General features: G+C 40.2%; 1 protein-coding gene across 1 annotated transcript; it reads right to left on the bottom strand.

Annotated features, from left to right (window-relative positions):
- Window positions 1-30,138: 30,138 nt before the first annotated feature.
- Window positions 30,139-91,786, bottom strand: GADL1 (glutamate decarboxylase like 1). Its single transcript, XM_080340065.1, has 14 exons — window positions 91,610-91,786; window positions 90,638-90,764; window positions 88,826-88,916; window positions 88,041-88,147; window positions 86,421-86,536; window positions 78,027-78,106; window positions 77,858-77,912; window positions 74,352-74,468; window positions 68,704-68,768; window positions 68,357-68,438; window positions 60,925-61,124; window positions 56,574-56,625; window positions 54,361-54,450; window positions 30,139-30,337 (listed from the first exon to the last, which is right to left on the bottom strand). Exons 1-14 carry the CDS (start codon window positions 91,757-91,759, stop codon window positions 30,164-30,166), a joined length of 1,506 nt encoding a protein of 501 aa, XP_080196191.1. The 5' UTR covers window positions 91,760-91,786; the 3' UTR covers window positions 30,139-30,163.
- Window positions 91,787-144,179: the final 52,393 nt, after the last annotated feature.

Below are 144,179 nucleotides of genomic sequence, written 5' to 3'. Positions count from 1 at the left end.
TTTTGCCCTTCCAGGTGCATCAGTAGTCTATAGCCCGGGATACACTTGGTTCACAACTTCTTCATTCATCTTGCCTTCTGTGGCAACAGTTGCTAAAAGCAAGCCCATTATTTTCATCTATTGCTCATCATTTACCTCCAGAGTAATCTCTCTTTTTGAATCTGATTACTGCATCCATTTCTTCCAACAAATTTCTCCCAAAAAGCTTTCAAGGAATTGGACATAGCTAGAAATTTATCAATACCTACTTGTTTACCCAATTTGTATTTCAAAGGTTCACAAAAATATGCCCTTTCACTTTGGCCACTGACTCCCTTTCCCTACTATGTCATTGTTACTCCTTGTCCATCCATCAAGAATTCCACTTGTTTCTGTTCATTCCAGGTTCCCATCAGTCTTTTTCAAAACTTGCTACTGTCTGTCTCTCTCTCTGCCTACTTCCTCTGTACCTTCCCCAACATGCATTTTTCCCATATATATACTCACCTCTCTCTAAAGGCTTCCAAAGCCTTCCAACCTCTTCAGTTCCATACTTTCTTATCCTTTCAGCAATCTCCTTTTTCCCTCTTCCTGAATACTCTCCAAGCTTCATCTAACAACATTTCCAAATTTCTACTTTCTGTTGCCCTCTCTACTTTTGTTGCCCTCAGTTTCTAGAACTTCTCGAGGGGAGCTCGCACCATTTCAGGTGTCAGGCTACCCCGAGAAGCATACAGCTTGTCCTCCCCGCCCTCCTTCCCCCTCCGCCGCTTCTAGCAGCGTTTTTTCTCTATCCTTTTCTTTCTCTCCTTGCTGCAGTTTAGACACAGGCAAGGCCACACGCATCGGGGAGCTTAAGTTTCTCTTACAGCTTAGCACAGAGCACAGGCTTCTGATTTATGGTACAACACAGGCCTGGGATATTTCGCTTTCTTGCTTTTCCATTTCATTCCAGTCAGAATACACTTCATATGCAATTCCAATTAGCTCAGCGATACTTATGTTCCTCAGTCCCATTTACCTTTGCAGATGTCAGAAAAACAACATATTAAACATAAGTCTATGATTTCTATTCTCCTAGATCAGTTCAATTCAGTTCATATTCTAGCCACTTACAAACCACTTTCCAATACAATCTCCCAAGCTCACATCCATCATCACATTTAGTTTGTTCTTTTTCCATATCTCCAACTAGCACAGAAATTCTATACAGATCAGAGTTTAACAACTTAAATCCTTTCCTGGTCCCAAAATTGTTAGATAACAATAAAAGCAAATTATCTTCAAGTACTGTATCTCATCCTAATTTCCAAGTTCTGCAGAACAACATTTCATTGCGACTAATTGATATAACCCCACAAGTGAATACAATATTGTTTCAAACTTTCTTTTATCAGCTTTCCCCACTAAGTTACTCTCATGTGTAAGGATGCGGCCTAAGAAGAGCAAGATGGTCTTTTAGTATTTTAATGGAACCGGTTCCCATTTTGTTATTATGTCCCTGATTTTGGAGGGTGAAAAACATCTCTGCATATACTTTCTTACATCGTGCGCACTCTAATTTTAACTCCTATGTCACGTGACTTAAGGCAAGGTGTTTTAAGCTCATATTCTACTTTATACAGATCACATGCTAAAGCGTACCACCATAGACAGCAGTTACTCTAAGTAGCACACGCTCACACAGCTCACACAGACACAGCTGGTTGGTCTTATGATTGACGAGTTACTTGACGATTTCGAACGGAATGCATGGAATGCCCGGGCACTTAGAAAAGATAACACGCACTTAGAGACCAATTATTCCTTTTTGACCATTACCTTTTTCAGCAGCTGAAAGAAAGATTTCTGCATTACCCTTCACTCTTGCTAAATTAGTCATTAGCAAAAGTCCATCCTGGCTCTCGGAATCGAGACGCAGAAATCGCGGAGTTGCTCGATCTACCCCCAAGATCGCTAGCGGCTGTACCCCAAACAGACAGCAACCCCCCGGCTCAGGCACCTTATCCCACTGCGGAACTGTGGCCACACGTGAGACGTCTCTCCACGCCTTACTGCCTTGCCGCCAGACGCAATTAAATGCATTTAAATTAAATTTATTACAACATACCTTAGCTGCTATCGTGGCCAGAGGTCTTTTGTCTGCTCCTGCAATGAACAACGGGGACTGGAGATCTTTCAAAAAAAAAAAAAATCTTCAGGGCGCACCTAAGACATCCCTTCCCAATTGTTCAAAAAGGCAAGCAGAACACCCTCCTGGCTGGCTTCCCAAAATGGGGCACGGAATGACCTTACAACCCTTGAAGTTACAAGGAAGGTATGCATTTATTTACGATGCTGGACACACGGGGAATCATTTCACCTAATGCCTGTGTAAAATTACAGTAGCTGTGAGTTTGGTTAAATGCAGTAAAGTGTTACATATTCATGAAAGTTTTAAGAATGCCTATACATATTCATAACCTGTCCCCGAGAAGGCGGTTCGTATTACCATGAGTTCTGGGAGACCATTTCCATAGTCTCCACCTCTGGCTCCTCCTGGTTGCAGCTGCGCAGTGATCGTGCACGCGGGTCCTCTTTCTCTGTACACGGTCACCTTTGGTCCAGTGTGATGAGTTGGTTAGGCCCCAGACTGCTAAGTTGCTTAAAACTGGCATATCTCCTGTCCTGTGCCCAAGTTTCTGTAATCTAGTTCACCCAAGGATGCACCCAAGGATTATTATTTTTGCAAGGCGTCAGTGAAGTCCTGGTTTTTGTACAATAAGTTACACGGAGCTAAGCAAGGCTAGGCAATAGTGATATGGGTTAAAGGGTTAGCTCTCTAAGTGTCTTTAGTGATGTGGGGTAGGGTTAGTTCTTTAAGTGTTAGTTCTTAAATGTTAAGAAATCAGTTGTCGATTCCCTGTATCAGTGGCGGAGTCTAGTTGGAGGCCTGTATCTAGTAGAGTGCCTCAGGAATCATTACTGGCGCCAGTATTATTCCATATATTCATCAATGACTTGGATGAGGGAATAGAGTGTAGAGATGAAGCAGATGAAATAGATCATATTTTTCTTCTTTGACGGCCATCTTTTTAGCATCCTCTGCCCAAAGAGAAGACCTCAAGTAGTAGTATTCACAATAAAATCAAAGAGGGCTTTTATCAGAGAACGCTTGAAAAAACAGCCACGCATGTTAAAGATCATTTGGCTTCCCTTACATCATTAGGACTAGACTAAAAAGACAGTGAAACCTCTTATTCTATGCCACAGAATTTAAAGAAGATGGCATGTCTCTTCTCTCCCTTTCAATTCTTGGTTTCTTTTTGCTTAGGAAACGCTTCCTTGTATTGTACATCACACTGCCTTTTGATAAAGGACTAAAAAAATAATCCCACTATACCTTGTGCAAATTGCAAGTCAGACGTGTACTGCACCTCCTGCACCTCTGTCTTTGGTACAGTGTTTTTCAGCTGATCCTTTAAGCCTTTCAGCTTTACGTAATCATGAGCTTTATCTTGTGCACAAGGAAACTGAGCACATCTTGCACTGCATGACGGCATAACGTAGCAGAGCTTGAGACAAAGAGCAAGAAAAATGGCATTAATGGTCCCTGAACTATGAGCTAATATTTAGCACATTAAGAATAACCGAGACAGTGCAGCTCACTGGTTTAACCCTTTGTACAAACCTCACCTAATACCACGAGGGGCTGTGGGAGAGCAGAAAAGGAGCCTTTTGTTTCTCTTGATCAGCTAGATGTCTTGCCCCAAAGAGAGGGGCTGACTATCACCTGCCAAAACAAGGACAATTTTCACCAGCCGTTTAAGTGCTGCGGGAGCAGCAGCGCCAGTGTGTGTTACAAGAAGTACAATTTACAAGCGTATGTCAGAAAGTCAAGTGCACTCCGGAGCTACCTGAGCAGGAGGGAGTCATGACCTGACAATTTTACTATGACAATTCTGTTTTTAGGGGAATAAAAAAAAAAAAAATAAATAAAGCAGACCCTTCCACAGATGTGCTTTCTATTGAGGAATCCCATGAGAAGGTCTAATTGAGTCCCTAAAACACTGGAGAATGGACTGTCCGCTCCCCTGCCCACGGCTACTCTATCCCAGCTGACTGCTCAACCTTCGCCTACGTAGTTTATCACGTCCACAGATTAATCGTGGACTCCTAGAACTCAGTCCACCCGCTCCTGACTCTACATCTCCGGGCAGAGCAGCTCTGAGCCAAATGCGCACATGCTTAGACAGACACTCCACACAACGTTACAGACAACGCGACGGCAACAGCGCCAAAAATGCTCCACGACAAAAACGGCTCCAAACCAGAGACGGCAACAATCCAAATAACCTGCAGGGAGGCAGTGGTGAGGCGACGAGCCTCTACTGCAACCCCAGAGAAAAAAGGAGCCCAACGTCACAGCCCCTTATGAGATGGTAGCTCTGGCGCAAACACACAGAGACGGCACAAGCACAAGAAGCTGCTACAAGACTTAAACACTTCAAGATGCTGGGAAGAAGTGCCAGTCCCTGAGACCGCATGGGTAGAGAGCAGAGCTGCCGTTGCAGCCCAGAGCTACACCGTAAAACACAACTGACCAGAAATATTCAAGATGCAAGAACCATGCACCCTTTTGGCTGCGGAGACAAGAAAACCAGCAGCCGATTGGCGCTACGCCAATCAGGACCAGCATTCCAGACCTCGCGATGGCACCTGAGATGCTTGTCGTGTCCCTGGAGCACAATGACACCCCAGGATCGTCTGACAGGCACAAGGCGGGCTTCCCAAACTACACGACAACAGACACAGGCTGGAGCTGCCCTGCCCAGCACACGCTGGCATCGCACTGGAAAGTTGCCAGACTCTGACCCCTTATCTGCCCAAAGGGGACTGCTCCTGAAATGCCCTTTTCCATCTGAAAACTTGACTCCCCGCCGCCCCCAATTCCCAGCCCTCGTGCCTCCACTTCACTTTTAGAGGGCCAAGGGGCTGAATCCATCTTCAACAGACAAAAACACGACATTGGCTAACAGGGATCTTCCTGCAGTTGTCACTTTCTCCATCATCACCTACAATAAGGAAAGCAAGGACATGCCTACAATTAAGCACTTGAATAATATTTATCGGTAGTAGCCTACATGCCATTGCTCACCTTGACTGAGTTCTGGGAGGTACATTTGGATGAGCTACCGGGAGCCACTGCATGCTGCAAAGGTTCTGGAGACAAGACACTCTTCCAGGAGAAGAGATTATATTAACAACTATTAATACGGCAATACAAACCAAAAAACAACACTCCACCTTCATCGTAGTCAGGAATTATTGGAAAATGCTAAGCATCTGGAACTGAATCAACAAATGAAACAGAATGGCAAACAACCTTTCTACTACAGCTGCTACTGAACCTTTGCTGCACCTGAAGCTCTTACCTCAAATGAACACCTCCGCTTCTCCTAAGACGTCTGCCCACGTAGCTTAAACAGCTCAAAAGCTGCCGACTGCTGAAGGAGTGACAGAGAACCAGCACCCAAGCGGTCCTAGAGCAGAATGAGCTCCCTACCCGGGGACTGAGGCTCAAATACCCTGAGCCCTGCCCACCCCCTTCCCACAATCCCCTGGGAAAGGGGAGGGATCAATCACCCCAGGCCCCCCCACCAGCCTTATCAAACTACCTGGAATCTCACTGGAAATGACAGCACCTGCACTTTATTACTGCTATTGCACCTGCAATGAGACTCACTATGGATGTCAACAGATTTTCTAGGGAGTAGATAGAAAATGAGATACAAAAATTATATTACTAATCAAATTGTGTATTGAAATTTCCTACCAAAGGGGTCAGAGCTCAGTGTCAAATGTCAGAGGTCAGCAGTGAAGGGTCTAAAGTCGAGTCATATGTCAAGGATCAAAAGTCAAGGGTCATAGCTCAAAAGTCAGATAGAGATGGTCAGTGGGTCAGACTCAAAATGCAGGGGTCAAATGTCTAGTGTCAGAGGTCCAAAGTCAAAGGTGGAAGGTCAAGGGATCAAAGGTCACCAAAGAAGAAAGGTCATCAATGGTGAGAGATCACCAGAGGTCAAAAGGTTACCTGAGGTCAAAAGGTTATTCTAGGTCAAAAGGTTATTCTAGGTCAAAAGGTTACCTGAGGTCAAAAGGTTAATCGAGGTCAAAAGGTTACCTGAGGTCAAAAGGTTACCTGAGGTCAAAAGGTTACCTGAGGTCAAAAGGTTATTCTAGGTCAAAAGGTTACCTGAGGTCAAAAGGTTATTCTAGGTCACAAGGTTATTCTAGGTCACAAGGTTACCTGAGGTCAAAAGGTTATTCTAGGTCAAAAGGTTATTCTAGGTCAAAAGGTTATTCTAGGTCAAAAGGTTACCTTAGGTGAAAAGGTTATTCTAGGTCAAAAGGTTATTCTAGGTCAAAAGGTTATTCTAGGTCAAAAGGTTACCTGAGGTCAAAAGGTTATTCTAGGTCAAAAGGTTACCTGAGGTCAAAAGGTTATTCTAGGTCAAAAGGTTACCTGAGGTCAAAAGGTTACCTGAGGTCAAAAGGTTATTCTAGGTTAAAAGATTATTCTAAGTCAAAAGGTTACCTGAGGTCAAAAGGTTATTCTAGGTTAAAAGATTATTCTAAGTCAAAAGGTTACCTGAGGTCAAAAGGTTACCTGAGGTCAAAAGGTTACCTGAGGTCAAAAGGTTATTCTAGGTTAAAAGATTATTCTAAGTCAAAAGGTTACCTGAGGTCAAAAGGTTACCTGAGGTCAAAAGGTTACCTGAGGTCAAAAGGTTACCTGAGGTCAAAAGGTTATTCTAGGTCAAAAGGTTATTCTAGGTCAAAAGGTTACCTGAGGTCAAAAGGTTATTCTAGGTCAAAAGGTTACCTGAGGTCAAAAGGTTACCTGAGGTCAAAAGGTTATTCTAGGTTAAAAGATTATTCTAAGTCAAAAGGTTACCTGAGGTCAAAAGGTTACCTGAGGTCAAAAGGTTACCTGAGGTCAAAAGGTTATTCTAGGTTAAAAGATTATTCTAAGTCAAAAGGTTACCTGAGGTCAAAAGGTTACCTGAGGTCAAAAGGTTACCTGAGGTCAAAAGGTTACCTGAGGTCAAAAGGTTATTCTAGGTCAAAAGGTTATTCTAGGTCAAAAGGTTACCTGAGGTCAAAAGGTTATTCTAGGTCAAATGTTACCTGAGGTCAAAAGGTTATTCTAGGTCAAAAGGTTATTCTAGGTCAAAAGGTTATTCTAGGTCAAAAGGTTATTCTGGGTCAAAAAGGTTACCTTAGGTAAAAGGTTACCTGAGGTCAAAAGGTTATTCTGGGTCAAAAGGTTACCTGAGGTCAAAAGGTTATTCTAGGTCAAAAGGTTACCTGAGGTCAAAAGGTTACCTGAGGTCAAAAGGTTATTCTAGGTCAAAAGGTTACCTGAGGTCAAAAGGTTATTCGAGGTCAAAAGGTTACCCGAGGTCAAAAGGTCACTAGAGTGACTTCTTGCACGTCCTCTCTGTCCTGGTAGTGATCGTCCACATATTGTACCATCTGTCCTTCATCAGAGTGGGCTTCTCCCTTTTCTAAGGGCATTGTTTTATCCTTACCGGCTTTTCTCCTTCTTTGATTGTTTACCTCGACGGGTACAGCATTTTTGCCCTTCCAGGTGCATCAGTAGTCTATAGCCCGGGATACACTTGGTTCACAACTTCTTCATTCATCTTGCCTTCTGTGGCAACAGTTGCTAAAAGCAAGCCCATTATTTTCATCTATTGCTCATCATTTACCTCCAGAGTAATCTCTCTTTTTGAATCTGATTACTGCATCCATTTCTTCCAACAAATTTCTCCCAAAAAGCTTTCAAGGAATTGGACATAGCTAGAAATTTATCAATACCTACTTGTTTACCCAATTTGTATTTCAAAGGTTCACAAAAATATGCCCTTTCACTTTGGCCACTGACTCCCTTTCCCTACTATGTCATTGTTACTCCTTGTCCATCCATCAAGAATTCCACTTGTTTCTGTTCATTCCAGGTTCCCATCAGTCTTTTTCAAAACTTGCTACTGTCTGTCTCTCTCTCTGCCTACTTCCTCTGTACCTTCCCCAACATGCATTTTTCCCATATATATACTCACCTCTCTCTAAAGGCTTCCAAAGCCTTCCAACCTCTTCAGTTCCATACTTTCTTATCCTTTCAGCAATCTTCTTTTTCCCTCTTCCTGAATACTCTCCAAGCTTCATCTAATAACATTTCCAAATTTCTACTTTCTGTTGCCCTCTCTACTTTTGTTGCCCTCAGTTTCTAGAACTTCTCGAGGGGAGCTCGCACCATTTCAGGTGTCAGGCTACCCCGAGAAGCATACAGCTTGTCCTCCCCGTCCTCCTTCCCCCTCCGCCGCTTCTAGCAGCGTTTTTTCTCTATCCTTTTCTTTCTCTCCTTGCTGCAGTTTAGACACAGCAAGGCCACACGCATCGGGGAGGTTAAGTTTCTCTTACAGCTTAGCACAGAGCACAGGCTTCTGATTTATGGTACAACACAGGCCTGGGATATTTCGCTTTCTTGCTTTTCCATTTCATTCCAGTCATAATACACTTCATATGCAATTCCAATTAGCTCAGCGATACTTATGTTCCTCAGTCCCATTTACCTTTGCAGATGTCAGAAAAACAACATATTAAACATAAGTCTATTATTTCTATTCTCCTAGATCAGTTCCATTCAGTTCATATTCTAGCCACTTACAAACCACTTTTAAATACAATCTCCCAAGCTCACATCCATCATCACATTTAGTTTGTTCTTTTTCCATAGCTCCAACTAGCACAGAAATTCTATACAGATCAGAGTTTAACAACTTAAATCCTTTCCTGGTCCCAAAATTGTTAGATAACAATAAAAGCAAATTATCTTCAAGTACTGTATCTCATCCTAATTTCCAAGTTCTGCAGAACAACATTTCATTGCGACTAATTGATATAACCCCACAAGTGAATACAATATTGTTTCAAACTTTCTTTTATCAGCTTTCCCCACTAAGTTACTCTCATGTGTAAGGATGCGGCCTAAGAAGAGCAAGATGGTCTTTTAGTATTTTAATGGAACCGGTTCCCATTTTGTTATTATGTCCCTGATTTTGGAGGGTGAAAAACATCTCTGCATATACTTTCTTACATCGTGCGCACTCTAATTTTAACTCCTATGTCACGTGACTTAAGGCAAGGTGTTTTAAGCTCATATTCTACTTTATACAGATCACATGCTAAAGCGTACCACCATAGACAGCAGTTACTCTAAGTAGCACACGCTCACACAGCTCACACAGACACAGCTGGTTGGTCTTATGATTGACGAGTTACTTGACCATTTAGAACGGAATGCATGGAATGCCCGGGCACTTAGAAAAGATAACACGCACTTAGAGACCAATTATTCCTTTTTGACCATTACCTTTTTCAGCAGCTGAAAGAAAGATTTCTGCATTACCCTTCACTCTTGCTAAATTAGTCATTAGCAAAAGTCCATCCTGGCTCTCGGAATCGAGACGCAGAAATCGCGGAGTTGCTCGATCTACCCCCAAGATCGCTAGTGGCTGTACCCCAAACAGACAGCAACCCCCCGGCTCAGGTACCTTATCCCACTGCGGAACTGTGGCCACACGTGAGACGTCTCTCCACGCCTTACTGCCTTGCCGCCAGACGCAATTAAATGCATTTAAATTAAATTTATTACAACATACCTTAGCTGCTATCGTGGCCAGAGGTCTTTTGTCTGCTCCTGCAATGAACAACGGGGACTGGAGATCTTTCCAAAAAAAAAAAAAAATCTTCAGGGCGCACCTAAGACATCCCTTCCCAATTGTTCAAAAAGGCAAGCAGAACACCCTCCTGGCTGGCTTCCCAAAATGGGGCACGGAATGACCTTACAACCCTTGAAGTTACAAGGAAGGTATGCATTTATTTACGATGCTGGACACACGGGGAATCATTTCACCTAATGCCTGTGTAAAATTACAGTAGCTGTGAGTTTGGTTAAATGCAGTAAAGTGTTACATATTCATGAAAGTTTTAAGAATGCCTATACATATTCATAACCTGTCCCCGAGAAGGCGGTTCGTATTACCATGAGTTCTGGGAGACCATTTCCATAGTCTCCACCTCTGGCTCCTCCTGGTTGCAGCTGCGCAGTGATCGTGCACGCGGGTCCTCTTTCTCTGTACACGGTCACCTTTGGTCCAGTGTGATGAGTTGGTTAGGCCCCAGACTGCTAAGTTGCTTAAAACTGGCATATCTCCTGTCCTGTGCCCAAGTTTCTGTAATCTAGTTCACCCAAGGATGCACCCAAGGATTATTATTTTTGCAAGGCGTCAGTGAAGTCCTGGTTTTTGTACAATAAGTTACACGGAGCTAAGCAAGGCTAGGCAATAGTGATATGGGTTAAAGGGTTAGCTCTCTAAGTGTCTTTAGTGATGTGGGGTAGGGTTAGTTCTTTAAGTGTTAGTTCTTAAATGTTAAGAAATCAGTTGTCGATTCCCTGTATCAGTGGCGGAGTCTAGTTGGAGGCCTGTATCTAGTAGAGTGCCTCAGGAATCATTACTGGGGCCAGTATTATTCCATATATTCATCAATGACTTGGATGAGGGAATAGAGTGTAGAGATGAAGCAGATGAAATAGATCATATTTTTCTTCTTTGACGGCCATCTTTTTAGCATCCTCTGCCCAAAGAGAAGACCTCAAGTAGTAGTATTCACAATAAAATCAAAGAGGGCTTTTATCAGAGAACGCTTGAAAAAACAGCCACGCATGTTAAAGATCATTTGGCTTCCCTTAGATAATTAGGACTAGACTAAAAAGACAGTGAAACCTCTTATTCTATGCCACAGAATTTAAAGAAGATGGCATGTCTCTTCTCTCCCTTTCAATTCTTGGTTTCTTTTTGCTTAGGAAATGCTTCCTTGTATTGTACATCACACTGCCTTTTGATGAAGGACTAAAAAAATAATCCCACTATACCTTGTGCAAATTGCAAGTCAGACGTGTACTGCACCTCCTGCACCTCTGTCTTTGGTACAGTGTTTTTCAGCTGATCCTTTAAGCCTTTCAGCTTTACGTAATCATGAGCTTTATCTTGTGCACAAGGAAACTGAGCACATCTTGCACTGGATGACGGCATAACGTAGCAGAGCTTGAGACAAAGAGCAAGAAAAATGGCATTAATGGTCCCTGAACTATGAGCTAATATTTAGCACATTAAGAATAACCGAGACAGTGTAGCTCACTGTTTTAACCCTTTGTACAAACCTCACCTAATACCACGAGGGGCTGTGGGAGAGCAGAAAAGGAGCCTTTTGTTTCTCTTGATCAGCTAGATGTCTTGCCCCAAAGAGAGGGGCTGACTATCACCTGCCAAAACAAGGACAATTTTCACCAGCCGTTTAAGTGCTGCGGGAGCAGCAGCGCCAGTGTGTGTTACAAGAAGTACAATTTACAAGCGTATGTCAGAAAGTCAAGTGCACTCCGGAGCTACCTGAGCAGGAGGGAGTCACGACCTGACAATTTTACTATGACAATTCTGTTTTTAGGGGAATAAAAAAAAAAAAAATAAATAAAGCAGACCCTTCCACAGATGTGCTTTCTATTGAGGAATCCCATGAGAAGGTCTAATTGAGTCCCTAAAACACTGGAGAATGGACTGTCCGCTCCCCTGCCCACGGCTACTCTATCCCAGCTGACTGCACAACCTTCGCCTACGTAGTTTATCATGTCCACAGATTAATCGTGGACTCCTAGAACTCAGTCCACCCGCTCCTGACTCTACGCCTCCGGGCAGAGCAGCTCTGAGCCAAATGCGCACATGCTTAGACAGACACTCCACACAACGTTACAGACAACGCGACGGCAACAGCGCCAAAAATGCTCCACGACAAAAACGGCTCCAAACCAGAGACGGCAACAATCCAAATAACCTGCAGGGAGGCAGTGGTGAGGCGACGAGCCTCTACTGCAACCCCAGAGAAAAAAGGAGCCCAACGTCACAGCCCCTTATGAGATGGTAGCTCTGGCGCAAACACACAGAGACGGCACAAGCACAAGAAGCTGCTACAAGACTTAAACACTTCAAGATGCTGGGAAGAAGTGCCAGTCCCTGAGACCGCATGGGTAGAGAGCAGAGCTGCCGTTGCAGCCCAGAGCTACACCGTAAAACACAACTGACCAGAAATATTCAAGATGCAAGAACCATGCACCCTTTTGGCTGCTGAGACAAGAAAACCAGCAGCCGATTGGCGCTACGCCAATCAGGACCAGCATTCCAGACCCCGCGATGGCACCTGAGATGCTTGTCGTGTCCCTGGAGCACAATGATACCCCAGGATCGTCTGACAGGCACAAGGCGGGCTTCCCAAACTACACGACAACAGACACAGGCTGGAGCTGCCCTGCCCAGCACACGCTGGCATCGCACTGGAAAGTTGCCAGACCCTGACCCCTTATCTGCCCAAAGGGGACTGCTCCTGAAATGCCCTTTTCCATCTGAAAACTTGACCCCCCGCCGCCCCCGCCCCCAATTCCCAGCCCTCGTGCCTCCACTTCACTTTTAGAGGGCCAAGGGGCTGAATCCATCTTCAACACACAAAAACACGACATTGGCTAACAGGGATCTTCCTGCAGTTGTCACTTTCTCCATCATCACCTACAATAAGGAAAGCAAGGACATGCCTACAATTAAGCACTTGAATAATATTTATCGGTAGTAGTCTACATGCCATTGCTCACCTTGACTGAGTTCTGGGAGGTACATTTGGATGATCTACCGGGAGCCACTGCATGCTGCAAAGGTTCTGGAGACAAGACACTCTTCCAGGAGAAGAGATTATATTAACAACTATTAATACGGCAATACAAACCAAAAAACAACACTCCACCTTCATCGTAGTCAGGAATTATTGGAAAATGCTAAGCATCTGGAACTGAATCAACAAATGAAACAGAATGGCAAACAACCTTTCTACTACAGCTGCTACTGAACCTTTGCTGCACCTGAAGCTCTTACCTCAAATGAACACCTCCGCTTCTCCTAAGACGTCTGCCCACGTAGCTTAAACAGCTCAAAAGCTGCCCACTGCTGAAGGAGCGACAGAGAACCAGCACCGAGGCGGTCCTAGAGCAGAATGAGCTCCCTACCCGGGGACTGAGGCTCAAATACCCTGAGCCCTGCCCACCCCCTTCCCACAATCCCCTGGGAAAGGGGAGGGATCAATCACCCCAGGTCCCCCCACCAGCCTTATCAAACTACCTGGAATCTCACTGGAAATGACAGCACCTGCACTTTATTACTGCTATTGCACCTGCAATGAGACTCACTATGGATGTCAACAGATTTTCTAGGGAGTAGATAGAAAATGAGATACAAAAATTATATTACTAATCAAATTGTGTATTGAAATTTCCTATCAAAGGGGTCAGAGCTCAGTGTCAAATGTCAGAGGTCAGCAGTGAAGGGTCTAAAGTCGAGTCATATGTCAAGGATCAAAAGTCAAGGGTCATAGCTCAAAAGTCAGATAGAGATGGTCAGTGGGTCAGACTCAAAATGCAGGGGTCAAATGTCTAGTGTCAGAGGTCCAAAGTCAAAGGTGGAAGGTCAAGGGATCAAAGGTCACCAAAGAAGAAAGGTCACCAATGGGGAGAGATCACCAGAGGTCAAAAGGTTACCTGAGGTCAAAAGGTTACCTGAGGTCAAAAGGTTACCTGAGGTCAAAAGGTTATTCTAGGTCAAAAGGTTACCTGAGGTCAAAAGGTCATTCTAGGTCAAAAGGTTACCTTAGGTCAAAAGGTTACCTGAGGTCAAAAGGTTATTCTAGGTCAAAAGATTATTCTAGGTCAAAAGGTTACCTGAGGTCAAAAGGTTATTCTAGGTCAAAAGGTTACCTGAGGTCAAAAGGCTATTCTAGGTCAAAAGGTTACCTGAGGTCAAAAGGTTACCTGAGGTCAAAAGGTTATTCTAGGTCAAAAGTTACCTGAGGTCAAAAGGTTATTCTAGATCAAAAGTTACCTGAGGTCAAAAGGTTATTCTAGATCAAAAGGATACCTGAGGTCAAAAGGTTACCTGAGGTCAAAAGGTTATTCTAGGTCAAAAGGTTATTCTAGGTCAAAAGGTTACCTGAGGTCAAAAGGTTATTCTAGGTCAAAAGGTTATTCTAGGTCAAAAGGTTACCTGAGGTCAAAAGGTTATTCTAGGTCAAAAGGTTACCTGAGGTCAAAAGCTTACCTGAGGTCAAAAGGTCACTAGAGTGACTTCATGCACGTCCTCTCTGTCCTGGTAGTAATCGTCCACATATTGTTGCATCTGTCCTTCATCAGATGGGGCTTCTCAAGATTCAAGATCTTTGGCGAGCTGATTTCCAAATATTGTCGGGCTGTTTTTAAATCCTTGTGGCAACACCGTCCATGTGAGCTGGGTTTTACATAAATATTGTGTGGCTGGCTTCATGGAGAGAGAGGCAAAAAGGCATCTTTTAAAACTAAAACAGTAAACCAAGTCCAATTAGAGTTAATACAGTCAGAAAACTGTTTGCTACCACTGGTAGAGGTCCTTTCTTCTTCTGTTTATAACCTGATTTGTATTAATTTCTCTATTACTGGCCGAATTCCTTCCCTGTCCTCCCTTTCCTAAGGGCATGGTTTTATCCTTACCGGCTTTTCTCCTTCTTTGCTTTTTTACCTCAACGGGTACAGCATTTTTCCCATATATATACTCACCTCTCTCTAAAGGCTTCCAAAGCCTTCCAACCTCTTCAGTTCCATACTTTCTTATCCTTTCAACAATCTTCTTTTTCCCTCTTCCTGAATACTCTCCAAGCTTCATCTAACAACATTTCCAAATTTCTACTTTCTGTTGCCCTCTCTACTTTTGTTGCCCTCAGTTTCTAGAACTTCTCGAGGGGAGCTCGCACCATTTCAGGTGTCAGGCTACCCCGAGAAGCATACAGCTTGTCCTCCCCGCCCTCCTTCCCCCTCCGCCACTTCTAGCAGCATTTTTTCTGTCGCGGTTGAGACGGACAAGCGACATGGACCAACTTCTTTCAAGAGGAAAGTAATAGATGCCATTTATTGCTACAAGTGCATTTTTATACATTTCTGCCAGTTCATGTGTCTTTTCCCTATTGGTTACAAGTTACAGCGCTAACATCTCATTGGTTAATTTTTCTGTCATCCATGTTATTCTTCTATCCCCTTCTCTCTCACGGGTATCTCTCTCCTCTCTCTGGATACTCCTCTACTCCCATCCTTCACAAGGGTAAATCTTAGTATCTCAAGGCTGATCTCTACTCTCATATTTTCTGTCATGGATTCCACAGACCTGCTGCAGTTTCCCACAATTCCCCCTTTTTTTATTTGTGCTAAAAATGCTGCCCTCATTGTCCGCTGCAGGGCCCTTTGCAGCAGAGAAATCATGCATGGCAACATTAGTAACACAACCACAAGAATCATCAAAATGATCAGTCCTGTTTTCACTACTGATAACAACCATTCTAAAAACTCTCAACCACTAAGCAATTTATTTAACAAATCCCATCAAAATCTTCACACCCATGTCCTTGAGCTAATAACAAAAAACTGTCGTAGCCCTACTCTGCTATGTGGCATGTCTTACAGAATCTATATCTAACAGAAGTCCACTTAAAGCCTTTTAAGTTCTGTTAGTTTGCTTAACTAGCCAGCATCCTAATTTTCTAAAATATTTAAAGCTTTTAGCTGTGTCAACACCAGATACAAGAGATCCTAAAACCCTTAACCTTGATCCCCAAAAATCTACATTATCATCACATTTTGACTCATATACACGCAAAAGCTGTTTTTCTCATCTTGCTCTTCTGTGATCTATTATCATAGATACATTGGGCGTTAAGAGAGTTAATAGTCCCAAAATACACAGTCCTCCAACAGCATTAGAAGGAATTCCTGGTCAGGCTCTATCTCCACAGATCAAGAATACACCATACAGGAGGTTTTGGGGTCGCTCTCCCACATTATCAATGACAACCCTTGGATTCTTCTGCGAGGCATTACACCATCGAGTTTCATTTCTATAGTCACCAATGGTAGCATTAACATTTTGCAGTCTTATCCAATCATGCTTTAGCATATTGTCCTGGCACTTTTCACAAACCAGCTGGATACAAGCGTCTATGGGCACAGATCCCAGCAATTCCAGTTCCTGTGGTTCAATGTCTATTTCCGGGAGACAGTTAATCCAAAGTGCTATGTTAGTATTATTACAGTTTGTTGCAATGCCTCTGCATCGACCATTATTTTGAAACAATTGTGTGATGCTGCTGTAGTCATCAAGGAGGATGCCAACCAAGCAAGCGTGGAACGGGTTTTCCGGAGATACCATAGCTAGGCATATGGAATCCTGGTCAGTCATGTTGGCTAAAGTATTCCACATGTTAGTCTTTGTCTGTGCGGGCATCCAAAACACAGCAGCTGCAACAATCGTTGTCAGGACAATAACACAGGTTTCACGTTTCGCGCCAGCAACCATTGCAGCCCTTGATCTGTAAAGACACAAGCAGAACCTCTCCCCCAGGTTATCAATTGATGTGGCCTTTTCCATTGACTAGTGATTTGACCATAACTAATGTAGGTTCTTTCTGATTTAGCATGATTTTGGGTCATACTTGCAAAGTATTTAATCACATACAGTGCTTTTGACAATTGGTTTTGTGGTGTTTTCCCTACTTCTCCCCCCTTTTTGTTTTAAAAAAGAACAAAACCAAAACAAAAAAACACAGTTCAAAAGCAGATATGTGCCTTGAACCTTGACTACGTACTCAGAATCACAAATCAAATTTAGAGGTTCCTCCTTAAAAAGCTCTAAGTAATTTAAAGCTGTGCCAAGTTCTGCTAATTGGGTTGAACCTTCAAAAATTTTTTTCAGAATGATGCCAATTGTTATCTTCACACCAAACCACTACAGCTTTATGAGACTTCCCAGAACCATCAATAAAAACTTTGCAAGTATGTAGGATCAGACCAAATACAAGTATGGCCTATGGCCTGATGTTAAACACTTGCAGGTTCTGCAGCAATTTACGTTTTACATTTATGCATGCCAAAAGCTGTGGTGTTAAGAAAACCAGCTAGTGCAATTTATAGAGACATAGATTACAAATAAAAAAATCAAAATTAAATTTCACAAATGGTACATATATGACAAAAGGATCATGGCCTATTGAAACTTAAATTAATTCCCTGCATTTTCTTGAGTAGAGTGACAATTGGTATATAACAGTCAGTATATCAGTTTGCTAGCAATCTCATCATACTGTCCCACAATAGCCACAGGTTGTTTCTATGTTGTAGCCATAAATAGACAAATCTGCAAGTCCAATCGAACGCAGTCAGCCTGTAACGTTGTCATAAATTTATTCCTCAAAGTTTCCAACTCCATTTTGGCTGTCATATTTATTGGATATTGTTTTCCCTTACCAGATCGAAGTCCTGTTTCAGATCAATCAGTGTAGTATTTGCTTTATCAAAACATTGGCTGTTAATACTAGTGGAAATACAGCATCTGAAATTTCCTTGGAGATTTCTCACTTGCAGCAAGCAGATCTGTACCATCCAAGCAGCTTCTTGTAGGCCCTGCAAATAAACAGAATTCTCAGAAAACGTTATTTGAGCTTACAATTTACTCAACAAATCTTAACCTAAGAGAGGTATAGGAGTTTCTAACAACTATAAGAATTCATGTATTTAAACTTTGTTCCAAATTTGGCATTCCATTGGTCTCAAAAAATGGCCTTTCTTTCGTTCTCTCTCATGACCTCAAAAACTAGCATGGTGAATTTACTAAGAAGTCACTTACAACTGATTACCACTGAATAAGTCTATTAACAAATTTTTGGTTTAATTTTCCAGTTTCATTAGAACTATGCATCCACTGGTGATGCCTTTAAATTTCACCCTCGGACTCCTTCATGCAGTATTTCAGCTCTCTACCAGTAACATCGCTTGGGGGAGGGGTGCGAGGGGGGAATAAAACTTCCCTCTCGCCCCCATCTGAGATGGCAAGACGTCCAGCCCAGCATGAAAACACATCAGGTTGAACTCCACATCAAACCAATCTGGCTCCACTCCACACTCAAATCAGTACCAGTCTGACCCAGAGAAGCACTGAACACTGTGACCCCCCAAAGCTGACCGGTGTGAAAAGACTGACTTCAGCAAGGAGGTAAAATTATGAGCTCTTTTCCCTAGATGTGCCAAAACCTAGGAAACAAGACAGAAGCAAAAATAAACAACACCAACAAACCCTGATTCAAAGCTGAAAAACAACACAGTGCCACAACAAAAATGGATGACAATACTTCAGGGAAAAAAAAGGACAGAGCGGGGGGAGTAAAGCCCCCCTTTCTCCGCTTAGCAGCAGGAAAACAGGTTTCTCCATTTTTTTTTGTTCTCTTCTTCCTGCAGTTCAGATATACTCAAGGTCACGCAGCTGGTACGAGGTGGGAGGCTCTGGTAAACTCCTCAGTTACAATGAGCTGCACATAGGCCTGGAATATTTTGCTGTTTTGTTTTCCCATTTCATTCCAGCTACACTTTATATGCAATTTCAAGTAGCTCAGCAATAGTTACATTCCTTAGCTCCATTTACCTGTTACAATTTAGAGATGTCAAAAAACAGTATAAACCAGTATAATAAACATAAATCCATTATTCTGTTTTCCTAAATCTAAATCAGTTAATATTCTAGCAACTTTTAAATACAACCTCTTCCAAATTCACAGCTATCATAGCATTTTAACAATTTAAATGCTTTTCTAACAATATAAGCCATTACTCTAATGTGTAAGGATGCATCCTAAGGGGAGGCAAGGTGGAATTTTTGCAGTGGAACCGGTTCCCATTTTGTAATTATCTCCCCAAACAAGATTCTTTTGGTACCAAATATGAATATGCAAACTAAAATACTGAGCTCAGATATGAAAACCATATACCAAGTTCAAATATGCAGATGGATCACAGTTACACCAATTTAAGACAATATCTCAATTTTTTATATTGCACCTTTGGGCCGCTCACTGCTCAGCCAGGTGGAGGTACCTCTGGGTCTCCCTGACAAAAAAAGTCAGTTGCGTGCTGAAACCCATCCGCACCCGCCGACCCGGACTGAGCAAGGCCTTTTTGTGTTTTGTTTTGTTTTTGTTTTAGTGTCTCATCTGGTGCGCTACAGCTGCCATTCCAAAACCAGGATTCTTTACATGATGTGCATACGGAAAAAACAAATCCAGCACACTGAGATGAGACACGGCCTGTCACAGAGTTGCGCAAGTCTGAATGCTGGAATAAAGCTAGCATGCTAGAGAAAAAAAAAAAAATAACAGCTACTACACACAAAATTAACATCACATTCACGCAGTAAAGAACTAAATTACTCATGATCTTCTGTATTATCACAAAAATGAGCCAATGAATTCTCATGATTTAACAGACTGTGAACTTATCATACCATATAACAAAGACCTACCAAAATTGCAACATGCTTAAACCGATACCCACAAAGAAAACAGGTTAATGAGGAAAGCATCTTGCAGACTTCAGCAAGTTTACTGTGACCTGTGTGTTATCAGTTAACTCTCTCTCAGCTTGTTGACGTTCAAATTCTTCCAGCTGTAAAACTGTCTGTAATGATCTAATGATCTCTTGTAGAGATTTATGTTGTCCTGCTCTTCTCACCTTAAAAACAACATTAATTGCAACAAAATTCTATTCTCCAGACACTTTTACCAATCATTTAACGTAAACAGCACCGAACACTGATTTCAATATTTAACAAGATCTTCCTTCCTTATAATTCTGAGTGCTTTCCTAAGTTTTAAAACACCTCCCAATAGTGATTTTTAGGAACACAACTGAAAACAATTATTCCTGACCCCATCTTGCAAGTAAAAATCTTGAGAAGGGGGAGGGAGGGGTATAAAACACAGGCTGCTTGCAGCACGACTGGGAAAAATGGGGAGAGAGTTTTACGGCGCACTTAAAAACAACTAGTAAAACAATTTACTCACATTCCTAAGAAGCTGCTTGATTTTCAGAGAGGCAATACACAGAAACACATAATATGTACTGTAAAACTCGCAGATAGCAAACATTAGCATTCTCTACTGCTAATTTCAACACCAATGCTTCCTTAGCTTCTAAGTTTTCAACTTGCTCATTGATGGCCTCTTGGAGATGGTCAATAAATTGCATGTAATTCTCACTGGGACCCTGATTAATAGTTGCAAATGATTTGGCTGCATTGTTGGTTTAAGGCACCTTTATCATAGCTTGATATGCGAGGTCTGTTGACTGCCTCAGGATTTCAGAAAGTTATCATGCCTGTATAGTGTCTCTTCCAGAAACGCACAGGGTCCCGTGGTTTAACTGTAATCGAAACTGGGGGTAAATCCCAGCTTTTTGGTAAGTTCGGTTTATGCTCTGAAACTCTACCCCCACCCTCAGGAGCAGCGTGGGAGGGAGGCGGGGGCAGGTTGGGGGGACCCAAATCTGTAGAAATTACGTTATTTGGCTCAGTCTGGCTCACCACGGTGGGGGGTCCTCCCCACCTAAATCTCCAGGCAAGGGGGGATAGGAAAAAAATGTCCATTTTTTCCTTCCGCGACTGATAGCGGCGGGGCAGAGGGTTGAACTGTGATTAATGGCGGTGATGCAGACGGCGGAACCGCGGTTGCTGATGGTAGAGGAGAGGTTTGAGCCATAATTGATGACAGCGGAGCGGTCGGCCGAACGCACTGCTCCGACTGGTGCTCCGACTGGTTCTCTGAGGGCCCCTCCCGAGACCATAACGCTGTTTTTTCATGTGAGTCTTTCATAGCTTTTAACTGATCTCGGGGCCACACATATGTATACGACTCTTTCACAATTTTTTCCTGATCTCGGGGCCACACATACGTACGCTCCTCCTTTATTCCTTTTAACTTTTCAATTAAGTGCCGCGGATCTTTATCCGTATCAGACAATACGGACTTGGGCGGTTTTAACGGCTCTTTAGCAACAGGGAGGGTCGGGGTAGTACTTAATCTTGCTTTTTCCTCCGAATCTGGCCCAGAAGAGCCAAGAAGACCATCCCCCTCGGCCGCCTCTGCCTGTTGCTGTTTTAACTCTTTCAGAGTATCTAATAATAAGCACCACGTTGTTAACAGTTCAGTTGCTTCCTTGGACCCTTGGGTAGCACTATCAAACAATTTATCTCCCAAGTCCATCCATTGTGACACACTAAATGCTGTCACAGGATTAACCTCTAAACCTTGTGCTTTGCCCCATAGTAACATTTTTCTTAAAGTCAGTTCCAGAAGGCTAACACCCTGCTTCTTCAGAAGCAGCTTCCATGTAGATAATATAGTACCCTCTTCTTTAGATAAGTTACCCTCCCTGTTCCCGGTAGCTCACCTCCTCCTTAGCGAGGTGTCTCTTCAATCGATCCGGATCTTCGGCAGCTCTCCTTGGCTGCTCTTATCAGCTGTACCGGGCTCCGTCTCCACAGCTCTTCGGCTGTTCACAGCTTTCCGCTGTCACCTTGTTAGGCGAGATCCTCTTCAGGCAGGATCACGTCGGGGTCACCACATGTCGCGGTTGAGATGGACAAGCGACATGGACCAAATTCTTTGAAGATGAAAGTAATAGATGTCATTTATTGCTACAAGTGCATTTTTAGACAATTCTGCCAGTTCATGTGTCTTTTCACTATTGGTTACAAGTTACAGCACTAACATCTCATTGGTTAAACTTGCTATCATCCATGTTATTCTTCTAGCCCCTTCTCTCTCACAGGTACATCTCTCCTCTCTCACGGGTACATCTCCATATCTCCGGATACTCCTTTACTCCCATCCTTCTCAAGGGTAAATCTTAATATCTTCAAGGCTGATCTCTAGACCCATATTTTCTGACAAGGATTCCACAGACCCGCTGCAGTTTCCCACAAAGAACCATGCACCCTTTTGGCTGCTGAGACAAGAAAACCAGCAGCCGATTGGCGCTACGCCAATCAGGACCAGCATTCCAGACCCCGCGATGGCACCGGAGATGCTTGTCGTGTCCCTGGAGCACAATGAGTCAAAAGGTTATTAGAGGTCAGTTTGAGATGGTGGTTTCAGAGGCAGGGTTATTGTTGAGGCTCGCCCAAACAGCCTTTCTGGTGACACATGTTCCGGATTGTGGCCACAGTGGGTTCCTGTTAGGAGGCCTGTTTTGGGAAAGGTCCCAGGAAGGTGGTTGCCGTTGGCCTGGGAGAAATTAGAGTAAATGGCCCATAAGAGGGACAGGGTTGTGGTAGGAGCGTTTTATCCTCTGTAATGTGATGTAAGAAATGCTGTGAGAAAGATGAGTTAGATTTTCTGTGTTGTGTAATAGTTGTAATACCTGAAATACGTAATGCTCGAGGGGAGTGAAAAAAAAAAAAAAAAGAAAAAAAGAAAAAATCCAAGTGCTCACCTCGAGCATCCAAAGCCCTAGTGCTGCACCTGAAAAAAACAATAATTTATTTTGTATGAGAAACTAACTCTTCCTACATGCCATCCAAAACAAACCTTTGGTTCCACTCTATGGTTTCCCCATGAGCCTGCATGCCCTGTGGGCCCTGCCCATGCCATCAAGCTGTGCCCGGTCGCCAGGGCCAGTGCTGCTGTGACTACCCTGTGGCTTTGCGCCTGCCACACCCACTCCCGGCCTTGTGACCACGCTCCCAAAGGCCCGAGGCTCCACCCCAGCTATGTGAGCATGCCCCCAGTGCCCTGAGATCATGTGACCACTCCACCAGCTCCTTGAGCCTCCGCCCCCAGCCTGTGACCACGCCCCAGCATGCCGAGGCTCCGCCCCTGCCCAGTGACCACGCCCCTGCCATGCCGAGGCTCAGCCCCTCCGTGTGACCACGCCCCACTGCCCCAAGGCTCTGCTCCTGGGCTCCCAGGATCCCAGGATTCGGTCTCTGAGCTGCTCTGGATCTCCAATCATTGCATTGCACTGCATTATATTGCACTGCACTGCATTACATTGCACTGCACTGCACTGCACTGCACTGCACTTTCTTGTAATGCTTTGAATGGCATAGCGAAATGCTCCCGTGTTTCAAGGCATTAATAGCATCTCCCGTTAAGCAGCAGGTTGTATAGCCTGAGTACGTTTCTAAAGCATGTGTAAGCCTTATTAAATGGGGGCGGGCGGGAATGTATAGGAATGTTAACATTAATTTGCTTGTCATGAAATAATTTCTGGAATGGTTGCTTTAAGAACCCAATCTTAACAAAGCCATAGGAAACTGGAGAAAGAATTTAAATTAACTTGCTTCATCCATTTATAAATTGTTTAGGTTAATCACAGTAAACCAAACAGGAATCAGTCATACTTAAACACAGCCTTTGCCCAAGTATAAACTGTTTACTATATCCATGACATGACACACAACCAGACAAAATTAATTCCTGATCTGGGGAACAGTCTAATTTGGTTTTATTAGCTCTAGGAAGAAAACATTTTGGCAGAAGAAGGTTCGCTTTTCAATGTAAAACATTCTCAGAAAAACTCTCCCAAGGGCAAGTGATGCAGTAGAGCCTCAATACCTTCACCTCATCAGCATCTTGGCCTAAAACTGGATTGTAAGTCAGGGCACGTCCTTCCCCAGGGCTGCGTAAGGAGCCGGGGGGGAGCCTGAGCCTGGGCAGCAAAGGGCCAGAGACCTGAAACTTGGAGAGATGTAGTGTACTCCATGGGCCTTCGTGGGGTCACGTTAAGACCATCCCTTCACCCCACTGTAACGCTGCTGAGGTCAGTAGGTTTGACTTCAGTGCTTTGACCTGTTACATCATAGGCAAGACATTCAGTATGAACAATGTGCTTTTCACACTAACATGTGGAGAGTGCTCATAGACTAGCTTAAAGAGTGGTTGTTCTTTTATTTACATGTCTTCACATGGCTGCTAAAGATACGGAGTATCAGTTTTTAAAATCCTAGTCAGAAATACAATGGACTTTTACAAAGAAATTTTTGTCTTTCAGTTTCCCAATGAGAATTTTGACAGTCCTTTGTGAATCTTGGTTGCCACGTGGGTTGGCTCGGCTGGAGCTCGGTATTTTTGCACCACTTGCCCTCGTGCAAAATCAATCATATTATCTTCTAGAAGAGATGGAAATTTATTTCATGGACAAATGCATGAAATAATAAGCTTTGGATATAGGCTCAGACAGGTCCAATGACAATATTCATCTTTTTTGATCTCCTTTTCTGTATGTGTGGCCAATGCATTAGCAATTGGCATGTATGAATGCTGTAGAGCAAATGACTCCTCTCACTATCATAGCAACACATTTCTCGCTTGAACAACACATCTTGGCAATCATGAAATTATTAACTTGAGGATATTAAATGCTCTGACGAATAACTTGTGCATGCTTTTGACTCTATTTTGCTATACTTTATGGTAAGAATTATGTTTTTAAATACCTGCTTCAATTGTCTTCCAGGAGTAATTAAAATTAAATTATAGGTACTGTGAGCTGCATGTAGTGTTTTCATTAAAAAAATAATTATGGGAAAGGGCTCTTAATCAGGCAGTGGGTAGAAGCTCTTTTTTAATGTCTTATGCAAATATCTCCTACATGATTGTCTCATGCTGAATACTCTGGTACCAGGACCAGAACCAGTTCCAAAGAAACCCAACAAACTAAATACTGAGGGTATTTTTTAATGGAGAAAAGCATAAATAAGCAGAAAACAAATCCCTTCAGGAAGAACTGCACAACTGAAAAGAAACCCTCCTCCTTCTTCAATCCAATATCACACTATGTCCCATTTTTCACTCACTCCTGTCTCCTCGTAGTGACTCCTTCAAAAAAGAAATGTTTAAAATGTGATCAATTGTACTTCAATTCTACATGAACTACTAATGCTTAAAATGGTTATCTCTGTTGGACTTTATCAAGACCACCCTTTCAGTATCACTTTTATTTTTGAGACTGCTTTAAAACAAACTAGACCCTGACGTATATAAGCATCCTTATCCTATGACAAAGTGTCCTGCATTCTGAAAGGCCTCGTCTCCTGGGGCCAGTATTATTCAATATATTCATCAATGATTTGAATGAGGGAATAGAGTGTGCTATCAGCAAGTTTGCTGATGACACTAAGCTGGGAGGAGTGGCTGACAGGCCAGAAGGCTGTGCTGCACCCAGCAAGAACTGGACAGGCTGGAGAGTTGGGCAGGGAAAAATTTAATGAAATATAACAAGGGCAAGTGTAGTCTTGCATCTGGGCAGGAACAACCCCAGGTCCCAGTATAAGTTGGGGAATGACCTATTAGAGAGCAGCATAGGGGAAAGGGACCTGGGGGTCCTGGTGGACAGCAGAATGACCATGAGCCAGCACTGTGCCCTTGTGGCCAGGAAAGCCAATGGCATCCTGGGGTGTATTACAAGTTGGGTGGTTAGTATGTCGAGAGAGGTTCTCCTTCCCCTCTACTCTGCCCTGGTGAGACCACACCTGGAATATTGTGTCCAGTTCTGGGCCCCTCAGTTCAAGAAGGACAAGGAACTGCTGGAGAGAGTCCAGTGCAGGGCAACAAAGATGCTGAAGGGAGTGGAGCATCTCCCTTATGAGGAAAGGCTGAGGGAGCTGGGTCTCTTGAGCTTGGAGGAGACTGAGGGGTGACTTTATTAATGTTTACAAATATATAAGCGGTGAATGTCACGAGGATGGAGCCAGGCTCTTCTCAGTGACAACCAACAGTAGGACAAGGGGTAATGGGTTCAAACTGGAACACAAGAGGTTCCACTTAAATATGAGAAGAAATTCCTTCTCAGTGAGGGTGCCAGAGCACTGGAACAGGCTGCCCAGGGGGGTTGTGGAGTCTCCTACTGTGGAGACATTCAAAACCCACCTGGACACATTTCTGTGTAACTTCAAGTGTTCCTGCTCCGGCAGGGGGATTGGACTAGATGATCTTTTGAGGTCCCTTCCAATCCCTAACATTCTGTGATACAGGGATTCTGTCTAGGATAAGTAGATGGGCCATGCTAAGTTGGGGTAGATCGCTGCCGTGTCAGGGTATAAGCAAGTTCTTTCATGTGTCCATGATCAGTGCTGCTTTGCTGCTCCACTTCTGCAGCACAACCATGTGACCTGTTCACGTACATCAGATTTTGCAGAGGTTAATCGTTTGCATGACCATTGTTTCCTTCTGTGGGCTTGCCTTGAAACCTTTGACATTCTCTTTATTGTGCCTCTTGCTGTGCGAATTTCCTTGTTTTGTTTTGCCTCTCAAAGTCATTTTTGGTTGATTATTGTGTAGTTACAGAATTAGAGTAATAACATCTAATTGTACATCTGAAGCAAAAACATGTAATTGTGGGAGAGTAGATTCAATTTAAAGAAAGAAAACCCCTCCACCAGGGTTTCTCATGGTTTGCACAGTGCATTTGCCAGGCAGTGCTGCTTTGACGGCATCTAACCTGCAATTAGCACGTGCAATTAAGGCATAATGAATGTGTGCAATTGCATTATTTCAAGATGTAACAGTAGCAATATTTAGCAGATACTGCACTAGACACAGTGCTTATAAGCTCAACCAATTTATCAGCATTTACCAATTATGCCACAGGAAGGAGGGCAGGTATGTGAGTGGGCCTTACCTACAGCTGATTTCCAGGGTGCACACACTTCACTCTCCCCTTGAAAGGCCATAGAAGCAGCCAACAGGGAAGAGAGGCTGGGCAGATTTGGCATGGTTGAAAATGGGCGACTCAAGTGAAACTTTTAGCTTACCTTTGCCTTGTCATAAAGTTCATATGTGACATAACAGGAGAAAGCAGAACTTGGCATTCAATATTTCTTAACTATTCTCTACGTCCCTCACCATTATATATCAGTTTGGTATATCGAATCATGCTACCCAAGGATTTAAAGATGAAAATTATTTGAGCATGAACTCATGCTGTGAGATGTGTTGTATGAGGAAACCCTCAGGCACATAAAAGGTTTTTTACAGTCTTCTACCTGGCGTTCTGGGAATGCACCTCTACCATTTTCACCAGATTTTTCAGAAAGGACATTTCTTGTTCTCACAACTTGCACTAAGAGCAAAAACTGCCTCAGCCTCCCTTCTGTCTAAATATTTCCTTCCTTTCCTAATGAAAAAAGATGATTAGAAGTAAACACAAGAAATTACAAGCAGCCAATGGATCCGCTTCTACACTGATTTCTACCAGTACCCCACTACTTCCAGAACTTGGTTTCCCACCCTCAGAGATGGTTCTTGTCAGTGACTAGGAGAGGTAGCTCATGGTCAGATCCCATCTCACTAGAATAGCTAATAATTAAATGGCCCATTCTGCAAAGACAATTTAGCTTTGGCATTTGTAAGCAAGAGTAAGATAAATTTAACACAATTTCATCTAAGATGTTTATTAAAGATTATATGGGCACAGCACACAGATAAACCACATCCTGAAGCAAGGTTAAACTGGGTTTCACAGTTTAACACTGTGCTGGCAGTGTGTTTTTTCTCTGTCTGGAGTGCTAATAGGTACCTTCTTCATATATATCTCTGCAATTTTAGATTGACAAATGACAAACACAGACTGTATTGATAAGGGTGTCATTTCCTCCACTTTTTATTAAAATCACGAGCTACAAAATAAACATTTTGTACATACTGTTCCTAGATAGGCAACCATGAGAAAATGACATTACTCCTGAAATGAGACCATCATATTGCACACCTGGGATGCGGTAAGGGGTCAGAAATAATAGAAAATGTATGGAGATTAGATAAGGTATTCACATCACACTGGAAGGTTAACCTATACCTTTGAGGAAATCAGTGCACATGTAGATCGGAGACCTATTTTCTGCAAACGTTAAAGAAATTCCACTTTGCTCTCATTTAAAAATACTACAGCCACTAGTGCTACAGAAAGGAACTGTGTTGCTTCAGTTTGACATGCGCCATAAGTGTCACAGTATCTGGCAACAGAGAAATGCACTAACAACATGAACAGAAACAAGACAGTAACACTTCTTCAACAGTAGTGGTGTCACAAAACACCACAGACCAAATTCTTAGCTGATGGAAGGTGACAAAGCTCCCCTTGAATCAAAAATCAAGTACTCACCAAGAATCTGGACCATTATCAAAACATCCTGACACTCTATTCTGTTGTTCCCTTCAAGGTCAAAAAAGAGAAGCAGAAAGGGTGACAGTCCTGTCTAACTGCAGAAGCAACAGCAAAGTCATCCCGTCCATCTAGCACCCCTTGTGTAACCTGCAATCCACCTGGGGTGGCTGGGAGGCTGAAGAAGTCTTAAGGGCCCTGAATTTATGATAATGAGAGCTGGCAAAGCCAGAAGCACAAGGCAATCCATGATGAAGTTATCTGTGAGTATTACAGGGCAGAATTCAGGGCCCATATTGTGATATTTATTTTTATATTAATATCAACATGGGTTTTGGCTTAAATTCTAGTGGCTTACGACAGCAGCACAAGAATATTCACTTCCAGGACACTATTAAAGGCACCTGTCAAGTGGTGCAGGGTGACTTTTGCTCCTATCTACTGTTCTGATAATGTGACCTCTTTGAGTACCATGACTTCCTTCAACTTTCCATACCATCCTCTTAGAGATGAGAAGTAGGAATGTCACACAAATGCTGGGTCCTAGTACAATGTAGGAAATGAAAACAAGAAAGCGTTGTTTTAAAGACAGCTTTCTGCAGGACAGAAAACATGACAGGGAAAGGTTCATATTGGTCAGTGCCACCTCAAATGCAGAATAAGAAACATCAAAACATTCAAGTAGGCATTGATTACAAGGTCAAATACATGGTTATTTCCATTAGTTTGCTCCAAGAATTTCAGCCCAAGAAATAAATGCCTATCTTTATAAAATGTATCATTTTGTAGAATAAAAGCAGATCAAAAGTAAACCATAATTCTTAACAAAAACATCAAGTTTAGAATTTAATTTTGCAGTTTCAGGTTGTCTAAAAATATTCAGACTGTTGATATCCAAAACTCACAGGCAAGCTTTCACTGATCACCACCATCTTAATCTCAGTAACAAAATATAAATTATACACTGATAACATAAGATTGAGTCATCTCAAATCTGTACGAAAATTCAGACAGATAATAACAAATACATAATTTTGCTATACTCTTAATATATGGTCACCATACATAAAAACCACATATTTTTCACATAAATATTTTTTTTTTCTCTGATATCATTTGGAAGTGCATCTAAAAGTTGCTAAATAAATCTTATTGCTTTAAAAACTGAGGAAGGTGAACAGCAGTTCAGAAATAACAGGCAACTCCTGTTAACAAAGAGGTAAGAAGTCCTAAGCGCTATTCCAGTATCCTCAGCTCTGTGGTAATATTTTGGGTGGGTTAACACTGGCAAACACTGACTGGGCCCAACCCTTGTATTTCACAGAATCACAATAAGATTAGAAGGGAACTTAGTAGGTCATCTGGTTCCACCTGCTCAAAGCAGGGTCAATTTTAGTTGCTTGGGGCTTTGTGCAGGCAGGTCCTGCAAACCTCCCAGAATGGTGACTCCACAACCCCACGTTGACTGTGCTCATGGCAGAAAACCTGAGCAACACACCTAGTTAGGGGCCTTGAGGAACTAGTCCATGATGTTCAGTCAGTGTAATTACCAACCAGGCCTCTACCCTTAAACACATACCAAACTAAAATATTGACAGAGTAGACAGACTATTTAGTAGCATTTTAAAGCTCACTGGAGCTAAATTCACTCCTAATGGTAACTTCAGAGGAATATTGCTTGCATATGTAGGTGGTCAGTTTGAGCTACACTGTGCACAGGCACCCCATAAATAGCTGCCCTCCAAGGGACCTAGACACCATTTTGAGAAGTGCTGCCTTCTTGAGGAAACACATCCCAAAATGGCAGCAGTGGTGCTGCAAGCACTGGCCTGCCCCTGGCCACCTTCAGCCCCCATCAGCATATACTTTCCTGCAAAGGGGCCTTCTGCCTGCAAAGCTCTCAATACCACTCTGTAAAATGACAGTTTCCAAACTATACGCCAAGCTTTTTACTACCTTTCAAAAAATAGCACCAGAATGCTGCTGCCATTCTTTCTCCATAAATATCACATGTGAGCAGCGCCTGGTGCTGTGGAGCTACACCTACAAATCCTTAGCAAGCAGTTCGATTTCATCTAGCAAGAAGTCCATGTCCTCTCGACTAACATGAGGGCTGATCACCACCTGGCGGAAGAAGTTGACTTTGCCTTGGTGAGGCTGGTATCCAAGCATCATGCTGCCCTTCTTCATCATCCTCTCTTTAATTATAGGAGCAACCTGAAAATAGGAAAAAAAAAAAAAAAAAGGGTTGATGTCACACTCAGAAATACAGCAGATTTGGGCAGGAACTGTATTTTGTGACTTACGACCATTTTTTTGAAGTGTCTCAGTTTTGTACCCCTTGCCTGCCTTCCCTCTGCCTGCCCCAAGAAACATTAAAGCAGGGTTTCTCTCCTTGTGTTAACTAGGCTAAGCCTGACTACTCATCCTCAATGGCCCTTCTCCCACCACACCTGCAAGCTGCTCTCCCTAGAGGACACTCTCCATCAAACCCCTGTGAAGCTGCCAAAGAAGCCTGTGGGATGCAATAACAAGGGAGAAGGCCTGATCCTGGAGCTTAAGATTTCATCTCTTAGATTTGAGGCATAAGTAGCATTTGGCAACACCACTCTTGTGCCGAATGGGATGAAATCTCATAGGTGTCTTACTGCAGAAAAAGAACACAAGTATGACTGGCAGAGTCAGGCCCTTATAGCCAAACGCTTGATCTCATCTCAGCATGGCTATTAACCTTGTACAATTAATCATGTGCCTAACTTTAAGTGTGTGAGTAGTCCTGTGTCCTCATGCTTGAAATCGGTCATAAGCTTAAATGCATTGCTGGATTAAGTACTCTCTTCCTTGGAAGACAGAATTCAACATAAATAATTATTTTGACAGAAGTATTTTTTTAAATGTGCTGCATTTTAATACATTACTAATAACACTAATGTATTTCAGAACAGTGCTTTCCTTCCTTTTGTGATGGTTTGACTTTGAACTCAGAAAACAGGTGAATGGTCTAACCTTGGGTTTTGCATTAATTTATTTCAACTCTAAAATTTAGTGCCAGAAACTACCACCTGATCTGCAAAGAAAAATGATGATGTCAACCTTGCCTTAATAGCTTTATTTTTATGTGGCACATTTTAGTAGGCAAGTCCCATACAGCTTGCTTAGACAGAAACAGCTAAGGTTTTCAACACTAACAGCTTAGCTTTCCCATATTTGTTTAGTGGTACATGTCTAAATTATGATTGTTTCAGAATACAAACTGAATTCAGAGGAGGAGTGTTTACGGGTCTAACTTAATTTGCCTCTCTGATTTTGCTTTATCTTTGTGACAAAGCCACATGTTTTATTTAGTGTTTGTTTCTTAAGCTACAAGAGTGATGGAGTCAGAATTCCAATCAAAGTCCAGAGTGTAACATCAGTATGAATTACACACAGGAAAGCAATGAATGGCCTTTCAGAATGCAAGGTGTAATCAGAATTATTTTTTTGCATATTGCTGCAAGCAAAATATTAGAAATAAATTGTGAAACTAGGGAAAAAAGAAAATAACAATGAGGACAGGAACACTCAGAATTACAGCAGAAATGTTAAGAGGCATACTGTGATACCTTCAATCACATTCAATAGCACCTTTTGCCATAAAATCTAATGTGGAGCTCCAGGTGTGCCTCCTGCACTTGACAAGAACCACCAGGCAACTTCTCATGGGATAAAGACACTACAAGTGCAGTCAGTATAACGAAACTCTCAAGGATCCTATCCACAGAATGTAGTAAGGAACAGCATATATGCACCAATGCTTGAGTACATGTTTCACAAAAGAACCATTAAATGATACATGCATGCTAAGGTTTGAACTTGAGGATCACAGGGTATGGCTGCTTACTGAAGGGAAAGGCAGCTACCACTTTGCAGCAGAAAAATTAGACCTATAAGGAACTAATTGCCTAGTGAAGAGTTCAATGAGTTTAATTCCCACTCAAGTCAAAGAGACCTGAGGATACTCAAATATCAGAAGGAGCTGTACAGCCCCATTCAGGATAGGGTCCCTGGAAAGCAATTTAGTGAGAGTTAGATTGCTTCACCAGTCCAATTATTTTACTATGGAACTTACTTCAAATTGTAAATCTAATTCTTTATGTTACCCGTCAGTGGAACAGCCTCAGAATTTTAAGTGTAATGTGTCCTAAAACTCAAGTTCTCTCATTTACTCTCTTCACCATTTCCTTCCCCCTGCTGGCCTCCCCTGACAATCCACCCTGGAGATTAACATTTCAAACACTCACTTCAGCAGCGTATTAGCTATCAGACATGCCCTTCGTCCACCTAGGATGGTGGAGAGGAGGTGCAGTCTGTGGAAGGCCATCCATTGAACTGTGCAACCAGAGGTCCAGGGAACTGCTTTGCCTGAGGACTGATGGGGGCATCACAGTGTCCTCGTACAGACCTACACAGACGCTCTAACATCTTGTGCTTCCTTTACTTTTAATAGTAGAGGTTTTTAAATTACAGCAACAATGATGTAGTGGTTTAGCTCCTTCTCCATTTACCTGGGTGATAGAGCAATCTCTTTTCCCACCTTCAACCACACTACAAACAAGAGAAAGCTTTAGCCCCAAAGTTTAAACTTTTTCTGTCAAGAGTCCAGACAACAGCCGACCATCATAGATATTCACATGGAAGATGCCAGCACATACGCACACGCAGAGCAGTGTGAAAATTAAGCAGGACCAGCGTGGACACTACAGATGAAGTATCGAGTGCACAAGGAAGATCAGGAAAGCAATCTCCTCCATATCTCAAGTAACCTCAAAGAGACTGATTCTGCACAATTGTACCACAGGGCAATACCTTAAACCGCTGTGCTCTCCCTAGTTGGCTTGCCAATGGAATTGAATGCAAGCTTCTCCAGCACTTCATGAATTTCCACCAAGCTCAGGCCATGACTGCACAACATGCTTCAGCAACCACCATTAAAGAATGACTCATCAATACAGTTAAGCACATTCTCAGTAGGAGAAGCACGTACCTAGCTTCTCCAAAAGCTAGTTCCCAAGTTTGGACACTTAAAATCCTTTCAGAAGACTTGATGAAACACCAATTTGAGATAATTTCTTCTTCTTCCAGCTAGCAAGGCCTCCAAAGCCATTCTCACAGAATTACAGAATTGTTGGGGTTGGAAGGGACCTCTGGAGATCATCTAGTCCAACCCACCTGCTAAACCAGGTACACCTAGAGCAGATGTGTCCAGGCGGGTTTTGAATGTCTCCAGAGAAGGAGACTCCACAATGTCTTTGGGCAGCCTGTTCCAGTGCTCTGTCACCCTCAAAGTAAAGAAGTTTCTCCTCATGGTTAGATGGAACCTCCTATGCTTCAGTCTGTGCCTGTTGCCCACCATCCTTTCGTTGGTGCCCTGGTTTTGTTAAAAACAAGACCAGTTCTCTTTTAGTGATCTTTCCTTTCAGCTAAGTTCAGCTAAGTGCCTTCTAAGTAACTGGATATTTTTCTCAGACACCGTGCTTGGTACTGATAAGAGGACCAAGGGAATGATGAAGAAGCTCATGTTTAGATTTATTACTATGGTAACCAAAGTTAACTGATAACGGGACATATTTGGAAGGAGGGGCAGACGGAACTGGTGACTAAAACTGACCAGCTGAGTATTCCATCCCATAATCGTCATAACCCCTACATAAGAGGGTGATCACGAGGGTCTGTCTCTCTTTGACCATGGTTGGCACTTAGAGAGGACCCTGTCTGTCTGCCTGCGATCTATAGGCCTCAGGCTCTGCATCCCTGAAATCCAGTTTCCAGTTTGCTGTGAAGTCCTGCCCATGATTTCTGGGTCCCTGCACCTGCTGGAGCCGCCAGCTCCGCACACCCAGTTCCGCCTCTGCTGGAGTGACGCCAACTCCATATTGGGCATTCAAGATTGGTTTTGTATATTTTCTCTATTCATTAGTAGCATTAGTAAAGACTTTTAAAACTTTTCCAACTTGAAGTCTAAGTCTCTTTTCCTTCCTTCTTATCTTCCTTATCATCCTTCCGTTCTAAAGGAGAGGGTGGAAGGAGGGTGAGGGCGTAACAGAGAGCATCTGCCACAGTTTACTGTCAGCTTGCTTTAAACCTTGACAGTTGGGCACCACTGAAAAGTCTGGTCCCATCCTCTTGACACCCACCCTTGAGATATTTATAAACATTGATGAGATCCCCTTTCAGGCTTCTCTTCTCCAGGCTGAACAGACACAGCGACACAGCTCTCTCAGTCTCTCCTCATAAGAAATGTGCTTTAAGCCCCTAATCATCTTCATAGCCTGCCACTGGACTCCCTCTAGTAGTTCCTTGTCCTTCTTAAACTGAGAAGCCTAGAACTGGACACAGTACTCCAGATGTGGCCTCATCAGGGCATAGTGGAGTGGGAGGAGAATCTCCCTCAAGCTGCTGGTCACGCTCTTCTTAATGCACCCCAGGATACTATTTGCTTTCTTGGCCACAAAAACACATTGTTGACTCATGGTCAACCTGTTGTTGATCAGAACTCCCAAGTTCTTCTCTGCAATGCTGCTTTCCAGCAGGTCCGCCCCTAACCTGTAATGGTGCCTGGGGTTATTCCTCCACAAGTGCAGGATCCTACACTTGCCCTTGTTAAACTCCACTAGGTTCTTCTCTGCCCAGTCCTCCAGCCTGTCCAGGTCTTCTGGAATAGTTCTCACAGTGGTCAAACTGTGTAAGCCTCATTCTTAAGCTAAGAAGAATTTCCTAGCATACGGGTTTCTTGTGTAAAGTGAAATCTCCAGAGCAGCTCTGTTAAACAAGTGCCATTAGTCATGGCACAGTATTACACTTTCAAATTCATTCACTGTAAGCTGCCTCCTGTTGAACAGAATGTACATTTGTAATTAGAATTGGTTTGTAAAAGTTTAACTACAAAAAAAACCAACACAACATAATAAGATAACCAGGTGCCTTCACTGCCTGCCTCGAAGAAGGCACAAAGAGTTACAAATATTTAATTTGAGGTTATTACCCAAGGGCAATCTCTTTATCCAGCTTCTGGGATAAGGCCTCAGCATTGATTGTCTGTGTTCTTCTCAGGAAGAAAGAAAGAAGACTCTCAATTTAAGCCTAATTTAAACTATGCCATTGCTCCACACACCGTCAGATATCCTCCACCTTTCCATATGTGAAGGTGACTCCACAGTGCCATCTTTTGCCATAGCCATCGCCTTGTGGGACCTCCCCCCACACTGGAGCAGCAAGAGGGTTGGTTCCACCAGGTTTTAAACCTTCTAGAGGAAGGACGTGCACACGAGAGTGGCTCTGAGGACTAGTCCCAAGACAGACTTCTGCTGCCTTACTTAGAGATGAACACAGAGGACATCATGTTTTCAAAGTGGTGCTCACTCTTTTCCATTACTGCCTTGTGTTACCCACTGGTAATCAACTTGTACATTCAGAAACTGAATTTCAGTCTATAGCAACTATTCTAAGAACTAGAATATTTCAATTCCTGCATTGTGGAAACAACACTAACCCCAGCTTGAAATTATGGGATATTTAATGAATGTTTCGTGATCACACAGACAGAAGTACATCCTATGTGTTCATCAAATAACTGATTTAAAAATCATAGTTCCAACAGGTTATATGAGTTTAGCAGTGCTACTAAATCCTTTAATTTCTACCTTAATCTTTAAAGGATTCTGCTAAATACATTAATCGACAGAGAAAAAAAGTTTAAAAGCTTGTCAGGAAAACCAGTCAGACTATGGTGTTCATTTTCCACTGTCAACTGTGACCTTGGGAAGCAGAAGCGAGCATACAACTTAGGTTGCTTTTGATCACCATCTAGTGCATGAATTAAGGAACTGCACAAATTTAAGGAGTGTCTTCCCAATTCGAAATTAAGCAGCAGCAGGATTAGCAGTTCTTTTCATCACATCAAAACCTTACATAGGCTTAGTGAACTTGGAAAAGCGGGAATTTCCAGATGCCCCTAGCTGCCTGATGAAAGCCAGCTGTTTCACTGTTACACTGTTTTCTATTAGCCTGTGGCTACGATGATCTGGAAAGCAAAACCTGCATAATGAAGTAGTATCTTTTTCAGGCCAAATTACTTAGTGAGAAAAAAGCAACATGATTTCAGGCAGGGAATCCTTTCTTCAAGTCTCTGTGGCTTTTCCACATGTCTAAATGTCACTTTCATTTCATTATATTGTTGCTTGATTTTTTGTCAAGATTGTCAGAAATACTATTTGCAAAATTATTCACCTACAAAAATGAATGGTGTGTTTTTCTATAACTAAACCCCATATTGTGATTGTACTTCAGTGTTCAATCATGCAATGGGAACTTCAAGGCCAGTAAATCAGTAATACAACTGGACCATCAGTACCATTGGGGATGAAAGACCCCAGCAGCTTTAGGTTTTGACCAGTGCGGATGACTCAGGATAACTTGGACAATGCTTTCCAACAGTAGTGCCCAAGCAAGGCCAGATCTTGGCAAGTAGCCTCACATTTCAGAAAGCATGCTCTCCCTCAACACACAGAAACTCCATACCTTAAAAAGACTGAAACAAAACAGAATGCACATCTTTAGCAGGAGAACTTTCAGGAGACACTTGGAAGAAGCTTTTGTCTGTAGACAGTGGAACAGCCTTCTTTTCACATGGAAAAATTCTACTTCCCCCCATTTTCTTGTGAGGTCAGGTCAAGGAGCAGGCAGATACTTTCCAACCATGACTTAGCAGTAGCCTATACTCACTGATGTACAATATCTACCCATGTTTGAATCCACATAAAGCAACTAGCCAGAAGAGATGTCTTTAGATACCCCTTCACATCTGAACGTCAGACCATCAGCTGAATTTCTGCTCAGTGGAGAAACAAAAAAAACAAACAACAACAACAAACAAAAAAAACCCCACCAAATCAAACCAACCAACCACCACCAACAACAACAAAACCAAAAAAAAGCAAAAAAACCCAAACACAACAACAACAGAAAAAACACCACACAACCTATCACTCAGCTGCTGTGAAAACTGTATACTAACTCCTCAAACATTACTGGATTAACTGGATTCACACCCTTTATAAGACACTCAAATTCCTAGGAAGACAAAAACTGTAAAATCTTTACAAATAGTCTAATATTTTATTAGACACTGACCTCTTGGTGATAATTATACAAAATAACTTCATAATCTAAGCCTTGTAAGCAATACATAATTGTATACAAAGGAATTAAAAAAAAAAAAATTGAATGCTGCCTGAAAAGTAGGAGATAACTTGTGTTTGCTGTAGTTTAGTCTTTACCAGCTCATGCCTTCAAGACAGAGCTGGCAGTATTACTGAGGAAATTATCTTGATTTAAGAACTGGAAAAAATTTCCTCCCCTCCTTAAACATGTTTTTCTTTTTTCATGACTGCATCGAATAGACAGGATCAGTGTGTGCAGCAATTAGCAGCTCCAACATATTGCTGTTCTTCTGGTGCCACCCCCTGGTCCCCTGGCCTTACTACCGGCTATGGCTTCAGAGCCTCTCTTGGAAAAGCTGTGCTCCAGCTGTAATCCCCAAATGCACCTGTAGCTCTTCACCCAGCTGGACCCGAGCTCTGAGCCCTGACACAGCTATTGGCACTGCAGGTTTCCCATCCATGGTACCCAGAGCTGGGCATGCAGTACAGGTCCTACAGCCAGGTGTGAACCACCATCTCTAACTGTTTCCAGCAAGCACAGATGCTACATCCCGGGTCTCTGTAGAAAACTGCATGATATCAATAGAACTGAGGCATCACTGAAGTAGCCAAGACACACAGATACCAACACTGACTGTACTTTCTTTCCCTTTCCCAGTCACCACATCCTATTCTCACATCCACTGACCCAGTATGTCTGGGCTGTCTCCAGCTCATACAACAATCAGTTTTGCACAGCAACGCACCCTGTTACAACTCACTAGCAGGCATGATGTGGACCCACTACAGTACATCTTGATTTCCAACCATATCGAGGCACAGAGAAAATAAGCATTGGTCTATAAATCAGCACTGCCCTGTGTGAACTGATCACAACCTGACTATACTTGCTGCAGCCAAAGGAAAGGGATGGCCACAATCACAAATGGTGTTTAAAAAGACCTAATTAGAAAAAAAACTTCAGGTGGAAAATATAGATGAAAGCTTAAAGCTCTTTAAGAAGAGATGAGATGGCCAGAAATTGCAATCCTTCAATCAAGAAAGACAGCTTTATCTAAAAGCCCATCCTGGTTTATTGGCAAAGCAAAGATAGCAAAGCAGTATTTAACAAGTTGAAAGGGGGCAACGGATCAGATAGGAATCAATACAAATGTGACACTGAGAAATTTATCAGAAGGAAAAGAAACCCTTGATAGACAGAACTAAGGAAGGAAGAAACACTTTAGTCTGAACATTAGGGACAACTGAAGCCCAACCTATGGTTAGTCATTAAAAATGCAGGCAAGGCAGAAGTGTTCAATAAGTTTTCAGTTTCTGCATGGAGAGATTTCTGCCACAAATCTGATGAACTTTCCAAGCCATCAGCAGCTATTGGGATGTTAAAGATCTACTGAGGACAAAGTTTTAGATCCACAAGCCTGGATGGCTTGTACCAAAGATTAAAAAAGGCTCTCTGAATATTTGGATAATTTTTTGAATCTTTGAAATTACAGAAAACAAGCATCAGTATTGCAAGTGGTAAGGAGATGAACCTAGTAAATAAGGATGCTTAAGCCAATATGAACATAAAGGTTAAAAAAAAAAGAAATGCTTGTTCTGATTTAATTTATAATTAACTAAAGCATAAGAATATATAGCTATATTAAAATTGATAATAACAGATTTAAGATTTAGTCTTTTGTGTTCAGTTACATTTATATCTTTGCCAAACACCATTTTTTTGGTCAGTCTGCCTTCATTATTTTGCTGATATTACAAATTTTCTTGATGATTTATTTGCACTTACAGCATTAATAAGAAAGCCTTACACAAGCCATTTAGATGACAAATAGCAGGAACAATTCACACAGAAACAGCACAAAAAATTAGGACCACACAGTAGGAATAAAGTAAAACTAAGCAAGATTTGAATAACTAGCATATCTCCACAGGTAGTAAGTAGGGCATCAATCAAATGTTACTGCTAGTGAGGCTTCACAAATATCAGGATTAGCCTTGATACTAATCCCCATTGCTCGTTTTCAGGAAGTCAATAAATGATAGCTCAGACCATTTGCAAGTGAGAGACTCACAAAGAGAGAAAACAGAGGAAGGCAGACCTGAAGTGCTCAAACCCACCCACTCCAGCAATGGCTTTGTAATACAGCCAAAAGGTAAATTATACACGTATGAAAAAAGACAACACACACAGCTCAGAATGGATGACTATCCTAAAAACAGCGACTCTGAAAAGACTATAGCAGTCAACAACAAAATAAAATTCATACGAGCTTCCAGGTCATATACCAGAAACCAAGAATCCTTTCTGGCAAGAAACTAAGTTCTCTGTAATTCTTTTCACTCTACATCAGAGCCAAAATCACCTTTAAAAAGTTCTGTCAAGAGACAGACTGAAAAGTTTTGTAATTAGGTCATTTATGTGGATAAAAGCAGTCAGGGCTGCTCTTAAACGTAGCTCTCCAGATCCTGGGACCAACAGTTAATCCAGGATGTCAGTCTGTTTTCCATGGGCCAATGGGAAGGAAAAAAAAAAAGAGGCAAAAAACTCCACAGACACACAAGATATGTTGACAATTTCTTTTGTTCTTGAAATAATTGTTTATACCCCCAAAAGAAATTTTCATTTTACCATTCATCATCACAATATATGTATTTTACACAGCCTCATCAGCTCAAGCTACCAAAGAAATACAGTTAGAGAAAAGAAGTTAATAAGATCCATGATTTTAGAAACAAACACACAGGCATTAAGGAGGCAACATTATCTCCACATGAAGTAGTGGAAACTCAGGTGCAGGAAACAATACATAGTTCAGATCCAAACATACAACAACGAAAAACTGGAGGGATGCTGATGACAGAAATGATTCAACGGCTAATGAAGACTTGAAGATGTGAATCTATTTAGTTTATAAATAAAGGAATGATTGTTGACTTGATGATATCTTACAAGTATGTGAAAAGGGGAAAATAGAGTAGAGAAGGCTATTTTAGTGTGGAAAGGTATTTTTTCACCACTTTTTTTCCTCTCTTCTCAATCAACATCCTTTCATACAGGATGGAAGCCATTGAAAGAAGGTGCCAAGTAAAATGGTAGTTTTACTGTTTCTTGATATTTTCCAGTCAAGAATAGATGCATTTCTAGAAGATGTGCTTATACAAAGTCATCAGGCTACCCAGATAAAAGTCCCCAAAATACAGAAGTGGCCAGGTAATTCCTTCTGTTATTTAGTTCTTTTTGACCATATGCTTCAGTTTTATGATGAGTTGCAAATCAGCTGCCAACACGTGAAGTATTCATTTATTTTTAAAATAAAGCTTGTTGAACAGTGGCTAATACATTCCTGTCCGGCAGCCACAATTCAGTTTACATGTACTTTCAAGTAAAAAAGGTAAAGCCAGCTGATGCCTTCCCACATACCTCTGGAGGGCCTGCAGCTGGTTCATCTGCTGTGCAGATGAAAAGGGGAAAGGAAAGGGAAAAGGGGAAAGGGGAGAGGAATTGCATCCCCTGTCCAGATGCATCTCCCCCAGCACACATGGTCAAGCACAAACACTGCACTGGTCAAGGGCTGCTTCTGCAGTAAGCAGCAGAGAAGGGCAGAGAAAGACGGGAATGGCAAGGAAAGTACATCATCTTCATCGCTCTTCTTTGTCAAAAAGCTTGCTTTCCTCTGTTGTACTTGCACTCCTATTCTGGTGCCAAAAAAATGCATCTTTTGGACCACCAGGAAAAAAGTAAGGATACTTCTATGCATTACTGCTCTTCCACAAAATCTACATAAGCTGTCCAACATAAGCAGAAATATAAAGCCATAGATTTTTCATTCGTACCTTAAACCAGCCACTAAACAATTTGTTCATCAAATATCTGTAACCCAAGTATGTTTGTCATTCTTTTCTATAAATGTTGCATATGCCCTAATGTCCATATTCTTTGCAACTTCGCATGACATGGGAGTTCCCCATCCATACCTGATATAACAAATACCCTGAAACAGTTCCCCAGATAGGTTTAACCAGTGTTGAAATTGTCACCCATGTTTCAAACTACAGTAGAAGTTTACCTTTCCTCTGAGGTAAAACAAAAGCTTATACTGTTAAGCAGCTTCTGCTTTCTGGCTAAAGCAGAAAGATATTTTCTTTTCCATCAAATACATTGTAACTCATGCTGTAGTGGTCCATTATTTAAGGGTGAAACTCAGATTTTATTTTCTTTCTCTCCACTTCCCTATAAAATGACAAAAAAAAAATCACTGTGCTATTTATCTTGTAATCACTATTATTGCACTACAGTCAATTCATTGCAGTTATTTATTAAACATGCCAAAACCAAGAGGATGATAGAAACCACTTCATTCATTCAGAAATCACAGCAGGTAACAGCTTGCAGGGCAGAATGGTTGTAATGCCACCAGAAAGATTTGTAGCTAGAGGAAACTTTATTGTGTAGTGTAGAAAGGGTTCGTTTAAAAGGCCACTACCAACAGATGCCACTAGCACTCATTATTCATTCATGAGATTGCCATTTAGCCCATCTGCAATTTCTGATACTGAAGTCCCTTCATACAATATTTAAAGAATTCAGAGAAGCTCCTGTTACCACACCCTTGCAGATGGAGAGGTTGCACTTAAAAGGTGCCAGCCAAGAAGTGGTGGCTTCCATTTCACATTGCAGTTTTACTGTGAGCAAAAGCAAGAAAAATAATGCGCTAACAATCAAACAACTGCTGAAAATAGTTTTGTTTGGCCACATTCTTTGTTTTCACTCTCAATGAGATTCAACTTATGCAAAGGACTAATGGGAGGACCAGGCATTACTTTTATCCTACACATGTCCTTCAGCATTGAAATATCAAGTACTAGCAAGGTTAAGGAACATATATAACTATCACGTATCAAGACAGCGGCTCAGCTGGGCAGTCGCCTCATCAAACCCTAGAGTACCCTAAAATGTTCACTGCAAGCACTCACCTAAAAATCATCTGTTATTCCCTCATTTGCATTCCTCAGTCATCTGCTGTATCCAGTTCAAACTCCCATTGTATATAATAAAAAACAAAACTTCCTGATCCTCTGAACTGCATACCAAAATCCTCACAGGGTCGGGGAGCCACAGCTTGGGCAGCTGCAGGATGGGCACAAGGTGAAACAACAGCTCCTTGGGGAGCAGCCTTGCCCACCGTTGGATGAGGCTGAACCGGGGTGCACAGCTGTGTCACTACACGGAACACTGAGGGCTCCGCACCAGCCAGCACGCTCCGCACCAACCCAGTTTGCTACAATGAGCCCAAGGGCCTCAATTCAGCCAGGCTTCCTACAGTTTCATCCCATGTTGGTTTTTTTTTTTTTCTGTCAGTAGGATGTTGCAAAATTCAACCTTCCTTCCACCTCTCTCACAGACGAATAGAATTTATCCCTTGAGTAAGCCACGGAGTGCCAGGTCCACAAAACCCTTCTGTGATAGCCTTTTTCCTGAGACAAGACTATACATCCTCCCCATTCACGTACAATACCAGCTGTGCAGCCCCAGGTTGCAAGTTATTGAGTTCTCATCAACAAGGGCCCCGCTATAATCCTTCAGAGAGCCTCCAGGGCTTTTCATATGAAAGGAGTAAATTCAGTGCTCGTGTGCAGACCAGTTTCACAGACCCAGAGAACACGCTCAGTGCCCCTGCGGGACCATTCTGCAGACACTCAGCACAGAGATGAGATAGCCGTGAGTCGAGTGTGCTGGAGACACTCTGAAATGTTAATACTTCTGAATGACTGTTTTTCTTATTTCACAGAAAATTAGGAGCTGGATGGGGAAGAAAAAGGAGTTCGTTGCTCTCCTGAATGCCAGATAAAATAATTTAAGTCAGTGCGTTAAAATATGATTACCATTTGTTACAGAAAGAAAAGATCATGGGGGGATGAGACAGCTTTTACTCAGGTAAAAACTGAGCACAAAATGAAGCTTCCAGTGCCCTCAAGACTCCAGTACTTAGACATTCCTGGGATGCTTCAATTATTGAGTTCCCCTGTGATGTATATTGGGTTTCATTTTGATCCACAGGCTATTAAACATGATCTATGACACTTCCAGAAAAGCTGTAGTTTGGAGTTCAGCCTGTAACTCAAACTTTTTTTCTTCCATCGTTGGTTATTAATGTGCACATGGCACTGAGAGACCATAATGAAGGGGTGCACAGTTATGCAGGAGCACAGTGCAGCTTTGTAAGAGCATAGTCAATAGGGTCAACTAAAACTAAATTAATTGTTGAGTGTCTTGAAACTCTGCTTTTTTTATTAAAAGCAGTTCTCTTCACAGGCAGGCACAAAAGGCCATTTGAAATATTAGTCAATATGTTCTAACTCCAAAATGAAGCAAAGGAAAGGAAGAGTAATTAGTCCTATTTAAGCAGAGGAACATATATGTTGTTCGGGCAAACAAGTACTGTGTATTCAGGAATCAGGGTGCACTAACTGAAACCAACAAAATACAACAAGAGTATAGCAATTTGCCATATCTCAGAAAGGAAAAAATATGACTGTAAACAGGCTAAGAATGCAGAGTCTATTTTTGTCAAAGAATAAACCATAGACTTAGAGGTCACAATTTATTAGAAAGTTTATCTTTGTGAGGAATAAGGTTGTGTTTGCTTTTGTAGGGCCGTCAGTTTGTTGTTGTTGGGGTTTCTTTTTGTTTTGCTTTGGTTTTGTTGTTGCTTTTGTTTGTTTGTTTGTCTTCCTCCAAGAAGTAGCCAAATACTATTAAGACAGCAAAAATGTTGATCATTTTTTAAGAGAAACTGGAATGTGTAAACATTAGAGGCTGGAGAAATGAGCTGACAAAAACCTCACGAAGTTCAAAGGTAAATGTCAAATCCTGCACCTGGAGAGGAACAACCTCCTGCACCAATAAATGCTGGAAGCCACCCAGCTGGAAAGCAGCTTGGCAGAAAAGGACATAGGAGTCCTGGTGGACACCAAGTTGAACTGGAGCCAGCAATGTGTCCTTGCCACAGAGAAGGCTAGTGTAGCTTGGGCTGCCTTAGGCAAAGCACTGCCACCAGGCTGAGGAAGGTGGCAGGACCAAAGCCAATGGGCACCAGCTGAAATGCAGGAGCTTCCCTCTGAACATCAGGAAATGCATTTTCACTGTGAGGGAGGTTGTGGAGCCTCTGTCCTTGGAGTTATTCAAATGCCACCTGGACATGAAACTGGGCAACCAGTTCTAGGTGTCTCTGCTTGAGGAGAGGGCTTGGACAAGATAACCTCCAGAAGTCCCTTCCAGCCTCAACTGTTCTGTAATTCTGTTAACAAGTTTTTCTAAGAATCTATTTACTTTAGTAATACTATGCCTTATTCCATTCTCTGTCTTTTCAAGAATAATTTTCTTTTACACGATCCCAATATGTAAATACATAATCATATACATTTATGGTGTTTACGGTGTATGCATAAACATTTACATCCAAAAAGTGCATGTGAACAATTCTGGAAAGTTTCACAGTTCTGCATTACAAAATACATAATTTTTCATTTCTACAGCAATAATGAACAAAAATGCAATACCGTTTTGTGTGGCAACGTGACTCCAAGTGTAAAGTGCTTGTTTTTATTACACTATTTAGAAATTACGAGAGGTACAAATAAGGATGACATGTTTAAGTACTCCTAATGCAAAGAAGAGATGACAGAAACCCTTACATCTATGTCTTTTTTTCTCCTTATTTTCTTTATCTGTAAAATATCGATAATTGATCATTAATTGACCTGCCTTTCAAATATACAACAAGAGTTAACTAGTGGGACAGATTCAGTGTAAATTCCCTTTGACTTTATATACTATAAAAATAGTTTAATGCTTGCCTTTAAAAAATGTAATAGGGTTTATTTATTTTTCAGATTATCTGGTTTTGCCTATTAGCATAAGGACAGGCTAATAATAAGAGAAAATGCTGTTACTCTTTGCTTCTGTGTTCACAGCAATGATAATTATTTTTCTTTTCCACCTTGGTCATTCATAGTAGGATATACCATTTCAATGCTTCAGTTTTACCATAGTATAACCCTTTAATCAAGATGACCATTGTCTCCAAATAAGGAACACTCAGATGTCTTACCTTTTCAAGTCTACACAAACGCAGAGAGAATGAATTTCTGAGGTATGTCACCAACTGCCTATTTAATTTATATGGACTGTGCCACTTCCACTTAATCTCCCCAAAAATTCACTTTTCTGGAAATGAAACGGGGTTTAGTTTTCCCCTTTTGGTCCTTCCAGAACCTATGAGACTCCCTAGCAATGAATGCAAAATGTTCACTGTTCTGGGTAACACCCTGTATCTATTTGAAAGCCATACAAATTAAATAGTACTGTCTTTGTTCACACAGAAATAGCAAGAAGTGCTTATACAGCACTTAAGCACCCTTCAGTCAGTTGAATCTGTGGCAATAAAGCAGAGAATGCAGTCCTGCTGTATCCCCACAGCCTTTGTTTCTGTGAGCTTTCACTTAGAAAATAAGGCTTTTTAGATGCTTCCCATGTGTAAACAGAAAGATTTTATATGTGTGAAGCTTTTAACAACGCAAAGGTTCAAAACCTTCGTGTTTGTGTTCTATTTCTGAACTGAAATTGGGTCTCTCTAGTTTGGAGAAGAGGAGACTGAGGGGTGACTTTATTAATGTTTACAAATATATAAAGGGTGAGTGTCACGAGGATGGAGCCAGGCTCTTCTCAGTGACAACCAACAGTAGGACAAGGGGTAATGGGTTCAAACTGGAACACAGGAGGTTCCACTTACATTTGAGAAGAAACTTCTCCTCAGTGAGGGTATCAGAACACTGGAACAGGCTGCCCAGGGAGGTTGTGGAGTCTCCTGCTCTGGAGACATTCAAAACCCACCTGGACACATTCCTGTGTAACCTCATCCAGGTGTTCCTGCTCCAGCAGGGGGATTGGACTAGATGATCTTCTGAGGTCCCTTCCAATCCCTAACATTCTGTGATTCTGTGAAAGCTAGAATGACCTTCAGGCAGTATGCAAAATTTTTAAGACATTGGACAAGTGGAACCTGTGCTTCCCCTATGAGAAGGGAATACCTCTACAGAAAAAAAAAATACCTCACTATTGTAGGTGATTCACTTGGGTCCTGAGTGAACAGTCATGTTTACTAACTAGTCCTAGTGAGATAGTTTTTAACCTGAATTAAGTACTGTACTTACATGTGGCCATACAGGTCCTAGTATCTGAGCTACCTAATGTACCTTCCCAGAGCATCACATTCTATGATGAAATATCTCTTGCACTGATCTCCCTAGAAGGTTTGAGTCCCTTACTTTGAACCAGTCTCATGATTTTATTTCCTCACAATATTTTTCTCCACTTTGTCTATTCCCCCAGATTAATTTCATGCCATTATGTGTATTACCACATGGAAAATGATTAGACCCTCTATTATCCTTAAAAGGACTTCAAGCAAGAAACAACTAGTGTGAAACCTACTTTGCCTCTGGAGACCTGAGCAATCTTGCTCTGCAGGTGGCTCAGGAAATACAAAATCCTTGTTCAGCCTGAATGCAGCATATGGAGCTGTAGCAGACTCCCTCCCCACAGCTTTGATTGTTTCTGTAGGCTGAGCACTGGGGATCAATAGACCTCAGTCCCCAGTGCATCTTGAACGTGCACAGCTCAAAGTTAAGTCTCTGAGAAAAGCTGCCCTGCACTCTCATTTCATAAAGCACACAGCAGCAAAGCCATTTGGGTTTCTTCTCTTTATTCCAAGAACTGAGAGGCAGATTTATCAGCTATTTAACAGTGCTCTTACAAGAGAGATGTTTTGCTGCCAGATGTTCTATTATTGCTGCATGGGCTGTAAATCTTGCTAGTTCTAGATATCACCTGATATTAAAAATCTAGGAAGGGACTGCGAGGTAGAATAGAAATAGTCAGCTATCCTAAGAGCAGAACTCAGATGGTGAAAATTAAGTGGAAAGTGGTGATTCTTGCCTATTTACCTCATCTGAAAGAGTATCACTGTCCTAAAAAAAAAGTAAAGATTTCTGCATGAAGAGGACTACTTTTAACTGGAGCCCAACTGCTACTACCCTCCTGAAACACCAGTCTGGAAGAAAGGCCAAGCAAAGAGCTAGAAAATAACTCTCTACAACTGACATATCAATAATTACTAGAATATCGCTTGGGACTATTACAGAAAGCATGAGCTGCAAACAGTCCACATCTTTGCCTTGTCTTATTGTATCCACTGTAGGTTACAATACAGTCATACAAATATACCCCCTTTCTATTCCCGTGTACACGTGATATGCCAGTCATCCCATGACAGGGCAAGCGTGAGATCAAGTCAGTCTCACACACCATTATATACAGCTGAAAATTAAGCAGGTGTACACCCCCACCAATGTAGAATATAAACTGAAGTGTTGCTAGCACTTGGGTCTAATGCTAAGGCGATATGGACACTGTCAATGTAAGATGCATTGATCCCTACTTCTCCTCTGAGTTTGGTCCCTTAGTCTAGCACTACTACTTCAGTACTCATGCAAGAATAAATATAACAGAGAACAAAGACATAAATTCTGCATATTGGCACATAATTGGAATTTATGTGCCAATATGCAGTCAGAAACCAAAGTATCCTATTATGAATTAACTTTCTCTGAAAAGGCATGTTATTTTTGTGTTCTTACAACTCAAATTCTACAGAGAAGACACTTAACATCATGCCAAATATCTTCTTTAATTACCAGCTACACTTTTGTACTGATGAGTTACATAAAACTGAAGAAGAACATCTATTAAAAGGGAAAGTGTGCAAATCCTTCATTAACAACGTACTGTAACACTGCTATAATTTTCCTCTGCTATTATATTCACACCGTACTGTTCCTTCTCATTTATCAGAGCTCAGATCTCTCTGCTTAACAATAACAATCATTTTCATGCAGCTAAACTACAAAGACTTTATTCATCTGCTGGTTTATATCATGTACTATTAGCTGAAAAATAAGATATGTTGTTACTTTAACAAGTGAGTGCTTATTTTACTATTAAATTTCTGAGCACGATCTGCTGCTGAGGAATGGTCACACTACAACATAAACCCTCATTATTATTTTATTACTCATTTTGTGGTTTCAGGGCCTGTTGTGCCTCTCTCCCCTAAGGTCCTTGCCCACAGCCCTGCCTCACTGGGTCTCCTACTCTCACTTCCCCAAGAATGCTACAGTTTTGCCATTCTTGAGCACAATTCTGAGAATTCAGCTGGGCCCACTGAACTGGGAGGAGATTTTGCAGCGCTTTCATCTAGGAGCCCATAAAATAGGGGCCTAAAACAGTACATAGCATGCTCAGAATCTACTGTTGGGTTCTTCTTACTTCTGTTTATGAACTAAAGCAGCCGACCTGGGGCCCATATAATGAAGATGAACAAGTCTTTCAAAAGGGTGGTTCTGACTTCATGTTGGCTAAGTCATGATCTGGGAGTTCCCCTTCTTCTCTGTGTTAAAGATGGAGGGAAACTGTGCCAACTACTCAAGTAGCTTCCTTGATTAACTGCCTCAAGTTATATAGGATGAATCTGAAGCTTTTGTTGACCCTGAAGATTTCTGTGACAAACAACATTTCTATAGACAACCCCTTTGGAGATCCCCATCTGATTCCCTGAAACGACAGTTCATCCCCCCGCAGGGTCTGTCTTTATGACCTGCCAAAGCAATCTCTTCTACTTGCAGACTTTTGTTTCTTAAAGTCCCCAACAGATTTGTAGGCTGCTTTAAGAGAAAGCAAAAAGGTTAAGGGAGGGCACCATCTCAACAATCTCTTTTTGTTCTTTTCCAAATGAATCTCTACAAGATTACATTATTTCAATGCAACAAGAAAGCACAGAGGACCAGAAACAACTAGATTAACATACAGTATTCACAAATTACTGATGAACAGCTCTAGATGCCAGTCACAATGATTTAGCCAATCTAATTCCCATATACTTCTGTGTAAATCTTACCATTGATTTTCCTGTCATTTGATGTGGCAGTCCACAGAAACTCAATGCCAGAGTCAGTAGGCTACTTGTTACCATAAAAATTTGTCATGTAAGCAAAGTTCATGGAAGGATGTCTCTACCATTACTCTTCAAACACACATAAAAATATTGTTCAACTGTTTTCTTGTTCAAGTGTAAGAAAATCTCAAAGTATGTTACACAAGGATGCCAGGCATTCAAGTAACAACATTTTGCTCAAAAATCCCAAATGGAAATACACTTGCAGTGACATGTTGGGGACCTTTCTTGTTCATAGATCTGTTGTGGTTATAATCCATGTAATTTTTCTCTCGTTATTCCAAAAAACTGAGGGCAAATTGGAGGTCTTGTCTTCTCTTCCCATTCAAATCTCGTACCATACTCAATAGGTATTTTGAATACATAAAGAATACTGAATCGTGTCCTTGATTAGAGTTTGATTTATACTACAAAGACCACAAAATTCAGAGGTTGCCAAGGCAACACCACTTCAACCTCCTTACATTTCTACTTTGATATGAAACCTCTCATTACATAAATGTCTCACAACACCAGTCAGCATGACAGGCTATTTTACAAATATGCCTTCAGATAGCAGACAGCTATATTCTTCTCTTAAGTGGAGGGGAAAGGCAGGAATAAGGTTACATTTTACTAAGGGCAGGAGGTGCAAAAATAAAATTCCAAGCTCTATAGGCTTTAGTATTAAATTATATTCTGAGCCTTCTAATACAGCAAATAAATTTTGTATTTGGCCAAAAATCCAGACAAGGGCAAGAAGCAAACAAAACAACACCAACAAAAAGAATGACCCAACCCTACCACACAAGTAGAGTCTGAGACTAAGATGCTAGAATTTTAAGTAATTGAAGCTAACAGCCACGTACAAAATCTTTACTGAACTATTGGAAATCTGATACTCCAGTGTATGTTGGTTAGAGCTATAGATCAGGAAAAACTTTATAAAGTATAAAAAGCTACAAGCTTTTTTAACCCAAATGTTGAGGTCTGAAGTGGTACTTAGCAATATACCACTAACTTTCTTTACTGCACAGCGTTCAATACGCAGTAGTCTACCTACAGTTATGCTCCAGAGCCTTTGGCAAAGACAAGAGGAAGGCTCTATTAAAGATGGTTACTTCTTAGTCCTGTAGACCACACTGAATTTGAGCAGACTACTGAATTTAAGCAGACTACAAGCTGACCCAGAATGCACGTGGCACAGCTAGCTGGCTGAGCAACAGGACAGCAATAGTTCCAGATGAATCCCTCCAAACCTTTCTTGTGTCCTCTGTGCTGCCAGGAGGCTTTCCCAGAGACAGTACTACTAACAAGCAGCTAATTCTGCATCATCTGGAGACACTTCAGCAGAAGCTGAGAAAACCACCTTTTCTAAAGAGAAGACTGTTACAAGTAAGAATATGCACAGATATTTTTGGTTATGGGAAAAAACAAACCAAACCAAAAACATGAAAATTGAAATGGTCTGGGCTTTAATTTTTTACTTTCTTCCCTCACTTCTATTTCTGGCTTGTCATTTCCAGTTAAACTTTTTTCACTGTGTCTCTGTGACACACTGACCATCCTCAGCAGTAAACAAAGTAAATCTTAAGGATGTCATAAGAGGAAGAGGAGCAAAAATACCACAAGGGGGCACAGACAGCACTAGCACAGCAGTTGTGAGGCTTGTTCCTTCTCCTTATCAGTTATGTCAGTTCCATGTCAGAGACAACTGCCCCCAGTTTGCAATGACAAAATAAAGCCACTTAAAAATATTTCTAGTTGAATGTAACAGCAAGTCCCCAATTACCACAGAGTGCTCATTTGTATGGTTTCTACAAGAAATCCCTCTTCATTTACTTGTGAAGAATGTCAGTGAAAAGCACCTTACATCACAGGTTCCTTTATGGGTTATGTCATCTGCTACACACTCAGAGTACTACAAAATATTCAGGGCATGGACTATCATGTACCACCCAACTACATCCAAAGCTTTGCTGTCCTTTATATAGAACCAGTTTCACTACACAGCCAAATCCTGCTGTAATCCCAAAAGATTAAAGTGTTGTAAAGACTATGGATGTGCACAGAAGTCTCAGTTTCACTGGGTGACAGAGTAATGTGCCATTTATGCAGTTCTTTACTTCCTACCCCCTTGTTATTTCTCATTCTTTAATGTGTTCAGGTGATGGCTCAAATGACCAGCTAGGGGCTGTCACAAATCCTTCAGGCCACTCTTTCCTACCATGTTTCTTTTGGGCATATTGGAGACACTGAAGATGGCAAATTTTACAATGAAGTCCAAGGCCTCAGAATTTAAAACAAGCAGCCAACCACAAAAAAAAGAAAAAAGAAAAGAAAAAAGGTTTCTGAGTGACACAGTTTATGTAGGACAGCTAGAAGACTGACATCTGAATCAGGTATCACACTGCAACCCAGTCAGCTCTGACACATTTCCACATGAAGTGGGCCATGGAAGCTGGAGAAGAGCCAGTACAACAGAAAACCTTCAGGGTTATTTTGCACAGGACTATGCAAATTGTTCACAAAGCAGAGGACTTGAGATCAGAGTTCTTATCAGCTTCTACCAGCACTAAAAATTACATAACTAACCTTAGAAGACATTATGTTATTCTGAACAATATTGCTGAACAAGCAGCTGAATAAAATCAATTACTTGCTCAAGGAATTATTAAGACATACATTTCCTTAATTGTTGTCCGATATGCAGGTCAACAAAATTGAAGATTGATTTCTGGATAAACAAAATAATTGTGATGTTAAAATGTTGTGTGAATTGTGAACTAAAGCTTTTAAATTCTCATTTTAGTGAAATGATGGGAATATTCATGAAGTACTGGCAGTCAAGAGACTGTACACAACCCCATCTGCCTGTTGATGGCATAATGCTACAATCTCTCCAGTTTTCATCTTATTGTCACTTACAACTTGCTGATCAGGATGCATTCCTTCTTGCCCAGCTATATATTTGTACTGATTAATGCAATACTAATATAATAACTATGCTGTTTGCATCAGTAATGTTAGAATAAATTGACATTGGCTGGAAAAGTCAAGTCAGCCTTATTTCATGTGACCCAGTGCTGTCATCTCATCTGTTCACTGACATATATTGTGCCCCAAACTAGACCCCAGAATCCAAATAGCAAAGTAACCCCAGACCTGGGCCTGCAGAGAATCAGAGAGGAAATAACACACTGTAGTTGTGTAACAGCCTCGTTTCTGTAAGTGCTCAAGAACTTCCCAGCAATGCCAAAAGCAACACAACTAGCACCTGCCATTTGTTTCCTCTCTCTATCCCTCAGGAGATAAATCTGTGCCATATAAAGTGGAGTTTTCTTCTGTTTTCTGGTGGGTTTTTTAGGGGTTTTACAGGGAGGAGGGAAAAAAATACATTTCGGGATTTTGATTTTCTTAGTGCTTCATCAGAGGAAGCATAAGAATCAAGAAAATGTCACCTTGCCCACGAAAAGAGTGTTTGAGATCTGCAACAGTGCTCAGTTCTTGGCAGAAACTGCACACAAGCTCCTTTCCCTCCAAGTCCTCTCCCACAAAACCCTGGCTAGGAAATCTGCATTTCCAGGGTCAGTCTATCTGCATCAGTACATCAAATAATGCCAGGTATCTGTTCCCCACCCTGACTGGAAGCACCACAGAGCAGCAGAGCAAAGAACCACTAAGTTAGACTCAAAAAGCCACTCACAAAACATACATGCTCAAAGCCATTCATTGTGCTTCATCCCTTCCCTCCTCAGTCCTCTCCCTCTAGATACATAAAGCAAAATGTGGCAGCTGCAACATTATTTCTTCTATGCCTTCCCATTTTTCCTTTCCAAATCCTCAGTCCTCCAGACCAGCTGTTATACAGCTCTGTGTGTGTGTGCTTATCTATGCATATACATATATTTAGGCCTTCCACTCTAACAAGAGGAAGGGAAGCCCCATATGAAAGGATCATAACCCATCCACGCTTTGTGAAAGCATGGTAAATACAAAGCCATTGTAACCACACTACAGCTATACATGGCTTTGCACTGCAAAAGTTAAATATCCCTTCCAACACAATGAAGACAGAGTTAAGGAAGACCTCACCCCTAAAGATGCCAGCATCCAGCATAAATTGAAAGCAATTCCTGTTAAAGGAAAGCTGCTGGAAGGAGAGCAGGTGTTACAGGAAGTATGCATGTATATATAGTATGTATAGCGTGTATATACAGAATGTATTCCATGTGCAGGCATGTATATGGTATACACATCTATGTTGTAGTTTAAATTTCTAGTAAAAAATTCTAGGAAAAAATAAATGCAGAACACCAAAGCAGCTACAGAGAGGAGGAAAACAATGAATTCAATTCAAGTCCTCACAGAAATGCTTATTCAGTAAAACATAATACCACAGTGTCTAGTTGCCTCTTAATTAAGTCTTAAATACTAATCCCCCATTAGTAACCTCAAAATGTTACTGTTGGTTTTTTTCATTATAATGATTTTCTACCAGAATGGCAGAGAATTACCAAAACGCTCACCAATGAAGTTTTTCCTATTGTATTCCCATTGTCATTTACGGGTTGTTTAACATCAGAAATATATTTTTAAGCACTTTCTCACTTGAATTATCATAGATTATCATAGACTATGCAAAACAAGTTCCAAGGACAGCATTTAAGTGTCTGGAACACATAATGAACAGTCTATGTCTAGATGAGAAATGCAGGCAGTGTTCCTCCTCTCTCAGTTCTGCCAGCTGCTAACAGCTTTGATAGTAAGCTGAATACTTGTAAATGCCTGCACCTCTTACATTCATTTTTTTTCTTAATTAGCCCTGTCTAAACAGAGAACAAACTTAGTCCCTACCAACATCTATTTAAGGACTAAATTCGCATTCTACTGATAGGTTAATGGTGAGCAAAGCTACGGGCTATTTCACATTCTTATCTGGCACACAGATAAATCAGTAAGCTTCAGATAACACTGTTTATGTGACACTCACCTGGTGTAGCTTCTGCCAAAATTCAGGTCCATCCTCCATTTGTCTTAAGCTTGGTGGAATGTACCAGAAGCAAACATTTGCATACTCCGGCTAAATGAGAGAACAAGTGATTGCTTATGAGACGTAGCAAATGGGACAGGAATACATGTTATAGCCCATCAAAAAGTTCTGCTTAGTTTTTTGGGGGAAAAAATAGTAGTTTTGGGGTTTATACCCTTTTCATTAAAACTTCCCTCTCCAACTCACCTTTTGTCTCCCTTTTGGCAACTAGAAATAGTTTTCATATCATCCACTTCTCTTCCTGCTCCCAGAAAAAGTAAACCTGTTTGGGTTCCTTTTTCATTTATTCTTCCTATATATATTTAGTTCTGCTTTGCTCACTAAAAACTTTGGTAAGGTAAAAAGTGTAAGAGAGGCAAAGAGAGGTAACTTACACATTTCAAAATTGAAACAACTTTAAAGAGAAGAATACATATTCTTTTTAATATTTTTAAATGGAAATTTCCTATGATGCATTTTACACAAAACACACAAACTCAATTTTTGGCATCATGTAACACTGACAAACCTAGTCATTTTTCTACTGAACAATGCCAGTCTCCTTTTATATCATTACAGCACACTATACAGTGCTGGAGTTAATGCTGACTTTCTCAATTTCCATATTTTATAAGAATCTCAGGACCCCTAGCAAGGTATATGCCATATCCATTTCAAGCAAAGACTGAAACGCCATATCCCTGCTTCCCTCCAGATAAATTTTGCCTTAAATCTCAGCAGAGAGTTAGCTGCAAGACTCCCAACAAGAATGGCTGTTCACTGTATGTTACAGAATAAGGCATTTTCTGCTTGTGAGGTTTCTGTTCCATATATGATTGAGAAAATGTTCCCAGCAGACCTGTGCAGCATGTCTCTACATTTCCTGCTAATTTGTAATGATTTTTTCTTTCTTTACCTGTACAGGTAGCAATAGCAGGAGGAATAAATGTGCCATCTAATCCCATCCAACACTACCCATAAAACCAGTCAGTCTTGACCTACATTATTTGCAACACAATATTTAAGTGGGGTCTAGATTACAACATGGATTATAAACTCACACACCTCTCTCCCCTCCCACGTGCCATCCTCATTAATACTGGTTGAAAGAAAAGAAAAGAAGTTAAAAGGGAGTTTGGTAGCTGGGTCACACCATCTCTTTACCCCACTGTGAATGCAGCTGCTATTACAATCCCAGGCAGCCTCCAGAGCGAGGAGAGCCCACCAGCTGAGACACGTTCTTTCATGAAAGGGCACTGGGAACTGCTCATATCATTTTCCGCCTCGCTTCAAAGAATGCATTAAATACAATTTAATCATCAAGAAGAATATCGTTGTCAGCAGGAACAGAGCTGCAAACCTGCCACCTGCTGCCACTGAATGAAATAAAGCTCAGCTCTTAAGAGTCCCATTTCTTTCCCCAAAGAGCACACATTGAGTACATACATAAACACAGACCCTGAAAAGGCAGCGGCTTCCTCAGGAGTGCAAGCACTAGTTCGCTGTGACAGGGTTTATCTTAAAACTATTTAAAATCAGATGGCAGGAGTAGACAGATGGCGTATATTATCATATTGCCATTGCCTATACTGCTTTCTTGATTATCTCAGCTTCCGTTCACACATCAAATACACATCACCCCCCTCTGAAAATACCATCCATCCTAGAAAAAACTTAACTACCCCCAGTCATGTTTCACTCTGTTTCTGGTTATCTTGTCACAACTCCTATCCAAGCTAGTAAGCAAATATACCACAGAAGATTTCCAGATGACTCAAGTGCAAGTAGTATTTCCAGGCCATAGAGCGGTTCTTGTTACAGGACTTTCCTCACTGCATGTATCAGAGGATCGTCTTCCTGAGCTTCTTGTCCAAAGTCCAACTTTCCTTTCAGAAAGGGCTCGCTTAACCGGACTGAGCTGCTTCTTAGCAGTCTGTCTTTGAATTCTCACTGTTTGTCCCCCTGCACTCCTGAAAACCTTTTCTTAACTTGCTCAACTTCCTCTGTATAGCCCATACTACAGCATTCCTTCCAATCCCACTTTTAATCCAGGTGTTCTGTTCCTGCAGGAGCTTCAAATACAAATTGGCAATTGGCTAAAAAGAACAAAATAAAACAATAGACACCACCCCACCCCTCAATAACAACAACAGTTAAATTCCATTTTAACTTACCTCCAAAAGAAGCTGGAATCCCTCTCTTTTCTTAATTTCCTCCACTAGATATCTGTAATTAAAAATGCAGGGTTTTAAAGCATAGAACAAAACAATTCATAGAGACAAAGCCAAAAGAGGTCTTGAACATGTATACATTTTTTTTTTTTTCCTTCTTTATTTTTTTCTTCTAAAGAAACAACAGAGTTAAACCTCATTTCTACCTGCTGTGAAAATGCAGTAGCTATCAGTTCCTGGAAACAAATGAAGGATATAGTCAGCCAAGGAGCACTGAGGAAAGGCCAAATTCTGTCCTCGGGCACAGATTTTCAATGGAGCCACATGGTGCAAATTGATTCTATTTGCATCAGGTTGTGAACTTTCCCAATGCAAATTTCCATTGACGTTGCTCTCTACAAATTAATTCCTCCATTTACTTTTCTCAAGTGCTGATACTGTGCTGCTGTCTCATTTCATGGTCACCCTGACATTTCTGGCACTACTACTGTCACCGGGACCTCTCAGTTTAGCCCAGAATTTAAGTTTACACATCCTTCAAGCACAGCAATTTTCCCAGTACTGTCCTTGTTCCACACTAAGCAAACAGTGCACATTTCCATTCAGTGAGCCACTACTACTAATGCACACTAACCCCTGGGCATCCTATGCTACCAATGCACTGAAATGAGTATTTCTTTTGTCTTCCACCTGCCACTATGAAAAACACAGAAGGCTTCAATGGGAAGATGGGTTTGAATCAAAACTTTGGACCCAAACAGCTTCAATTTATAGACATTTTTTAAAATATGACCCCAACCTTGCCATCGCACACATCATATATGAATTCTGAAGCAAAGACAACACTCTGAAATAGCTGGCACTTCTCTCTTTATACCCCACCCTCAAAGGAAAACTCCAAAGAAATCATCTCAAATTCACACAGCTTTTCCATTTCAACAGAATTTTAGCATTCTACACAAAGATTTTGCTAACAGTAATAAAACTGAGACAGTTAAACTATTGATTGTGTACAAATCTGTTCCTCAGCAGTATAAATTGGCACTTTACTGCCTGCAGCTGCATTACTGGTCATCACACAAATAATTATTTTATCCTCTATTTGAGGAAGAAATATATTGTCAAAATAACCCCTCCTGGTCCTATCCACATGCCTGAAACCTGTCCCTACAGGGACACCTCTAGCACAGTCATATCTACAATGCCTACTATCCGGCAGATGTGCTGCAGAAACAGGTTGGCTAGGGAGGCAGCAAACAATACCCTAGATGATATATGTTTATCAAAACACAGCACAGAGAGTTGTCACGCTGTTGATCAATAACAAGTATTGTGCGTGTGACTCATTGCTTCTTAGCACACAACCCTGCAAAACGATTGCTGTGTTGGAGTGGCAGTTCCCACGACACGCAGCTCCATCAGTTGTGCCACACTGTGCAGATGTTTCCTCTCATTACAAAAAGACGAGGTTCTGAGTCTTTTCTGGCATGACCATTTAGATCCTACCATGTGCATTTGTTTGTTACCCGGCTGTTAATGCCCACATTACTGCTTAGCTTGAAAGAGAGGCATGCTGAAAGGTAAGTAGGAGGCTAGTTATCACGTGAGCATCTTTGGGAGAACCTCTTTCTGTAGGGGAATTGTCTTAAGTAAAATAAGCTCAGTGCTTTTGTCCTGTTGATTAGAAGATACTTGTCTGTGCCATAAAACCAACATTCAGCAAAACTAGCAGGCTATTCATAAGACAGTGGCACTCAAATAATGAAAAAAAACCAAACCCCTACATATAATTGCTTTCGTTTTTGAGGACTTGAATTGGTAGACCTATTTTACAATGATTAATACCCAGCCCTGTTACCAAAAATGCCTTTTTTTTTTATACCACCATCTGACATAGGATATCTGACGTCAGTCACAACGCTGCTAATCATGTTCTTAACCACATTGCCAATAGCCTAACAAGCCAGCCATTATAAAATTCATCACCCATGGTCTATCTTGCCAGGACCATTTGATGGCAGTAGAGCAATTTACTTTGTGCATCTTTCCACAGTTGACAGGGGAGTTTTATTATTGTATCACGACTGTAGAACATCAAAAAGGCTTGAGTATCAGTGAGGGCTGGAGTATACAGAGAAGTGGCATTTGCTATGATTAAGCCTTGCAGAAAATGAGGGGTGGAGATCTGCAGTGAAAGTAGACATGTCTGCTAAGAGTGGGTGTCAGAAGAGGAATCAGACAGAAAAACTGCAAAGATGCTGAAGCATAAAATGCAGGGGTGGCTATCGCTGTGTTCTAAAAGCAGTTTACTTCTATTTTCTTTCTAGTGTACTTCATAAAGCAACATCTCTACATCCAAAATATTTGGGGAAAAAATTCTGAAGTGATCAGCAGGATGCTCTACTGTAGATATTTTAAAAATAAGCATTTCCAAATAGATAGCATCACAATGTTCTTGGGATATCTATCACACTGAAAAAATTATTCATCTCCAGAACAAGAATAAATTAATGAAATGGCCAATATGCAAAGGTCGATGCAACCGAAATACATGCCTGCAACTACCCAAAAACTTTTTCAGGTCTGCCTGGCAATGGGGAAAAAGAGGGGGAAAAAAAGGCAATCTTGCTCTCAAGTTTTATAGTCAGTGGACGAGTTCCAGATTTAATCCATGTCTGTCTTTGGAAATGCTGAAATACTATCTTTGCAACATCAAAGTGAAACCTACTGCAACAAATCTGGGGAAAGGCTGCACATCTGTTGAGTAGTTAGGAAACCTGGCATTGTGCCCAGTAAACCTGATGTCTCAGCTGCAAAGTGCCCATGTCCATGCAAACTCAATATAGCAATGCAGCAACTGTAAAGAACACACTTCATCAGATAATGATGAAGAATTAAATTTCTTCTTAAGGGGAAGTAAAAAAAACACAGAGAGAGACAACCCAGTCACTCGTTAGAAGTGCTACCAGCTGAATACTAACATTCAAAGAAAATACTGATCCCAGAAAGGTCATTAATCACTATACTCTCAGTCAAATGACCTTGGCCAGTGACCTTGATAAGGCTGAATTCTCTTACTGATAGTGGAATGAATTACTTACTCTGTATAGACACAGAACAGTACAATGCTTCGGAAAAAAAAACCAAGGTGCAATTTAACCAGAAGATATTAAGGAACATTTAACCAGCCAAACATTGAATGGCTTTAAATAAACTGGCTACAGCTCATTTGGAATTTTCTGGTTTTGATTCTTTTTTTTTTTATTTTTTTTATTTTTTTCTCTTCTAATCCATTCTGGGTTTAGGTCATGGGTATTGTAACCTTTTCTTTAAGTGACTTCATTAAAGTGAGTCTAGTCCTTTAATTTTCACTGGAGTAAACATTCAAATATTTTCAACTAAGTAGTTAATATAAAAAATAAAACGGCAATATGATATGGATGGCTGTTTTTCAAAATTAATGATTTGACTTATGGCAGTGTGTGGCTAGCCCAGGAATTGGTGAAGTTTTAATTGTGGTTTATCTTGTATAAGTTCTGAACAAATATGATACTTCAAGTGAATTGTTTTTAATGGGACATCTTATTTCAATACTATTTCTTCTATCAGAAGATGAAACAAAGTGCATATGGAAGTTTCTTCCCAGAAACAGAGACATCACCATTACTTTTGAAATGCTTTCTAGCAAGAATTTTGCACAAGACCAAAAACTTATTAAAATTGAACAGGGTGGAGAAAGGGAAGACTGCAAGAAAAGGGCACTTCAGTCCCTAACAAAACATACTGTGAGCATCAAGAAGTTCAGCAAACTCGTGGAGAAAAATCACTAAGTATCTCAGAACAATACGCATGCATATACCTCTACTACATCCTAACATTAACAGTGTGTCCTCATACAAATTCCCCCACATCACCAGCTTTCTAATGGTGAACAGAAGTTAACAGAAAAACAACTGATTCATGTCTTGCTAGACACAGCTCAGAGCCTGGCACACTGGGCTGCTTTTACATTAACACCAGAACACACAGTTATGAGTTAGAAGAGGGTTTATCGGTAAACCTGTTCTATGTCTGGTTCAGATAATCTAAGTCTAAAACAACGTAGATTGATAGTCTGATTTGGACTTGTATGTTTATCAACACCTATGCTTATTGCTAAAAGTAATAACTACTATTAAATATTGTAGCAACTGTAATAACTCGATTATTGCTATTGGTTCCTCCTATTATACATAAACAAAAGGAGAGGGGAAAAAACTAACAATGTAATCTGTTCCAGGATACAGAGCATCAGTAATACCAACACATCAATCAATTAGACAGACTAGACACATTCAAAATTGCAAATCAGTACCTAGCCAAAGCCAGTGCCCTGTTGACTCTCTCCTCGAGGCCTGTGGTTCCCAAAGCTTTCCACATCAGCCAGAATTTGAAGGCATCCGGACGCCTGCTGCACTGAATGGACTTGTCACCAGTGTCATAGCTGACATCATAGAACTTGTCCTGCTGGAACAGGTATGCCGCCTTGGCAGAGTAACACTTCTTCAGGAGGTCCTGTTGGAAACACAACAGAGACTTAGACTGTTAATCAGCATTTTCAAACCTTTTTATCTTCACAAGCCAAAGCCTTATTTTTTTTTTCTGTGTCTGACACAGATATGTGGGAAACTATTAAAAGCTTACAGTGCAGTTTTAAGAACTCTGGATGAACCTAAGCCAAATGAAGTTAGCACTGACAAGGAAACTTCTTTTTAATTATAATCTTTATAATGTCACCAAAGAGTTGCAATTTGAAGGGGAATTCTGACTCGGATTTCAAGAAACCATGGGAGAGGGTACCGCAGAAACAGTCACCCAAAGACATAAATGAGTGGGAAAGAGGGAGGAGAAGGAGAGGCCCATGTCCACTGCTACAGTCTATAGATTGGAAGAATAGCCCCTGAGGAGCTTCCTATGTGTTCAAATAGCTCAATCTATTCCCTCTTTGTCAAATGAAGAACTTTATATACAGTACAGTTAGATGTAGGTAGGGAAGATTTTAGCCCCAATAAATACATGTTTAGCCCTTATCAGAAAATAAAGTCACTGAGGATTTCTCATAGGCTATCTGACTGTTTGAATGGAAACACCAGAAGGAGATTAGTACAGTCACAATTTTTGTTTCTTTTCACAGTTCAGACAATTTTAACATTTGAAAATAAACCTCAGAAGAGGTACTTTAGCATACCCTAATTATGCTTTTTAATGACATTGTTTTTATTCAGCAATCTCCAGCTTCTGAGAGGCTACCTGGGCAGAAAAGAGCAGCAGAAAACAGACAAAGATAAATGAGTAATGCGGCAAGTTCCAGAAAAGAACAAAGCTGGGAAACAGAAAGCACAGAGGCTCTTATAAGTTTAAAGATGGCAGGGGAAGAGAAGAGGCATAGGACTGGCCATTGGTTGAAGAATGACATAATGAAGTATAGTCTGTAATATCATGAAGCAGAGAGCAGGCCTAGCAGAAAGCAGGTTACAAGAGCAGAGATGAAGGTGGCCCTACAAGTAGCCCAGAACACAGGAAAGGTTGTAAAATCGTCACTGGTATTAAAAGTCTATACAAAAAATAAACCACAATCTATAAGACAATACTAGAACAGAAATTCTAGTAAAATCATGAGGGTAAAAATGAGGGTAAAACATGGCTACAGCATCTGATTTAAATCTGCAAACATGTATTTAAGTGATAGTTGACTGAGAAATCTGCTGTGCAGAACAGATCAAGGAATAGAAATGGACAGCATAACAGAAGTTGCTGAACAGTATCTCAAAGAGCACAACTCATTTTACAATTCAACATCACTCTTCCATTTGAATCAACTGAAAAAGACTTTCACATTTCATCCTTTTCTCTGCATCTGCTGTAAGTCTGATTTTAAAATGGCAGACAGTGTCTGACATATTTTTTAACCAAACTGTCGTATTCCCATAACAGCGACACAATTCTTGAGCTATGTTACAATACACTACTAACAACTTTGAATTGGTAATAGAGAAAAAAAGGTCAAGACAAAAAAAATCCAAAGGAGAAATAATCCACTGTCATACACAGAATAAGTCTCTCTTTCTTTCCTAACCTTTTCAACTTGTTCCATCAAGACTAAAAACAAAACAAACAAACAAAAAATCCTGCTCATCTATTCGTAGAGCACAAAAGGAGAACACCACCAAAGGTTTCTCCACAACTTCCGTAGGGGTTTGACAATCCCATTATAATATTGCTGGTTTGCAAAAAGGACAGCAAATTCAATCAGAACTCCTTAGCCACAGGACCAGCACATTCAGCCTTGTGAAAAGACAGTTTAAGTGACAGCTTGGGGAAAAAAAAGGGGGGAGGGGGGAGCCAGCTGCTGTTCTCCCTTTGCAGCCATTGGAGTGATAATATGCTGCTGCAGCACACAGTAGCCATAGCTGGAAAGCTAACGCTGGGTGCAGTTTTTGCAGTATATAAGATTCTCACAACTACTTTCCAACTTTATCAGATAAAGAAAGGCAGGAAGATTACATTAGAAATGAAAGAAGACATTAGAAGCCAAAGAAAAGACAAGCACTGAATTATCCATCCTTTACAGCTTTTCTACGGCTCTGTTCTCTGGCTACCCGATGCACAACAGGAACAGGAGTCTGTCAAGTCATTGTGGCTTATTCATGCCTTGATTTGCAGTGGAAATGCAAGTTTACTAGATGTGATATTAAAAAAAAAAAGAAAGAAAAAAAAAAAGAAAAAAGCAACACTATCCATTAACTGCTTTGTCTCTTGCTTTAAAATTTTGCACAGTGTTTCTGCAGTGAATGCATAGTACAGTTGATCAATGTGCAACTATCTTCTGCCTTATCAGAATGTTATACAGCTGCACAATGGAGGACATCACAGGATATTAGTTCCCTTCATGCCTGCTGTCTGAGACATAATATCCTTTGTTTGTCACAATAAACCTAAACTCATTTGGTAATATTACAGAAAAACTGAGGAGTTCACTTAAGATCCCAGTACAGCTGCAGAGTTTTGTGGTTTAAAAACAAATGCTCTGGAGTGAAAATGCAAAAAGGACAAATAGTTCAATATATCTGACTGAACTCAAATTCCTCGAAACATATTTCACTTAACAAAATAAAAAACACCAAAACCCAAAAAACAAACAAACAAACAAACAAAACAAAACACACCAAAAAACTCACAATGACAAAAACAACAACAACAAACAAAGCAAACAAACACACCAACCACAACACCTCTCCTGCTGCACCTGAAGCTGACAAGACATGGTGGCTTGGTGATCCTTTTCCATCTGCTTATCTTACTAATAATGCAACACGCTCAAGAAATCCTGCTGAAGATATTGCCCACTGTCAATCTCCAGGGGCAAGTACAGTGACATTCTCTGGCTCACCACTACAGCAGACAGGAGAGGAAACAGAAATCATGCTTCTGTGAGAAAGAAAGAAAGAAATATGCCAGAGCAATGCAAGAAGCAAGGTGGAGAAGAAAGAGAGAGGGGAAGAGAAAAGTAACATCACAGAACAGAGTTTGGGCAGGGAGGACAACAGAAGAGGAAAAAAGTCCAAGAGAAATTTTATGCTCCTCAATTGCTGCTGTCTCAAAAGTAATAGACTCAGACATGCTGAAGACATAAAAAGTCATCTCAGTTATCCTAGATAAATGATGGAAAAGTATAAGAAAAAGGAAATAAGTACACTTCCTAACTTAATATTCTAGATCCCAAGAAGACCCCAACGATTTTCCACACAGTAATTGAGCGGCTTCATCTGTTCAGAAGAATTGCAAAAATTTCATTAGAACTGCCCCATGACTTCAACATCTTTATCTTTCTACCCTTCACACAGAGACCAATGGTAGTGCTCTACCTTATACTGAGGCTGTTAAAGTTTAGAAAATGGAAATACTATTTTCATGGAGGCCCCAGTCTGCTGTGAAGTATCAAATAGCCTTTGGTTTTAATGAAGTATATGAGTAGTTGCTGTGTGTTCTAATTAATGGCAAATAAATGAATAATTATTGATACTGAAATCAATATATAAGAGCTCCAGTTTCATAATTCAATATATTTTCCTCATTGAACATACCTACAGCAAGCCTTCTGATCTCTTCCCATTTCCACTGCTAGTTAAAAGTAAATTTCAGTTTCATTAACAAAACATCTTTTTCCCCAAGACAAACATCTTCCTCATTTGCCTCATCTGAAGCAATATGGACAACCTTTCGAATGACATACTTGAAAATTCCCAAAAGCAATGCAGTGCAAAAGGCCACCCCTGTAATTCACTTCAAAAGGTGAGAAGGAGCTCTCAGTTGCACTAGACACAAGCAGAAAGCAACAGGAATAGAGTATTTCCTGCAGCTGCCCTGGAAAGGAATCAGGGAAGTAGCTATCTTTGGGATAAATACTTTGTCATATCTGCTAATGATGAGGAAGAAATGACACTGCACATGGCTATCATGATCACCTCAGTCAATTCTATTCTGTGTTAAACTGGGTTTTCATTAGCTACATTCTTTGAGAATTTATTTTTAACTAATAAATGAAAATTCTGCTCATTACCTAAAATTCATTGCTAATTACCTAATCTAGTGCTACTCTCTAATGAGTCACAGAACTTTGGCATTGGTGATAAACATTAGTTCTCTATTTATGTTGTGATAATATTCACATTTATATGCATTAGAGCAGAGATAAATTGGAGTAGCTCTGTGGTCTTAAGGGAGTATGTACAACCTAAGACTGATTGATAGAATTTTAAGAACATATAAGAACAAAGTTGACTTGCTAATGTTTTGGGAATATCAGTCCATCTAGCTTTGTACAGTCATTGCAATTCGCATCACAGCCATACCAGTATTTTCTGAGTAAGTCTACTTTATTACAGACGTGATAAAAGTTACTCAGCATACGGCAGTGAAAAAGGGAAAGGTGTGCATTGAGTGCTTCAAGCACTCAAGATCTGCTGTCATTGATCTGAGCTTTTACAGAGGATTAACCAATCTCTTTTTCCCTTTGGTGAAAATGCTTCTCCCTTCTAATCAAGTCAAACATGTATTTCTCTTCTCTTTCTCTACCTACTTTGGAAATAATTTCAATTTTATTTCACTAAGGATGGAAGATACTCTTATCAGCATTTCACTGCAGTTCATACCTTTTTAAAAAAAACTGTACAGGAAAATATTTAAATACAATGTTTTATTCTAATAATCTAGCTGCAATGTCTTAAGCCTATTAATGTTGTTAAACTACATAGCTTTATTGATCTATGTGGCAAAAAAAAAGAAACAAAACCAGCCACTATTATTTTTGCTAACAGGAAATTAGGGTGTTGCCACTACACAGAAATGTGCTGATTCCTTCTAAAGATTATCTTTACATACATAAAGTAAAATACAAAGCTTGGTCTTGTAAAACAATCTATACCAAAAAAAAATTAAAAAAGAGAGAGAGAAAGAAAAACTGAAGGGGATTATCTGTCCACTTTCAATTGCTTAAACCTAATCCTGAGGTAGTCCACAGTTTCCAACTGGACCTCAAAGGAAATGGGAAGACAGGCTAACAAAACTTGCTTAATCAGACCTTCAAAGGGAGGTAGGGCTTGATTCATAAATTAGACCTAAGATCTATGTTTAACAATTTGCTGCTCTGATTTATTGCAGAATTCACCCACTTCAGAAACTACCTGAGGTTCCTTGAACATTCATTAGCAGAGCCATGTGTGCCAAACTCTTCCAACTCCCACTAATGGGAATATTCCCACTGAAGGAATTATATTAATGTATAAATGTGTGTGTGCTTCATCCACAGCCATAGGTACTTATGTTAGGAGCAGTGGAACAAGTTCCACAGTGAGAGATCAATACACATACTCTTCCATTCAGTTACTGGTATGAAAACAGCATTTTTAATGGGGAAACTGGATTGAGCTGCTCATTCTGGTATGGAAAGGATCAAAGTGAAGAAAGGCCTTTCTGTCAAAGCATCTTAAATATGCATTTGATCTTTTTTTCTTAAGAATTTATATTCCAACACTTTCAAAAAGCTAATAAAGTATTCAAATTTGTATGTGCGTCTGTTTGCATATAAAGACTGTACTGGCACATACACAAAACATCTAAGTGCCAATTTTCCAGGAATTAAACACAGACTTAAACACCCTCTCCTCCTCATGCAGAAAAAAACCTACTTTGCAGAACGTGTTTCATTGTACAACAGGAGCTGATTGTATGATCAGTAATAATTGTGTTTTCACCCCTCAGTGGCCTGGGATTCAGCTCTACATGTATTTCCAGCACAGCATTGCCTAGCTGTGATTAGAAGTGGAATAGGATTGCTCTATCAGACCTTACACGGCATGGAGGAGGATACAGAAAGGTTGCCAGAGCCCTGAAGTTGGAACAGTGTTTGTAAAGTGATTCTAAATGCCAGGGCAGCTAGAATATTTCATTCTTTTCTATTTCTTTCCTCTTTCTTACTGAGAAATTTCCACTATGCAGCCCAAGTAGTCTAATCATTACCTGGGGCTATATCTATGTACTGGGCCTAATTAGTTAAAAATATAGCACCGAATTCTTCCCAAGCCTGCAATTAAAACACCACATTAATATTAGTCAATAAATTCATCTGCTTGTTTTTCATCCTGGAATAAATATGAAGTGATGGACAGTTAGTCCTGAAGTCTAATCCTCTTTAATCCCACAGACTCTAGTCTAAGAAAACGAGGATGCATACTTCTCCTTGCTGTTATGCCATGTCTCACCCCTGGCTTGGGGCAATCAGCTCCAAGAGAGCACTGATTAGCATCTACGCTCTTTGGTCCTCATCAGTTCTTACTACCAGGAGTTAGCAACCAATTACGTGGACAGCTAACCACTACCAACAGAGTAGAAACTATCAGCTGTTTTGACAGAGATTTATAAACCATGGCCACAAAATTGTGATGCAAACCTCAGGGGCATTTACAACCTATGATGTATGAGCTAAAGCTCACCCCTGATGGTGGAAAATGGGCATAAGTTTTAGCAGGGCTGAGTTTGATTTGGGGCTTGAAACAATTAATGTCTTACTGGTTTCTTTGTTAAGACAGCAGAATTCCACAAAGATATAAGCAGGAATTTTAAGCACCTTGATGACTCATCTCATTTTTGTGGCACTTAAGATCAGAGCTCTGTTGTTTGCTTGCTAGATCTTTTAATTAGTCATGGTTTTTGGAAAACCCAAATCACCCTGGTGAAGAGGAAGAACAGGCAGAATGAGGAACGACAGCACGGCACCTGCATGTGCTCTGACCCACATCCCTCTCCTTTCCTATTCTGGTGCACCCATACAGGGGGACACAAGGAGTAGCTCTGGCTACGTTAAACAGAGACGCAGTGCTGCTGCAGTCCCAATGGATGACAGCTATTCTGAGGACTTTGATGAGCTTGGTGTTTAAGTGCTGCAGACCCAGGTGCCAAAATACTCAATTCTGAATGCAAATCATGTACAGAAGTATACTAGCAAGGGCACCAGCTGCAAAGTTTAACCACTGGTGAGTATGGTGACTTGGATCAGATTGGCCCTGCTCTCTTATTCACCCTTTATTAATTTTGTGGTGAAATTCAAAATATCATTCAACCTTTGTATTGCAGTGTAGTAAGACTGACTCACTGTTTTTTTTCAAATTATTTCCACTTCCACATTACAGCAATGACAGTCTACTGCATTAAAAAAAAAAAATATATATATAAAGGGCAGGAGGACTTACAGAGTTGTCTTTCACCAGAAGAGCACAGCACTGGATTCCTGCCAACAGCATTTTATGAGGATTCCAGGCAACAGAATCAGCCCTGCGAAATTTATAAAAGAAAGTGAGGTGAAAATTGCACCTACAATCATGGGTACTAGAGATTCAAAAGTGGCCAAACACAATCCAAGCAGACAAATCAAGTTTCCCTTTCCTCCTCTCCTCCCCCTCGCCCCCCACATCTGTAGGTTCAGAAATAATTAACAATAATACGTGTTTTGGAAAATGCAGCTCTCATGGAGGCCAACAGGCCACACAATTTCCATCTCAGTCCCTGGTAAATGTTCCCACAAACTAAAATGACTTACCTGTGGATGCCATGAAGAAGTCTGCAATGCTTCCTTGATATCAAAGCCGAGCCACCCCAAGAAGCCTGTTGGAACATTTATAGACCCAAGAAAATATTATTTGTTTAAAGCTCTTTTGGTAATTCTTCAACTAATGATTTCTGAAAATGTTTTATCTCATCTGAAATTTAGTTTACTACACAGTCAGTGGTCTAAGTTTTGCCTTTAGTATCAACTACTGAAATAAAGATGGTGGCCTGGGACTATGTATAAAATAGAAAAGCTGATGGTTCGTGCCACTATGTGAACCACAACTTCCATTGTCCCTTCTGTGTCAGCAAGGGCATGAACTGACGTGTGCTTGCATAACCAGACCCATTCCTGATACTGAATTAGAAGTGTTTCCTTTCATCCAGCCTAAACCTAAGCAGTGAGAGCAGGAAGCCCCACTTAGCATATCTTCCTCCTGCTAGTTGTTTCCTTTCTGAGGCATACACAAGTGAAACAGTAGACACGTCATATGGTGCATCTGAGATATTTTTATTAAATATGAAAAAATATTTTCAAGGTTCATGCAAGCAGAATCCACTGAAATACTCTGTGAAATAAGCAAAGCTCCTCAGAGACACACAGGAGGCATCAGTCCACCAAACACACCTGGACTCAAAAAAAGAAGAGATAAATTTGGGGCTAATAAAGAAGACGACACTGATGTGAAGATTCCTGATCTAAACATGGAAAACACATGCTTGTTTGGCTTTTGCTTTTTTTGTTTTCCCCTGAAACAAACAGATACAATAGCTGATCTGTGAATTTAGCATCAGTATTTGCTTCATAGGGCATACATTAGGAATAAGATCTGCTGTCTCCAAGAGACAGGAACGGTAAAGACTCACAAGGGAAATGAAAGGTTAGTAGTTTGTCTTAACATATCATTGTCATTAATGCAGTACATTAATACACCACATCATATTTTATGTTGTCATGCTCACAACAGCCTTGCTGAGGAAAGGGCTGCTGCTCAGTTTACAGGTGGGATCTAACGTAAGAAGTGATTTGTCTTAAACTTCACAGTAATTCTGTGGCAGAGCCATGACTTGAAACTGGATTTCTCCAGCTAGCCCAAATTAGCCATGTTATAGGAAGACAATCAAACTGATCTTCCTATTCATAGACATATTTTCCTCTTCTCATTCTGACTCAATAAAGTCAAAACAGTCACTCAGTTATTCTCTGATTTTCATAATTCATAAGTAACCCATTGAAATATTAATATAATAAATCCCTAAAAAAAATTTGCATCCAAAGGTGTCTGCATTTGAAAAAAAGTCAACACTTTCGCACTCTCTCTGATAAACAAGACTAGAAAGGCCCTCAAGAGGTAATCTCAACAGTGTGCCACCCTGAAAGGCAAGATCAGCCATACTCATTTCTGTCAAACACTTGTCTTTTCTAGAGATTATTAGTCGATGAACACACCCAGCTTGCGCTTAGCATCAAAGTGAAAAATAAGGTACAGAAGTCATCAGCAATTGCTGCCTGTGCAGCACAACTGGCACTACTTTCTGCCTTTGTTTTAAAAACCAGTGCTGGAGATCTGAAAGAAAGGAAGGAGAGTACTGGAGGTCCAGGCATCTCCACCACCTTTCAGTCTCTCCTTGAGTCACAATACTAGAAGACAAACTTGCGCTACATGTTTCTTCACCCAGTTCAAAGACCGACCACTTCTGGATGCAGGGCTGGCACAAAAGGAAAAAAAAAAAGGAAAAAGAGAAAGCACCTAAGAAGATACAGAATCACTGGCTTATCACTGGTTTTCTCTGTTTTTAAAGACTTCTAATGGTTGAGGCTGCACAACTTAACCACTTCAGTTGTGTTAAACAATAATAAGGATCTAAAATGTCAGTCCTAGATGGTGTTACCTGTTGTCATATCTGCTGTGGTCAGGGCAACAGATTATTCCTTTTCTTTTCGCAGCAGCTTTTAAAGCAACTATAGAGGACGATGTATGGTCTGTTTGTCTTTTCTAGTTTAAATAATATCAGCGCTTTCAGTCTTTCCTTATGGGTCATAATTTTTGGGTATAGCTCTGTTCATCCTCACTGCTCTACTTTTTTCTAATCTTTCTCCTGTAGGTCCTTAACCTTCTTGAAATGAAACTTTTTATTTGGACACAATCGAGATAAACCAGATGGAGCACCAAGCAGAAAGCAACAATTATTTTATGCATCTTCTTTACTCAAGTCTGAAAGACATTTAAGCCTATTTGAAAATGCTTAAAATCACTGATTTGTGAAGTACTGCAAACCCCAGATCTTTTTCTGAAGATCTACTCTGTAGCCAACAATCCCCAGCCTGTGTTTATGCTGTTGATTATTACAGCTTAAACCTAGAGCATCATCTTTATTAAACTGTGGCCTACTTTTTCAACTTTTTTCTCTGCACTGTCAAGAGCTCTTTGATTTCTAATCCTGTCCTCCCACTGCCTCCTGCAGTTTTATGTCATCTTCACATTTAGTCAGCGTATTCTCTTTCATCCAAGTTATTAATTGAAATACCCAGCTAATTTCTAACCTAGAATGGACCTTTGTGGAAACCTACTCAAAATTTTCTCCCCTTTCAGCAGTGAGCTACTGCTAACTTCTCTCTGGGTATGATTTTCCAGCCAGGTTTTTACTTAGTGCCACAGCTGCAGCTTGGCAACATTCCTCTGACTTTCAGATGAGATATTGTCAAGACACAATAAAGTTAACTGCCTGTCCTCCATTCATGAGAGTAGAGAAGGAAGGCAGATTGGTTATACTAGATTGACACATTTTGTTTATGACAAATCCAGCTTAGAGCAATGCAGGGTAGCTCAAAACACAAAGATTGTTATCAAAACTCTGTCCTAAGCAATGTAGTTGGTAACTAGCTATGAGAAAATGCCTGCGTTTTATATGCAACAAACCACTTACAGCTGAACAATGAGAATCACAGTGTTCACAGTGTGATTAAACTAACTACCTAGGCACAGGCTAATAGGCCAAACCTGATTTTCTGTACTGATAGGAAAAATACATAGGAAAACAAAAAGTCAAAGTAAGGACCAGCAAGAAAGAAACACCCATATGTAGTATTTGAAGGTACATGAACACATGACATATGTAAGTGCTGGAACTTGTGTGCACAGTGATGATGCAAAACAAGTCATTAAAAAAAGCATCACAGATGTATGATAAAATGTAATAAGAAACTAAAATGTGTGTATGAATACTGTAATGTGCACAAAATAAACCTGGTTATAGTCTCCACACTTCTGCTGTTGAATGCCCTGACTGCTGAGGCAGGTTGGGTTTAGTAGTATTCTCTTCTTAAACATTATTTTTCCTTAACTCCCTTTTCCTCTTTAGATCTGTCTCCATGTGAGAGCTCATCTACTATTTCTGACTTTATTTACATTTATCTTCCTGAAGCCCACTGATTTTATGTTGAAGTTCTCCCTTTTGCCCTTCCTAAGAATCATGAGCTGTATTATTTTATATTTAATGAAAAGAGTCTCCCTAAGGCAAACATCAGTTCTGGGGATCAGAAAATATTCTGAAATGAGATACATCAGTGTAAATTTGAAAATAACACCACTGATTTTCCACTGATATTCTTATAAACAGCTCTTGAGACCATTTGTAGTAGATTATCCTGATTCCCATCAATGATACACAAAAAGTCCTAAATTAGACAGGACTTTGCCTGGTTTTTAATCTTTGTTTTAATTGTTCTCTATCTTTTATTCCTCCAAAGTTACAGCAGGCCCAAACAGCAGTACTCACTTGCTATAACTCAGAATGCATAACATGTAAATCACTCAACAAGAAACCAGGCATTTCAGAGGAATGTAGATCCTCAAATCTTTCAAAAATGTTATACTCTTGCCTCTAAGGCTAGAAAGGAGGTAGGCTTGCTTAAAAACAAATTAAAAAATCCAACTCTTCACCATGTTTCTTGTAGACTATTTCTGAATGGCAGATGCCTGGTCTTACTGTACATTTTAATGTATTATCCTAATAAACCTATTTCTAACAGTGCTATGAGTGAAAAAAGGTCACATTGTGAATTACAGCCTGCTCATTTTACCATAGCACATTTGTATATGATGTATGCTTGATGTCACCTATGTGGAAAGCTTTCAGTCTTTTTCCCATACTCTATTCTGATATAAATACAACTAGAAAATAAAAAACAAAAAATAAAGAAACAACCTTCCACAAAACTCTTCATAGAGGGTGAAAGATGGAAAAAACACCAGTAGAACCCCTGATAACCACTGAGAGTTTTATCACATGAATCACATCTTAACAGAACAATTGGTCTTCCAGACCATAAACCCAATTTATTACTAGACATTTGTCCTTCCACTGGGAATCAATTAATATCTGACAACTACAGTCACTGTTCAAACAGAAAATTAGCTTTAAGATATTCACTGACATTTTTCCCTTAGCTTAACATGAGGAAAAATTAGAAGAATGTTAAGTCATTACAATGTGCTATCAACTGCCTATGAAGTATATACTTAGAATATGGCCCAGGCTGATCCCAACTTATTTTAGTTATTCAGCTACAGGCATTGTGTTAGGAGACTCCACATTGTCCTCTTACAGCCATTGGAGATGGCTCCAGCCACGTCTATTCAATACACCTAAGATCCAACACAGATTCTGCTGAAAATCATCTGGATCGTTCTCACCAGCACACAGCCATGAGGATGCTTTGCAGACACTTTGAATACTAGGGCTAAATTCTGCATCTTTGCCTCCAAATTAATAAGAAAACACTTTTGACTCACATATACAGAAACTTTATTAATGTCTACGAGACATTTATTTGAAACACACATTGCTCTCTATGTGATTTTTCTTTAGCCACTCAACATTAAACAAAAACTTCAAAAATTTAGAGCAGGTCTAAAAAATCTCCATTGCTCCAGGTTCTCTCATTGCTCCATGGCTTTTAATCTAGCCTTTCAGGATTGTGGCATTACAATTATAAAGAGAATGCATTTTTTAGAAAATATGAAGAGACTTATTTTTAGAGAAATACATTTACAGCTAACTCTTTCAGGTGATAAAAAGGTTCAATGATCACTCCAAAAAGGTTCCTGAATGGATTTTAATAGCCAAATCTAAAACTATTAAGAAATTAGAAAAGAAAAATTTCTGAACAACTGAGGAAAATGTAAGATCTACAGGGAATTCAAATGTGTAAATATGAAACAGAATAATTTATGACTAGCTGAGTCAGAAATATACCTTTATTTTAACCTGTATGAACCATACACCACAATTCTAATGTGCCCATTCTCCAACAGAATGTAGAAAGAATCTGGGGTTGTATTTACATATAATCACCCTTGAAGCATTTTTAAAAGGTAGCAAGTAGAAGAAATTGATTTTTAAATAATTTTGAAATATAACCTGACAATAGCTTTGACTGCTCGTCACAACCAAATTATTTTTCTCTGTTACATATGCTGAAAAACAGCAAATCAGAATGTATTTCTGTTCTCTATGTGAAAAAAAAAAAAAGCTATTAGACCCCAACTTACTTCTACAAAGGAACATCAACAGTCAAAGAAAAATAGCAATTATAAAAAAAAATGCTAAACAAAACTACACAGTATTCAAACTCACATCAACATGAAACCAGAGTCCATGCTTTTCGCAGATATCAGCAATTTTATCCAGAGGATCAAATGCTCCCAGCACTGTAGTGCCTGCTGTAGCACAGACAAGAAATGGTGCTGACCCCTGCAACAGGATTGAAAACAAGAAATTGTCACTTGCACTGCTCATTTCCTCCAGTATCTCTGCAGAACTAAAGTATAAAAAGGTCTAGGAATGCAGGACAGAGATGTGACAGTCTACATTTCAGTTTCCCAGCAGAAGTTACTGCATTTGAAAGTGCTGACTCTCTTTTTTTCATTTCTTTCCATTTACAGTTAACACCATCCCAGGGCAAACTTCAGACTGTTTTGACAGATACTAGTCTTGTCAAGATCAAAACATACCAGATATTTGACATCTCTCTTTATACACTGATTTTAATTTCTCAGGCTTCCACATTTTATTACCATATTCGCTGCCATTCTGCTGAATAAAATAAAGCTGCTGGCTCAGCCATCAGGCTACACATGCAAGGAAGGGCTCATGTCTCTAGGGGTTCCACCTGCCTTGTCTCTACAATGCCCCTATTCTCTGCCTGCTGAAGAGGAACCTTCAGTTAGGGAATATGTTTTGCCTCAGGCAGCGCTGGCACTGCAGGTACAGCACTGGGACAGCCATCGCTAGGTGACCCCAAAGCCTGGTCTACAGCAAAGCACTGTTCTCTTGCTCCTACTCGAGTCTAGAAAAAAGGGAGGGCTATAGATGGTAACTGAATGTCAGGAGAGACACCACTGGAAATCTCAGGTGGTTTTAAGGTGGGATAAGGAAAAATATTTTCAGGTTGCAGTCTCAGTCAACCATTCCAAGCCATCCACTTCAGTTTCAGTGGCTTTGCTCATTGCTTTGCCATGCAACTGATGCCAGGGTTGCAATTACAACAGCAGACTAGGTCCTGTATACCTGCTGGCACCTACCCTTGCAGATGTACGTGCCTGTGCCTACTTAGGAGCAGAAAATGAAACAGTGAAAAGAATTGGTGGATCTTGAAACAACTTCATGACATTGAGGGTATCAGCCCTAGCAACAGTGAAAAGAATTGGTGGAGCTTGAAACAACCTCATGACATTGAGGCTATCAGCCCTAGCAATGACTATGAAGCCTCACTTGCTGGTAAATACATGCTGAAGAACCTTCTCCACATATTTCAGTATCTAGCTCACTGCATGACAATGCAGTTACTGAATAATCTGGAATCCCTGGAGTCTATTTGCAATGAATCAAATCTCTCACATGACATAAGTCTCTCTGCTGATGTAACTCAATGTAGCTTCACTGAAATCAGACATGAGCTGAAAAATCAAACTACACAAGTCTTTTATGTACCTTCAGCTGAAATCTGATCTCTCTTTTTTTAAAAATAAAAGGTGTTGTCACTTTTAAACATCTGCTACAGAGGCAGAAAGGCTTGATTCACATTTACACTCTGACAGTTTTATACTTCTTTAACAGTAAGAGGACTATTAAAATGGTACAGAATTATGATTTATTTGTATTTTAAAATTTCTTTACAAATTGCTAACGCAGTGAAAAGTAACCTTTGAATGAATTTAAATTAATCCCATATATTGACAAAGAATTACCAGGCTATAATTCACTCTTTGGTCATTCATTCCTACTACAACCTTTCACAAAAGTTGATTAAACTTACAAACCAGACGGAAGCTCAAATACAAAACACTTGCAAGTGAGGCAAAGATATATCTGTTGCACCTAGTTTCTATTAACATTCTCACCAATTTTCTCCCACAACTACAAAGTCAAAGGTCCCCCAGCAGCCAGGAGGCAACAAGACTGAATATGAGGACAAGTCTAGAATCTCTACAAATTCCAAATATCGTTACCATTACATTTTTGCCACAAAGAAAGGAATTAAATTTTTATTCTCCTTGACAATGTAGTTAAAAAAATCCTCCTGATGAAATTATTTATAAAGAGGCTTAAGATTCTTCCTATTCACAGTCAGTGATCATTTTGTGCTCCTACCACTAGTAAATATATCCTCTGTTGTTTAGAGTCATTGTAATTCACTGAAGTGTCCTTCTGTAAAAGTTGTAAAGTAGCACTTTTTCAAGGACAGACAGACTTACTGAAGCTCTGATGAAACGAAAACCTTCCAATGCACATGTAACTTAAATTAAAATGAAATAGTGTTCTCCTGTAAGCAGAGCATTTTAAATTGCAGAGCACCATGCTGAGGCTGACCTCTTTTAAAATCATAAATGCCAGAGGATTTATTTCAAATAAGAATTAAATTATTATTACATCAACAAACAAGAACTCTATTTTTGCAAGAGCAAAAAGCTCATTCTCCTGTCAACCTGCTTCCTCTTGCTCCATTTTATTTCAGTCCTTCCCTCGCCCCAGCTTGCTCCAATGAGCGAAGTACAGGTTTTGTCTTCAACAGACAATGCAAAATACAGAGAGAGAGAGGCAAACAAGAGAGTTTGCTAGGTCATTATGGCCGCCATGTATCACTAGTTTTTCTGTCTAGCATGAAACTCATAGAAGAGACAGTCATTAGGCAGAAGATGTATCTAAATCAGATCTTAGTAAAAGCTGTTTGTGGCCATGACAGTGCATGACAGGACAGCACTGCCTTGGTTTTTCTGTCAGCCACAAAAGTAGGTTTCCCAAGGCAGGATTCCACGGTAGGCATCACTCACACTATGGACATTGCACTAGCTGGTTGAGATTCACAGATTGTGGAGTAAAGGCAAAGCTCTGAAGAATAAACTAGAAGTGAGACATAAGGTGAGCTAACCAAGCCAAAAGAAGATGCTCTGTGCCTTAGAATTCACATTCAGTCCTCCAAACTCTCTATAATTAATTATGTTGTCTATAATAAATGCTGTCTTACAGATTGTGTGAAAGTATGTTGAAGCTGTCCAAATACACACTTCAGTACATTTCCAAGTGCTGGCCTTTGACTTTCTACTTGGTAAAGTCCCCGGGGGAAAAGGGATGGAATCTCTGCGCTCCCGCTATAACACTAGAAAGGAACAAATTTAACATTTGTAGCTTGTGTGATAGTTTTAGAGGCTCAGTCACGTGTTACAGTTCTTGCTCGCTGGAAAGGACACAGCAATAGCTGCTGCAATTTAATGAAAAACCTACAGTTTTCATTTACCATTTGAAAAAAACAAACACTGCATCCATTTGAAAAAGGGATCAAGGGCAAAAGAAATCCTAGTAGAAATGTGCTAAATACTTCAGAGCAGTGCTGTACTCAGGACTTTCATTAGCAGTAAACACCCTGTGGAATTTCTCTCCCTTGTAAGACTGTAGCACTTAGAAGTCTTGGCTTGTTACACAACTTTCTGGCAGATTGCACCTGTAAGAAAGACACTTGCACATTAACTGCCCTATTTTTAAAATTTCACTCACTCTTAGCTTTCCTACCTTTCACTCAGACACAAGCACACAGTCTGTACACACTCCTCCTTTCTCCTTCATGCTCTCTCTCCCCCTCTCACCTCTTTCCTGGCCCGTTGGACTTGTTTCTCCAGTTCCTCAGGTATCATCTTACCTCTAAGGGACACAGATTTAAAACTTTTTCAGTTACATTCAAGTAGGTTGGTTATGTACAGCACTACTGCATTTTAAAAAGACTCAGAGACGACACCATGGCTTTTACTTGCTTACCTTTCATCTGTTTTGATGAAGTAAACATTCTCTGTACCAATACCCAGGAAGGCAGCAGCCTTCTTCATGGAGTAATGGCACTGTAAATGAAAGGGGCATGAAAAAAGATTAATTTTAAAAAAAAATAATAATCCTTAGCATAACCAACAGTGACGCTGAAATTAATTTAATAGCAGCTAACAGTCATCACAACTGTATGTCCTAACATAAAAAGCAAACTGACAAAGATACACAACACCAAGGCCATCTTGTATTTGATAATTAATGACACACACTGAAAGCTAGGGAAAATAAGACAAAAAAAGATGTGCACTGTGTTTAAAATATGTGCTGAAAAAATAAAAAGCTCTATTCTCTATGATTTTTTTTAAAGCTGGTTTCCTGGTTTTGTTAAAAACAAGACCAGATTCTCTTTTAGTGGATTTTCCATTCAGCTAAGTTCTTTTAAGTACCTGCACTTTCCTGAATTTGGCTGCTTGCTTTTGCAGACAGTAGCTGACAACATAGCAATGGAATGCAAAATACTGATAAAATGTACATCTCGTAAGTGAAGAGAGGCATATTTGCAAGGAAAGGTGAACTGAACAGGTAACTAAAACTGACCAACTAAGTATTCCATACCATCCACATCATAACACCATATAAAAGTGAGAGATCATGAGAGTCTCACTCTCTTTGACTATGGCTGGCATCTGGAGAGGACCCTGCCTGCCATCCCTGCAATCTGAAGTCCAGTGACAGACCCTGCATCCCTGAATCCAGTTCCAGTTTGCTGCATAATCCAACCCAGGACTTCTGGGCACCTGCCCTGCTTACAAATATATGAAGGGTGAGTGTCACTAGGATGGAGCCAGGCTCTTGTTGGTGACAACCAATGATAGGACAAGGGGTAATGGGTACAAATTGGAACACAAGAGGCTCCACTTCAATGTGAGAAGAAACTTCTTCTCAGTGAGGGTGCCAGAGCACTGGAACAGGCTGCCCAGGGAGGTTGTGGAGTCTCCTACTCTGGAGACATTCAAAACACGCCTGGACATGTTCCTGTGTAACCTCATCCAGGTGTTCCTGCTCCGGCAGGGGGATTGGACTAGATGATCTTTTGAGGTCCCTTCCAATCCCCGACATTCTGTGATTCTGTGATTTCTGTTGCCTTTCCTTAGTGGGGAGGGGAGGATGCTAAGGAGGAAGAGAAAAGGGAGAGGAGTAACACATTTTATTGTTGCCCTGCATTAAACAGTAACAGCTGGGTCTGCATTACAATGAAAAACATGAAAAACAGAAATTTTGAAATGTCATCAAGGAGGAACTATGGTTTCAAAATGTTTTAATAGAACTGAGTCAGAAATATTGATGAGTGTAAGAGTTAGGAAACACATGTGAAAAAATGTCCAAAGACCATTGAACTCAGTCTAGAAGCAACCTATAAGGTCTGAAAGTCCAAAAGCATCACTCCTTGGAAACTGGACCCTTAATTAAGATGTATCTTGTGAGATATCTAAAGCTTCTTCCACTTTGTGAATTTTTCTATATGCTTTCTCTACACATTAGCTGTTATCCACTGCCAGAGACAAGATCCTATGCCAAACTGACCCTTGGCTTGATTCAGCCATTCTGTTCATAGGATCAAGGAACTCAAGTCCCAAGACTTACCCAAGCCTTTACATGTGGCACAATTGGGACTTCCAAGGTTTTCAAAGCCCTGTCCCTACAAAAGGACCCAAAAATCTTGGTGTTTAGATACGAAGGTTGTTCACACGAATGTGGCTCTTAGAAGTCATTAGGAAAACAAGCAGACTTTAGACAGGACTCAGCTCATCTTCAAAAGTTAGTACAGACTTTGCAAAAGGTTCCAGTTTGGACTAGTCTGCATCTTTCAGAAAATGAAGTTACTATTTCAACAAAAAAAATAATTAGCTAGGTCTCAGAGATGCATGTTTGAATGGTTACAGATAGATGCAGCCCACTTCTTACTTCACAGCAAATGAGAAGCACTAGTGTATGAAATGCATGAAGCGAGTGTAAAAGAGGCTCCTTCACCTCCTCTAAGGATGTTAGAAATTGATGTCTCTTCAATCAGAATGTGGTAAAATGGCTCCAGTGAGAACGATACTCAAGCCTACAGCCCACTCCGTACTTTTTACAAGCTTTTTTCCTGTTAAACAAATATTCAGGGTATATTTTACCACATTTCCAACATTTACCTCTACTGTGGACACTGTTATTCCAGTATAACAACATTTTGTCTTATTCCAGAATAAAAGTATAGTAATCTCTGCTTAATGTGCCTCCAAGATTAGCCTGCAAATTCAAGATACAGTAGCCTTCTTAATCTGAAGATATTTTAAAATGTCAAAACCAGTCTGAATAACCTGCAGCATGCCAAATGCCTACCCACTCACAGAAATGGAGTCAGTTTTGAGAGTATGCAGCATCTCATACAACTACATAGTTCTCAGAATCAAAATCATCCAAGCCTTGGATTATCACTTCTCTTTTCAAGAAAAAAAAACCAAAATTGCCTATTTTTCACATTATTACTGAAGAGTTAAAATAACGCATACTCCAGCAACCGTGAAGATGTCTACAATTGCTACTTTTCATACAGGAGGTGAAGCCAGGTGGTTAATTAATTCCATTTTCTTCCAGAGAGTTCACACAAACGCAGTTACTGCGGAACATAATTATGAAAAATGTACAACATTTTAATGTGTGGGTATGAATATATTAAGGGTATTAAAGTCTGTCACACTTATTTTGATGAGATGGATCATCTCAAAGGGTTCTTTTTCTTTTTAACAAAAAGGTTTCCCCCACCATCACCCATTTTTTAAATAAAGGTATAAAAGGACGGTACCTGATACTATCAGGTAGTTTTAAGAAAACTTAATTTTGTAACATGACACATCCACGAAGCCTTTAGGGCTCATTCACTTAGACTGTTACAAGAATAATAACATACATAGGTGGATAATTAGTCTTACATTACATCAAATTACATCAATAATGGTAATAATGATTGTAAAGTGGCTGTGAGTTGTTCCATAGAAGTTTGGAGATGTTTTCAACTGATTAGTGAATCACTTAAAATACAAGTTGCCTCCATCACTGACTTCTATCCATTAGGTCCAAATGAAAGGTATGAATCACCAGGAATAATCAGATTGCTCCAAATTGAGAAAGCAGTAGACCTGTAAATTCAGTATACTGGTAGACAGGCAATCACTAAAACATGTATTTTATTATTAAAAAAATGCTATAGGAGATTGGGACAAAGACAAAAGGAGGCTTGAGCACCTGGGAGATTATACCAAAGAGCAGAGGGAAAGAGAAGAACAAAGGGAATATCAAAACAAAACATGCTGCAAGATACATTATTCCTCGCCTCCACAGGTACTTCTAAGCTTCTTGAAAAATTTTATCAGGTCTTCAGCAGGATAGAAAAGGGACAAGACATCACAGTATCACAGTATGTTTGGGATTGGAAGGGACCTCAAAAGATCATCTAGTCCAATCCCCCTGCCGGAGCAGGAACGCCTAGGTGAGGTCGCACAGGAACATGTCCAGGCGGGTTTTGAATGCCTCCAGCGAAGGAGACTCCACGACCTCCCTGGGCAGCCTGTTCCAGTGCTCTGGCACCCTCACTGAGAAGCAGCTTCTTCTCAAATTTAAGTGGAACCTCTTGTGTTCCAGCTTGATTCCATTACCCCTTGTCCTATCATTGTTTGCCACCGAGAAGAGCCTGGCTCCATCCTCATGGCACTCACCCTTTATATATTTATAAACATTAATAAGGTCACCCCTCAGTCTCCTCTTCTCCAGACTACAGAGACCCAGCTCCCTCAGCCTTTCTTCATAAGGGAGGTGCTCCACTCCCTTAATCATCTTTGTTGCCCTACGCTGGACCCTCTCCAGCAGTTCCCTGTCCTTCTTGAACTGAGGGGCCCAGAACTGGACACAATATTCCAGATGGGGCCTCACCAGGGTGGAGTAGAGGGGAAGGAGGATCTCTCCTGATCTACTAACCACCCCCCTTCTAATACACCCCAGGATGCCATTGGCCTTCCTGGCCACAAGGGCACAGTGCTGGCTCATGGTCATCCTGTTGTCCACCAGGACCCCCAGGTCCCTTTCCCCTACACTGCTCTCTAATATGTAATTTCCCAACCTATACTGGAACCTGGGGTTGTTCCTACCCAGATGCAGGACTCTACACTTTCCCTTGTTAAATTTCATCAGGTTATTCCACACCCAACTCTCCAGCCTGTCCAGGTCTCGCTGGATGGCAGCACAGCCTTCTGGCGTGTCAGCCACTCCTCCCAGCTTAGTGTCATCAGCAAACTTGCTGATAGTACACTCTATTCCCTCGTCTAAATCGTTAATGAATATATTGAATAATACTGGCCCCAGTACTGACCCCTGAGGCACTCCACTAGATATTGGCCTCCAACTAGACTCCGCACCATTGACTACCACTCTCTGGCTTCTCTCCTTAAGCCAGTTTGCAACCCACCTCACTACTCTATTGTCTAGACCACATCTCCTCAACTTAGCTGTGGGGATGCTGTGGGAGACTGTGTCAAAGGCTTTACTGAAGTCAAGGTAGACCACATCCACCGCTCTGCCATCATCCATCCACCTTGTTACATTCTCATAAAAGGCTATGAGGTTGGTCAAGCATGACTTACCCTTGGTAAAGCCATGCTGACTGCCCCTAATAACCCTCTTATCCTTGATATGCCTTGAGATGGCACCAAGGATAAGCTGTTCCATTACGTTCCCAGGGACAGAAGTGAGGCTGACCGGCCTATAATTACCCGGGTCCTCCTTCTTGCCCTTTTTGAAGACTGGAGTGACATTTGCTTTCCTCCAACCCTCAGGCACCTCTCCTGTTTCCCAAGACTTGGCAAAGATGATGGAGAGTGGTCTAGCAATGACTTCAGCCAGATCCCTCAGCACCCACGGATGCATCCCATCTGGACCCATGGATTTATGGATGTCCAGACTATTTAATTGCTCCATAACCCAGTTCTCATCAACTAAAGCAAACTCCTCCATTGACCTGGCTTCATCCGGGGTCTCAGGGGTGCAGGGGAATATGATTTCTTTGATTTTTTTTAAAAAAAGAGAAAAAAGTATTTCAGTTATACTGATTGAAAACGTACAAGAATTTCTTTTCCTGCTATCATTACTGGAAGTCATTATGCTAAATTACACTGCATCATTTGAAGAAAAAAATACACCAGAGAACATTTAGCAGCTCCAGTCACCGTGTCAACTAATTCACTTGTTCAAAGTGCCTTTTCAAAAAAGAGAAACAAATATCCAGATAAAATGTATTAGTTGTATCTAGGTTATATGTGTAATTTTATACAATAATTTTAAATACTTTGAGTTCAGATTATTCTTGCCATGTCTTTTGCAGTTTTGTTTGTTTGGACATATTATTAAATCTGTAGCCATTTGTAGTACGAAATGAATGCCTTTGAGCACAAGATCAAATTGGAACAGTGCATTTAAGATGTGCTACTGTATTATTTTAACTATAGCTAGACATAGTTTTCATTTCCTAATAACATTTGCAAAGACAAGGTACTTTCCACCTGTGCTCATTAAAACAAAAGATAAATTTGTATCTTCTTCATTTTGAAAAGTTTCCTAGAAACATGATTGCATAAAGCTATTACATTATTATGAGATTGTTTTATCGCTCATTTTTGTCTGTTGTAATTTCAACAAGGGACAAGACGGTGAGTTAATGTTGTGTTCTCTCACTTTATTACTTTCATGATCAAGTTGCACTGGGGAGGAATTTAGTTTCATTGCATCTAAAAAACTGCTCATATCAGCATGCACATTTCAACTTCAGACATCCTCTTCTACCCCCAGTTACCTCAGATTTAGCAGATTTCTACCCTTCAGATCAATGCAATATATTCTTGGGTCAGAATAAAGTTCAGATGGGACTCAAATAGCAAAAAGTGATGAAAAGGTGGGCTGACATCTATAACTACAACTGTATTCAGCTCCTACAGAGTCACAAATCATGTATGAAGAAAGTGGGATATAAGAATTTGTCTGCTACTGCTGCTGTCTCAAGAGGAATCACTCTGCAATGGTTCAGCAAGAGAACTGTGGAGTAGTAGTATAAACAGTGTTTATTGTGTATCACCATAATTTTAGGCAGGCAAGCATTTTACTTGCAGGAACAAGGAGGTTTTTTTTATTTCTGAAGGCCAAACAGGGCACATGAGCACCTTGGATGAGCCTTGCATTAAACATGGATCTTCATGTTACCCGAGAACATACAAAAAGTACATAGCCCCAGTTCTCATAAAATTAAACCACTGACAAGACTGTGCATGCCCCTTCTCTACAGCATGGCAACACTTTCATTCAGCCAAGTGCCAAACTAAAACTTTGGGACTTGGCAACTCAAGGTAAAAATAATTTCATTTGAACGCAGTGTTGAAGCCAAACCCTAAAATGACACAAGTGCCTCAAGCAGCCATGTGCATTGATTCTCTATCAATACTCTCAGTTCATTACAGCCTCATGGCTTCTTCATGCCAACACTGTTTGCCTGATTCACTTTGAAGATAAACACAGGCTGTTAACTTTCTCCAGGATCTTTTTTTTTAATCATTTGTTTCTCCAGGGAGGGAAGGGAGGGAAGAGCACACAATGCTAAATAAAAGGCAACTCAAAATAAAACAAATAATAAAAAATTAAGAGTGTGTGACACAAGCACTTACATCTTTGTCTTCAGTGTGGGCCATTTAGTAAATAAATTCTCAATACAACATCAATACAACATATCTGAACCAAATTTGCAAAAAGTAACATAAATTGGACTTAGCACAGGTGGATCTAAAATAAGGATATATAAATATGCACATCACCTCCCCCATAACCATGAATAAACACTAGAGATCTTAGACAATAGCCATAATAACTACTAAAAGCGGCAGTTCTACAGCAAATGATTACTGAGTACTAAAGACAACGTGGTTTTGTGAATCAAGCAAAGTGTCAGAGATCAAGAGTATTCTCTTACAAATAATTTACCAACTTTCCTGGTCAGTTCTATGTTTTATGGGTTGGGTCTTTCTGGTGAAGCAAATACATCGAAATAAATTTACTCTGGGGGTCAAATACATTTCTTCTGTCATGAAATTAAATGTTTGTTTGTTTTAGAGTACAAGAGGATATATTTTAGTTTAATCTTGCACCAAAATAAAATGTTACTTGATGATAAAAATTCTATGTGTGTCACTTCAAAAGCATTCACAGAACATATTTCAACCTAATTTTTTCATTCTTAGCTATTTTTAAGATGTAATGTGATGGATTAAGTATGAGCTGGCATGTCATTTCATATACACACTTTTCAGAAAGAAGAAAAACTAAAAATGTTTTGCCTGGGAAAAATAAATCCCTTTATTTAGGACATTTCAATTCAGTTCCAAAATACAGGTGCTGTCTTGGACAACTTATGCAATGCCTGTATCCCTCAGGCCTCTTCAAAATAGCCCTCTTGTCTATTTACACTGCAAACTGTTTGGAGTGTAAACTTAAGAGCTAAAATTATTCCAGTAACTATATAAACCATAGTACAACAAGATTCTTACTTCCACTGCAGCCTTTATATGGTGGAATCAGAATTAATAACAACTCTGTTCTAACCAAATGATAAACCCTTAAAATTAGAGGGACAGATGAGAGAAAAAAAATGCCTCAAAAAAACTGCTTCAGAATAAATGTACAAATACAACTCAATTTCCCTCAGACAGTCTGGACAGATATTATTCAAAAACTTTAACACTAACCACATATTTTCAATTATTTAAAGAATAATTATTTAAAGGTCCAGCAGGTTTTTCCAAAATGTTTCAGGGTGGTTTTGGTTCTGTACTACAGCCACTCTGTATTTAGATACAGGGCAGAGTGGGAGCTGCAGAGAGCCATCTCACAGGTCCACAAGTGCTCAGCTTACTACAAATTAAACCTGCAAGAAAAAACACTTTGGTATCGAAAACCTTCCTATGGTTCCTGCTAGACTTCATGCTCTGGGGAATCAAATGCTGCAGACCTCCACAACATCCCACATGCATCCTGCTTCAGGTTTGCCCCCTATTCTTGTACCAGCAATTTCCAAGAGGAGGAACATCTGTGTGTCTGTGTGTGCGTGTGTTCTGAAAGCAAGGAAGCTTTTTCAGGGTAGTTTACCATCAGACTTCTTCACTTTGCTCCAATATTTCACATCATACACTGATGACAAATTTATTGCACCAGTGCCCCATCATATATGCAAATTATATAATTTTGCAGCCTTTGAAAAATACAGTTCAATTTTAGAAGTTCTATAATGAAAAGCTTTTTTTGTTTTGTTTTTACCTCTTCCGAAGTGAACAGGACTAGTCTTGGCAAACCTGAAAGCCCTTTTTCCTTTATCTCAGGACAAAATTTATATCTTGCTAAGTTCATAGCATACATATTAGAAACGGAGCCACCTGTAGAAAGAGACATACAAATATATTAGCCACAGTCCTAGCCCCTGTTCTTTGTCTGAGTGCTCAACCTTTTAGAGGAAAAAAAGAAATCATACAGTTAGCCTATAGATGCATCCATCAGAACTTATTTCCTCTGCAAAAGCCTACAGACATAAAATAAACTTTGGGCTCTGCAGCAAGTCCAGAAACAGAGTGTGCTTGAATGCTCTTTGAGGATATTTCCTGACAAATAAGAACTGTGCCCAAACAGTCCTCGCTGACTGAGGACACCCTGCAACTGCTTCTTTCCATTCATGCTGAAAGCATTGCCAGCTCAGCGGCCCGTGCTGAGCTCTGCTGTGGTTGCACTATACAAAGAGAGCCCAGGAGATCCCTTGAGCAACCAGACCTCCAAGTATGATGGGGACAAAAAAGGGATTAGGGGAAAAAAAAAAAGAGAGAGAGAGAGAAAGAAGAAAAAACAAACAAACAACTATGAGTGGGAACTCGAAGATCTACAGATCTACAAAGTAAGATCTGGATGGGTTTTATTCACTTGCAAAAATAAAAGCAAAATAATAAGACAAACCTTTACATAAAACTAGCACCAAAAAGTACAATTTATTTACCTTTTGACAGGATCTCACTAGGTTTTAATTAAGCAACTCTGCCATAAAAGCAAGGATTCTACTGAAAATATATATTAAATGTGATGCAAAAAAAAAATCCACACCAGTAATACACTTTTTCGAAAGAAAAAATTAGGATATTTTTGTTTCTTTTTCTACTACTCACATGTAGGCTAGAATTACTGACTTTGTTTTGGTTTTAGAGGTGGAGTTAAGTCCATATACTCATTTAATTTCTCTTCTCACCCACAAATTAGATAGAAAAGCTTCACATCTAGCCTAATAATTTATTATCCAAATAATCTGTGGAATAATGTCATTATGCTTCATTATTTCAACACAGTGGGCTGGAACACTTCCTTACAGAACATTTGAAAACAGTAGCTTATCAAGAAGCTTAAGGTCAAACAAACAAATATTTCTTATCATAACACTTAAAAAAAAAAATCAACTATCAAAACTCAAAGGAATTAAGTTCATGACATTCCCACTAAGATGAACTCTGGCTCCCACTGTTGAGAGGTAGGTCACACAGATCAGCACCCTCAGGCACCACTGGTTGGTGTCTAGCACATAAATCAGCTCCCTGTCTGTCAACCAATTTGACTCAGTCCAATAAGGTTGTTGGTATCGTTAATAAGACCAGGAAGGGCAGTTACAAACAATTAATTTCTACATAACTAAATTTAATGTAGAACTGTCTTCATTCATTCACTGATCAGATTTATAGAATTATTGCTAGAATGCAAAAGATAAGTCTGGATTAAATAGTCCTGTGTGTGAATCACTGGATATTAGCATGCATTTTCAAATATTCTACCTGAACTCAACGTCCATGGAATTACTGGGATTGGTTGGTCTATAATGACTCAGCTTGAAATCTGAACTGTTCCTACCTGGATTAAATATACCATCACCTTCTTCCCAGCCTATGAACTCAATCATTTTCTTGATGACCGCTTCTTCCACCAACAGAAACACAGGGGATACTTCATATGTGTATCTGAGCAAAAATAAAAGCACCATGATTGGTATTAAGACTACAGAACTCATGCCACAGAACATTGCTAAAACTAGATAAAAGTTTCTTGCACCTTTCTCTAATCTATCAGAAGCTGACTGCCATCAGCAGAACTCTAAACTAAAATCACTATGGATCTGACCCAGTGCAGTAATTGCTTAGTTCCTGACAGCATCCCATTGACACTTCCACTCTCAAAGCAATACATCAGAGCTTACTTTTAATGTAGGTCACACGCTTAAATTTCAGCCATAATGATCTATTGCAAGCAACAATTACTTTCTGGTTAGGCTTTGCATTTGCAAGTAAACAGTAGACAGGTAACTCTGTGGAGAATGCTTCAAGGGAAACAAACAACTGAGTAAGTCTGATGAATTCATTTTTAAGCACTAAGGAAGATAGAAGTCTAGGTTTAAACATGGTGAAAGACAAAGATCTCTCCTTTTAAGCCCCATCTCACGAAGTAGAACAAAAGGCCTCATCAGATTAGCCAACCTTCTGGTGAGCTATTCAGACTGTTTTCTCTCCCAAATTCCTGCACAATTCCTACCACCTCTGTAGCACTGAAAACAGAAATCAGAAGGGGTGGGGAAGCAAAAAAAGCTGTTATTGCAAAAATAATGTTAATTCATCACCAAGAGGACAAAGAATTACACTTACACACTTGGATTCAGCGCTTCTGTAATGAAACGAGCCACTAATGAGTAATAATCTATTCCAGCATACAGTTGATTGAAAAATCTTGGATGACCTGAAAATACAGATAAAAAGCAAGCAATGACAGGATATACATGAGAAAAGAATATATCACAGACCCTGTCAGTTGAACACCGATCACAGAAAACCACAATTCACTCCATAATTCTCTCAGTATTTTCTGGACTTACTGTCCTTTTCTTAGGTTAGACAACCCTTTGAAAATAAATTTAATAAACACTTCCATATTCCAAGAGAAGGTTTGAAAGATGTAAGTAGTGCACAGAATGAATTTGGCTTGTCCACAGATTTTACAGATCAAAAAAAAGAAAAGGGATTGACAATTGGCTATAGCGAGTGGCTTTTAACAGTGGTCTTGAGAGGCCACAATGGACTCTCAGCTAAATTTTGCTAAGCAGTAGAATACAGGAAACATGCTAATCCCAGGTATCTATGCCTGTGCTGAGACCAAAGTCTCAATATTGAGAGAGGCAGTATAACAGCTTAGAAAAACTTGCTGCAGACTTAAAAGAACAAGTTAAAAGAAAACGTTTACCTGCCCTGAAACACTGAGATACAACTAATTATGAGAAAATTCTATGCTATTGCTGACTATAAAAACAGTCAGTTCAGCAGTGAGATCACCACCTAAATTTTAATCTGCAGCATAGCACTTCCACACGCAAAACCAGATAAACTGTATGGTTCCATTTAAATTATATCTAGGGCTTCTATAAATGTTTATACTTCCATCAAAGTCTATTTGCACAGCATACTTTTTATACATAACATCCTTTCTAAGGTAAGACAGTGTAACAAATTAAAATCTAAAGGCCATTTGCCAAAGGAAAGATAACCAGAACATTTCCAGTAACTCAGTAATTATATCTGGATATTATTAGTGCACTCCCTCATAGATCAGTATTGCTACTTTTCTATGGTTTTCAAAGGCACAGTTAACTCTCAACATTATTTTAGTTATACTTTGTAGCAATAGTGATTGCAGCAGGGAACATGTCCTGGAAATGCACAACTAACTATATCAAATGTCCTTCTCACTTTCCAAAACACAGCCTAAGCTATGTCACATCTGAAATCCTGACCTACTGATCCACAGCACTATTTTCTGAGCAGATATTGTTCATTCCTTTTCACTAAGATTGAATTGTAGTATATGTGCTGCAGAGAAGGTTAGATGTAGAGAACTAATCCTGCAGAGGTGTGGTGCACTGTCTCTGAAACACTGCAGGCTCTCTTCTCATTGTATCTGGAACAGGAATTACTGCCTATCAGCAAATTAACACCCTATAAGACTATCGCTCAAAAAGAGCAATAGTAAATGGAGGATAATCATCACTAAGCCTGTATTCTTGTTCACAAAAGGACAGCGATGGCAATTGCTCCTTGCCACTCAGGCAGCAGATAGTCACACATGAAGCTCCTTCTCCTGCCTGCTTTGCTTGACTGTTTAATCATACCTGCCTAAGTGACTTCCACAAGACTTCAAAATGATGGAACCTACCATTGATGTCAATGCCATTACAAGCATTAGTTTTCAATTAGTTTGCCATGATTACCCATTTTAGTCAAACCTGTGGTGACCAGCATTCAGCCAAACAATGGAAACATGGCCAAATGTTTGCACACTTGTATAGGCAGGCAGAATGCAAACATTCACACCCCCGGGGTTCCTGAAAGGTGACAGGACTTTGTAAATATTATCCTGTCTTGTTGAGTTAATATACAAAATAACGTTACTAGAAACCATATTCCTACTGGTTTTGACGCTGTATTGTATGACATCCTGGCAGAGCTGCAAGAGTTTCTGATGAGATTCTCCGGTGTCCCTCATTTCCAGGTCAAGAATCTGCTTCAGCGTTTCAGGGGCTCGCCATTCACAAACCTAGCGATGGGGAGGCGGGGAGACACCAGCAGTGAACTGTTTAGCCAAGAGGAAGAGGTTATAAAGGTACAAGCTAAGCACCACATTCAGCACTGGTTTCACTGAACTGCGCATTGCAGGGCAGCACGCCACCAGAAAATATCTCTGGTAAACTGGTTTCATAGGATCTTGGATTTATTGTGTCTCAGGCATTGCTTGACCATAAAAATTCGAGTGGGGAATGCTGGAAGGCAGAAAAGCAAGAGGCCTGCAGGACAAATTCTCTCCTTAGCTAAAGACTTGTAATGACAGCTTTTTCAGATTATGTTCTGCCAAGGGGTAGGAGCAACCAGTTCATGCCCAGAGGAAAGCATGACTTATTTCCAGTTCCTCTTCCCATATAGCCTCTTGAGAAGGGGTTCTGTGAAAGCTGTAGCAATTTCATCATGTTGTCCTTTCACAGTAGTTCCACATCCATTGTTCTTCCACCATTACCAGTGCCCCCAAGGAGCAACCAAATAAATCCCCCCACCCCAAACAAGAAAATCCCTACTCTCTTTTGTCATCTCAAAGAAAGTGAACACTGTACTCTGAAATTTAAAAAAAAAAAAAAAAAAAATCATTATTTTCTGGCAAATATGTATGCCAATTATGTTATTGAAAGGTTTTATGGTATGCTCTCTCTTAATTTGTAAGGCTGTCTTTTTATTCTAGAGCCAGACACAGACTAGAAGCAATTTTGAGGCTACTTAAAGTACAATAAATTACAGCTCAAAAAAAAACCAAAACAAAACAAAACAAAAAAAACATTGACTGACTGTTTGTTACCTCTACTACAAATTCTCAACAACACTCTATGGCTTCACCTTTTGTGTTATATCATCAGCTTTCTGGATGACTTCTTCCATTATCATCTTAAAGGCCTCTTCCACAAACTTCTCTCCTGCTTTTGAGTCCGTTATCGGACCATTTAGGATGACCCCATCCACCAAAACACCGTTCTTCTTCTGGGCCATCTCCTGTTTGCAAATACCAACTGTAAGATAAATAACTCACCATTAGAGCAAAGCCTGGACAACTAAATAATAAACTAAAAAAATATTATTTCATTGCTGAAGATTTAGTCAACCTAAGGAAAAATTCACATGAACTTTTCATATGACCAAAAATCCTAGATTTTGGTGGGAAAATCTTTAGAGACAAAAACTGACAACATGTTACTTCAAACCTAGATTGTTATTATTTATGAAATAATAGCCTACTGTATGCTATATACTGCTTTCCATAGCATACAAAAGCATGCAAGGCACCTTCCAAACACAGAGGAAAATATATTTCTGGCCCAGAACATGATACAGCTGGTAAAAAGAAATAAAGTGCAAGATAACAGGCACTTTTCTTAGCTGAAAATGTTTCCCTCCACATGTTTCCCTCCCTTCCCATCCTTCCTGCTCCCCTTTTTTCATGAAATAATTTCCAGCTTCATTTCCTATATCCTTATGCTGCTGTTTCCCATGAGCCAGTCCTATTGCTCTGTCCTGTGTCCTTTGCAAAGTGTGACCCACACTCTATGAAGATAAAACCTTGAGATTGCTGTCAATATCACATACCTGTACTTCTTTCTGCCCTTAGCCTAATAAGTAGCCTCAGTTACTAATTACAATAATTTGTTGTGCAGATTATCTTGTTCGTTCACTTCTCCTACAATGATCTCTTTCCTTTCCCTTACCTTTATCTACCAGATATTCTCTCCTGAAGTGTTCCATAAGCACATGGCTGCTTCCGAAAGCACATCCAAGACACTTAAAAGACACTGGCCAACAGCAGCAACCACGTATCTGTTTCATGTATTGATTTCGTATGGTGAGATCAGGACTCCAGTTTTAATCAACGTGAAGATAAAGATGAAAGTGAGACATTTGGAGATATCAAGGGAAGAGACATTTGAAACAGTATAGCGCTGAAAGGAGAAGCAGTAACTACCGTATCCAAATTATCTGAGTTACAGACAGCATCTGTCCACTGATCTTGCTTTGGAATAGCTGAGGCCTATGAAGCCAGGCACCATTGCCTTGACATGTTTTCTTCAACCACCGAGAGGATGGTGAAAGGGTAAAGATGTATGAAGGAGAAAATTCTATTTCTGAAACAGCTTTACTTTTTGCTTCAGTTACAAAGCACAGAAGAAAGATAGATTTTTCACCAGTCTAACTAAACAACTGAATTTCCAGAAGACTGCCAGACACTGCAGTCTGACACATTCATCACACTTATCGTAATTACAGTTCCTCATACACAGGAGGATATAGAAGAAAAACAATGTTGCCTAGAAAGGTGTATGACTTCGAAGTCCATTGATTGAAAAAAACCCTGTCAATCCCATGAGCTTTTATTTACTGATGATTCAGAGAAACTTTTCAGTTTACTTTAACTTATCAGGAGAGATATGACAAGCAAGATCCAATTCTAACATTAGATGGAACCTTAGGCTTCCCACAATGCTGATGACAAAAATAAGACTCCCGACCCTCTGCATTTCTGAAACTACTCCTATTTTTAATCCAAAAGGGGCAATATACTAAATTTTTCTGAACAGAGTAGCCTTCAGCACATTGTTATAGGAGAGGCATAAATGCTCTTGTAGGACAGATACAGAACAAGCAGGTAGACAGTATTATATATTCAACAGGCAAAGGGGGAAAATCGTAGACATAAAAAATGTCAGTTCTCATCATTCTTGCCAGCATGCCACAGCAGAGACACTGTGCAGAAGCTGCAGCTTTGAAAAAGTCATAGATTTCTCTCTGAAAACACATCCTAGTAGGCCAACTTTACAAGACTTAAACCACCAGATATTAAGGAATTGAACAGCATCAGATCTTTGGGCAGACAGAACAGGGGCCATATTTGGATTGAGAGTTGGTTATTTGATGCATAAATAGCTATCTTAATTACCTTAATTATCTTAAGTACTAACCAGAGTTTAACATAGACACAAAAAAAGAATCTCAGCCTCAACATCACCTGGAGATGCTACTATCTCAATGCATATCAAAGGTGCTTTGTTTGTATGGGAAAGAGGACAGGATCTAAAATACTATATAGAAGACAAATATCTATCACAGAGCACAGACATCAATATTTCCTTTGGTTACAAGAAGAAAAGACAGTGAAGCAAGGGAACTCTAACTCTTTGTTCTTTTTTGCTCTTCTCCACCTCTCAGGTCTCTGCTAGAACCAGAGCTGTGCAAAAGCTTTCTGTTGGTAACTCCAACAGTGCTATTTCTGACACTTTTGCACAAAGATGTGATATGAGGACTTCCACGGCTTCACAACGATCTCTTCCAGAAATTCCGTGAAAATCAAAAGCAGAACTTTACATTACTTTTTTTACCAGGTCGTTAGGGGTCTAACAACAGTTCCCTATTTGAAGCACCTCTACACACAATTTTACAGTCGCCACAGGACACTTTGTGGAGCATCCTCTGTAAAATGGACAATATTCTACCCCTAGTCCAAACACATCTGTGTTAGGCCTCAGGCACAGTCTACGAAAGGCAAAGCAGAGAGCTCAGATGGAAGGGAGGGGAAAGAGCCTTCATTTCAACAGTATTTTACCTGTGTAATGCTCCAGCAAAGAGTTCAGAATTTAGCCTACATTATATTTCATGAAGTAATACAACCTACAATTATTTACCACTCTCTCAATATTTTTTTTGTTATCACTTACCATTTCAATCTGAACTTGCTGAGCTAAGTTCTGCCCTGGAACATACCATAAGAATATTATTGGAAATTAATAGGAAAAACTATTTCACAATCAGCAGCTAAATCAAGCCCCAAAATATACACATGTTCGGAGGTAAAGGTCTTCAGGTTTTGCCAACCACTGTTGTATATATGCACTATGCCTATCCCTCAAGATTTTACTGCAAATCCTATACCCTGGTGAGACCACATCTGGAATATTGTGTCCAGTTCTGGGCCCATCAGTTCAAGAAGGACAGGGAACTGCTGGAGAGGGTCCAGCGCAGGGCAACAAAGATGATTAAGGGAGTGGAGCACCTCCCTTATGAGGAAAGGCTGAGGGAGCTGGGCCTCTTTAGCTTGGAGGAGACTGAGGGGTGACCTCATTAATGTTTACAGGTATATAAAGGGTGAGTGCCACGAGGATGGAGCCAGGCTCTTCTCGGTGACAACCAATGACAGGACAAGGGATAATAGGCTCAAGCTAGAACACAAAAGGTTCCACTTAAATTTGAGAAGAAACTTCCTCTCAGTGAGGGTGCCAGAGCACTGGAACAGGCTGCCCAGGGAGGTTGTAGAGTCTCCTACTCTGGCGGCATTCAAGACCTGCCTAGACGCCTTCCTGTGTAACCTCATCTAGGTCTTTCTGCTCCAGCAGGGGGATTGGACTAGATGAGCTTTTGAGGTCCCTTCCAATCCCTAACATTCTGTGATACATAATCATCTAGTTGAATTGTCTGACTTCTGGAGTTCTTGTGAGAATTCCAAACTCCTCTTTACTGAAAGAAAACAAACAAAACAACCAACCAACGACACACACAAAAAACCAAAACACCAACAAACAAACAAACCACCACCAAAATACACCACTTGTTTCCTCTTGGTTGCAGTAAAAGCCTTGAACAGGACAAGTAAGTAGGTGGTAAAAGTTTGAATTTCCATAACATTTTTTTCTTTTTATCACATTTTTCAAAGGATCCTATGACCAATTTGTTATGTTTTAAGTGGGTGAACGTCCAGAAAGATTCAAGGTTCAATTTTTACATCACAGTACTCAAGATAAATAGCATGCCTTTAACACCTTCTCAGAGCTCAGCATCCAAGCTAAAAACCACACACAGCCTTTATGAGCTGTTAGCTCATGCTGTCTATTTAAAAAAAAAAAAACCACACACACATACCCCAAATGCTCAAAACATTATTTTCAAATAATTTTGCACCTTCTGCATATCTGGCTCAAACACACCTGATGGAGCCCACTTCATAGAAACAGCTTCTTGTCACATATACCTTGTTTCCAAACATAATAGGCAAACAATCTAGAGACATGGCTGCAATAAATACATTCTTTTCTGTTTAAGAATACAGAAACAGATTCCTAAGCAGGCTCAGAAAACAGACTTCCAGAAAATATATCAAATGCAATTTCAGCCAAATGGCTCCAAGCTTGAAACAGAACTAAATCTTTACCAAATGGAAGTGCTTTAAATCAGGAATGAAGGACTATTGACTGTTCCAGATATCCTTCTGCAAAAGAGAAGACTCGATTCTGCCGCAATTGAAGGCAATCGGGCATTTTAGCCACTGGCTTCAGCAGTGGCAGAAGCAAGCCCATAATTCTCACATTTCATCCTGAATGAAATATTCTATTATAGAAGCCTAAGGATTTCCAACCAGCATTTCATTTTTATGATCAATATTTTTCCCAGCAGAAAACGCAAATGAATCAGAGCTGAAATAACATACAGAAAAAAATAAACTTTTTTTTTCAGATTTTTCTGTATCTTTATGTAAGCACTACCAAGTATTCTAAAAGCTGCAACTGTGTTTCCATAAACATGTAGAAACTTTCACTGCTAAATTCTTGCACTACAAAAAGAAACTGGAGTCTTGTATTTGGCATGTTCTGACAACATTTGGGAGGGTAGAATAAAAAGCCTAGAAAGATTTACTTCTCACAAGCAAAAGGCAGAAGCAGAGGGGGGTAGTTGTGAACGAGTAGCTTGTGATGGAATGTCAGAGACAAATCCTGTTCATCTTACACTGTATGAGCACCACTGAATATTCAAGTGAATGAAAAAGGCTGGCTTTGACCAAAGGCTGTTTTCTTCTTTGTAACAAATACAATAATAATTGCCAGCATTAATCTGAAACAAGTTTTAAATTTCTCACTCTGTATGATCTAATAATGGTTCTTCTTTCAGAAGACCTCAGTATTTTCTTTCACTGTGTCTAGCAAAAGAAAACAAGTGAACTTCAGTGTCAAGACTCCATATCACCATGTTTAATGGATTACTGTGGCACTGCATCATGTATCAAAGCATTAAAACACAAACCTGTCCTGTACTATGCAGCTATTTGAGTCCCTTGGCATACATACAATCTTTAAAGACATTTTTCTTTCCTTAATCGCTGCTTTCTGTATGTTTGTGACTGAAGTAAAGCCACTTCAGTTTTAAGGCAAAATACCTTGGTGTTTAGTAAACTGAATTCTTGGGCCTGTTGACAAGTAAAGGAGGTGCAGGTTTCTTAGAATCCAGTATATATGTTGACTTGGTGTTCTGGCAAAGCCATCCATATGAAAAAAAAGAGTAGCCACAGGTATGGTAGGGCTCGTGTAATTACCCCTATACTACGTGTTCCTGTTTTGCAAGTTTACGGGCCAGGCCTGTGGAGAGCGAATAAGTTGGGTGCTTCCCTTCAGAGGGTTTGCAACAGCCCCCAGTGGACAGGAATCCACCAACAATGTAAACATGAGCTTCATAGAGCAAGACCCAAGGAAAACGAAAGTGCTTGTGTCTGGGCTCAAAGGCCCCTCAATAGACCCTTTGAGCTCACTGCTAATGCTGAAGGGCGACAGTACAACAAATGAGTCCTATTCTTCTCCTACAACTGAATTTCCCATTCTGAAAGGAAAGGCTGGAAGGAGAGATTGAAATCTGGAGGGGAACTCCAGCAATGAATATCTGTCAGGGTATGCAAAGTTCACACTAGGAGAGAGATTCTGCTTTCAGAGATGTTTCCAGAGTCCTGAGGGGGTAGCCTTATCAATAGAACACTCACGACACGTTGTGTTGGCACTGCATGCCAAGTGCTTCCTATACATGACAGTACTAAGTAGGATATACTTATTAAAAAAAAATTAAAAAGCACACAAAAGTTAAGAAACAAGGATCAGGAATTTTCATGCTAAATCTCAGGAATTTATGTTAATATTTAATAATGACTTCTCAATGCCCTAACCAAATAACTGCAGGAATGAATCATGCTGTAACATTCTCATTTAAGAAGAAATACTCCAGAAAATTGGAATCCACCTTGATGCGAAACTGAGAAACGGCAGATGCCAACTATGACATGGAAATCCCAGCTCCCTGACCCCAATAAGATTCTCTCAGCTCACATGTCCTAATTTTTAACATCTGCCAATACCATAGGAAGCATCTGAGAAACAAAATTACTTTAGTTTTAATTAGAAGTTGTACATTGATAATGAACATTTAATGAACTTTCCTTTTTCTGTGGAAAAGTGAATATATTTGCAGCTTCCAAGTCAATCACGGGCAGTGTGTATAGTATAGCAAAGTTTACAACTTCAAGAGGCTGAGTTCAGACAGTGTATTTGTCACTACAAATACACACGTGACCAACATAGAATATAAAGAATCCCTGAGATTTCTCAGCTTCCCACTGGAAAAAATTGAAGTGAAAATACAATTGCATTTTTCCAAATGGAAGTCCTACAATTTGATTTAAAAGGTCCACGACAGCCTGTAATTTCATGCAAGAGCTATATTTTTAGTCATAATATAAAAACAATTTTTAACTCATCTTTCAAAAAATCAACTAAGAAAGCAGTAATTTACTAACACTGAGTTTTCTGGGATTTGATGCAAGTTAAAGTGTAAAAATAGATGAAAAGTCTAAATTTCATTTTAGAAAGTTTTACCTCTACATTCAAGTTACAGTCAAAACAACTTTTTTCCTCTCACTTTTTCTTAACATCACAAACACCTACATATTTTCTGTTTCCTACAAAGGATTTCCAGTTACTGCTCACTAATTTGTCTAAATGCTACTCTGAGATATGCCCTTATTTACTAAGACAGGGAAGTTAGTGCGTAGTAAATCAGCATGTAACTTTCCAGCCCACTAGATCCTCTGAACTAGTTCCTACGTAGACACTCATAATTCGTTAGCATATTTTGTATAGCGAAGTAGTTCTTTCAAAATGGAGCAATCCAGCAATCCACCTTGCACAGTCTAGTAAAACATTACTGGTCAGATCAGCAGAGACCAGTCACACAGGTGAAGGATCCAGCAGGGCTCTGGACCCATCACTTCAGATCATACCTGTCTTGTTTTTCGTATGTGTTTTTGGGAAATCACTCCTGAACTGCAAGAGGCCAAGCTCCTGGATGACAATACATGTTGGTAAGTCCCAGCAGATGACATTGATGGATCTTTTTGAGGGCAGTAGCCTGGATGATGCCTGGTAGAAGCACAAATCTGACCATGCTATGCATGCTTGGCCTCACCAATGACACAGTGTGATTCCTGCCCCAGCATGGCAGCCAAAAAAGGCCCAAAGAGACTCCCCACACCATGAACAGTCTGACTACACCCATGATTCCAGTCTTCCATTATTCCTCTAAGGAAGACAGAAGGTGGATAATTTAATTGGGTTTGGGGTTTTTCTTTGACCACACCAAAACTTTAACCCATCATTTGAGATCAGCATTGAAACCAAATACCAGGTACATACAGCATTTGTTGCTTGCTCTTTCCCCTGCAGGCAGGCGTAGCAGCTCTTTAACATGATATATTGGCCCAAAAGGGAGCTCAATAATCCCTGGACAATGGAGCAGGTCTACTTGAGAAAAATGAGTTTAAGCAGCTCAATTAGATGCAAGCTGTCCTGTGTAACTAGTGGAGGGATGCCAAGCTGCTTATGAAACAACCTTTCTTGTTGAAACCCTGACATTTGCCAAAGGATAAGATCATATTCATGCGGCTTTTCAGCATACATAAGGTAAGACATGACAAAGGGCAGAGACACCCAAGCTTTAGAGCCAAAAGCTCCTCCAAATTGTCTAGATTTGACCAGCTGCTTTGTAGAGTTATTGCTACTTCACTGACAAAAGACCTTGGTCACCAAGAACCACTTTTGTCATCATATTTATGGCACTGAAAAACCTATGGTCCAGTGACTTTTTCTTTAAAGACACCTCTATTTGATGTTGCTTGTTAAGTTTTTCATTAAAACAAACAAAAAAAAAATCAAGATCACATATACTCAAGAAACAGTGATAAAGATGAGCATACATACATTTGAACCAGGTCAAAGTCACCTTTTATTATCCCTAGACTAGCCCTGACAATAATCATCAACACAACCTCCGCTGACATGTCACAAAGCAACAATCATTTGCCTTTTAGATTTATTATTCCTTCATTGCACATGTATAAACCCCATTAATGTTAAAAGAAGATATCTTGTCTGCACAGATGGGAGAATAAAAAAGGGGGGAAATGGCCCCAATTTAGCCATGTCCTGCCAAGTATCCTTGAGCTAAAAATGTTTTGCAAAAACCACCTCCAGCAACCTCTACAGTTGGTGGCACAAGACAGAGGAAAAAGATCAAAAAAGATTTAACTCCTGGTTGTTTTGCAAAGCCTCAAGAGGTAGTTTCTGTAAAGACTTGGGATGAGCCTTAGGACTGACTATCCCAAATCTGACTGTGAAGGGGAAGTCAGAGTAATACAAAGACATCTACTTCAATGCGTCCACTTTTTCTGTCTTGAGCATGTAACAAATGCTTATAGAAATACAAATGGTCTTTTAAGAAGCAGGCTGCTTAAAATAATCAAAGGCATGAAAATTAAGGCACATGAAATCTAAACTGTTTAATAGGCAATAATAGCTGAATCAGTATGCAATAAGATCTTTCAGTGCATTAAAAAGCAGCAACTCTTGGTTGCATAAGTGGCAGCTCAAAAGATGGCTTAATCAAGAAAGAAAAATTATTTATTGAACTTCTCAAATGTCAAATTAAGCTTCTTCACTAAATGTTCAGTAACTGCCAAGAAAAATCTTATTTATGTTAAAGCACAACAAACGCACTCACACAGAATGGCTTTATTTGATGCAAAGTTCGTTTCTTGCAAAACGATGTCTCCCTTCCTCTGATGAAGTGATACTAGCAAAGATTCTAGTATCTTTATCAGATCAGATTTTAAGCCAGGGGAGAGATCCTATCCCTCCACTCTGACCAAAATACTAACCCGAGTGTCACATTACTGGAGCCTTAAAGTCACCCTAACTTCCAGTATGTTTCACCATGCTTCACATTACACCTGTTTGAGATGGCAACACAGCAACATCTTATATGAAATAACTGTTTGCTGACTCATTTCTTCAGTGTGCTGGCAGATGCAAACCACATAACATCCCAAACAGACCATATACACACCGAGCAGCCAGCAATTCAGAAGTTAAAAAGCAACATATGGCATAAATGCTGGCTTCTTTCTTCCTCTTGTGGTTTCCAGCTCCAGCTCTGTTTGTTGTACTTGATGAGCTAGTTAACTTGAGATTCTCCTTAACAAACTCAGCCTTTATGCCCCACAAGGGAATGTCTCATCTATTTGTTTGTTCTTTTGTTTTGTTTTTCTGGAGATACAGAATTCTCCAGGCTTCCTAAGTGCCACAACCTCAGAGAGCTACTGTAATGGCAAAGGACCAAAGGATATACTCAGTCAAGGTTCATTTTTGCAGCTAGGAGTAGGGATCTACTACTCAACTCCTTCTCATTAATGGGATTTTGCTATATTTTTTTTTGTTAATGGAAGCATGGCCTAAAAAATCTGCTTGCTCATGCCTACATAGTCATTGAGGCTGCCCTTGCAGACAGTGGTGGCAATGTCTGAGAAAAATTAGGCTCAATCAGCATGAAGTAAGATGAACCTCTCAAGTGGTCACTTTCTGATACATTCAGGGTGATAAGAAATACATATATATTTAAAAAACAAAACAAAACAAAACCTCACACCCCAGTGTTGTGCCCCAAGAATAATCCCACTGTGTTCACCATAGCAGCCACTGCAAGGGTAACCCTATGCACATCCAAGTCTCCACTCCAGCTGTGTCCACTCTGGCACCTGTTCCAGCTGTGCAAAGCAAACACAATGCTACTGCTGCAACAAGCATTCAACCTTTGTCTCCTAGATGTTTTCCCATATAACTTTAAAAGCTAAGAGTACACAAAATCAGTACTGAAAGGAGAACTGCATAGATCAACCCAGAAGGTCTGGTTTTAACTGTGGATTCACACTTGCTAGGAAGAAAAAAAAAAAAAAGCTTTCAGCAGGCAGCAAAGACCTCACTGCTTCAAGAACCAGAGTTCCATTTCTCCAATAGTTCAAGAGAACAGGAGCAAAATCTTTCCCCAGATCCCAAATCACCCAAATTCATGAATAAGGCAACAATGAACACTTGCGGAAAAGGCTACAATGCAGCCTTCATCATCCCACTCGTGTCAAGTTCATTCACCAGATAGAACCTGGCAGAAAACACAGCAAATCACCAAAGGTAAAGGGAAGAGATGACAGGGAGAATAAAGAATTCCTCAGTAGAGATAAAGTATGCAGAAGTTACAGATGCTACTCATGAGCAAGGCAGAGAGAATAGAAAACCTGCAGCAGCAAGGATGGAGATCACATTATCACTAAATACATTCTTTCTCACCAGCACAAGCCAATGGTTTTGGAAGGAAATTAGACTTTTGGTAGCATAATTCAGGCAATATTTGAACAAGAACACTACTACCCAGTCAAAAAACACCAGGATCTCGATCTTAGTGACCACTAAAAGCTTATCTTTGGTGTTGTCATGGCAGAGGATATTAAGGTAAGCTGCATCTGAGGCAAATCTCTTTTGGAGCTGCTGCCACTCATACAGTACTGCTCCTGCTACTCACACAGTACAGCTGTTGTTACTTGCACAGTACAGCCTTAAACTACTATGCACACTAGAACACATTTAACGCACGCTAGAATTGTCACATAACTTTATAATGCCCATTCAATTTACATTAAATTAAGCAAAATGGAGACATCATTCTTAAAATATTAAGTTTCTGGAGCTTTATTTCAAATACATTATTTTGTTTGGAGATTTCCACCAATTAAGTGCTAATGACTTGGGTCACACATGAACGCAAGGCACTAAACCTCTGGGAGACAAGCTAGGAGACTTTCTTAACCTGACAGTAAAACCTTTTTTAGTGTCTTATCCATGCTTAGGGTAAAACTAAAAGAAGCATACTAGGTCCCAAGACTTTTTGACTGTTCTCATAAGAAATTCCCAACTTGGGGTAAGTGGAGAAATTCTTATCAAGAATATGGATCTCTGGGAGAGAGGACAGCCATCTGCAAATGCTTTTACCATTTTCTGACTTAGCAACCAGTTTCCACTCAAAAGATCAAGGAATTCCTCATTTCTTAACCTTACAAATAATAGCATAGCTAAAGCCTAAGCATACCACAATTTAGTCTCCACATTTTCTAAGCTTCTCCAGAAGTCTCATTGCATTAGCCATAAGTCTTTCATGTTCCCAACTTTCATAAACATACGGTCAACCTTTATTTTTTATCACATAATGGTTTACCTTCATTAACAGGCCTTTCTGTTAATGAAGGTAAACAAGTTAACAGCATTAATTCCTTCCTTCCTGAGACCTTTTCCTCCAAGGTAAATCACCATATTGCCATGCCTGTTTTATTCTGGTGCCTGAGGAGGAAAAGAAGAGAAGAAAAAAGAAAAAGAAAAAGAAAACGAAAACGAAAAAGAAAAAAAAGGCACCACTCTTTAAAGACCATTTATTTCAACAAAATACTGTGCTGCAATGCTTTTATAATAATTGTTGCAAACTCTATACCTTATTAAACTGTTCTGGTTATGCTCTGCTGTACTTTAACAAAAGGAGGTTATAGATAGATATTCAACAGGCAGCCTTTCTATTCATCTTCACACGCTACTGGGGAAGTTTCTGAACCGGCGGGAACCCGTCGCGACAGCAGTCCTACCCCTCCCGCACCTCGTCTGCGAACCGACCCTGGCTTCCTCCTCTGCCCCGGGATCTCTCTCCTCCCCGGGCCCGCCGGTAGCCAGGGCTGGGAAGCTCCGGGAGCCCCCGCCAGCCGGCAGAGGAAGGGATTAAAAGCCCCGAGCTGGGCAGAGAGCAAGGCGCTTCCCTTCTCCCTCACCCGAGCCCCTCCGCCCAGCCGAGAAGGCGCCGCCCCGACGGCCGCAGCCCCGTTGAAACGGCGGGAGAGGAGGGAGAGAAGGCAGAGAAGGCAGAGAAGGCGGTTCTGGCCCTGGCAGCGTTTACCCTCCATCTCGCCTTTGCAGTGGCAGCCGGGTGCGGACCGGAGAGGAAGGAGAAGAGGAGAGGCACCTCCCCGGCGTGGCCCTGACCGCTCCCGCGCCGAGCCGTCCTGTGCCCAAGCCAAGCCCGCAGCCTCCGCGCCGCACGCCCGCAGCCACTCGGTCGCTACCTCCGGGGCGCCTATTAATACCCTCGGCGCCTCTGGCCCGACACCTCCTGCGGCGGGGGGGGCGGGTGACGGGGCACGGCCGGGCGCACCGGAGCGCGGGGAGCCGTCTGCAGGGTTTCCCTGCCCGACAGACCACAAGTGTGAGGGGACCGGCGGTGAGGACGCTGCGAGAAATAAGTCGGGCACTTTAATGCCCGGGAGCTGCCCTTATTCCCGAAGTTCGTTGATTGTGACAGGGCTTGTTCTGTGCCTCAAAAGCTTAATCCGGTGCCTTAAAACCCTTCCCGAGGGGCGAGCAGCAGCGGCAGGCTCAGGCAGGCAGCCCTGCAGCTGCAGGCTCGTCACTGCTCCGGCTGCCACTACCACCCTGAAGGGATATTCTAAAGCCTCTGAGTGAGTTGTGGCTGACCTCCTTATTCCAGTTTATTCCAGGACACCAGCCCCATTCAACACCACACAAGCCTTCTTATTTCTCATCTCCTTACTTCCTTGTGATTGCTACCTTCGGGGAAAAAGAAAAAAAAAACAAAACTGGAAACAGGCTTTCCTTTTGACAGAAGATTTTAGTGCTGTTGTCACAGGAAGGCCTGGAAGTCTCAAAAAATTACCTACCAAAGTCCTCAAAAGCACATGTCTTCCATTAAAATTCAGGCCTGATGGAAGCTGGTGAAATATTTAGGTGTGAAACAAGCATTTAGTTACACATAGTACCCTAAATTTCCTTGTTTGTGAGAAAACAAATGTAGCCCTTTTCTAGCTTCAGCTGCAGCCTCTACAATGTCTTTAATAACTTCTACAACTTGATGAAGGTAATTTTGTAGTCCAAGAGATATACTATGCCGCAAGAAATTATAGACATTTGAACCTCAGTGTGGTAGATAAAAATGGTAGGTATCACTAAATTAAAAGTTTGTAGGTGCCTGGGAATAAGCAGTCATGGCCTGATTGCATTTATCATGGGTAAATAAAGAACAGCCCAAATCAAAACGACGTATTTCTGCGGCTTCAAAAGAGCTGATTTCCACAAGCTGACAAAAACACTAAGGGAAGCTGTCAATGCAAAAAAAGCAATAACACCAAAAAGAGGAGTTCTCTTGAACGTATTAAATGGCCAAACCACTATGATTTTGCAGTCACAGAAGGCAGAACTTCCCCATAAAAGCTCAAAGATGGCCATTAGAAATAAAGTATAAGACAAAGAGAAGTTATAAAAATAACAGTTAATATAAATTACAAATTTCAATACCAAAATCGATAAAGGAAGTTAACAGGTAGGAAAAAAACTGTAGTTGTAAGAGCCAGACAAATGACACATCTTAAGTGTGTTAGGAATAAAAGAAAACCCAGTGGTGATTCTGGCCCATCGGTAAATGTAGTTCATAAGCAGATTTGTACTGATGTGGAAAATGTAAATATGTTCAAGAAGGACTTCTGTGTTACAAAAGAAACAAGTAGATGAATCTCAAGGGGACTACAAAGAACTGCGCCAGCCTGCTAGTAATTAAGAAAGACAGGTACCACAGCCATTCTCCTACAAGCGAACGTAGATAACTTTTACACCCAGCTCCAGAATAGATACTTGGGTGTTTCCACTTGTTTTAGTAAACTTTGGAATACTTGTGAAATTCCAAAGGAATTATAAGGTTACACCAGCAGTCAAAAAAGGGCAATTGCAATGACAGGAAAATATGGACCAACATCAGAACCACAAACAATAATGGGAATAAATATTTAATTTAAAAATATTTCAAATAAAGGAGTGGAAATAATTCCAGTCTTTTTTCTTGTTGTTTTTTGTTTGTTTGTTTGTTGGGTTTTTTTCTTTTATGAAGAGGAGAGAAATGGTGAAGGTAGTAAGGACAAAGCAACCATGTGAAGTAGCCTGAGTTGAGTGGCAAACTGGGCCTTGTCAAACCAAATACATTTACTATAACTAAATCCCTGTAACAAGCATCAAGGATTGTAGGTGCTGTGTACTGAGAGGCAGACTGCACTTACTGAAAAAGATTAAGGGGTTGTAGTCACCAACTCATCATAAATGGTCGCTCTGACACTGGTAACAGGAAGGATTAATCTGCATCAGGGGAGTAGGAAGTAGATAGAGAGTTTTATCTCTGGGTATATCACTGGTGAGACCAATTTTGTACACTGTGTTCCTGCTCACGTTTGGGGGGAGAAAAAAAAAGGAGTTGCAAAATTGGAGAGGGACAGATTAAGAGCTGAAAATGATTTGAGAATTGAAGAAAAATGCTGCTAAGTGAGACTTTAAAAGCTCAATCTGTTTATCATCTCAAAAAGATTGACTTGATTACAGCACATAAATACCTCTATGGAGAAAAAAATACTGAATTCTGAAGGGCTTTTTAACCTAGTGGAGAATAATGTACCAAGAAGCTGTGGTAGAAACTGGGGTCAGACAAATGCAAATGAAGCACACAGTTTTTCTTCTTAAGGTGACAATACATCACGGAATAAGCTAACAAGGCCACCAAGAAATTCTTAATGGTTTTATGTCCCCCAACCAGGACAAGATGTCTTTCTGGGAGACAGGTTTTAGCCAAATGCTGGTTACTGCTCTCAATGCTTTTAAATGCATGAAATTTAATGTCATAGGATACGAAGTAGATCAGATCATGTGACTAAATGATTCTTTGTGGTCTTACTTCATTATTTCTTGTTATACTAAGTAAATATGAGAAAGGATGGGTACTGGTGAGCATCTGCTCAAGCTGATATTCTTTGTCAACTGACTGCAGTCAGTCTCTATGAAAAACATTACTAGCCTGAGTGTGTAGGATTTTAAATGATCGCAGTACATGAGGCATTCTTGGCAAGCAGAGTGTGAAATATCAAAAGACAATCAACATTAGTCACCTATTTTCATTTGTCAGTGCACTAAGCTGGCAAGATTTCAATTCATCTGGGTCACAAAGGAGCTCAGAAGAGCTTAGTAAGAAGCTGAAGGGCAGAAGAATGAATCCATTAAAAACATTGGCCATCAGACTTAGGTAATGTGATAATTAAACTGCAGGCTTTGAAACACTGGCAGACAACTAATTCTATGTGCAATATTACACTAGTAAATATACATCAGTTTTAAATATTTATGGATTTCTTACCCAGCTTGTGTATAACTTAATCAAGTTACCTCACCTGAAGCTACAATCCCCCATAATGAGCTGTGGTATGCAATGAAGACTAAAAGGTTTGACCCCTGACAAGTAATACCTACCTCTCCGAAAGCAGCCAGGACCACACACCTGAATTGCATTGCACATAAACTATTTAGAACTATATTTAAACATTAATGAACTATCATTCTTCTTAAATTGTTGTATTTCCCAGGATGTGAACTTGCATCTTCTCTCTTCTGCTCACAAAGTTGATATGGCAATGTTTACCTCAGTACCCTTTCTGTTTTCATCACCTGAAGACACAACCTTTTCATCAAGTAAGGAACCTCCTCTAAACTATGTAGAAAACCGATGATCATAACCAAATAGTTAGAACAGTAGAATAACAATACCTTCCTTACTGAAGGAAGAAAGAATAAAGTGGGAGAGGGATAATCCATTTTGGAGTTAGCATGTAAACTTTTCTTTCAATTCCACTACCCAAAAATTCAAAACAAGGGTGCTTTCCAAACAAGAAAGAAATGTTATCAAAAAAAAGTCTCAAAGATTTCAAAATGCCTGATTTTGGTCTGCAAATCTTAACACTCTCTGCATGGTTCTGACTCCTAGAAATTATTTTGAAAAATGCCAAACCCTTTAGATGGTCTTAAAGATGGAGGCTTTCAAGATTAGCAGATGTTTTTTGCAAGTTTAACCTGGAAGGTTCATAGACTACAGTCTTAGCTCCCTGTCTGTCTTCTCCCCAGGAGAAGCTGTGAGGTCCATTTTTAGAATTACAAAGAATTCTCTGCTCCAAATTGAGTAAGTACAGGCTGCAGAATCCCTGTGCTCATGTAAATCAGATCCTGGGGCATTAATAATGGAAGTGGCATGGTTAGATCTATTGGTATCAACGTCACCTATGGAATGCAAATATTAGTAGTTTGATGCAGATAACTAAGACAGGGAAGGAAAAGCATTAAGAGGTTGAAGGGCATTCAATACCTTTTTGATGCCTAGAGGAATAATGTTGCTGTGCTACTGGAGGCCAACTGAAAGTGAAGACTGATCATTCTATATAGTAAAGCGAAGAGGTAGTTAAGCTCTCAAGTTGCTGCATCTGATGCCTTCAAAGGAACAATACTACATTAGCTGGCTGGCAAAACACAATTTTCAGAACATCAAGGCTCAAAGCAACAAAACATCAGTAGGTGAGGCTTGGACCCTAAAGGCATCAGCAAAGACAACAAAGCCAGCAGAAGAAATACTGAGTTCAAGCAGCAAAATATGGCTACAGGACACTTTCTGGAGATTATATTCTACATATAGAGGTAGTCAATCATCATTTCCCTGAGACACACATAGGCATCTTCAGATGCACATAGTGCAAATAGTCTAGATGGGGGAAAGTGCAGGGAGCAGTTCATAAGCAGCAAAAGCCTCTTCATCCTTAGGAGGCAGGGCAAGGACTGGTCAAATACCAGAACCCACTGCTGTCCCTACTGGTGCTGCCAGGGCCAGGATGAGCAGGAGACAACATCAGCCTGAAAGAGTCAGAAGCACTGAAAGGACATCCCATCACTTGGCTGGACATCCAGCTCAGGCCTGTGACAACCTCACGTCATCTCATTTATCCCCACTTGCTGCTAAAATGGAAGCTCACTCAAATTGCTGGCAAGTTTTTTTTTTAATTTCATAGACCCAGCTTAGATAGCCATGTTGTGTATTTAAGTCTATTAAGTCACACCTGTATTTTCTTGAAAAAAAATGTAGAGGAATCCTTGAACATGCAGCCTTTCAAGGCTGACTTTTGTTCATTCAAGTCAATAATGATAATTACAGTTCTAACTGTTACTATCCCCATGTTAAATAAAAGAAGCTTTGCAACATACTTTATTAAAGGGCAGAATACCGAAGGTGTCTGATCTCAAAATTGTAACACTACTTCTTAATAACTTATATGTCTTGTACTTTCTCATTTAATCAATATTGGCAAACCAGGTCATGTCATTTTCCTTACCTAGTGCTGATTTTGGTGGGAGGCAAAAGAATTTAAAACCTTATAGGAGGAACCTTGCAGGATTTGGAAATCAGTTTACTGTTTCACTGATTATGTTTTAATCAAATATTTTCCTGGGGTAGATATGTGCTCTAGGAAAGATCCTCATGATAAAATAATGCTTAACAAATCTCATTACTCAGGTTTATGAAGTCACTTGCTCCTTCTGTAATTCAGAGAGATTAAATCACTCCTGCAAATTAAAAATAGGATGATCAACCGATTAGAGCAGGGCTTCTGTTTGCTATTTGAATCAGGCAGACAAAAGAGGGAGCAGAAGCAATAAGGAAATCGTGTTCAAGAACTGTAACAAATAAATGAGGATATTTCAAATCTCAAACTCCAATTTTATCTCAAGATCTACTTGATTACAAAGAAAAAGACTATACAAGCTTCATTCTCATGGTTTATAACATTACCAAAATATTTTGATACAAAATTCACATTTGCTTGTTTCATTGTGTTCTAAACTGAGAAGTCTAGGGGAAAATTGGTGATAAAAGCAAGGTGTTTACATCCTTATTATGTATCTCTATCACAGAATCACAGATACTGGAAGTGCACATGGCTCTTTTGGAGCGGGGGAGGAAGAAGGAATGTAAGGATCTTAACATCCTATTTGAAGCATAGAAAGAGAAAGAGGATCATGGAAGAGGAATAGAGAAAAAATAGAGAAACACCACATACTGCTCTACTGCGGTCACTGCAGCTAGCGTGCACATGTGTGAGCTATCTTTAAACTAGCGAGCTTGGATATCACTAAAGAAGTAGCAACAGTAACCCAACACTCAAGACAAGCTGCAGACTCTTCCCCAAGGCTGGATATCTGGCACTTGGCCCGTGTGGAGCTACACGCTGCTGCAGCCAGAGTGCTGTCATGCACAGGGCTGTAACAGACGGCCATATGCGCTGGCAGAGCAGAGCAAAGATCAGTCCTTGGTTTATCTTGGAAGTTGGGAGATAAAATCCATATAAGAACATTACAAAAGATGAAGAGGCAATTAGTAAAAAGATAGGGTTTCACTCATCGGTCAGCTGTATCAAGTAGGCTCTCCCACATGGCTCTTTCCCAAAATCTGTTACAGATACTTTTGAATCAGACTTCACTGGATATTATTAAGACAAGCTCTGAAGAGCACAGTAGTGGAGGTGACAAAGCAGACAACGGGCAAAGTCTCCACTTTCATATTTTGTTGTGACAGGTATCTTAAGAAAACCCTATGTACCCAGTTTTCACACAAAGTATCTTGAATGTTTGTTCCCCACTTAAATAAAAAATAAAAAAAAAAGTACCTCTTGTCATTTTCCAAAAGAATAAAAACTAAGAAATTTTGAGCAAGTTAAGCATGTGCCATCCTGAAATACCTTTATGGCATAAGCTTCCAAGAGTCACATTAGCAAGCTGCAAAATAAAAGCCATTAATATTGTTTCTAGAGTCAGAATGTATGTCCATTGTAACTTGCAGCCACCAAAAGGTAAAATGAACCCAAGAAATGCACTCAAACAGGTCTAACACTGCATCCAATGCAGGACATTTTGTGGTACCATTTGGAGGAAGATAGAGACACCACAGAGTGTAAGTAGAACATATCTAAATTGTCTTCCAGAGATTGTTATTGTATTAAGTAAGGAGGGCTAATACATTAGCTCTTACAAGAGCTTCCTGTCTCAGTTCAGGGAAAAAAAACCCCAAAGTTTATAAAATTGAAGGCAGATTCTATGTGAATTATTTACTGTTGCAAAACAAGAGTCACAGACCATATAACATTCAGAAGGATGCAAAGCAGCAGGCAATTTCAGAACCATACTGAGCAATGTTATTTGGCAAAAAAGAAGCCTGTAGGTGCTGCAAATGAAATAACTCCAACACTCACTTGCATGGCAAATGTGTATGAACAGTATACACCAAGACTCATGAAACTGCGTTCAGGGGAAAAAAAAGAAAATAAATAAAAAAAGCTTATTTGAGCCATCTTCATGTCTGATGTGACCTTGATAACTTCACTGCAATGAGCACAATTTCTTGTATTTATGCAAAGACCTGGCATGACTAAAGTTGTCTGAGGTACAATGAAATGTGCTGTATGCAGGGACTGTAATAGTTGATGTCATGGCTGGGACACAGAGGCTCAGCACAGACAAGAAGCAAACAGATGTCACCAGCCCACACCCAGAACAAAGTATTTTTTTAATGATAACATGTTTTAAATAATTTAAATACTGCATGTAGATTAGAGAGACAGTTTTATTTTAGTGGCTTACTACTCTCCTGTCTATCAGGAAAAATGAAATGGCAATAAGGAGAGGACTAACTTCTTCAGGCCAGTACTAGCTATATATAAAACCAGAAGGCACTTCTGGCCTATGTCAGGCAGAAATTAAGTAGTTCAATGGCCCTTCTGTCTGTCTGTATACAGATGGTTAAAAACCACAGCTATGACAAACATTGTTATTGTTATAACTGAAAGTGGTTTTAATATCTAGATCCCCAGGCAGAAAGTAAAGCAGCCAGTTGCCTCCAATGGATACACATTCAACTGCAATTTGAATCTGTCCTGATGCATCTGGTTTTCATACAGTTTTCACAACATTGAACTACATCATCAGCTACAAATAAGCGATGTATGTGCTAAGCTGGCCTTGCAAATTCAAGCTTAAGGCCAAGAAACAGCGGTGATTCTCCAGCAACTCTTGTATAGTGAAGAAAAAGGTTGGTTTGTGACAAAGCGTCTTTTCTGAGATCAAAGGAGATAAACAAGATATATAAGCAGCTCTCAGGACAAGAATTATGTTAAGCAGCTCACTCCTCTTAGCATTTCAGCTCTTACATAACTTTTCAAAAGTCCCTATTCTTAGATTAAAGAAAACAGCTTGCTTACAGACAATATAGTGTACAGAAATGTCAAGTCAATGCCTATGTCTTGCTGAAAGTGACCTACTACATTCCTGAGAGAGAACTCCCACCTCCTGCATCCACCATAGTGTCCTGCACATGGACTACCTTTCACATTTTGAGACTGAAAATGAGCCAGTGACTTAAAATTGTTATACAGCAAAAAGAAATGGAAGTCTCAGTCCCTAACTAGGGAAAAAGGCTATGCTTGTTGCTGAAACACTGTAACCCCTGTTCTGCTTCTTGAGGCCTAGAAGGACCACTTTCCTCTGAAGAAGACACACATGAAAAGCAGCAGCTGTTTCTACCAACAGAGCAGAGACAAAGCTGGGACAGGTCTACCTGAGAAAGGTGCTGATAGAAGATGTGGCACAACCTTTATTCTGGAGCAGAGTTTTGACATGGATACCTCCAGACCTTTTGCAATAGGATCAGTATATCAATAAAAATAATAAACCAGGGTCTCCAGTGTAGAAATGGCAGTGTGTAAACAAATGCCAGAATAGGAGAACTTTGAACCAAGTCGGCCTTTTGACTGTTTTCAGGCACATTTTCTCTTTGGCAAAGACATTCAGAACTGAATAGCTCCACTGGAGCCTGGGCGCTGCTATTTCTTTCACCATCATTTTAGGAACCCTATTAGATATTAGGATTATATGAACTGGTCTCTTGAAAACAGCAATTCACATGATATATTTGAAAATTCTTTTAGAAAGAAAATAAGGTGAAGTCAGCTCCAAACCACAAGTTGCAACTTGAGGGAAATGGTTCGAAGTCCTGTAGACTTGTGTAGATTCTTTCATGAGGTGTGCTGATATCAGGCTGCCCAGGCAGGAAGAAGGATTCATTATTTCCAATAATATTTTTTTATTTTAATCATCCAGAACTGATTTTCTCCTGAGACACCTTTCATTTAAGTTTTTAAGGCATTATTTGTCAAGAAACCTTTTCTCTTTGGGTCTCGTTGGATTTCACAGGTAAAGAAATACAGACTGTGATTGCTCACTCAAGCAGTTATACTCAAAATAGTAGAGCTGACAACACTGCATAGTCCTCTGTACTTGACAACACAGAAGGATACAAATACAAAGGCTTACTCTGAAGGCATATTAGAAAGAATGAAACCAAATGAGTCACAAAACACAAGATCTGTCAGCAGTGCAATGGAAAAAAATCAAAATGAACTTCCACCTTGTTTTAGAGAAGATGCCAGTACCATTTTACAACTAAACCAAGCTACCGGGAATATCTGATAAGTATATAAACCTAAAATGTATAAATATTCATACCATTAAAATTAAATAAAGAGAAAATACATCATTTTAACATATTCATTTAGTGCCTACTTACAGAAAGCAATACAGAGTGGTATATAACACATTTAGAGATAAAGATACCATTAAATTACATACTTCACAACCAACTGTGGTCCATTAAAACCAGTTACATTCCCTCCTGAATCACAACCATCTTCAAACATTTAATGTCAACAGCAACATAAACCAAAATATGCAAGTTTACATTGTCTGTGTTGTATCCTGCACATAACCAACCCATTTCTAAAGGTTTGTCTAGACACAGTTTTAGTGTCAGTGTAGTAGTTCAAACACAGACAAACTAACACAACTGCTGAAAGAGATTCTATTATCACTGCTATTTAGAAGTGCTAAATCAGTAGCTCAAAACAGTATATTGCATTTTAAAATAGTGCTACTTAAACTGATATAGATAATTCTTCTTAATCGTGTAGCTATTTAATGCCTCTTCAAAGGTCATCCCTGTAGTTTAGAACTTTCAATAAAATTTCATTAATATAGTCTCCTAACATAAATTGACCCACTGTAACAAAATGAGATACCTCAGATTACCAGTTTTTCAAGATGACCCTTTAAGGCCATTTGCTTTTTATTGCAGTATTTGGCCATCAAAGGACAATACTGCTACTATTTTTGATCCTTTTCTGTAAATCTGTTAACATATTCTGTAAATCTGTTAACATATTCTGTAATCTTAGCCCCTTGATACTCAGTTCATTTACAGTGGCAGAGTGACAATAAGGGCTTTTGTTCCATTCTGAGTGCTTTGGTTTCTTTTCAGATATCAAGCAAATTCCTGAGTATTTTCAGTATTAGAATGAAGGTAGTAATCATGCTATTAATTTTCAAGCAGAAACCTCTATTGATAGCAAATGGGATTTTTTGCTTAAGAATTCTAGCCCTGAATATTTTTGCATTTTACTGCTCCCATTTTATCAGAGGCTAATTTTAAGAACTGGTGAGGTAACAGAACTTTGAGTATCCCAGAGAGTACTCTCCTTTCCTTTTCTTTTCCAAAGAAAATTAGTGGATTTTGTTAAAGAAATACATAAGTGTATGACCCAGCACAGAATCATTGGAAAAAATCTCATATTTTTAATTTTGTTACTCTGAGGCTTGTTTCAGTATTCCAATTCTCACAACAATAAAAGTCAGACAGTAATTAGTTTTATAATAAGGCAAGCTATCAAAAATGAAGAGAGCTAATTAGTATTTCTCCCTTACCAGTCCAAAAAAAGTCAATTCAATAAAAAGGTGACAGCAAAATGGTAAATAACAGGGCTACATTCAGGAGTTTGCCAGCATCTACTCAGCTCTAAAAGGAATATGGAACTTTTGGTATATTAAAGCCTTATAAACCAACTCTTTCCCACCTATTGGGAACTATGCATGAGACTTTCAAAGGTTTGCAACTCAGAGTTGAGCTCGTCTGTTTAGAAAGCATCGGATGATTTGTGAGCTAAAATGCCTGTTTGTGCCCCAGGACAACATAACTGTTAACAGACTGTCTCACAGTCCCCTCTTTGCTGTGCCCCACTGCACAGTGTTATGTACAGCCTCTTGGTGTAAAGAATGGTTTGAAGCTTTTACTGGATTTACCTTTTACAATGCCTACACATCTACTTTCTTCTGTTTTGTTTAAAGGCTAGAAGCATATGGCCCTTAGAGGTCTTGGAACCCCACAGGGTAATTTTAATAGACATCATCTATGATAAAGAGTCTAAAAGTTAACCTAGTTTGACAGCAGTCCCACCTGGAGGGATTTAGTTTATAAAAATGTATAGGAAAGGCCAGATTTTCTGTCTGGTCTTTGCTACTGTAGACAATGACAGTGAAAAAGATGATAGGCACATATGGTGGCAACATAGGAAAGCAAACCAACAAGACTCCTGTGCTAGTCTCTAATGAGCCCCTTCTCCTTCACCCTGCAGTAAGGTCTAACAGAAAAACAAACTAACATAAACAAAAATTATTTTCAGAATATTTTTTTACAAGATTTGGCAAGATCTCTGAAATGGTGGGTGCATGTTCAACATAACATGTGTCTGAGAGTATGTGTCCAGTCAGTTTCTAGTGTGTCTCACTATCACTATATCCATAATTGATGCTGACAGAGAACATTATTAGCTGTCTCAGAAGACAGAGGCAGTGAGAAAAATGAGTGGACATGGAGGATAAACAGCTGTCCAAATCATGGTACATCTTGCTCAGGCATTGAGGGTTAAGCTGGTTGCCAGATTGGGGGCCAAAAGTTATTTCAGAGTAGATTGGCAGGGAAGGCTTAGAAGGTTTTGGTCTCTATCAACAGTGTGAGGGATTGTTTACCTTATAGGATCTTCTAGACTTCCTTAGGGGAAAAATTCTCCTGATACTTCAGAGTCTGAACACACTAGTAATGCTGCAATCTCTTCTGCTATTTTCCTATGTTGTGGTGTGTTTTTGTGGTTCTGCCTTTTGTATTATGGACTTCTATGTTATTACAAGTTTGGGGGAAGTGTTCTATACCTCCTGGGATATACACAGAATTGCATTTCTGTTGACTTATCTGTACCAAACATTTATCACGGGGCTGCCTGCTACTGCAAAGGACTGAACTGGGTGGTTGAGGTGTTTCCTTCAAGATCCCCATTCCCTCTAGGTGGCCCATCCAGTTCCTACATTAGCCAACTTAGTGGGCAGCTTCCAGGAAGTGTGCTCCAAATCTGCCCTGCCTGGCCAGCAAAAAGAAAACTAGACAGTCTCCAGAGCCATCAACACAACATAAGCTCAATACTGCTGTTAAAATAAACAACAAAAGCAGACATTTCTCAGTCTGACTGCAGATGCTGCTGCTTCCACTGTCTCCTTTCTCACCCCAGGGAATCAAGCTTTACACTGTCGATGGTTTCACAATACATCCTCCCGTGTGGCTGCCTGATATATTAACACCAGACTCAAAACAACACAGGTTTTCCATCTAACTCTTCCTATAGCTGATTGTAATCCTTGGTCTGCAGATTTTAGTACTTTCCCTCCTGAAATTTGTTATCTTATTTTAGACATTTTTTAACCTTAAGCAATCTCCTGTCATTGCCATGTACACAATTCCAGAGCCAATAGTAAAGAGCAGTGCTGAGGACAATAGCATAACCAACATGTTACCTATAACCTGCCTTGGGTTAGTTTAGAAATCACAAGGAGAAATGCTGTCCGCATACAAGTCAAAAAAATGAATTGCTATTAACTTCAACAAAGTCAGATTTTTCAGCGGTGGTGACTAAAGCTCCAAGTAAAACACTTTATGCTGAAAGCTCTCCCTGTGACTACAGCCAGAGGACCTGAAACAATTAGTGAGGTATTTGGAGAAAATATTAACACGAAAGTAGATCCACATTTATACACGTGCTCACACACATACCCTCCTTCATCCATTCTCCTTCTCCAATCCATCAATATACCTGACCCACTTTCTAAATTCCTGTTGTTGCAGATGTTGCTAATGCAAAGCCTGTTTCAGCTCATTGAGAAGATGCATTCATCAGAAAAATAATGCAGTGCAGGAGCATCTTCTGTCAGCAGCAGCTGGAATTATTGCTTACTTGGTCACTCCAAGGCATTCATAATTGGGAGGCAGGAGATGTGTGTGCCAAGATAGGCTGTAAAAGACACATTTTATGCCAAAAGCAGGTTGGGAATGTCTTTGTAAGTACAGCAAACGATTTCATTTATACCCTAATGAAGGCAATTTTCTTGGATTTCATTTTGACGGTTTTCACAGAAGTATTTGATCTGGTGTAATAAAGATTCAAGTAACATACATTTATGATGGTGCAGTATCAAAACCTGTTACTTCTGTCTGCAACAAATTCATAATTCCAGGACAAAGAAAAAAAATCTCCACAACAGCTCACTTTTCTGAGTATTCAGATATGAATCTGAGGATTTAACTTCACAACGAAGTACTGTTAGTTCAACCAAAACTGTGATTTCAATGAATTTAAATTCATTTAAAATTTATGTTAATTTAAACATGAAGTATGTTGGTTTAAGCCCTTTGTACCAAGTTTAAAACAAAATCACCTTATTTCCTAATGCACCTGATAGCTTGCAATACCAAAGAAGGTGAGTTACCATTAAGATACCAAACTGTGAATGGGAGTGGTGGAGGAACAGTTACACATTTCTTTTTGCCAGCTTTCCTACAGGAATAGTAACTTGTGGCAGAGGGTGGGTAGCAAACAGCAAAGTGACTGCAAACACTTAAACCAGTGCAGCTGTTTTCTTAGCAACTGACTTAGACTTAACTGCAAACATAACTTCACACACACAGTTTTAACAGCTTCACCAAATGGGTGATAGGTTGCTAGCACTTGACATATTCCCTTGCTTGGCCGTACTCTGAGTTGAACTACCTGTGATGAAAGGACCTTAGCAGTCTAGCTCCAGATGAAGAAGGCTTGTGGGCAAGGTTGCCTCTCTGCTCTCCTTCTACAATACTGCTCACTGCCTCCAGCTCAGGTTCACCACCAGGACTGTGCTCCACAGTTTCCCAGTGGGGTACCCTCCTGTCCTCTTCTCTCTTCAGGGACAGGCTGAACTGACCGATTCACCAGTCGCTGAACATGCCTGTCAGGAGCCCCTCCCTTGTCAGAGGGAATTATTACTTGTTACTTGCTACTTACTACCCTTTATTACCTATTACTAAACTGTACAGGCTCTGTCTATGGATGGAGAGTAGAGGACAGACATTTGTTTTCTGGCTGAGGAGGTCCAGGTCAAAGCCAAACCCCATGCATTTGACAACACTTTGGCCATTACTGTGAACAACCCAACTGGGAAATAAAAATGTTACAAGAGTCTTCAGTGCGGCACATTGTAGACCACTGACTCCCAGCCTTTTTAGCCTAGACCTAGACCTCCCTTCAGTGAACCCTTTTGCAGTTGATCATAACCAGTGGCTCTTTGGCAGTAGTGGTTGTTCATGGGCTTGCAGAGCATTGGGTTGGCATCTCTGCACCATCTGCATGTGTGAGCACCGGCCAGTATTATCCCACAGATCTGTGTGTTGAGCTTCATTACATAATACAGAAACATCTTCCATGACCTCAGGTGACACTATACAGCATTCAAAGAAGTCCCTCTGCAAAGATCAAGTTGCAGGATTGGGATCAAAGACAATCATACACAAAGTTGTGCCATAATAAGCTCTTTCCTTGTACCTCTTCCTGTATAAATAAAATTTAACCTTCAAATGATCAAGTATTACTAAAAAAAAATCCCCATATATCTCAAATATATTATCAACTTCATTGTTCATCAGAAAAATTTCAACTGGAATTTTCCAGGAAAAAATATGACCTGGAATTCCAAGATGCCTTCATACTTTAACCCAACTGAGTGGCTGATCATTATTCTGCTAAAAGCAGAAAAATAAATCAAGATAACCATCATGACACAGCAGAAAGGAACACTGATGCATTTTGACACTTATGACTTTCAGATCAGAGACCTATGAAAACAGTACTGTCCTGTCAAGATATTAAAAAAAAAAAAAAGAATTGGATTAAAATCACCTAGGGAATGCTAATTAGGCCCATGTTTCTCTCTCCACCCCTGACATGCCATATATTGAACTTTCCTCTGCAACCGAAAGGGAAAGAGTGGAATTTTTTGACGTTTGTTACTGGACTGCACTGACCATGAAGCAAATAAGTGAGGTTACGGGAGATATACTTGTTATAACTGAGCTGGAAAACATGCATTTTTAGGAATGAAAAGGAAGGTTTGTACTGAAGGTTTATGGAAACATGATCAGAATTGTATAGGACAGAGTACCTCAAGGCAAAAGCCTTAAAGGACTTGGCTCAGAGCAGCAATGCACAAATGCAGAGTTTCCATGGAAATAAACTATTTTGGTCCAAAAAGAAGTTATCTAGGATTCGAATTGGGGCAAAACTTCTAAAGCAAAGACACCATGTGGTCATCATCTTTTTTCCCTTGAAGGAGCAAAGGCTTTCCAGTCTTAGCCCACTTACACATTCATAGTCAGAGAATATGAAACTAATTCAAAACCAATGGAATAAGTGGAGTAAGTATTCACACCTTTTCTTCACTAAGTTTCTTTTCTACTGCTGGAAATTTTTAGCCGTTAATAGCAAAGGTTCTTCTCCTTGCTGGTCAACCTTGTTGATAATTGTTGTCATTATGATCCTGCCATCACAGTCATCGTCATTACAGTGGAACTTAAAATACCCAGGAAATTTGATCTTAAACTAAGCAGGCCCTAAGCAGGTCTGGGTACTGACCTGGGTTCTGGACCACGATCATCAAAGCCACTTAGGTGTTAGCATGCTCCCAGCCCAATTCTAACCCACTCTAACTCCCAGTCTCCCACATCCTACCTGGCTCAGTTTCAGGGACAGAACAGTATTAGCATGTCCTTATTTGGGCTCAGTCATTGTCTTTGAAGATGGAAAGACAATGTAGGCATGCTAACATGAGCTAGGCTACACTACCTGGCCTAAAGGCAGATAATGCTCCCTGGCTTTTTTTATGTAGCATTACGGACACAGCCACTGCTCCTACACAATCTCCAAAGCATTGTACAGCAAAGGCCAAATTGCCACCTGGAAAGCCCTGTAAATGGCTTTGTGTTGAATCCATTGGTAGTCAGGGAGGTAAGGTGACCTTGGATGCATCTTAGGCTTCACATTACACTTACAGGTGTAGTTATCTAGCGGAAGAAGGGCTCTGATCTCACTCTTAGCTCAGTGAGTTTCCTCACTGAGATGGAAGGATTTTAATAATTGAAACTTGGTCAAGAGGAGTTATTTTTTAAAAGTTCTCTGAAAGAGAATAGGTGTATATTTAGCTGTGATAGAACTAGAACATTTTCCAACAATGAAAGTCATCTGACACTGCACAGGAAATCTGTAAAACTTCTGCTGAAAGAGTTCAGATCATCACAGTTTAGGTCACCAAGTTGTTGGTTTTTTTAAGAGGAAGGGAAATGAAAATTAACTGCTGTATTTTGAAGTCATTAATGATCTCACGTGAACATTTTCCACAACATTTAATCTAACAAAGACATTTTCTGCTCCATTAATCTATGCCCAAGTGCAATGGAAGTGAACATTTAGTGTTTTTTTAAAAAATAAGACAGTATCTAACTATTTTATTTTTATTTCTTTTCAGGAAATGTTCTCCATATTGATATTTTCATAATGTTACAACTGAATCAGGGATCTGCAAGACATTTTGAATTGGTTTAACATCAGCAAGTTTATGAAATCTTACGAAATGGGCAAAGTATGAAGTTCCAAGAGGCATTAAATCGAGTCCAAGTGAAAAACAAAGGTACTAAGATGGATGCTTGGGAAAGGAAATTTTAAAAACAAACAAACAAACACAAACATCAAGAGCAAGGTTTCTCACAAACCCCATTCCCTGCATTATTGGTGACCTGAGTAGATCACAATCAGGTCGGAGTTCTTGCAAAAACAAGGGGCAAAGGATGAGAAAAGTCTCAGAGTTCTCCCAGCAGCTGAGATGGAGACAGGTCTCAGGAAAGACCAACATAGCACTGCAAAGGCTAAAGGCCAAAGGAAGCAGGCAGAGGGCCAAGTTCAGGTCTCCCTGCCAAGAGAATCCAAAATAGCAAATTCCAAGTCCCAGAAATATCTAAACAGAGATACTAATTCAGAGCATATAAGGACATAGTCCCCATTGGGTATGTGCACACAGATGAAAAGGCCAAGACTGCGAAGTTCAGAATCAACTTCCCAGAATTCAGTGTTTAGGGTATCAGTGCTCAGGCATAATGTGAAAGAGACATGGTCATGAATCAAACAGCCTGGATTTAAATTCTGGCAGATGGCTGGATGAACTCAGGGTCTCAGTGCTACAGTGTCTGGACCTGAAAAAAAAAAATCAAATATTTTTTGGAAGCTCATATGTCAGACAAGTTTATACAAGATCAGTTTGTAGGAGGGAAACAAAAGTATATTCTGTACAGTGCAGATAATCAAGAGGGATCTGCACAGTGGACACTGTTAATGTTCTCAAATTCTGTGATTTATGTAGCCAAAGTACCTGCTTTCTGTGCATTGTGCCTTCAGACTCCTTAACACAGCAAACATTTTGTATTAGAGTCACTTCTGACTATTAAAGTATTCACATAGCTTTCACTGAAGGTTTGTTTTGCTTTGAGGTTTTTTGTAGTCTTTGCAAGCTGCTTCTTTCCCAGTATTTAAGTTTCAGTGCCTTCACTGTGTGGTAGTAGACTGGATCTGATAAGCCTGTGGCAGCTAGGGACCTAGGTAAAAGGCCCTTGATGAAGAAGTTCTGAAAGTCTCTTCAAATACTAGATGTCATGTGAGGGCATATGTGCTTCATGATAGCAGCATGGCCTTGCCCCTCCACCAACCCCTGGACCAGGTGCCACTACAGGCAGATTACGGATCACATTGGTCGTGCACATCCTCCATCATCAGGTTCCACAAAACAGGAGAAAGGGCAGGGTGCTATATAGTGGATGTCTAGGACAAAGGAAAGGCAGAAAATGGAATGTGAGGAAAATGAGATGTGACTCCATGGCAGGTGCCTCCTGAGCAATCATGAGATTTAACAGGTCTGTGATTTCCTTAATCTAAAATGAAAAGAACATGTTATCTTTTTATGACAAAAAGAGCTTGGGGCCCTTAATCCTAGTCACAATCATCCCAATAACATCCTAAAAATAATCCAAGTAACAATCCACAATAACTGAAAGGTCAAAGAAGGATTGCTACTATGTTTAGCTAAGGAAATTCACTTTCAGTTTTAATTAGATATCCAACCACCTTAAACACTGTTCTTTAGGCTCTCTTGAGTATGTCTCTGGAGTCGTTCACTGGGCCTCCCCATCCTAAACTGCAGGGAAGGAATTGGTGATAGCCATCACAGAGCCAAACATGCAGACACCAACATAATGAGTCATCTTGAGCTGACTAAAATTGATTAAACCCCTCAGGTATTTGCAGCTATGAACACTGTGGGGGCTAGTTCTCAGTATCTCAGGCCACTTGCCAAGCAGGAGACACTCTCAATGATGCATACAAAGAGGGGAAAACAGGACAGGAAGCTTCCTTGGTGGAAAATATCTGATCAGATTTCTCCATTATCAAAAGCATTGTACAAACAGATCTTTCCGTATTCAGCTTGTCAATAATTTACAATAAAATTAGCATATACTTAAAATCTCCTGCACACAGATGGACTAGAAAACTTCCATGAAGCACTACACAATCAAGAAGGCGAGTGGATGTTAGATGCAAGAGATCAGGGATCAAGAGGAGGAGCTGCAGCCAGTAAAGACAGAAGGGTCTAATAACCGACTCACGCTGACATTGAAGCTTCAGCTGGCAGCAGAGAGCAGCATGAAGCCACTGTTGAATGGAACTTGCTTTCTGATGTTCAACTGAGAAAGGAGACAGCTGGCAGGACTGAAATGGGCTCTGTCACAGTTAAGGGACCAACTTTATTCTCTCACTGGTGCTATAAATATTCCCTTGGTTTAACTGGTTTCCAGCAGTAAGTGCACAGGCATGTCAGGATACTGCCTTTTTTAGCAGGATTTCAAAATTGCAGTCTCAGTGACTTGCTTTTAGGGGGGCATGTAAGTGTCAATCTGGACTGGAAAATTATGTTTTTAAATGGCTTCCTTTGAAGCCTCATGCTCGTAGGTAGCACATCTTGACAAGCAGAAGAGAATTATGGTATTTACCAATGTGCAAAAATGCTCTGTTGCCTAGAAATATGTGTACTAACATTTTTGCTTTATAGTGTATTGATAGAAGGAGAAAAATATTACTAAGAGCTCAGCTATGCTTATGCACTGTGAAGTGCACTGTGCTCTGCTCTGCTTTCTTGTGCTTAGTAGGCTAACAGCTCCCCAGGCAAAGCACAGAGATGTCCATTACTGTACGTGACATTCTCACCTACCTTGTACATTTGAACATACATTGTACTGTGCCTGCTAAAACTATCCAAGATTATACTAAATATCATGTAGCTTTTTGTAGGGACAAATAAAAAAAGAAAATTGTTGTAAGAACTGTATGAAAAAAAAAATAAAGAAGTCAAATGTGAAACTTTTTGGCCTGCAACAAAATGGGTTCCAATATCCAAAGCAGTGTGCATGAGCCAGAGCTGTCTGAGGAAGTGCTGCTGGATTTTTCAAAAAGTTCACTATATCATCAGAACTCGTATAGGAAAGCATCCTATAAAAAGCACGTGTCTCAATGCAATCCAACACATTTTCAAGAACTGCACTTTTACAATCTGGAGTCCTACTAATTAAACCTTGCAGGTGAAAAAAAAAAAAAGATCCCCTGCAGAAATCATTCAGATTTTCTAAACTTTCCTCTCACTAGTTTTCTTTGTGTAACTTGTACAGCTGGCATTACTGTGGTTTTATTGGTATGAGGCTGCAATGGCAGAAAGCCACGTTGTTCAAGTGATAAAGCTACCAAGTACCAGATGCACAAAAAGGCTAGGGCATCTACATGTCACTTGCCTCTGTATTTTCCACTCAGCCCTGAAGCTGAGATACATGAAACTGCTGGCTGCCTCCTTCCCCAGCTGGCATGTAAATCCTCAAGGGACTCCAGTGTAAATGTGAGTGTTCCCCAAGTATCTAGAGTATTTCTGGCCATGCACACAGATACTTAACATCACCCTGCTGGGTCCCACCAGTTGGTGTTCCAAGTGGCGGGTGATCCAGATGGGGTCTATCAGCACGTCTAAAGGAAGACTGCTACCCCTCCTGCCTTTTGAAGTGCATATAACAGATGAAATACTGCTCCTCCTTCTGTACCACAGTCTAGTGATAAATTCAGCAAATGAAGCATCAGAAAACACACATTCAAATCCAGCTTCTGCCTGATAAGATTCAAACTGGCCTCTCCAGAAAACTGCTCTTAGCTTATGGTAAGAATCTGGCTATTCTGTGGGGCATGAGTCCTTACCATCTGTCTGGCTGAGTTTGCTTCACTTTGCATAAAAAATTAAAAGCTCCTTGGGTGAAGGAAAGTAACCTGACTCTGTCACCTAGTGGTCAGGATTCTCCCCAGGGAGTTCTGAGTCCCAGGACTATAGAATTGACTACAAATTTTGCAATGAAAAATCACAATAAACAGTAAAATAACATGGGTGAAGGGATGGTGTGCCAGGATTCTCCACAGAGGAATCACTGAATACAAAGCATACCCCCTAAATCTGTAATTATTCTACAAAAATGAGAATGGGGGGATGCAAAAGAAGCACTGTTCCTTATTCTCAGATAAGCACCGTTTCATGAAGAGTGATGGGTTAAAACCCATCTGGCAGAGCTGAACAAAGTGTCCCAGTGTTTCTGCAGGCTGGTCATCACCTCTTAGCTGTTGTGCTGCTGCATCATTCTTTAAACAAAAGGACCAACACAAATCCAGGCCTAAGAAAAATGCATACTGTAAGCTGAAGGGTGGCTGAAACATAGCAAAGCTCACACTCTTGCAATATACTGATTTGTATTCTAGCACTTGAACCCAGGGACACTGGGAGCCTCTGAGTTTGGTTAGCTTGCCATCCAGCAACCATTTTACAGGTGAAAAGGACACCTGGAGAGTCACTGTACTGTGCTGTTTAGACAAACAGTCTCTGCTTATTTTCTTTCACAGAGAGAAATCTCTGAGTCATCAGCATCATTACTGCCTCCTTTATGCTTACCTAGCCTCATTAAAAAGATTAGACTGATCATCAAGGGACAGCAATTTAACCACTGCATACTTTACAAACAAGGATTCACCAATTTCTTCCATCTCCTCTGATATTTTTGCCACATGAAGAAACACTGTGGCTTGATCTTACCTACATAGGACTTTTGTTCTAGAAGAGGCAGAATATATTATTTGCTGTCTCAAATACAAAATGTGTACATGTTTTAATCCTTCCCCTCAGCCTAACGTCTCTATCTATAGTAAGTCTAAGATGCTTATCATTCTCTTGGCTAAGTAACTGCCCCTTACATGGTAGAGAATATTAAATGCTCCTTAAATCCCATTACAGCCAGAGGAAGATGAGTCACTGAGTGGCAACTAAAACGACCATGGCATTGAAATTGTTTGCAGTGACTATTGCACAAAGTCTATGGAAAAAGCCAGGATGAGTGACACCAAGAAAGAGCCTAATGGCAAAATCTGTCTCTTTTCAAAATAATATAATAACAGTGGCTCTGATTAATAACCTAAAGATCAGAATGTCTATATATGCTTAAACAGAAATGAGCTGCAAACATCTCTGAAATGCAATTAAAGCCACTTCGAAAAGCTGTCATATAGTACACAGCAATGCTAGAGGACATGAGTCTACTCTTCTCATGCAGCTGAAGGGCAGATTGGACCAAAGAAAATTAAAGGTGTGGCCTATTCTACTTCAGTAATAAAACTAATGTAATGACTACAGGCAATGAAACCCTTTCCTTTAACAGCGAATTTAGCCTAATTCTCTTTTCTACCCTATTAGGGCACCATTTGGTGCTGACCCAGAAGGTAGAATATCACCTATTGCCTCAAAATGTATTTCTTCATTTGAGAAGAAAAATTATTTCCTTGCTATTGTGCAGGCACCCTGCCTGGCCTGCCAATCTACCTGGAAGCAGCTTGTAAGGCTGATGTGATACCAGTGTTTTATAGTAGAGGACAGCAGCAGAGAATTCTTTATCTGTGGGTTTGACTGAGCTAATACTTGCATCTCTCAAGTGAATGCTGAAGTCCTTATTCCTCTCATCTCAATGGGATCTCTGCCAGAGAGGTATCAAAGCATAAGGATGCAGTGCTCAGGATTTCTGCTCTTCTAAACAGCATCTTAAAATTCTACAGCTACTATTATAGAAAAATTAATGAATAAGATTTGGCACAAAGTGACAGGGCAGGCTTTATCTCTTCTGTTTATTACATTTCATTTAGTGAACTTCCTTGCATGGGATTTACAATGCGGCTTTCTAAAGCAGCAGCAGCAGCAAATATTTTGATTTCTAATAAAAAAAAATCATGTTGATTATTCAGTCCAATGGATCCACAGCAACCGTGACATTACTTGTGACAAGTGATGGGAACACTGGATTTTTTTTCACTGGAGATAGTAAATAGAAAGACAGCTGAAAAATGGAACCAGCACTGGAAGAGATTAATGAGAAACTAAATGATTTACAAGTACCGTGTCCTCATTTGACTGGGAATTAGATAAATTAACCAAAAAAAAAAAAAAAAATCAGTGCTCTAATGAAGCTGAAGAGCAACTCCACAAACATCTCACAAATGGACTTGGAAACAAAGGGAGCAAAGGAGGGGAGGGAGAAAGAAAGCAAAGCAATGACAGCCTACATTTAAAATGTGCTTAGCAACCCAATGGAAATGATAACAATTTGAGCAGAAGCCCTTAAAGTTGTTTCATGAGGATGACAGGAAGGGAAGGAGAAGCTGGTATACAGTAAACTTCATCTAAGATAGCTGATACTGGTGTTAAAAAGAGGATACCTTGTATGTGGGGACATCTTGTAAGACAACTGGGACATGACACCCAAAATGCTAGCAGAAGTTTAATTTTAAACATAAAATATACTAACTTGACAGAGGAGAGTTGTAAATGCTGGAGGTAGAGGGAAAATTAGCCGACATTAAGGAACATACTTTTGGGAATCTTTCAGGATACATTCCTCTAAAAACAAAAAAATGCAGAAGCCATGTAATTTTTCATACTTCAGCAAGATGAAAAGTATGGATTCTGCACCAAAGATAAAGTTTTGTATGAAAAGGAATACTTATTGGGAACCTGCAAAAAGTTACCATGTAGCAGGATTTTAACAAAGGACATAGTACACCTGGTTTTCAATCATTATTTTCACCAGATCCAATCCTCAGGCACTGAATTCTGCCTTATTCTTTCTATAGCCAGAAAAAGGGCTACAGCTGCAGCAGCAGATGACCAGCCATTTATATATTAATGGTTCTCCCTCCAGTCTGTTGTTTTAATGACAGAATTTTCCAAACCTGGAACTTGAGAGCTATGCAGTACTTTGTTTATCTTTATTATTTTAGTAGGCCCACTTCTTGGCTTGTTTACTACATCCATGTTCCTTGAAAACTGGAAAATTATTCACAGAATATTTTTAGGGACCAGGTCTGTTATCTCTGCAACCTATTAAGGTGATTCAGCTATATCTCATTATTTAAATGTCTATAAGATTTTACATCAGTTTTACTTTTGGTGGGAGTTCACAGCTGAAATAGCTATGTCTGCATAATATACTACTGTTTAACCTGCTTAAAGCTTCTTGCTTTAATAGTGCACTTTATAATTAATATGTACATTACTAAAAGCATATTCTTCTGAAGCTCTTCCCATTCACGAACAAAAAGCAAATGTATCCAATTTTTCAGGTTCAACCACCAAACCAAGAAATGGAAAACAATATTTTGATTCAACACTGAACTATTTGTTTTCAATTTGAAAATTATCTTTCCTATAGACCTTATTCAAATATTTGAAGAGAGAGGGAAGGTGAGAATCACTCTGGATGGCTTCAAGTCCTGCTTGTAAAGGAAGTTATTAATATCTGGCCTCTCTGAGATGGTGCAATAGATGCTTCTGTATTACTGTGCAGTAAAAATGTTACAACAGGAGGAGTCAACACACAACATCCCAGAGATGAGCAATAAGAGCTGTTCCAATACGTGAGAACCACAGTTGTGATTTAGCTTCAACCTGGATTTAAAACTTCCTCATCTAAAACCCAAGCAAGAGCCACTGGAATATGGGCTATTAATGGATGAAAGGAAGGTATCATCCCCTTTTTTACTGTTGCAAATGGTATCTAAATTCCTTTCTGAATCAAATCTCTAATGCTGATGTATTCATGTCTGGAGAATATCAGAACTATTCTTGTCAACATTTCCATCTCTTCTTTTTAGTTTATTTGTTTCAGCCATCATAGTTTACTGGATTAATCTCAAATTCAATAATTCTTCTGACCAACTAAATATGGCCTATTTATTATTAAAGGAAGGTAGGAAGCAAATAAGATGCATTTCTGCTCTGGGTAAAGGCATTTTATAGGTACTGTAAGTGTAAAAAAGGTTAAGGAACATCATAGGGACTGTGAGATGAGCTGTCCCTTCAGTGTGACATATAGCCAATTTTAACAGCATACTTAGAACTACTGGAGAATGAAAGCCATCTCCGTGAAGAAAATTCCACTTAAACCTTCAAAACAAGTCTTTAAGTGAGATATAAATGGTTGTCTATACCTTTTACTGGCTTTTGAATGGATCTGAATTCCCTCTCAAGGGGCTAGGACAAATATGAATACTCTTCTGAAAAACTGCAAAAATGTCACCAGTAAGTAGAAAAATATTTGTTTTAATGAAGACTTTGAAACAGAGAGGTGGTGTGAATTCCTCTGAAGACTGCCCATTTGTAGAAGTGCCTTTAGTATACAAGTTACTTTTTGGTGAGTGTATTACGCTGTACCTCCTCACTGCTTGGCAGGCACAGCTGTAAAAGCTGTGTGGATTTTTTGTATTTACTACAGAGGATTTTGTTCTCAATGTCGTTTACATGCATTAGGTGCAGTAGAGCAGAAATTTGGTATCCCAGAAGTAACATGTGCACATGAAATAGGGTTACCTATGTTACTTCAAACAAATGTGGTTCAAGAGAGATTAGTAGTTTGTTTTAATTCAAAAAGGTATGCTAACTTTGCTGCACCTATAACCATAATCACCGTTTTCAGTAGGACATTATTAAAAGACACATAGATATTCTAAAAGTGAGATCCAGTTTTTTATCCAGTCAGGATACAAGCACATTTTTTTCAAGGACTTTAATGTGAAAATAATGTTGCCATGGAGAAGCACAAAATAATGTTTTTCCAACATGACTGTAAGCACCCATTAAAATCCAGTTTTGCTGGGTGCTGAGTAATGTGATGAGAGCTGAAGTTGCATCTGTACTTTCTACAAAGCTTCTCAGTCAATTTTCAGAGGACACCAAGCTCTGTGGTTTGGTTCACACACTGGAGGGAAGGGATGCCATCCACAGGGACCTTGACAGGCTTGAGAGGTGGGCCTGTGCAAACCTCATGAAGTTCAACAAGGCCAAGTGCAAGGTCCTGCACATGGGTCAGGGCAATCCCATGCACAAATACAGGTTTGGCAGAAAATGGATTGAGAAGAGGCCTGAAGAGGAAAACTTGGGGGTTAGGTTGATGAAAAGCTCAACGTGAACCGTCAATGTCCACTTGCGGCCTAGAAAGTCAGTTGTATCCTGGGCTGCATCAAAAGAAGCATGACCAGCAGGTTGAGGGAGGTGATTCTCCCCCTCTACTCCACTTTCATGAGACATTACCTGGAGTACCATGTTCAGCTCTAGGGAGGCTCCCAACGTAAGACAGACATGGACCTGTTGGACTGAGTCTAGAGGAGGCCACAGAGGTGATCAGAAGGCTGGAGAACCTCTCCTATGAAGAAAGATGAGAGAGTTGGTGTTGTTTAGCTTTGAGAAGAGAAGGCTCCAGGGAGACCTTATAGCAGCCTTCTAGTACCTAAAGGGGACCTACAAGAAAGTTGGAGAAGGACTTTTTACAAGGCTATGTAGTGATAGGACAAGAGGTAATGGCTTTAAACTGAAAGATTTAGATTAGATATAAGGAAGAAATTAATCACCATGAGGGTGGTGAGGCACTGGAAGAGGCTGCCCAGAGAAGCTGTGGATGCCCCATCCCAGGAAGTGTTCAAGGCCAGGCTGGATGAGGCTTTGGGCAACCTGCTTTAGTGGAAGATGTCCCTGCCCATAGCAGTGGTGTTGGAACTAGATGATATTTAAGGTCCTTTCCAACCCAAAGCATTCTATGGTCAAGTGTTGAGATGATAAGGGAAAAAGAAGAAATATATTACGCTTCTTTTCTGCCTTAAAGATATTTGCTGTCAATGTTGATAGCTTTGCAATGAAATCAAATATATTCTACGATATTGTATTCTTAGAGCACATACTGATTTATTTTCTTCATATAAACAGTATATGCCTATCTAGCAGAATCAGTGTTGTAAAAGGAGTAACTACCAAGGCAAAGGGAACTTATGTCCTTCCTAGATCTCTGAAAGCACACAGTAGTCTGAAGTGTCAATCTCAGTAGGTAGGCAATGAAGAAGCACTAAAGCCACTATTCCCCTGGCAAGGAAATTACTGATCTCTGTGTACAAGGACAGCAGTGCTTCTTCACCTCTCTCTGAAGGAAACCCTGCTTGCCAAGACACACCGGGTAGTGAGCAAACTACTCCAGTACAAGCCACCACCAAGTGGGCGCTTGCCAGCAGAGTGCAGAGCATGTAAAGTGTTTGTAGGACTGCTGAGGGGACAAAATGCCTGCCAGAAAATGTGAGTGTATTTGAAAAGGAGGTACTATGCGGAAGAATGGAAAGGACAGGATCATCCATGAGGTCAGATATGCAAAAGAAGAGATGTTTGTAGCTCCACTTGGAGCACCTTTGAAATCCTTCCTACTAAACTGAGTGAGACCAAAACGTTTCCTGGTCTTTTTAAAGACAAACTGGAATAAATTGGAGTCTGTGAGACAAGCCTCAACATGAAATCACTCAGATAGACTAGTAAACTAACAGAAGGAAAATCAGGTCCTAAACGAATGAAAAGCTCCAGGTGTCCTAACATCAATACACTAAATGAGCCATCCTTACCCTCCACTGGCCCTGGGACAAGGGGCAGAGATGCTGGTAGATTTAGAGGAGTTCCAGCCATGCAAAACATACACTTGAGACTCATTATCCTGTGGATGATTCGGGACTAAACTCTGAACTACTGGGTAACACTGCCAGAACTTCACAAAACATTGCACTACAGGAAAGCAATTTTTTAAAACAAAAATGGAGATCAAGAGCAAGAAACCTTGAGGACAAATTATTTCAAGTATTTCAGCACCCCACCATATTCATTTCATCAGGAAGATCACAAACAGTATTTGATGGAGCAACCAAAGGTGCCAAAGTGTAAGACATCTACTTCACTAATAAATTTTAAAGCTTTAATTAGAAAAATGTCAGACCAACTCTAACTGGCACCTTTACATTTATGATAATGAGAACATGAAGCAAGGGGACTTGAGACTGAACTACTCTTTCATTCCTTTAGATCAGTCCTTTGGATAAAGGCAAAGGCATAAATCTTGTCATTAAGAGGGAGTTTGAACTGCCAGTGTTTGAGCTAGACAAACTAGATGTTGTGTGTAAGCAGAGGCTTATAACCTTGGTATGATAATTAGGATACATGTTCATCAATGTCTGTCTAGATCTGTAATACAGACATTTCTTGACACTTCTATGTCTTTCCTTCTCCAGTCACAGTCTTGAAAATGAGATTATTTGGCTTGCCACTTGCCTTCCCAGCCATTCAGGAAAACATCTCGCACTCTGTGGACTCAATGCCAACTTCATGTAGAGGGCTGGCACATCATCTATGGACAATTTGAAGCTGAAAGAAAGCTCACATGATACACGGTTCTTATTTCCTCTATCAGCTGGGAGAAGCAGACTTTTCAAAGGCAAATTTCTCTCATCCTGTGATTAAGTATAACAGATGTGGGGGATAAGTTGCCTCCTGGAGATGCTGTTTCTTCCTCTGTTAACTTAGGAGGGAGTCTGAAGAATGCCTAACTTCTGACAACTATAGTTAGGTGACACAGATTCCTTGACAAACACATGCCTATGGAATGCAGAGATGCTGTTGCCATAAATGCCTGATCCAAGAAACCCAGAACACAGAATTAAAAAGGACCTTAAGAGAGTCCCTTTAACTATACAGAGATCTGGCCTCTGATCCAAATGATCTCATTGTCCTTTAGGAGGGAGCTGGTTACTGGAATGACCTACTCACAGCATGTATTTTCTTAATAAAGTCCAGGGCTGTGACAAGGAAAACTGAAATTAGTACAATATTTGACAACATACTTGACATTTCCAAGAGAATGCACTGTCTAACAATAACAACAACAACAATAAAATGTTTCAGAAAATCTGAATCTGATTATGTGGTGAACTGCTGAACTAGAATCTGAACAGAATTTTTAAAGATGGAGATAATTAGGCAAATGTTCAAGAAACAGAGTCTCGTGAGGATGTCAAATGTCACAATTACCCATTTACTTGATAAAATAAGTACTCTGTTGATTAAATTTTATTGCTCTCAGTGCTTCCTGCTTTAAAGATTAGAACATCAGAATCAATTCTAAGACACCAGGTTTGTTAGAAATGTGAGGGGAGGGTGCCTGTGGCAGCAGAAGTCCTCAGACAAATTCTGAGCCACTTCAGAGGGTCTCCAACATCCACTGCCTTTCACATGCCCTAGTTTTGCTGACTGCACTGGAGGGATGGGTAGGGACCACAGGTTCATTTTCATCAGACCTTCTTTCGGGAAATCTAGTCCACTCACAACCAGTAGCTATTCAACACATGCAGTCCTCACTGGCTACAAAAGTTGGCCACTGCAGAGAGCAAGATGAGGAAGACTTCACTTAATTATACTCCACTTTCCTGTAGAACCAAATACGCAAAAGTCATTCCTGTTTGTGCTCCAATCTAATTCACCATGGCATTTCCATCCTAGTGTAACTTTATCATGTGTCAGCATAAACCTGGAGTGACACAGAAGTTATCCCAGCCCTGGCTATTTAGAGCTCCTCAGAGATGAGCCGGGTGTGTTACAGTAGGTCTGCTTATGTAAGAAGGGTACCTTGTGATTCGCAGCTCATGCCAGAATTCAGAAAGGCCAGCTGGCTAGCTGCTGTCAGTCTGTATTACACTAGTGTTGGCTCTAGCATGAAACTGCCCCATCAGTTTCAGAAATCCCTCTATTTCTACACAGGGCTATTTCCACATCTCACTAACCTCGTGTAGCAACAACAGCTACTGTCTCTATCACCAAACCCAGCAAGCATCAGCTCCAGTCTTCTGGCCCACCTACACGGTGCCGTCCCTGAGCCATCCTCTGCATGGTGTGGAAGGGTGCTTTCATACTACATGGGCTCCTAGCTTCTTGGCTCAAGCTTTCAGTGGACTAAGAGCAACTTCAAGCTTATCAAATGTCTTCTTGCTCCATCTCTACAATGGAAAGGGAGAGTGGAGACTGTGCGGCAATACTGGCTAAATAGCAGAAGCTGCCATGCTAATACCTGTGGGGATGCCTGGAGAGATAAAGGTGGGGAAGGAGAGGGAGAAAGTAGAACCTCCTTCAATGACATCTTGGTTTGATACATACAGATGTATAGGAACAGGAGCTAAAGGATGCTCATCCTCACATGTCGTTACTACAGAGTATCAGCCAAAGGACAGTGAATACCAATATCTCTATTCTGCTACACATTTTGTCCTTTGCAGCACAGTTTAAAATCCCCTGAAGACTTGGGCCAGAGTTTTCAGAAACTGAAAAGTAAAGCTGGAGCTACATTTTGGTGCTGGCATCAAATGGTCAGTGGCGGCTGCTGCATGCTCAGAAGCTTTCACAGTTATCCCGCCCATGTCTCAACACAAACTTGGCTGCTCAGGTCCATGTTTCTATTTCTGAACCCTTGTGTGGTGAACCTACTTCCATCATGCACCAAATCCCAGCCCTGCCTGCTCATTAGCTTCTGATTCAGTGTCCTGCCAACCAGCCTTGTGTTCAGATGAGCGACACACAATTCTTTCAGAGCCCACTATCACCTTTCACTGCGATTTCAACAGCTGGGCAGATTAACATTCAGAGGGCACAAACAACTACATTTTGATTCATTACTTTTAAGTAATAAAGAAAATGGATTCTGAAAGTTCTCCCAGCCTGCTCCTTGCTCTTTATTGCTCTGATATACTAAACCACAGTGTCTCAACCAAGGCATATTCTCTTACATTCAGCTTGCTTCACCATGAAATTATTCAATTCAGGAAGCAGGTTTGAAATATACACCAAAAGCAGTGTAAAACAGCACCCTTACCAAGCGTAGAAAAAGAAATGTAGTTTATAAACAGATTAGAAAGTATATTTAGAACAACTTCTAATGAATGCCAGAGACAGCAGACCTTGAAGCAGGCAACATACCCCTGACATCAGCATTGGCTTTCAAAAAATGACATTGTCCATGGGTCATATATTTCACTGCGTCTCTAAAGAAATGTTAAATCAATAAAATACCTAAAGGTTGCCGACGAATCAGACAGTGTTCTATAAAAAGCCAACCGTTATTGCTGAGGGGCAACATAAGAGCTGAAGAAATATTTGCAAGGAAAAGGCCATCCCTCCCACCGGAGCCCATTCATATTCGGTTGCATGACACATTCCAGCGGACACCAGTGAGCAGCACTGGGAGCTGGAATTGTGTCAACTCGCCTGCTTTGCTTCAACAACTTTTCTTGATGATGTAGGATATCTCATACACTGTCAGCTTGATTTCTCTGAGCCTGGTTTTTAGCAACATAATGGAAACTCAAGTTTATATCGGAAATACATTCAATATTTGTGGTACATCAGAACCCCTATTTCCAGGTTACACATTTTATATTCAGCCTTCAAAAGGCCACAAAATTATCCATATCTTGTAATTATGAAATCAGGTCTGTGTACTTTTTAATGACCTATAGTAGATCTTGGGTTTAGCTGTTTATGTATGTACCGCAAGGGTGCAATCTTCTTGCTGAGGAAAATATACAGAGGACAACAAAACACTCAGTGAAAGCAAGCTTTGATATTCTGCTGTGAATCCAGAAATTTAGCCTATTGGTGTCATAGAAAACTTTTAAGTCTTGTTTCTTTCATATGCTGACATCCACCTTAGTAGACACATTGAAGTCAGTGGAGTCCTTAGAAACTCAGACTGCAACACTCATCTGCCTTTGTTTTCACGGTAGTAAAAATAAATGCAGGTGTCTACTTCCTGAACTGCTGAGGAACACTTTGATCTTTTTAGACTACCAATTTTAAAAGAGGGCAAAGCAGTCCAAAAGCCAACTCAGTGTTGATGGGGAGGCTAAGCACTACTGGAATTAAAATGAGTTTAATTTCCTGCAAAAGCTAGGACTAGAACTTATATCTCCTGACGTTAACATTATACAAAGCCCTCTCATTTCAGTCGGGGTAGCATACAACTGCAGTCGTTTCAGAAAATAATAATTAGTTCCAGGAGAAGTGTGTATTACATATATTATGTCTTGGCAACACAGTTTTCTATCCTGCTTTCCTGTTGCTAAAAATACAAATTGCTCACAACCATGCTTTCAATATCCACTTAATATTTGCAAACAGGGTGTCTTTGACAAACAGGGTTTTTGGCTAGGCTTCAATGAGCGCTGTGTTCAGCTCCATTACCCACAGAATCACAGCTCTCTGAAGATATATCCTCCCACTGTTACCACCAACACAGACACAAAAAAGGGGTCTTATTCTCCTCACAATCACACTCCTGCAAGCTTCATGGTTTGAAAAAGCCAATTTCACGTGCATTTCATTACTCTCTTCAAATAATTTACTGGTTAGGGGGAATGTCAGATAACCTTTAGGCTTTATGCTTGTCTTTGGTATTAAGAAATGTAGTTTAAGTTTCACCCCAAATCTTTACCTCTCCTTACACACTTTCATGCTGGATTCAGTTGTAATAAGCACTTGCTTAGAGATATAGGCACTAGCAATGCCAAAGACAACACTTCCCAGTAGATGGCTTTATGGGTGGCCAAATGCTCACGAGCCAAATGTGCATGAAAATTGTCTTCATTAATTTATAGGAATGTTGCCCAGAAAAATTTATGCATGCCAAAATGTTTACCACCATGTGTATTTCAACATTGTGCTTTCTGGCAGATGTTTATTAAAAGATTAGTTTCACCTACTGGTTCTGTAGAACACTTACAATACATCAGGTCATTCTCTCTCCTCTGATAAACTCATGTGATCCTCACAATTTATGTGTTAAAGGTATTTTCCATTTCTTCATACCTTTCCTAAGTTAGATTTTGAGATACTGGGCAATGAGTGGCAATGTCAGACAGCATATGGCTACTGTCTTTCCTTGAAAAAACATCAGACGTTTCCATCTGGTATTGCAGTGATTTTTATCTCTTCAAACTATCCTTTTGATTCCAATTGCATTCTGTCATTTTCCTGAGTAAAGCATTTATTTTATAGTAATTTTAAACAAGTTTCTGGAAAACAGTCATCCTTTTAGCCCTAATATTTAAAAAAAAAAAAAAAAAAAAAAGCCTCGGTTACACTGTATTTTTTGTCAGCATATTGTATTCCTTTCGTACAACACTGATTGTCTGTTCATATTCAAAACTAGCATAAGTAAGAAGGATGATCATCCAAATTGAGTCCATGCATCTTTTCAGCCACAGGGAGATTAAACAAAAAATGAATTAGGCTTAAGTAAGCAAGGCTCTAGTGCAGGAATGACAAAGCAGAGCATCTTGAATGTTGAGTGTGTTGCTTAGAAGTGAAGACATAAAAAGAAATCAAGAAATACAGAGCACTGTTTTCCTTTTCAGAAATCCTGATTCTCAGGATGCCATTAGCAACACCAACTCACTAAGTTTAACAAAGATAGGTGTTCTTGTCAGACCCTCCTCAAATGTAATGTTTTTATCCATCACCCATCAGAGTTATTAGTATTAACACAGTACCATAGTCCTACAAAATATATGCAGATTAGTTTGTCTTGTTCAATATTCAGTAGGCTCTAAAATGAGCACAAATCATACCCAGAGTGGAATTTTCCACCCCACATTTCTATGAAGCACATCTTGTGTTTTTTATTGCAGTAGAAGGAAGAAGCTATGGAGTACACCTTAAAAATTGTCTTTTTAGACGAACATTGGCTATACATACATGCTGGTGACATCAGGGCAAATCTTGCCACTGATTTCCAGAGCTACTAGGCAAATCCTAAAAAGCAGGTTGAACGGACTTCCATTTCTTCCTCATGAACCTCAGTAACACTGGGCACAGCATGACTCCTGCTGGTGGAGTGTTAAATGGAGGCTGGGAAAAAGCAGCTGGCCCCTTGTCACTGGGATTCTGAGGTTACTATGGGGAAAAGACAGTTAAGAATCTAACTGAATCAACATTTCTGCAGTAAAAAAAATGAGATGATGGTAAAAGGTGTGCAACTTCTATAGCATTATTTTTGTTTCTTCAGGCTTAGGATATGGTATTGTAGTGATATCACCTCTCTGCTTGAAATGTATCAATTCTAAAGTGTATAGGTTTTGAAAGAAACTGACTGTTAAAAGAGCTATACGAATGGTGAAATCTTTAAATTGTTGACTATACCTACAAGACCTTTTCAGATAAATATTACAGCACATATCTCCATCTTTTTCTCCCTGTACTAATAAAAAAAAATTAAAACTCTCTCTGATTATTATTTGAATCTGAGCTAAGAATACAGAGGCTGATCAGCTACAGCTGGTTTTGCATGCTTCTCAGTAGATGTAAATTGAGAAAATTTTATTGTATTTTTTTAGGCTGAGGTTTGCTTTCCATCTCCAGAAGAATGCTGCTCTTGCAGTTGATGACTTGGAAAGCTGCTCTGGTATCCGGATCAAGGAAAATAAGAATAGGCAGAGTTCACAACTGCCAGCTGCCAAGGATGGTCGAATTCTGGACCATACTCCAGGAATGAACTGCCTGAGCTCACACTGTGTCACTGGACAGGCCACAGGACCACTGGACTCTTGCATTAGATCTGTCTGGTGGGAGCAAAAAGGATTAAGTGCTCCACTGCATTCAGCCAAGCAAGGTCAGAGAGAGGAAAATTAATGCCACATTACACTTGGTTTTCTCTGCTAAGCACAGCCTGCAGTGGCACTCAGGTTCAAATTCAAATGAAGTTGTGTCAGTAGGGCTCAGGTCATTGAACTCTTTCAACTATTCTTCTTGTCTGATTAATTTTGCTGATTGTTTGACAGCTTTCAGGTATGGTAGAGTTTGCTGAAAACCTCTGGCCTGTGGTATAGAACAATGCCCTGTAATTTTGCCATTTCATTTTAAATCTCAGCTGAAAACAGCGGTTTCCTGAGCCTATAACTTGCTGTGACTGTCTCCTTCTGCTGTTATTTATCTCAGTAGCTGTATTATTTAACTTTGTAAAGCACACTGGAATACAGTTTATCTGTAGAACGCTATTAAGTGCGAAATGAAGTGGTACTCTTAAATCAGATTTCACTGATTGCTTTGAAAAGCTTCTAAAAATTCTCACCTGATGCTTCCCATACAGTCATTCTTTAAACATCTATTCCATAACATGACACAAAAGGAATTTTAGGCTTCAGCCCTTATACTTTCTGACTCTGGCAGCTTCTGAAAATCTTTCAGATCAAAGAATAGATGACAGTTTGCCACCTTTGTAATGATGCGTTTTTAAAAGGTATAGCTAGTGTAAGAAGTTACATGTACCTTTTCTGCATCAGTGCATCTTTCCAATTAAGTAAGATTCCCTGTTGCTGCAGGCTCAGCTGGTCACATAATGGACTGCAGTGAGATATCCCTGAGTGGGATGCTGCAACATGGACAAAATTAATGCTGGGAGAAAAATGACATGAAAAGTAAAATTAAGCTGAATGATTGTAGTGCAACTATGTAATTCACTTCTAAATTGTGAGAAAAATGAGAAAAGTGTTAGCCTTTTAATATTTAATGAGCCAAATTAATCCCTAGTTTATATAGTCTGTTAGAATCTAACACTAAAGTGAAAAAAAAGAAAACCGGCTTGTGAAGACCATTTGAGCAAGCTGCAGAACTTGGTTGAAAATTATATCCTTACTACACAATATTACAGTATTCTTTTTTTTTTTTCCCCTGGGGTATGAAAAAGGATACATTTTATAAAGACATTTTGTTGTTGCAAGGCTTTCATATTTAGAGAATCCCAGCCAGTCCATTCCTGCCTGGTGGAGACAGGATCTCTTTTTGGTCCCTGACTGCTGGGTAGCATACAACTACTTCTGTTACTGTTCTGCAACATTTTCAGTTAATTTCTTCAGACAACTGATCAATTGAAATTGAAAATTTCCTGAGCCCAGGACTGTCACTTATTGTATGCATTTACAGTAACCAGATTACTGGTGTGCTCATTGTGACTTCATCTTTCCTTGATCTTCAGCAGGAAAAATAAATCAAGAGAAATACGTAGAATTTACTTTGGTTGCCTTTTACTTCAGTAATGTGTGTGCATGACGTGTAACTAGACTGATAAGTCAGCCTTGGGCAAGAAGACACTGTCCACATGAAGTGTAACCAGTGACCCAGAACAATCTCAGTATCCCACCCTTGGCCACAGTATCCCACACCTGTGCCACAGAAAGGCAGCCTGCCCAAAAATTCTGGTCAGTTTTCAAGTTGAAGGAGTTCAAATTGCAATACACGCTCATGATACCAGATTAAAGCACCTTCTGATCAACCGTTGCGATCAGTAGCTTCTCTGATATATGGCTACACACAGATTTCTAGATCTTAAAAAGAGAAAAGGGTCTTACTTAAACATTCTTTGTGGGAAGGAAAAATGCAAATGAATGAGTCATGACTTCAATTAACATCAAGTGCACTCTAATGGCCAGCTTCATTCTGTCTGATTCATCATTTAAAGCTACATGTACTACTCCAGAATTAATAACTAGGGATTCAGTAGTGCAGTCATTCAGCCTGCAGAGTTCCTATGCTGGTTTAGGACATGAAAGCACTCTAAGCCCCTGACTTTCGTGACACATAAATATTCAGAATTTATAGATACACAGGGCAGCACACTGCATCCCCAAACAGATCTGTCCAAAAAGATGTGGCCATGATGGTTATTTGATGAAACTACCCTTGCTTTGGGAAAATAAGCCTCTTTGCAAGACGCACACAACTATAAAATGCCATAAATAGAAAAATAATATGTTCTACATAGAGAAATGTTAGCATTTCAGAAAAATAATATATAATTAATCAATACACCTCTCATCCTATAATCACCTTTTAGTAAGGTTTGGGCATGGGTAAGCGAGGACTGTACATTGACACGGTTACTAGACTATTTCCTCTCAGCAATGAACTGATGATTTTGGGCTAATTGTTAATGAACTTCAAAATATTAAAAGCCATAAGATTTCTCTTTATTAATTCCCGCATCAAGTCCAATGATTGTATGCAATTGAACTAGAACAGATCTTTCAAAACAAAACATTGAATCCTGGTTTAAAAAAAATACCAATTGTCCAGGATCCACCACTATTCTACATAGATGGTTTCCGATGATCAGTTACCTTCTTTGTTAGAAAGGTGTGCTTTATTTCTCTGAATCCCAATGTACACCACCAAGGATAAAAACTTTCTTTTTTTGGATCCTTCCAGTTGTAAACACCAGGCGGTAGCAAGAAAAGCAGCTGACATCAGGAACTGGACAAAATAGATCCCTACACAGCTTATACCTTTTGTTTATACCCAATGGCTGAACTCGAGACTGAATGTTTCCATCTCATTAGAGATGTGAATGTTAAATCAGTTGCTATAATATTTTTCATTCATTCAGATATTTTTCTACTCAAAGCAACAAAGCAGAATGACTGAAAAAACTGAGTTCGGGCTTTATTTTTAACCAATAATTATTCACTAAAATGAGACAAAGCTGAACACTTGACAGCACTTGAGTACCAAGGAAGTGCTACCAAGTGAAAATTCACAGATCCTCAAGAAGGAAAATACTTGATTCAGCAATAGGGGCAGATTTGAATGGATTTTGAGGATGCTACTGTCTTATGAGCTAAAACACAACACTAAGAAATAACGTACATATGTATTTTATATCACATTGCAATACTTTACAAATCTACACAGCCAAATTATCTGTCTGTTTTCATTCACAGCATAGACTGCAGTAAAGATTTGCAAGCTTTCACCAGTGGATACCATAGCCCATCTTCTAGAATCAAACAGAAATGAAAATATTTCCGGTACCACATTAACACTGAAAATGGTCATCCTACCTTTTACGTATCTTAAAATTCTTGAGCATTATTTGTCTGTCTGGATTTAAACTCTCAGAAGCCAAAGACTTTCAGTAGAAGTAAAAGACGTGCACAGAGAAAGATCAGGTCTGAGAAGCGTCACAATCAACGGTGAGCCAAAAACTCACCTGTTCATCCTGGACTGATTCTGATTAATGTATTGGAAAACTGCAAGGCTCACTTCCCCTTTGCTGAACTTCTTCTTACTCAATGGCCAGCTAAAGGGATATTGTCATTTCTTCATTAGCACTGCTGACAATCTGTCTCTATTTTGGGCCAGGGGAAGGAGTTGTACAGGGTTGTGCTACAGAATAAGAGCCATTTGGATCAGCATTCCCAGTCAGAATAATTGTACAAATCACTGATTTTATCTGAGACAGGCAAAGTATTTCTATCAGACTCCAACATTCATGTTTATTCAGCCAGTTTCCTCACAATTCTCTCAAATATTCACATGATATGAAGACAGCAAGTAGTCACAATTAAATTTACTTATAAACTAAGGATTACTCCCCCTCAGCTCCATCCCACTTTTCACCATTATTACCCTCCTCAAATAAACAGAACTTACAGCAATCTGTTTTAAAAAAAGATTGATTCCTTTATTTCACATTAGAAAAAGATGAGGTGGTGTGTGCAATCCAAATAGTCTTCATTTTCCAGGAACAATAAAGCAAGTCTACCTAGGTTTGCATTGCTTTGCTTGTATGAGGTCCAGAGGGGCTGTACCTTGCTTTCTTTCACCTTTGGTATGGACATTCCTATGGATCCTAAATTTTACTAACAGATGAGACATGGACAGCAAGACATATTTTGTGGCTAAATCCTGCTAAGATCTCTGCTGCTAGGCAACCTGACTTAAGCGCTGTGTGAATAAGGTTAGTTGAGTTTGTAGTTCAATGGGATATATATTCTGTGAGCAAAAATTGTTAGCAGGCTTGATCTCACTCGACTCCAAGTTTCCCCTTACTCTGCATCTCTCCCTCTCTGTACTTGGTCAGCTGTTTATCAGCTTTGAAATACAGCAAGGACGAAGCGAGTCCTTATGCAGACTGATGCTGTGATCGACACAGCCATCATGGGAAAGGCTGATTATTGTAATGCACTTAAACCTGGCAACCTGCTGAATGTTCTGCCATTCTGAAAATACATGGTGCAAACCTTTGGCAGATGTGGGACAGGGCAGGCAAAATATGCTAAGTGCAAATAGGATGGTTGTGACTGCTACAAGATTCCCTGCTCGCACCAGGTCACATCCACAGACAGGCTGAAAAAAAACACCCAGAGCCACTGAAAAGCCTCTCTGCTTTTTCTCCAGCTCCCTGCATCTGGTGCACAGGACCACAGAGATGGCAGGAATATGTAACTCAGTGCAAGGAATATACGCAGTGCCACTGCCACAGCAGAGACATGGTGGAAGCAAAGAAACTGGGGCTTTACTGCTAGTAAGTGACTCATGAGCCAAGGGACAAGTTGTTTCATAGTACCTTCATGATATGGGCTTGGATTCACCCCAGCTAACTTCAAGTCCTCCACTGAGGCACGTAATCCACAAGGTCCCTCTGCTACCTGCCCTTCAGTCTCTGGAGGGAAGTTGTTCTGCCACCAACCCATATGCTTCAACTGCGTGTCTCTGATGAACTTGGGTGAATAAGGAGCATGGAGCCCTTTCTTGATAACTAATCAACTGATAGCACTGCAGGGGGTGAACTATAGTTCAATGCAGCCTGATTCAGCCACAATGTGATGTCCCCTAACTCCTGGTAGCAGCAGTTGTAGTAGCATCTGTTTGAAAAGCTGTAGTAGCTTAGGGCCCTGCATTCCAGTCCATTAGAAAAAAAAAAAAAAAAACTATTTAAATAACAGTTTCTAGTTTATATGTTTAATTTTCCAAAATGCAATTGTCTTGAAGATATGGGTGGTTAAGAAGAATGGATTACCTGTCAAAACTATCCAAACTGATCCTTGTTTTGACAGTGGATCTAGATATATATTTAGTAATGAATACACAGTATATGAACATATATATGGCCAAATTACTAATCCTTACTCCTGTGTGGCAAAACTGATCAGGAAGGCTTTTGATTTAACTTTAAAATAATGCAAGCAGTGAAGTGTGTCTATGCGTTTCAAACAGGATGAATGTATAACAACTAATTTTTTTCATTATTTCTTGCATACAATACAGGTGAGCTGAACACATTCAGAATACACTAGGGGGTTTTTTGCCTGATCCCACAGAACAGTCGCACATCATATTATGCTATGAATATTATATTTGAAGGTTTATTCAGATTTCTGGTTTTCCCCACTTTCAACAGAATTAGCTGTCATGTTCATGACTAAAATAAGTTTGGCCATGAAAGCTTTAGATAAAAACCCAATAGCCATCCTCACTATACAGCTGCACCTGGTAGACTTTCACATGACCAGTGTTTCCTGAAAGACAATGGACTGAATACAGATGACGATGAATGTATTTTGCAAAACAAGAACAAGTCCAAGAAGTAACATAAGCAAAAGTCCCCCTATTTTGATGGCCAAACCAGTCACTGTCACATTTTGGGTATCTGAAATTTTTATAAAGTCAAACAAGACACTTTTAGCCAGTGACTGTATGCCATGTAAACTACATCATTGCAGGGCAGAGGTTTTTTTACTACCAGACGATTGTTGCTCCCA

Source organism: Nesoenas mayeri (genome assembly GCF_963082525.1).
Source record: "Nesoenas mayeri genome assembly, chromosome: 2".
Lineage (NCBI taxonomy): Eukaryota > Metazoa > Chordata > Aves > Columbiformes > Columbidae > Nesoenas > Nesoenas mayeri.
This window is presented reverse-complemented; position numbering and strand designations above follow the sequence as displayed.

Bases quoted from the DNA above. Each gene is read 5' to 3' on its own strand.
- GADL1 (XM_080340065.1), bottom strand. From the start codon at position 91,759: ATGGCCCAGAAGAAGAACGGTGTTTTGGTGGATGGGGTCATCCTAAAT. The intron at 90,765-91,609 runs GTGAAGCCATAG...CCCCATCGCTAG, and splicing joins CTGATGATATAACACAAAAG to GTTTGTGAATGGCGAGCCCC. The intron at 74,469-77,857 runs GTGAGAGGGGGA...ATCCTGTTGCAG, and splicing joins TCCAACGGGCCAGGAAAGAG to GGGTCAGCACCATTTCTTGT.